The 124317-nt window shown below is 40.3% G+C and overlaps 11 protein-coding genes and 1 pseudogene across 15 annotated transcripts; 9 read left to right on the forward strand and 3 right to left on the reverse strand.

Moving 5' to 3' along the window:
- The first annotated feature begins 1831 nt into the window (after nucleotides 1-1831).
- Nucleotides 1832-6445, forward strand: LOC107305411 (annotated as a pseudogene).
- Nucleotides 6446-8209: 1764 nt separating this feature from the next.
- Nucleotides 8210-10655, forward strand: LOC102701782. The gene is made up of 2 exons (XM_006664635.3): nucleotides 8210-9836; nucleotides 10450-10655. The coding sequence occupies exon 1, from the start codon at nucleotides 8346-8348 to the stop codon at nucleotides 9726-9728; it is 1383 nt and encodes a 460-aa protein (XP_006664698.3). The 5' UTR covers nucleotides 8210-8345; the 3' UTR covers nucleotides 9729-9836; nucleotides 10450-10655.
- A 24409-nt stretch (nucleotides 10656-35064) lies between these two features.
- Nucleotides 35065-39807, reverse strand: LOC102702063 (extra-large guanine nucleotide-binding protein 1). Its single transcript, XM_006664636.2, has 8 exons — nucleotides 38653-39807; nucleotides 37619-37756; nucleotides 37431-37535; nucleotides 37168-37344; nucleotides 36788-36965; nucleotides 36369-36616; nucleotides 36050-36216; nucleotides 35065-35935 (listed from the first exon to the last, which is right to left on the reverse strand). Exons 1-8 carry the CDS (start codon nucleotides 39697-39699, stop codon nucleotides 35338-35340), a joined length of 2658 nt encoding a protein of 885 aa, XP_006664699.2. The 5' UTR covers nucleotides 39700-39807; the 3' UTR covers nucleotides 35065-35337.
- A 4396-nt stretch (nucleotides 39808-44203) lies between these two features.
- Nucleotides 44204-46264, reverse strand: LOC102702344. The gene is made up of 2 exons (XM_015842862.2): nucleotides 44996-46264; nucleotides 44204-44784 (listed from the first exon to the last, which is right to left on the reverse strand). The coding sequence occupies exons 1-2, from the start codon at nucleotides 46251-46253 to the stop codon at nucleotides 44420-44422; spliced, it is 1623 nt and encodes a 540-aa protein (XP_015698348.2). The 5' UTR covers nucleotides 46254-46264; the 3' UTR covers nucleotides 44204-44419.
- Nucleotides 46265-61976: 15712 nt separating this feature from the next.
- Nucleotides 61977-63976, forward strand: LOC121056013 (protein JINGUBANG-like). Its single transcript, XM_040529655.1, has one exon. The coding sequence runs from the start codon at nucleotides 62162-62164 to the stop codon at nucleotides 63569-63571; it is 1410 nt and encodes a 469-aa protein (XP_040385589.1). The 5' UTR covers nucleotides 61977-62161; the 3' UTR covers nucleotides 63572-63976.
- Nucleotides 63977-68283: 4307 nt separating this feature from the next.
- LOC102702624 lies at nucleotides 68284-86744 on the forward strand. Of its 3 annotated transcripts, XM_040529693.1 has the most exons (36): nucleotides 68284-68567; nucleotides 68780-68867; nucleotides 69400-71630; nucleotides 72013-72127; nucleotides 72363-73157; nucleotides 73496-73778; nucleotides 73849-74324; nucleotides 74864-74993; nucleotides 75074-75198; nucleotides 75297-75967; nucleotides 76077-76194; nucleotides 76275-76391; nucleotides 76647-76741; nucleotides 77229-77380; nucleotides 77914-77969; nucleotides 78057-78270; nucleotides 79022-79441; nucleotides 79541-79824; nucleotides 79968-80053; nucleotides 80126-80212; nucleotides 80974-81235; nucleotides 81318-81740; nucleotides 81835-81931; nucleotides 82814-83133; nucleotides 83268-83378; nucleotides 83562-83729; nucleotides 83873-84001; nucleotides 84110-84199; nucleotides 84282-84388; nucleotides 84477-84625; nucleotides 84901-84983; nucleotides 85058-85153; nucleotides 85293-85415; nucleotides 85518-85601; nucleotides 85763-85903; nucleotides 86055-86744. In XM_040529693.1, the coding sequence occupies exons 1-36, from the start codon at nucleotides 68284-68286 to the stop codon at nucleotides 86406-86408; spliced, it is 9564 nt and encodes a 3187-aa protein (XP_040385627.1). In that variant the 3' UTR covers nucleotides 86409-86744. The 3 variants fall into 3 exon arrangements, 2 of the variants coding, with proteins under 2 accessions (XP_040385627.1, XP_040385628.1); XM_040529694.1 differs by lacking the exons at nucleotides 68284-68567; nucleotides 85518-85601; nucleotides 85763-85903; nucleotides 86055-86744 and having other exon boundaries at nucleotides 68736-68867; nucleotides 85058-85185; nucleotides 85293-85382; XR_005812951.1 differs by lacking the exons at nucleotides 68284-68567; nucleotides 85293-85415; nucleotides 85518-85601; nucleotides 85763-85903; nucleotides 86055-86744 and having other exon boundaries at nucleotides 68735-68867; nucleotides 84614-84625; nucleotides 85058-85069.
- A 2109-nt stretch (nucleotides 86745-88853) lies between these two features.
- Nucleotides 88854-94514, forward strand: LOC102712766. Of its 3 annotated transcripts, none has more exons than XR_423995.2 (9): nucleotides 88854-89118; nucleotides 89563-92209; nucleotides 92289-92372; nucleotides 92521-92673; nucleotides 92936-93099; nucleotides 93163-93320; nucleotides 93458-93580; nucleotides 93668-93755; nucleotides 93931-94132. XR_423995.2 is itself a non-coding variant. In XM_006664096.2 (9 exons), exons 2-9 carry the CDS (start codon nucleotides 89801-89803, stop codon nucleotides 94116-94118), a joined length of 3357 nt encoding a protein of 1118 aa, XP_006664159.1. In that variant the 5' UTR covers nucleotides 88854-89118; nucleotides 89563-89800; the 3' UTR covers nucleotides 94119-94514. The 3 variants fall into 3 exon arrangements, 2 of the variants coding, with proteins under 2 accessions (XP_006664159.1, XP_015698717.1); XM_006664096.2 differs by having other exon boundaries at nucleotides 93173-93320; nucleotides 93931-94514; XM_015843231.1 differs by having other exon boundaries at nucleotides 89103-89191; nucleotides 93173-93320; nucleotides 93931-94514.
- Nucleotides 94515-95166: 652 nt separating this feature from the next.
- Nucleotides 95167-97135, forward strand: LOC102702906. Its single transcript, XM_006664639.3, has 2 exons — nucleotides 95167-95522; nucleotides 96632-97135. The coding sequence occupies exons 1-2, from the start codon at nucleotides 95238-95240 to the stop codon at nucleotides 96812-96814; spliced, it is 468 nt and encodes a 155-aa protein (XP_006664702.1). The 5' UTR covers nucleotides 95167-95237; the 3' UTR covers nucleotides 96815-97135.
- Nucleotides 97136-98964: 1829 nt separating this feature from the next.
- On the forward strand, nucleotides 98965-100678 carry LOC107305446. The gene is made up of 2 exons (XM_015843126.1): nucleotides 98965-99273; nucleotides 100202-100678. The coding sequence occupies exons 1-2, from the start codon at nucleotides 98965-98967 to the stop codon at nucleotides 100322-100324; spliced, it is 432 nt and encodes a 143-aa protein (XP_015698612.1). The 3' UTR covers nucleotides 100325-100678.
- Nucleotides 100679-106411: 5733 nt separating this feature from the next.
- On the forward strand, nucleotides 106412-110879 carry LOC102703454. The gene is made up of 5 exons (XM_015842864.1): nucleotides 106412-107776; nucleotides 107870-108016; nucleotides 108117-108459; nucleotides 110571-110645; nucleotides 110823-110879. The coding sequence occupies exons 1-4, from the start codon at nucleotides 106412-106414 to the stop codon at nucleotides 110588-110590; spliced, it is 1875 nt and encodes a 624-aa protein (XP_015698350.1). The 3' UTR covers nucleotides 110591-110645; nucleotides 110823-110879.
- Nucleotides 110880-111671: 792 nt separating this feature from the next.
- LOC102713148 lies at nucleotides 111672-112317 on the forward strand. Its single transcript, XM_040529792.1, has one exon. The coding sequence runs from the start codon at nucleotides 111690-111692 to the stop codon at nucleotides 111939-111941; it is 252 nt and encodes an 83-aa protein (XP_040385726.1). The 5' UTR covers nucleotides 111672-111689; the 3' UTR covers nucleotides 111942-112317.
- An 828-nt stretch (nucleotides 112318-113145) lies between these two features.
- On the reverse strand, nucleotides 113146-118476 carry LOC102713428 (SPX and EXS domain-containing protein 5). Its single transcript, XM_015843333.2, has 13 exons — nucleotides 118127-118476; nucleotides 117824-117948; nucleotides 116910-116948; nucleotides 116714-116806; nucleotides 116512-116628; nucleotides 115836-115931; nucleotides 115034-115147; nucleotides 114893-114946; nucleotides 114540-114587; nucleotides 114238-114388; nucleotides 113932-114097; nucleotides 113773-113842; nucleotides 113146-113690 (listed from the first exon to the last, which is right to left on the reverse strand). Exons 2-13 carry the CDS (start codon nucleotides 117887-117889, stop codon nucleotides 113436-113438), a joined length of 1269 nt encoding a protein of 422 aa, XP_015698819.1. The 5' UTR covers nucleotides 117890-117948; nucleotides 118127-118476; the 3' UTR covers nucleotides 113146-113435.
- Nucleotides 118477-124317: the final 5841 nt, after the last annotated feature.

Raw genomic sequence — 124317 nt, forward strand, 5'->3', positions numbered from 1 at the left:
GATGCCGATGACTTTTCAACCCTCACACAACCATTTGTCTTATTAAAATATTATCAATTATTTTTTCTGTGGTTTATTTTATTATTAAAGAAACCCGAAACATAACTTATGTTTTTTAGTCTGCAAAAAAAGTTTGAATAAAACGACTCATCCAATGTATGTTTTAAAAATCAACCATTTCAAATATAAAAACAGAGAAAGCCCATTAGATTTAGCCCAGTTTTGTTGTGTATGGGCCAAGGAGTGTAAGGGTATGTGGGCTTCATCACTTCATGCGGCCCATATATTGCCATAGGCCGTCACATAGAAAAAGACCAAAAAAAAAAACTTCAAAAAGAAAAACCTAAACCCTACGGCCACCGCGGCGAGGCGACGCGCTGCTCACCACCGTCGTCGGGACTGAAGGGCTCCCATCAGGCTTCGCGTTACCGCGCGGAGGTCCGGCTTTGGTAAGACGCGGTAACCGAGTTTAAATTTGAGGGAGAATTTAAAATATTTAAGAAAATTTAATGAAAAATATATGTTATATATGTTGATATATAATATAGTTTTGTTAAAGAAATTAATGAAAAAATATATTTCCAGCGTAATTAAAAATCATAAACGAGTATTCGGAAGAATCATTATTAATTTACACTAGACACTATTGTATATAACGTTGAAATATAAATATACAACGATAGATATATGAAAAATATGTATAGAGAAAAATTATATGTGTATCTTAGTACATACATAATAGTTTTATTCGTAATAATGGTAGTAGGTAGAGTTGTGACACAGCAATTAAAATGAAGTTGTCGTAACCTGTTATTGGAGTGAATTATTTGGTGAAGGGTGATATGTCGATGTATGTTTGTATCTTGTAATATTAAGAATATAGAAAATGCCATGTGAAATTTTCTTGTTTTCCCTATAATATGTCCTATTGTCATAAATATAGTCATAAAATATTTTTCTATTTTTCATGTATTTTTTAGATTTTTTAAGTTTTTTTTTGCATTTGACCGCACCCGCGGTCTCCTCGCAGTAACCGCGATTTCGGCTAAAAAACGCGCGGTAAGTCGGGGGTAACCATCGTTCTTCTGTGTTATTCCAGCAAGTAGTTATCATGGTTTTCGTGGCTTACCGCGCGGTAACCGCGGCAAACCGCACGATAAGTCGCGAAAACCGCTTGAGTTTAAATTTAAATTTTTTGGATTCAAATTCATCACGGTTTTTGCGGTTGCCGTGCGGGATCCGTGGGAGCGCGGTACCGCTGTTTTGGCGGCTTGCGCGGTAAAGGAAACCCTGGCTCCCATCGCTTCGAAAACACGTTTTTACAAACGAAAAATAATTTGTAGGTTAAACTTTTATATATATATTCATAGCGATCCAAAGCGAAAGTTATAAAAAAACATGATAAAAAACCACAAATTTAAATCTAAAATTAAGTTCAAAATTTTAAATTTTGGTTTATAAACAGTGATAACTGAAGCGATGGGAGCCAACTAGTCTCGAATCACTGCGAAGGAGGACGAGGAGGAAGGCCCGTAGATGGCAGCGGCGACCGCGGATTCGTTGTGGTCGGATTTATAATATAAAATATAATATAAGATACTGAATTTTTTTAATGACTATTCGTCTTATTTAAAAATTTAGTATATTACAAGCAAAATAAATAATATTTTTATAATTTTTAAATAAAACAGATGGTTAAACATTATAGATAAAAAAATTCGAGGAGGGAGCAAGAAATACGTGGCCTTCGTCTCCTCCATGGCCACACGCATTAATTCCCTCTAGAAATAGAAAAAGAAGAAAAAAAAATCTCCAGAGTTTGGGTGGGGGTTGATTCTTTCGCTCTCCGTTGTCTTGAATCGTGATGGAGGAGGAGCAAGTGAGGATGGCGGCGCCGCCGCCGCCGTGGTCGGAGCTCCCCGCGGACATCATCGGCCAAGACTCCTGCACCTGCCGTCCCTCGCCGACCGCGTCCGCCTCCGCGCGGGGTGCCGCCCCTGGTGGACGGGCTCCCAGCGGCAGGCGCTGCCCGCGCCGCTGCCGTGGTTCGCCCTCCGCTACCGCTGCCTGGTCGACCAACACGGCGCCCCCGTCCGCTGCGCGCCCGTCCGCCGCCGAGGCGTCTCCGACTACCTCGCCGTCGACGACCTGGCCTTCCTCGTGCACAAACACTGCCGAGGCTGCTCTCTGGGTCGCCGGCGACCCCGCTCCCCCAGCTGACCGAGTCCGTGCTCCGGGCGATGAAGGTTTCCAAATTCTATACTCCGAAGACCACCGAAATGCCGTATGTTAAGGTCATTCTGTCCTCGCCGCTCGATTCGTCGCCGGATCCCCTCATCGCCGCCCTAATACTGGAGGCATACTATGTTGCTATTTCATCAGTGTATCGCCGATGACCCTGAGCAGCAGGAAGTGTACGACATGATGAACCACATATACTCGGAGGTGGTCCACCGATACCTAGCAGAGCTTGGTGGGAGGCTTTTCATGGTGAGACGGTGGATGAGGTTTCCGGTGAATTCTCGGCTGGGTGACTTGGACGAGACTTTTCGATTCGAGGCCTTCGAGGCGGACCTCAGCGCCACCCCTTGCCAGTGGAGAAAGGTTCGCGGATTCGGTGGTCGAGCGCTCTTCCTTGGTTCAGAATGCACCAAGTTTGTCCGTGCTAGCAAATGTGTTGGAGTTCAAGAAGATTGCATCTACTTCATGCACAGGACTTATGACAATCCGTCCAGAGAGTACTCCGGTCCGTGCGTTGATCCTCTTGGCGACTCTGGTGTGTACAACATGAGAAATGGGGGGATCACACCTTTGCTTCCAGAGGCCATGATGGCGAAGCTGCGTCTCAAACGCCAGTTTCTGACTTGGTTCTTCCCTGCTGATGTGTAGCTTCTTTGTTGGCTTGGACCCTATCTGTTAGGCATAACTTTAGAATCCTTTTGATGGTTGAACATTTTCTTTGCAAGAGCAAGCTATGTGAAATTTAGATCCTCTTGATGGTAAAATCTTTTGATTCCATGCTATGCAAAATTGGTTCTCTTGATGTCTAGTTGAATGAAATGGCTAGGATTATGTTGATAGCATGTTGCCCTTCTTAGGTTAAGCAGAAAACTGAAGTGGATCCTTGTTTTGACTTGTAGTGATCAAGGTTGAACACTACTCTAGGTTTGATTTAATGCTTGTTAACATTGATGAGGATGATATTGTTTGCCCTGTAATAAGATTTAGAAAGTTAGGTTGGGTCTTTCCCTCGGATACTTAGGGTCCCTGTTGTGTCTTCATTATGATGAACTTAGAAAAAAGAAATTGACAACCCATTGTGGGTAAATTAATCATAAGAAATTTTTCTCCTGATTGTAGACTAGTGTTAGTTGGACCTCTTTGTTTCTGCTGTGCTTACATTCAGATATCTTGAATTGGTACTTCTTTATTTCTCTTTCTAAGTGTGTTCTGTGTTCTGTAAGTTCATTTAATGGGAGTACTTAGCGTCAGAATGCTAAATTTTATGGAGGATTGGCGGTAGAAATCAGATTGGCTTTTTACTCTGAAAATACCGCTGCACTTTACGGGGATAATTGGATGATGTGCCTTCCCGTGGCGTTTTGATTTTCTTTTACTTACTTGATGCTCTTGTTTTTACCAGAGCTTAATAAAAAGAGTAAAGTATGTTCCTGATGAGTGATGATGTAAGGCTCTGGAGATTATGATTAGCTTTTTTACTGGCTGGTTAGGCTGATATGTTCATCATCTTGCAATTTTTCTGTCGAACACCAACTTGAATTGCACATTGTTGTATCTTCTCTGAAAACTGAAGGTAGTGAATTTTTTTCCTGGTATTGACTGATTGACAGGAGGTGAAAAGCAACGCATACCTCAGTTCCTAAACCTGCCGATAAAATTTGGTGTTTTTTTTATAAAAAAATTGGCTCAATCTAAAGCAATTCGGCCCATGTGATTCCTCCAGCCCGGCCCATCTTACTTGTTTTCCCCCAAGTAATGAACTGTTCTAGCTGTTATGCAGAGCCAGTTTCTGAATAAGTTCTTCACTGCTGACGTGTAACTTGTTCTTGAAGTAGACCATTGATTAGAGGGTTGCAGTCTTGCAGAAGGTTACTGTCCTGCTAATTCAATATGCATTATGTTGATGGCGTATTGCTCTTCTTAGGTTAAGTAGGATAATTGTATTGAATCCCTGTTTCGATTTCGACTTGCAGTTATCAAGGTTTAAGGATCGGTCACCCGTGGAAAGCAATTTTGGTTTCCAACCTGCTGGCTTCTTGGAGAACTTGTCCAACAGCGGCTGAACATCCTGCCTTGTTAGGCGCTTCAGAGATAATGGCAAGCCCAGATAGGTGATTGGAAAATTTGCTACCATGCATCCCAGTAATTTACTCGCCCGTGCCGCCTGTTCATCTGAACATCTAATGGCCACCAGCGCACTCTTTGACAGGTTCACCCTGAGACCGGTGTCCTGGCCGAACAGGAACACAAGTGCCTTGATTGTCGCCAAGTCTCGCTCCATCGGCCTAGTGAAGATGATCGCATCATCTGCATAAAAAGCGGCCGTGGGCACCACCGTCGCATTGTCTAGCGGTCCCAGCAGCCCTGCCGTCGATGCCGCCGAGATCATGGCCTGAAGTGTATCCATCACTAGAACGAAGAGTAGCGGTGACAGCGGATCACCTTGCCACAGACCCCTCTGAGGCTTGAAGCGATCACATTCTCCCCCATTCAAACAAACTGAGGTTTGTGCTGTCTGGAGTAGGCTTGAAATCCATCTAGTCCATCTCCCCCCAAAGCCCCTTTGATGCAACAAACGCAACAAAAAGGTCCAGGAGACTGAATCAAACGCTTTGGAAATGTCAAGCTTTAGCAGAATTGCCGGTTTCCCTCTGAGGTGTAGCCGGTGGGCGAAATTCTTGACAAAAAGGAAGGTCCCATGTATTGAACGTCCTTTGATGACGGCAGACTGCGAGTGTGAGACCAATTCCCCCATCTTCCTGCTTAACCGTGAAGCCAATATCTTTGCCAGTAGTTTGGAGAAACTGTGTATGAGGCTTATTGGCCGGTAATCTTTGAGGAGAGCTGGTGCTTCCTTTTTAGGCAGAAGTGTTATCATTGCCGAGTTGAGCAACTCAAAGTTCTGTGCACTCCCCTCGTTGAAGCGCTGGTACTCCAAGCACTCCCGGTTCACTACCTCTCCGTTTTGCAACTGCCACAGTGGGCTATCAAATGCATCGAGAGAAAATGCAGGGGCTTCCTATGGCGAGGCCATGAAGAGACCAATGGGGGGCACTGTTTGGTGGGGTGGCGGACAGTCTGTATGCCAATTGATAAAGGGGGGCTAGGGATTAAAGATTTGAACCTCTTTGGTAAAGCTCTCCGGATGAGATGGTTGGCGATGAGGCACAAACATGAGGGCCGGCAGTGGACCTTGCTACCAATGCGACATCCCCAGGAGCTCCAGGATATGTTCTTTGCGGCAATGACCCACACGGTGGGAAACGGGAGAACGACGGATTTCTGGAGAGCGCATTGGATGCAAAGTGGAAGCTTGCAGAACAACTACCGCACTCTATACACTTTTGTAGAACGCCTGGGACTGTCAGTGCAGCAGGGGATGAGCAACAATCGATGGGTTAAGGATATCAAAGGAGCTCCCTCAACGGTGGCAATCTCAGAATTCCTTCAGATCTGGGACAAGCTTCAGCAGGTGCAATTGAGGCATGGGGAAGAAGATGAACGGAGTTGGAAGCTGACAGGCGATGGTTCCTATTCGGCAGCCTCAACTTACAATATGTTCTTCATGGCCAAGATAAAAGCGGATAGTGCGAAACTCATATGGAAGTCGCGGGCCCCAACGAAGGTGAACTTCTTCATGTGGGTGCTACTTGACGGCGGACAATCTGGCGAAAAGAGGATGGCCAAACTCGCCTAGGTGCACTCTGTGCGGACAACATGATGAGGATGTGCACCATATCATGGTACGATGCACCTACAGCAATCGCTGCTGGCGTTTCGTCAAGGGCTGGACTGGAACTTCGTTCGTGCTGCCAGGCGAGTCCGGTGCAAAATTGGTTACTCGGTGGACAGCGACGAGAAAAGGTTTTCAGAAGCGATACAGGAAAAACTTCGACACCGCCGTGCTCTTGGTTTCCTGGATGCTTTGGAAGGAAAGGAACGCGAGAGTGTTTAACCAAACCAGTCGTTCGAGCGTGCAGTGGTTTCGGGCTTTCAAGGAAGAAGCTGGGGTGTGGTCAGCAGCTGAATTCTTTCAGGAACCTCAAGGCATAGGCTGACGGGCTCAGGAAGCTGAGGGTTGTCCTCGTTTTATCTTTGTTTCTCTCCCAGCTGCGTTTCAGCAGCTGGCCTGGACTCTTTGGTCAGGTTTTTTTTTTTCCATTTGTCTTGACTTGTATACTTGTTTATCCTAATCTTAATGAAATCAGGGCACCGTTCTTTGGTTGCCCCGGCAAAAAAGGTTTGAGGATGGACTAAAACATGTTCGATTTATTGCTCAGGAATCAGGATGGTTTTGGCCTAAGATAGTTTTACTATCAGATCCGTTGCAAAATATAAGTATATCTCAATTATTTATTATAGATTATGGTTTAAGATGAAAGGCTTTGATGTCCTTGATAAATGTAAACTGAATGGAGGTGAGAGTGTAGGTGGGGGCAAGATGAGAAGAAAATTGAAAAGAGAGTGATTGATAGAACAACTAGTATCTCAAATAGTGTTAGAAATAATTGTGTCGTTAAATATGATTAGAATCTAAAAAGTACTTACAATTTAAAATGGAGTGTGCAAGTACTACTTGTACTCCTACTTAATCGGTCTAAAAATGCATTACTACTGCCTCTATATTTCATTGTAAAATATAGGATGTATTTTGTTTCATTAGGATAATGGTTTAACCAAAATTATTATATTATAATATAATTTTTGATATAATTGATATTATTAGATATTTATCCGAAATGCTCCGTTCACTTTTTAAACATATTTGATCATTCGTCTTATTAAATTTTCTTGTGTAAATATGTGAAAAGTATAATTTAGGCTTAAAATGCATTTATTAATAAATCCTATCACAGTAAAATAAATGATAATTACATAAGTCTTTTTAATAAGACAAATGATCAAGTATGTGCAAAAAATTCAATGTTGGCATAGCGCATCTGTTAAAATACATAGAGGTGCTATGTTATGATTATATTTTTGTGTCACATAAATAATATATTAACACAGTAGTCTTTGATTAAAACTTATTATAACGAAATAAAATGCGCTGTATATTTGAAATGGAGTTGTACATATGATTACTGGGCCTAGTCCAGTAATATTTTGAAATGCAGCTACTGTTTATCAGTATATACCTTTTTTTTCCTTGTCAGTCCAGTCACTAAATCACACGGTTGTATGTAAACCTACGAGGTGCAATACATGACTGTATTTGTAAATTGAAGCCATCTTCGCTGGGTATAGAGTTGGGTGGCATGATACTATTGGTGTCAGGATATCGTTGTGTTTAGCACTACCTCTGTTTAATATTATAAGACTTTCTAACCTTATCTAAATTCATCAATTGATGAATGTATATAATTTATATGCATGTCTAAATTATTAACATCCATATAAATCAAGGCAAAACTAGAAAGTCTTACATTATGAAACAAAAAATATTTGTTTAACTTAAACTAAAGGTATGTGTTCTTCATTTATTGATCACCGCCAACGATATATGATGTATAGTTTTTTCAGACTAATATCCTTTAATCTAGTTCAGTTACATTAAAGCCAAAAATCCGAGACCCCGTTTCAAATGGAGGAATACTAGAGAAATTTTGCAAGAGAGATTAAACTACAACAGAAATCCCATAAAGTTATTGTAATGTTTCAAATTGGCCCATAAGAAAACAGCCCATGCTGGTCTCTTTCACATTTTCCTTTCTTCAAACTATTAACATGTCCATGCATTATAATGACACAATTAGGATGTACTTCACAGGCCCATGCTACTGAGATAGAGAGTGTGAATCAAGCAACCAAATTTTTCTTCAACCAAATTTTTCTTTAACCAACTTTTTTTTTTGTTTTTAGGTGAACATTTGTCTGGTCTGGGTTTTTTAGGGGATATATTGTTAATTAGTAGAGATAATCATTGTACTTTATAAGATAAGATATAAAAAAGAAAAAGGAACAAAAAAAAGGAAAATTTCCCCACTCGCTCGCTTTCCCCATCGCCGCGACGCCTCACTCTCCCAAGCGGCCAAGCACTACGGCGATCGCCGGCCACCGCGGCGAGGCCCAGGCCATCTCGCGACGCCGCCGGAGCAAACAGCATGTGGAGCTGGTGTGGCGTGAGAGGCGTGGCGTCGGTGGCGGAGCGGGATGGGGGAGGGTCACCGCGCCGTGCCGGCTGCCGCCGCCGCCGCGGCGGCCGACGGCAGGTCCCGCGAGTCGAACCTCCCCTGGGTGGCGCGCCAGGTGCTCACCCGGCGACCGGCGCTGCCGCCTCGTCCTCTCGAATCGCTAGGGAAGAGGAGCAGGCGGAGGCGCGGCCGTCGTGGTCGGATCTCCCCGCGGACCTCATCGGCCAGGTGCTCGTCCGCCTCCCGTCCCACGCCGACCGCGTCCGCCTCCGGGCGGTGTGCCGGTCGTGGCGCGCCGACGCCAAGCGGCAGGCGGCGGGGCTGCCCCCGCCGCTGCCGTGGCTCGCCCTCCGCGACGTCGGCCTGCTGGACCTCGACGGCGCCCCCATCCGCACCGCGCTGATACAAACAGAGGGCACCAGCAGCTTCCTCGCCGTCGACAACCTGGCCTTCCTCGAGCAGAAAGACGGCGGCTGCTGCCTGGTAAACCCTCTCTCTGGATCGATGGCGATCCCTCTTCCCCAGCTGGCCGACGCCGTGCTCAGAGCGAGAATGAAATTCAAGTGGGATGTGTACACCAAGGTGATACTGTCCTCGCCGCCGGATTCGTCGATGGATCCCCTGATCGCCGCCCTGATATCTGAGCACCACTATGTTGTTATCTCTACTTGCAAGCATCATGATGCGATCAGTGTCGGCTATGACAGCAACGTGCCTCTCGCCGACATTGCGTTCTTGAACGGGGAGCTCTACGCCCTCACCATGAAGGAGGGGCTCTATGTCTATAGTCCCAACAATGGCTGCCTCGGCGCACCGATGAACGTGTCACCGGGAGGATTTCATCAGCGAATCACCGATGCTCCTAAAGAGAGGGAGCTCTACTACTTCTTGCCTGGCCTTTTGTATGTGGTCTCGCGATACCTAGCGGTGTGCGATGGCAGGTTGTTCATGGTGAGGAGGTGGCTGAGCGTCCCTGCGCACACTCGGTTGGGTGATGAGGAGAGGACCAGCTGGTTTGAGGTCTTGGAGGCAGACCTCACCATAGCCCCTTGCCAGTGGAGAAGGTTGCACAGATTGGGTGGACATGCAATCTTCCTTGGCTCAAAATGCACCAAGTTCGTCCGCGCTAGCCAGTGTGTAGGTGGAGTTCAGGAAGATTGCATCTACTTCATGCATAGGATTTATGACAATCAAGCCAGGGAGTACTGGGGTCTACATGCTGATCCTCTTGGTGACTCTGGTGTTTACAACATGAGAACCGGCGCAATCAAGCCATTGCTTCCAGAATCCCGGCTGGCTGAGCTGCCTCTCAAACACCAGTTCCCGACTTGGTTCTTCCCCACTGATTTGTAGCTTGTTGTTGAAGTCCTTTGTCTGGTTCTGGTTTGTAGTTGTTGAAGGCCACATTAGTGGGTTGCTTTACTCTCTACTTGATGGTTCAGCATACAATACGTTGATGAAGTAAGTGAATCCTTATTTCTACCTTCTGTTATCAGGGTTGAGTGTTGACTATAGGTTTGATTTAATTAATGCTTCTTAACATTGATCGTAATGATACTGGCTGCCCTTTAATGTAAGAGTTAGAAAGCTATTGTGGGTCTTTTCCTATCAAATACTTGGGATCCTCTTTTAAGTTTTGAATGTAATGAATTTGGAAAATGAGATGATCTGATGAATCGCCCATTGTTGGTAAAGTAATCATATAACTAGTTGGATGGGCGACCTTTTGTTTCTTGGCTGCAGAATTAGTGTAAGCTAGACCTTTTGTGGCTGCAGCGTTCACGTTTACATATCTTGAATTGACACTATTTCTATCAAATAACTGTTCTGTAAGCTCATTTGATGGGATTATTTAACTTAGCTTAAGTCAAATGTTAAAATCAATACTCTGATTATTCTTCTGTGGGTTATAGCTTAGCTTAAAACAAATGTTAAAATCAATACTCTGATACATATTTTCTCTTATATGTTCTCCTTCATGTATTGTTGCACTTGGCACGCTGCAAACTCTGAAGATGAGCCTGCGTGTTGCTTCCTGACTTTATTCTACTTACTGCCTCTCTTCTTTGCGCAGAGCTTGAAGGAGAAGAATAAACTATACTCCTGAATCCTGATGGTGTAATGTTGGGAGGTCTTCAGTCCTCTTTATTCTGACTGGTGTTAGGCTGGTCCTGTACATATCAATCAGTAGCATTTGTAGTCTCATGATTCTGCTGGTGTAATTGTTCCAAATATTTTCAGTTTATCTTATGCCGGTGGGCATTAGGCTGATCTTGTACATATGTATTAGATGGTAAGTTCATGATTAGGCTGTGTTCTTTGACGCAAATTATTCCTAACTTTTTTTTTCGGTTTTATGGCACACGTTTTTCAAACTACTAAACATTGATTTCTTTTGCCAAAAGTTTGTAATATAAAAATTTATTATCTCATATTTCTAAAATAAGTTTTAACTCTGTAGTAATTAATTTTATCATTCGTATCATTAAATAACCATCACAAAACCATATAATTTTTTACTCTTCATCAATAAAAGAACACGGGCTAATTAGTTTGATTGTAAATGTAGCTACCGTTCATCAATGTGTAACTTTTGTGTTGCATCAGTAATTGAATAGGACATTTTTATGTGTTTCCTTAGGGCTTCAGATTAGGACATTGTTTCTGGCCATAATACTTTGGAAATTTATGATTTAGTGGCATACCAAAAAGGTTTATTACAACTTTAACCCCAACATTTTCTCTTACTATGTACTCGTTGGTTATAAATATTTGACATTTCAGAAACTTACAAAATTTTAAACCTTTACCAACCATTAACCTATTAAATGCTTACTTTATAAACACAGAAAATTGTATGCATATATTTATTTTGACAAAACTACTATCGAAACTTATCATACTTTTATAAATTTATTCAGTAAATTTTTTTTATACAAGTTCTGTAATTTGATTAAATCTGACATAAACATCAAATATTTACAAATTACGACCAAGCACGCATCAATGACCAAGCAGAAATGGCAGAGGATGTAGAGTTTGGTGCTTTCCTTTCATTGTTTATAGAAAGGGATTGCACAGTTTTATTTAGGCAAAAATTGAGAAGATAACGTTAATGATATGATTGCACCCATAGATCTCTAAAGTTCAGTTATGTATTGTCTAGGCAGTCTGAATGAATCCAGTTGCAGCAGCGAACGTAATTCGTCTGGCCTAGCAATGTTAACAAAAATGCAGAAATAGCCGAAATAACAGCAAAAATGAAGGCCATGCTACATAGTATACATCCCCTCTTTCCACTTTTACTTATAAGCTAAAATTTAAATTTTTATCTTTAAATTTAGAGTTTATGTTAGAGCTTTTTATTATAGTTTTACATGCTTTGGAATATTCATCAGATTAAAATTGAAAAAAAAATGACACTCACATTCTTAGATTAGTAAAAAAAGGAAATAGTGTACCAAAGGATTAGAGCAGGAGACCAAGAAGTATAATGCATCGAAATAACCTCCAATATTACGTTTTCGTTGTAAGGAAAATGAACTTTTTCGCAGTAAGGAGAACGAGGAAAACAGCTCGGTCAGTTGATGCGTTTCTCAGTTGCACTTGATGATCAGGATGACGGTGGTGCTGTGAGGTGACAAGTCCAGATGCCTCTAAGCCTACAATGCAACAACCACTATTGTGTAGGGAACCTGGCTGCTACTATTGTGAAGGGCTAGTTGTTCATCTCTCTGCCTCCAGAATCTCAATATAAAAAACAGCTCACGAAGCTGTTTATCTTTTCTTAATAAAAAAAATACTGAACATGAGTGTACTATATGATCAGTCACCCGAAGTAATTCTCCCTTTTTTTTTTCTCAGCTTATTCACTGTATTATTGTCACATATTATTTGCACCACGCTTCTATAAAAGTATATTTGCCTTAAAAAAACTGTTATGTTGCATTGTTTATACTAGTTGTTTTAAGCTATTTGTTAAGCTTATTACTCAAAATATTTAATTTATCCATATAATAATGCATGCTGAAATATTTTGGTGTACAACCAGTACACTATTGGACAATTCATTAGTAGTACAACAATAGAGAAATTTGATGAACCTTGAGAAATAACCTGAGTGTAAAATTTTGGAACCTCATAGTCCCTATTATCTAAAGGTATAACTTTTTACACTAGAAAATATGGTACAACAATATATCATTTAAATGAAGGTAAAATAACTAACTTTAGTTCTATGCATGTAGGAACCTACACTATAGTTAGACACTAAGTCACAAACTATTCGTCCCTCTTGTCTTAGCGCCAAAAAAAAGTTCATTTCTTAGCTTGTACAACATACGGAGGAAGATTGTTTTGATATTTGTGTACGATGTGTAAGTGAGTAGGCAAAGTCCTTCTCTACACAAAAGAACTAAAGTCATGCATAATTTTTTCGCAAAAGATGACTCTTGTGGAAGCACCTCAAAGTACTCTTTTTCCACTAAAGACCCTCACTTCATTCGATTCCAGATCAACAGGAATGGGCTCCAATGGTTTCCTTCCTAGCCGCACCATTGCCGATCACAACCTGACACCTACATAGCCGCCCGCTCACAACATCATGGCTGCTATGTGCGGCCACTAGCCAATGTAGATCATTGTAACCCCAATAACATCGACATCGTCATGGACCTGACCCAACCACTGTCCCTTTGCTGTGGAAATGTGCTGGCATGGCGATGAGAGAAAGGAGAACCTGAGCTAGAGGTGACACCTTAGAGATGTTATGCTCAGCTGATGGTTTCAGATTCAGCAAGAAGATGTTGTGATCTATCGTCACCATGGCCCAGCAGGGATGCAAAAGGATGTTGATGCAGTGAGCTAGAAACTCCTGATGCCTCCTAAACCAACAAAAGCCAGAAACCATGCAGGCATGTACCGCAACCAGGCCTCTACATCACTACATGGTTAGAGTGGCCTAGCAAACTTTCGTATCTTGCTTTATCATATAATCTTTAATATGTACAACTTGGCATCAGATGAATTTATTCGGTTATGTTACTACAATACAATGCAACACCTACCATCAGATGGACATGCTACTCATCTGAGGTACTCGTTTGGTATTTTAATAGGTGACGCCGTTAATTTTGACACATGTAATTATCATTTGTTTCATTATGATTGGATTTATTATGAAATGAGTTTTAATTATAACTTACATTTTTATATATTTGCACAATTTTTTGAATAAGACAAATAGTTAAACATGTGCAAAAAATTAACATCATCATCTATTAAGTAGAGAGGGAGTATATATCATGCTTAATTACTGGGATTAATGTGAGTTCAACTCTGTTAATTGTTCAGACAAAAATGTTGATGTATACGTCTTTTGGTACCTTAATTTAGAATTCCACGCCACAATTAAATTGGGGATCTTTGACCAACTGTTTCATCATCTGCTGCATCTATTGCAACCTAGAGATGACAAAGCAGAACACGTATGGTAGTAAAAGTTCATTTTCACTATTCCTAAGCTAGCCAATGATATTAATGACTCCCACATTTATAAATTAGGTCTCTTGCTTTTTCCAAATCAAATATGTAACTATTCAACGATCTTCTCATTTACACATTCACCCACGGTTTATCGAGCCTACGTCGACCCTAGTGCATAGTATTCCTAAGATACTAAAGTAGCTAGCATCTATTATCAATTGTAATATTGTAAATGATATTTTTACACTAAAAGGTAGCCAACAAGGCAAGGACCTCTTAGTTATAAGTTAGGCCCCTTAGTCTTCCACGATCAATGTAAGACTATAAAATAGATTGAATAATTGCAAGATAATCCGTCAGATAACACTGAATAATCCATCACTTCCATGCAAATTATTCAGAAACATCATGGGCTATACTTCAAGTCACACCAACATAATGTATATTTTGGTTAGACGAGAACATAATGTATATTTTGGTTAGACAAGACAAACTCTAGTGGCAACCTGATGGTTTGAACTGCTAGCTAGTGTCATGGGATTTTAGATGATTTTTTTCTTATGGGTCATTTAGGTAATATTTGGCTGGCCGATTCAAAAAATTGTGGAGCTATCTCTTGTAGACTTGCCAGCCCAAACATCCCTATTTAATTGCAGCTCATAGCAAAACCCATCCGATTCACATGGTTAGAGCGGTTCAATTGCATAGATGATATTTTTAGTGAACGATACCAAGATAACCTCTATGTTGTCTGTTTATTTCCACTATATGCCACGATCAACATCAATGTAGAACTACATTTGCAATGGTGATAACATAAAGATAAGGCATGCACTTTGTTTCGTAAGATCACTGTAGAGAGACAACATGCCTCTTCAACAGTTTTAGCTGCTACTACGAGAAGTTCTGATGTATCATCTTGGTAGCTAAACAGGGATGCAGAAGTACGCTGTCACTGTGAGATGACAATTCCTGATACCTCCTAAACCAAGATTGCAACAACCATTCATGCATAGCAATCCTGCCACTACATATATGGCTAGAGTGTGTGGTAACTCTATTGTCACTTCACTTATATATACAACATTTTATTTGACATAACTCTCTCGTTGTAGTTTAATGCAGCCTACCCACCTTAATTATGCATAGGCCAAATCATTAATTAGGATGCATGTGATCGATGTGAGGACAGTCCCAATATAAGAAACTGGCAGTATAAGAAATTATATATAGAAACTATTTTTCGCAATAAAGGTGTCTTCGAGTAATAAATATTTTCTCTTTTTCTCTCCTGACTCTATATTATTCCCCCAATGGTGAGTGTGACACATGTCCCCTAGAAACCAGTAATTTTTCTCAATGGTGAATTCATGGTTTCGTGGTGTATTGGATAAAGAGAAGACTTGATTTCTTCATGAGAAAACTATTTCTAAGTTTTTCCTTCTCTTTCTTCATTAATTACGTTGCCATGCATATCACCATTTTACTTATGTGACAAGCTATTAATAAGGATAGAAACCATCATTAATATATCATTGAGACCGTCCTTAAAGGTTCAGACAAAGAATGTTCCGATTCAGAGTCAACCGATGGAAAGATGAGACCAAATTAACTAACTCATAATAATGAACAATTAATTCATCATTTTGACAGTAGTACTATATGATCCGATTCTCTGAAATAATCATAAGACCTGGGCTGCACTTTGCAGTGCAGATAGACAGAACACTGAACAAAGCCATAAATACACAATAGGCCCGTATATCTGATCCCTCGCAGTGTTTCAGGACCTGCAGTATAGGGAGAGTATTTTTAGCACATAGATATATCTAAATAGTCATAAAATGAGTTTTTAAATATAGACTAGTATGATATATTCACTCCAGGAACATGCAAATTAAGTTCAATTTCCATGAGTTGTAACAAGTATAACAAATTCGACTTCTGCAGGTTGTAACAAAAATAACAACATAACTGTCAAAGTGCATGTACTAGTTTTAGTTTAATCTAATTTGAACTTGCATGTCTATAGAGTGATATATCTTATATTAATCTATTTTGTCAAATATTTTTGAGTTTTTATAACTATTTAGATGACATAGAATGAATGGACAAATATTCACAAGAGTGTAAAAAACATTCCCCTATATTTTACCCTTAGTTAGACACCAGTTAATTGTCTATCTTGATACACAAAATAAGAGGAGAATGACCTAGAAGAAGAGATCGAAGTGTTACACAAGATTGAACTAATTGGGTACGCCCAAAGTTAATCAACATCGCAGCTTAACTAGTGGCTAATGACACATGAATTTGGTCACTCATCGTCGTGAAATCAACCCTAATCATTTCCCGCAGTCGTCACCATCACATCCAGACACCGACATCGCCGCCGTTGTCATTCCCTCACGAGGACACGGTTGAATAGCACAGCACCGAAATCAACACCTTCATCATGCAGCTACCTCAATCGCCGCCCTTGCGACTACGTAGCTGCAGAATTTCACGGCCATGGAGATGAACGGAAGAGGAGGCCGCGCTTGGTTCCGTCGGAGATGGCGCCGGAGAGCCGCCATGTCCCGCCGTCGGTGGTAGCTTCTAGCAGAGGATGATGCGATGACAACTCCTGATGTCTCTCAGGCCGACAATCGCAACACACAGCTATAGCCTATATGTGTGCAGGAGCAGCCTTGCCGCTGCCTGCTGCATGGTTTGAGTAATGCATCCCTATATCTCTCTTTCATCTGACCTTCGATATATATATATATATATATATATATATATATATATATATATATATATATATATATATATATATATATGCTCCCTTTGATTTTTTTCTTAAAGTAGTTGATTTTTGGATTTATGTTTAGCTGTTCGTCTTGTTTAAATTTTTTATTCAAATATGAAAAATTATAAGTTATGCTTAAAAATTCATTTATGCTTATGTTTGTAAGCCAAAATTTAAATTTTCATTTTTAAATTTGAAATTGATGTTTGGCTTTTTTTCATCATAGTTTATTTTTCAGTATTTCTTTTAGATTATCGCAAGAGCACGCATATAAAATTTTTGTTCATTTTTTTTTTTTCAAATATACCATTTGTTTTTTTTTCTGAAAATGCACAATGATAGCCCCTTATCCAACATCATCTAAGGAGCTACCCAACTCAATGGTATACAGTAACAAGCCATCCTGGGTCATCAAGTTAGCCAAGCACCATCCTCAGCATTGAAAGATTACACCAACTAACAGAAAAGAAAATGGATTCAGGAAGCAGAAGACACTCATCCATTGCAATCACCACAAAGGCCAACTCGTACCAGCGGCAGCCATGCATCCTGGCCATATTGGTGTTCACGGATATGACGGCCTCATGAAATGGCATTTCCTGGTGCCTCCTAGTCCAACGACGACCATGCATAGCAACCTGGCCGATTGCTGCATGATTGGATTGGCCTCTTGCTTCTATGAATTTTCATCTCTAGGTCACAGACTGCACAATTTTCTGCTCCTTTTGATCTTTGGAATATATATATATATATAGTGGTTCATTTGATGACATTATTTGATTCTCTCATTATAGTTCTATGTAGCACTTACCAAAATTATTTGGAGGCAGCTAAATGAGGTGGGCAGACGCTGAGCAAAATGTGCCAAATTTATTATTGTGCAATATGGAGAAAGTGAGAATCCATGATCTTTAGGCGAAAAAAATTCCAAGGATTAGCAGTTGTAAAACAAAATCTTGTTCTTCTGATGGATTTGTTCAAAAATGTGATGTGTCCAATGCAACAGAAATATCAATGACTGTGCTGGCAGTGACCTCCAATACAACAGCTTAAAAGACTTGCACCTTCATCATTTCGCTACTGAGTATGCTTATAAGCTAAAATTTAAATTTTTAACCTTAAATTTAGAGTTGATTTTGGGATTTTTTTACTGAAGTTTATTTTTCAACCTTTGCTTTTAAATCACTAAGAATATATATAGAGAGAAGCCGCGGTGAGTCGCGACTCACCAGTTGTCCCGTGAGTCAGAGTCCAAAAACATATCAAATCACCTTTAAATTTTGATTTATATGTCTCAATACATTCTTCATATCAAAATCTTGTAGCACGCAAAATATTTCCATTTTTAAAGATTTTTATGTATTTGTTTGAGATTTCATAAAATCATACATAACACATTGATTATTTTATTAATATTATATAGTCACTTTTAAAAATCTCAAACAAATACTTAAAAATCTCCAAAAAAGGAAAAAATTCACAGAATATCTAGAAATCTTTCATGGATTTTCTAAAAGTGACTATACAATCACTAGAAAAAAATTTCACAGAATTTGTAGAAATCTTTCGCAGATTTTCACGGAACCTCTAAAAATTTTTCACAGATTTTTAAAAATCTTAAACAAAATGCTATACGGCTCTCGTCTCCCCCTTCTCCTCCCATCTGTTCCCTCCTCTCTATTTCTCTCTCTCTTGCGGGCAGCGGCGTGTGCACGTAGGAGGCGGCGGCGGTGGAATGTACTTTATTTTTAATTTTTTTTAACAAATAATTTTATTACTAAACGTCGAGAGAAATATTTTTACTGTATGAAGCTTTTGACCACTTCAGTGTTGGTGGGACGGCAAAATAACGCTGCCGTGCAAGTTGGTTGACGGGACAGACAGTGACAGTGGTGTGGTGCGTGGTAGTGTTATCTTGCCACACCAATGTTGACGGTGTGGCCAAAAGATTCATACGATAAAAAATATCTTTTATAAAAAAATTAGTAATAAAATTATTTATAAAAAAATTTAGAAAATAAAAAAAATTCGCGACGGCACTAGCGCAGGGGGTGGGGGGCGCCCCGTCTGTGCTCATCTCCGCCGGCGCTAGCCACTGCGTTGCCCACACCACCGCCTACCGCGACGAAGAAGGGCAGTGGGCTGCTGCTCTACGGTTGGGGGTGGGGCGACCTCGGGAGGCCCGGCCATGGCAGCCCCAGCGACGTGTTCAACCCACAGCCCATGACTTCGGGAGGCTTCGTCCTGCTCTTTCTCGTGCAGGATTCGTTGTTGATTGGTTTCAGCTGGAGGCTCGAGCAAAATGTGCAGCTTCACCTTGCAACACCGACGACTCCTTGCTAGCACATGTAGCCTGATTTGTTCTTGAGGGACTTAGCTGCTCGCCGGATCTCAGTGATCGAAAGTCACATGTGCCCCATGCGTTTATTCCGGTCAAGACGTAAAATGATAACCCCTGATGCCTCGCAATTCCAACGAGGAGGAGCCTACACTCTTGCAGGCTGTTACATGGCTGGGGTGAGCTTTATCTCTTTCGAGGATTGTTTATCTCTATTCCTCAGTTGTTGATAGTCTCGCTTCATCTGATATTTAATAGTGACCTCGATTGTTTATCTCTATTCCTCAGTTGTTGATAGTCTCGCTTCATCTGATATTTAATAGTGATTGTTTGGTTTTTTATGGAAAAAATCAAATGATAAATAAAAATTAATTTATGAGAAAAACTTTTATATATATATATACATATATATGTATATATATATATTTATATTTAGTGATCTAAAAGTCAAGGTTGAAAAATAAACTTTAGTAGAAAACCTCAAAATCAACTCTAAATTTAAGGTTGAAAATTTAAGTTTTGGCATGTAAAAATAGGAAGAAGCGAAAAGATGACGTGATACACATCTTGTTTGATGCAATTATTCAGCTCGATCTCTTTTTTTATAGTTCAATTAATGCTGCACCTGCCATGGTATGCATACGCCAATCATAAGAGATATCTAATGCTTAATTAACCGGATGTATAAGAGTTCAACTCAGTTAAAGTTTCAGACACAGGTTTGAATAAAACAAAATTACCTACCCAACAATTGACAACACCGAACCATTTCATCATTGGACAAGCGTTTGTACTGTACCTAAGAGCAAATACAATATGAATGACGGAGGACAAGCTATGGAAGGATTCATGTTAGCACGATCCGATATGGAGTGATAAATGAAGAGAAATTGTGTAGCTGACTCTAGATTTATATAGCTAGGTTATTGCTCAGAAAGACATCATGCCTTCTCCCTTCTGCTTACGCTTATAAGCTAAAATTTAAATTTTCAATCTTAAATTTGGAGTTGATTTTGAGTTTTTTTTTACCAAAATCTATTTTCCACCCTTGACTTTTAGATCGCTAAGAATATTAAAAAATTTATTTACAAATTATTTTTATTTGTAAATATATCGTTTGGTTTTTTCTAAAAAAACAAACCATCACCCTCCTCTGTTAAGGAGATAAAATATTTTATAAGCTTTCTTTCAATGTAGAGGATAAAGAGTGGTGGGCCTAGAGAATTATAGTATATATATGATTATTTTTATGACTACCGGTTATATACTTATATGACATGGATTTTGGCCAGTAATTTTATTACTGTATATGCTCTTATGATCTGCAATAATTAATTCAAAGATATGCAGGCTTCACTTCAGTTGGACACGCACTGACCACTGGTTGTTAAATTCAGCATTTAAGTGTGCACCTGCATCTGTAATTAAACAACATAAACTAGACACTCCCTGTTCAACTCCACATCCATCAGGCAACCATTGACATCGATGCTTCACTTCAGTTTCTTCTGAATTTGTCTAAAACTTTGACATGTCCAAATTAAGCGAAAGCAAAAATCTGGATGTGCTTTAGATGTATCGTGGAGAGAGCATCGCCATAAAACATTTGAGAACTAGCTTGTATGGTACCACATACTGCCTGCTACCAATATGAATAGTCCAATGGTGCAGATTGATTTATCTATCAATTTAATATACTACAATATAAAATTTAAAAGATAAGGCCCCCTTTGATTCAAAGGAAATTCATAGGAATTTTGGAGGATTTTGTTCCTATAGGAATTTTTCCTACAAAGCCGTTTGAATTAAAGAAATGAACCCTATGAAATCCTTTAAAATTCCTATGGAATGCCTCTTCCCATACAAGTTTAATAAAACGTAGAACCTCATGAAAAAAATCCTTTGAGTCTTTATCTCTCATCAAATTCATGTGTTTTTCCTGTAGTCCAATTAAACGGTCATTCCTGTGTTTTTCCTGTATTTTGTAATCTTCTATTTTACACTTACATTTCTGTCAGAATCCTATATTTTTTATATTCCTCTATTTTTTTTATTCTTGTGATTCAAAGGGGTCCTAAATTAGTCTTTCTACATTATTATATGTGGAGCAATTCGTTCAATTAGTCTTGTTTTTTATTGGTCTCCTACACCAGGAGACAAGAAGCCGAGACACTAGGGACATGGGAGCAGCCAAGGAATCATGCTGCCACCATGTTAGCTGTCTATCGCTATTATGGTTTCATTTTATGATTGGCTCGAAACTAAATCACCATATTACTAAACTAGCCCTTTTGATATTGAGGTAAATTCTAAATATGCCCTTGTTTTAACCGGCAGCATATATTGTAAGTGTGTTATCCGTAAAAGTTCTCACAACATTTAGGTGTTGACCATCCTGAAATGGCTCGCCAACACAACAGCAATTACCTGATCTGAAGCAATTTACTACCCAAGCCTTCAAATTTGGATTTTTTAAGGTGCACCAAAACTTTTATGAACCATCCATTTTGGTTTGATCTAAGGGTGGATGTTTTCTCTTACTTCATAGGTGGTAGGAGTCATTTATTATCATTCAATTCCTTTAATGATAATTAGTGAATTATAATAAGGAAAGTCACAGCTGGAGTGGCTATACTGATACTCTGCCTCCATGAAGTGTTGCTCATCTCTAGCTATCTGCCTATATCTAAGCCCACATAATTTCATGCTCTTCATCTCATCACTAACACAATTTCCTGAAAGCTTTGGACCAGTGCAAGAGGAAAGATCATTTCCAAAAGAACATCTATATAATCCCATAGACTGATTTTCTTTTTTTTTTGGGTCAATGCAGCTTGTGAGTGTAATCATCCTTCCTTACGAGCTTCAACAACCTGTTGAAGTGAACCGTGCGGAACAATTTATGAATAAGGTATTTAGGAATACGAAGAAGATAGGTACTACATTGAAATACCATATTTTTCGGTATAAAAACTTGGTACCTTTAGATACTGGGTAACTAGAGATATCAAGCCTTTATGCTAAAAATTTAATACATTGAGTTGCTTTCTCAAAAATCATAAAAATTTTCATCGAAGAAACGACTACATATTGCGTCGTTCATATCGTGTTTTTACAGCAAGGAGAAAGGAGAATAAAGGAGAACGAGCCCTTTCATGGGTAAATGTTTTTGGCAGTAACTGTTCTACCGCATGCGTGCTTCCTCACCACAGTGATCAGGGTCACAGTGGCGAGGTAATGACAACTCCTGATATATGGTTCCTAGGCCAACAAGCTAACAACAGACACTCATAACATAGCAACCTACTCTGCCTCTCCATGAAGAGTTGCTCATCTCTATCTTGTTCCTTCATCTGATCTTTGAACATATGTACAACAACTTTTTTTTTGGTGCACTTAATTACTCAGGCCCCGTTTGGTTGGAGGATAAGTTACCTTATAGGCTGGCATGGAAAACGGAGTAATAGATTAGTGCATGATTAATTAATTATTAATTATTAAAAAATATAAAATAAATTAATATGATTTTTTAAAACAATTTTTTTATAGAATTTTTTTAAAAAAATACACCGTTTAATAGTTCGAGAAACGTATACGCGAAAAACAAGAGAAGGTTAGTTAACTAGTAGGCAAGGGCGAACGTGGCCTCACTCTCTCATTAAAGTTCAATGCAGCACTTTTGATACCTCAAGCTTAATTACTCTGATGCATGTGAGTTGAACTCGTTAAAAAATTCAGACAAGGAGTTGTTTATTGCTATGCCATTTGATATCTTAACTCGTCTACTCTAATATCCACAATATCCAAACCTACCTGTCCAAATGCCAAGTCACAAAACTGACCAATCAATTGAATTTCCTGATACAACATACGTAACATTTTGTCGCTACACAAGTGTACTAAATCTGAATTCGCACTAATTAACTCAATCTTGTTATCTCTACTTTATGGCCTAAATCAGATTGCAATACTAACCAAAGAGTGTGCTAACTAACTCCGCACAAGATAAAGTTGAGCATTGCTCAGTGCGTTGATTGCATGGAGCAGAATGAGCTCCAGTAGAGTGAATTGGCATCGGCGGTGACCACTCTACCGCATGTATGTGCTTCTGCAGAAATGGCCAGAGTAGTGCAGGCATCGTGAAATCATAAATCCTGATCCCTCCTATGCCAACAACAACTATGCTGGGTGCATAGTCAGGGAGTGCTATAGTCTACATCCCCGTGAAGTGTTGCTCTTTCTCTAGCTATCTCTTAGCCTACAAAAAGTATTAGACTAGTGTGGTCATGTCAAACACCTTTCATATATCACATGCTAGCACCAAATGAGAATACTAATGAATCTCAGTGATTAAAAGCCAGATGTGCCAGTGGCGACCCACGTGCATCCATCCAATCGATGGTAAAATGACAACTTCTGATGCCTCCCAATTCCAACAAGGACGAGCCTGTAGGCTGTTGATGGCTGGAGTGAGCTTTATCTCCGCCAAGGATTGTTCATCTCTACTCCTCAGCTAACATAATTCTTTCTTCATCTGATCTTTGATATATATGAGTTGATTGTTTAGCTTTTTTATAGAAAAACTAAATGACATATTTGCAAACGAAAAATAATTTATAAATAAAATTTATATATATATATATTTTTTTTAGCAATCTAAAAGTCAAGTATGGAAATAAACTTCAGTGGAAAACCCTAAAATTAACTCTAAATTTAAGGTTAAAAATTCAAATTTTGGCTTATAAACATAATCAGAAGTGAAAAGATTGGAGTGGTGCACAACATTTTGTCCAATACAATTATTGAGCTCGATCTCTTGTTTTACAGTTCAATTAACGTTGCACCTGCCAAGGTATGCATATGCCAATCATCGCAGATATGTAATGCTAGCTAACTGAGTCTGCATGGGACAAAGTTGAGCACCGCTCGGTGCACTGATTGCAACAAACAGAATGAGCTCCAGTAGAGTAGAGTGGAATTGGCATCGTCGGCGACCACTCTACCGCATGCATGTGTTTCTGCAGAAATGGCCATAGTAGTGCAAAAACCGTGAAATCAAAAGTCCTGATCCCTCCTATGCCAACAACAACCATGCTGGTCATAGCCAGGGAGTGCTATACTCTGCCTCTCCATGAAGCGTTGCTCTTTCTCTAGCTATCTCTCAGCCTGCAGAATTTCTTGCTCTTCATCTTCATGTAATCTTTGATATATCCAACTCCTTTGTTGTTTGAGATGTGAATTAAACCATCTGGTTTATTTGAGAAGGATCGAGACAGCACAGTCTAGATTTGGGCCTCAAGTTTTGATATTCAGATTACACTACATCTAAGAATCAGACTACACAAGATTTCAGATTTCTCATTCCAGAGTTGGTTGGCTGTATGCATCCGTTTGGATTTATAGGCCGGTTTAATCCATTATTATTATTAAAAAATAATAATAATTGTGCAAAAAAGAAACCAGTTTAATTACTTGATGTGACTTCTTAGAAGAAGCTAGGTGGCTGGAGCAGATAATCACTGGTAAGACCTGTTCTTCAGATTTGTGCCAGCTACTAGTAAAATGAGTGTAAAGCTGAAGAACCTATATATGGTGCTTTTGCTGAAAGAGATTAATGATTTTCATACATCCCTCTTTTCACTTTTACTTATGCATGCTTATAAACCATTTAAATTTTCAACCTTAAATTTGGAATTGATTTTAGTGTTTTTTTACTGAAGTTTATTTTTCAACTTTGGCTTTTAGATCACTAAGATATGTATGTTTGGCGTTTTTCATGACAAAACCAAACAATCACCCCGTACCTTCCTTGAAGGAGCGAGTTAGCCGGAGAAGGAGATGGATCCTCCATAAGCAGAAACCGCTATCAAATTATGCTGACAGCTGAAAAAATGTATCAAAATTCCATGCAAAATATTAAGTTCTAAATTGATTTTGACCATCTTCTGAAGTTTATCAGCAACATCAATTGACCCCTGTAACTAATTCAGAACTGGTAAAAGAAATTTATGCCATCCTATTACCAAATCTTCTTTGCACCAATAATGATAATACAGAGAAGGAATACAACAATAGTTTTAAGCATCCTGGTACAATATTACAATCCCACAAGCCACAAAAGACTGGTACAGTAGTATCCTACAATGGCTACATGAGGCCACTGAATGAAATTGTGAGGTCTCATTATAATTCTATGGCCCCGTTCGGTCATCCCACTAGTTAACTAAGTCTCTCTCGTTTTCCGCGCGTACGCTTACCGAATTGCTAAACGGTGTATTTTTACAAAAAATTTTCTATAGGAAAGTTGTTTTAAAAAATTATATTAATCTATTTTATATTTTTTAATAATATAACTATTACTACGTTTTCCGTACCAGGGCATAAGTTACCTTAGCCACCCCTGCCGAACGGGGCCTATGTTATCGTGGAATGAAATTGTGAAGTTTTGTTCAAAACTTGCTTGCATCATGCAAGATGAATGGTACCATATATGAATGCAAAATCTGATTATGTGCAGTTATTCAAGTTACACAACTTATCAGTTCAATATGAACTCATCAGTTGATATCATATATACCTCTGAACCAAGTAGCAGGGAATGCTTGGTTATTTCTTAGAGTACTAGCCTATATGAACTCATCCGTTCATCTCTCCATTTAAAAACAAAAACAATGGTGCTTCCATCCAAGCTGGTAGCAGTGGCCACCGAAGGATTGAAGCCATCTCCATTTTCTCGCAATTTGTTGTTCTATGCCCCAGAGAAGCTCACAGCAGTACTGCCCATTGGATGTTGTTCACTTCAGCCATACGGTACTAGTACCACGAGACAACCAGCTACAGCAACCACTCGAGATTTGCAGCAAATAGGATGAGCCCCGGTGAATGTCAGCCATGCCATCGATGGTTTCGAACTCTCTAGTCAGTGTGACACCGTATTTGTGAAATAACAACTCCTGATACCTCCTAAGCCAATAAAGCAAGGAAGTAACCCGGCCAGCTATTGCATCACCGTCAATACATCATTTTCTTTAGAGCAAAAAAAAAAAGAGCAGCATGCATGATATTACCTGCATCTATATATATGATATAAGAAATTTTGACTACGCACTCGTACAACCAAAAATCCTTTATATTATGAAACAGAGGTAATATATACATATATATATATATATATGAGTGCATATGATTCTAGTGCATGCATCATTGAACTTGATTTGTACCTACAACACTTCAATAAAAACCTTCTGTAATGGCACTTTCATAGAGAAAAATTGAAAAACGCCTCTAAAATTAATGCTCCTATAGCCTAGAGATACTGTTTAGAGTAATTTTGTAATTACATATAATGTTTTTATCCTAGAGACACTTTAGAGGTAGTTTTCTAACCTATTTTGCTAAATTAATCTTATAGAGGCATCTTTGTGACACGTTATAATTTGAGTATCAATACTTTATTGAGACATTTTAACCTCCTTAAAGACACTTAATTAGAGGTTAATATATACTTAAATAACTAAATATATGTAAATTAAGATATTGATAAACAAGTAATCACCTCAGGGTTAAGATGGTTAATTAAATGAGAGATTTAGAACTATCATGTGAATAGGTCTGTAAATAGATTCCTTTTTTTCTATTTTTCTACTATGGTTTGCTATGGTGGCCGTATAATTTATTATCTTTAAAAAATACCATAACACAAAGAGACACTTTATAAATTAAATTGTCTCTTTATTTATAAAGATTAGTCACTACGAGACACTTCCGAGACATTTTTTTAAGTGTTTTTATGTTATTGTAAAGACATTTAAAAAATATCTTTATAATATTAAAAAATATCTCTATAACTCATTCTTGCCGTATTGAATTGCATTCGTTCTTAATCAACTCTTCGTCTTATCAGTTGAACCAACAACCAAGTAGCTGGCCGGTTTGTTGCAGACTTGCAGTACGTCTGCGTGCATGAACTATTAATCTCTACTTGTATTATTAACTTCTAATATATATCTATATATATATATATATATATATATATATATATATATATATATATATATATATATATATAAACTTGTTTGCTAAAAGATATACTACCTCCGTTCCTAAATGTTTGACGCCGTTGACTTTTTTCTACGCGTTTGACCATTCATCTTATTTAAAAAAATTGTCAAATATGTAAAGTTATATATATGCATAAAAATATATTTAACAATACACGAAATAATATAAAAATAATTAATAATTAAGTAATTTTTTTAAATAAGACGAACGGTTAAACATGTATTAAAAAGTCAACTGCGTCAAATATTTAGGGTTGAAGAGAGTACTATTTAGCAGTTCAGGATCCGTACACATAAAAGCCAAAAAATAATACAAGAAAAAAACATATCCTATATATACAAACATCACATTTGATGCGATTGTTTGGCATTAACATTATAGTCTAAATGCAGCACCTACCACTGTGTGCGTCTGTACTACTAGACGCGGGTGTACTGCACTGTCCAATTTCTTGCAATTATTCAGGCCATGCAGGCTGCAGTTTTATGCAGGCCAGGATGTAGATAAGCATCACTATAAGGACATCTGTAGAGTAATCAGATGAGATTCAGATCAAACATAGAAAATTGAGATCAGACGATATGCTCTCAATCCTAAAAAGAGAAAAAAAAACAGCAGGAAATTTCCGTGCCAAATTTTAACGCGTAGTCCTGACTCAATTTTGAGCATCTTGTCAAGTTCATCAGCAACACCAATCAACCTCTAACTAATTCAGAACTTGGTTCATAGAAAATTACACCATAATATAACCAAACCCATTTGTACCAATGAGAGTGCAGATACCAAGAAAAACATCCTGCAACCATATTCCACAACATCAGCTACACGAAGCCATTGGAATCAGACCATATGTTAGCTGCTCATTGTTATTCTGGATTCTCATGTGAGATTCTGCAAAACAGACTCATGTATTGCATGACCTGATTCAATAACAGAAGAGCACCTGGTAGGGGCGGAACTAAAAATTTACTAAGCCTAGGGCTCAATAATAAAATATAAATCTTTCAATTAAATTTTAACTAAAAATAGTAATTTTTTAATTAATTTTTTGGCAATGCGTGGGGTTCCAGTCCAAGCTGCCCCACGCCTAGTACTGACATGTTCGTAGAATTGGTATTTCCTTCTCAGTTTGTACAAATGGAGGCCTGAACGTAGATCTTTTTTGTCATAATATGTTGGTCTATTGCTTAGAGGAGATTAAATTCTCATGGCATTACACATGAGTGCAGTGTCTAATTCCCAGTATCTTGTTGTTAAGTTAATTCATTATTTCAGATAACGATGGCACTGTTGGTGCTGACCTGCTAGAGTAGCCACCTTGAGATGGGCAGCATAGAGAATATATCTACTTTAAACTGATGTTAATTTTCTTTATTTATACTTGTCTCTAACATAATAACACTATGCTTTTCGCTGCAAGCCTATAACATTTGATGATAATGATATGGATATATGGTTTTACCAAGTTACTATAGATACTGCGCTAGCTTCAAGGCCACTCCCACCCACCGGTTACACCATGGCCGTTAGTAGATTTCTCCTCACACTTTGCTTCATACAACATGCCGAGTATCAGCAATGTTTTTAAAATCTCTGACAGAGTAACACCATCACTGAAATAAGAACTCCTGATGTCTCCTAGGCCAACAAAGCAAAAACCAAGTATAGAATATCAACCGAGTTCGCTGCATAGTTGGAGTGGCCTGATTTGACTCTGTGAAGGGTTGCTCATCTTTATATCTTAGCTTGTAGAATTGTTTCCTTCATCTAAACTGTGATGTATATATATAAGTGTTTCATTTCATGAAATTATTGAGCTCTACCATTACAGTCAATGCAACAGCTACCACTATATGTGTATGGGCAGGCTGTAGTTTAATTCATCATTTCTAGCCATACAAAACTGAGATCACGCTATGCTGTCAATTCTGAAGAAAAAAAATGTAATTTCATCCCAATTGATAACTCTTGAGTGCTGGGTTGATTTTGGAGAACAACAGCTCTGACTAATTTAAAACCTGGCCATAGAAAACCACACCACACTGCAACTAAATCGACTTAGATTGCACCAACGAGAATAAATACATTAATAGTTTTAAGCTTAGAAAGGCAAAGACGAACGCTATGAGTGTGACAGTGTTGACAAGTGAGTTGCTCCTTGCTATTTTGAGTTCTCACTGGATTCTGCAAAACGTGGAGTTTTCCACTATCGCCTGGTATTGATCTGCAAGTTGGTTCTCTATAGTACACCTCATAAGAGACTACAGGATTAAAATTTATTTCTCCTCATTTTGTAACAGGAGAATCCTTGATGTCTCCCATGCCTACCGTTGCAAACTTGCAATCCGTGAAGCATGATGTGAAATATAAGTTGTCAACCTGATATCGTGAAGCTATTCAAGTTCTGTAGCTGAAATCAGTGTGCACCTACACTACAACTGCATGCTCCGGATTTGGAGATGAACAGGTGTAGACGAAGCCCTTACTAACACCTCCTGATTATGCAAGAGAGGCTCCCGGTGCCTTCCAGGCCTAGCGTGCAAAGAGCAAAAAAAAAAAGACATGGAGATACAATATATGAATGCAGAATCTGATTTGATGTCATTCAAGTTCTGCAAATGAGTTCAGTGTGCACATAAAACTGCATGATTAATCATGACTTTGAATCAGATAGATGGATTGTTTGAGTGGACTCCACTTGGAATTCAGCTTGAGTATGCATCTGCCAGGCTATCCCTGTTATTCAGTTCATCATTTCAGACCAAAAAGTAGATGCCCAAGCCATTCGACATAAACCATAAGATGAAGCTATAGTAACCTGATATCAATTTATATGGTCACATATGAAAGAAAATTTCACAAAAAGTTCTTCCTTCCACATGTTTACTCTCATTCATTTTTCTTGCGGCCGATTCTTTGCCACACAAGAAAGAAAGAAAGAAAGAAAGAAAGAAAGCACAAATCTTAAACACCAAAAAGTTGAAACTTTAACTTAATTAACAAAAGGTCAAAGGAGTAAAAGATTAGCATGCTGAGCCAGCCATCTTTTTTAGATAATGGATTAAATCCGAATAATCTTGTTCATGATAGCCTATCTATTTTATAATATGTAGATGATACTTTACTTTCTATGGATCATGATTTTGAGAAAGCTAAAAGGATGAAGTTGATAAGTCATCATATCAAGCCGAAGAAAAACAGATATTGAACTATATGCTCTCATTGTGGAAATAAAATCGTAAGAAAATTTCATTCCAGACTGCAACTCATGAGTCCTGGCTTCATTTTGATCATCTTTAAAAGTTATCAATAACACCGACCGGCCTCTGTAACTAATTCATGACCTGATCATAAAAAATTGTACAACATCATGTACAATCTTCTTAGTGTTGACGAGATTTAAAGATAAATAAATCAAGACCTCATGATTACCTCTAAATAACAAAAGAGCCTACGTTTTAGAACCGAGAAACGACACATGGAATTGGGCTGTTGTGGCCCATCTAGGTCATGTTGGCTGCACTAGAAGAAGTAGACCTTGCAGGAGTTGTCATCATGAGGAGAAGAGATCAAGCTAATACCGGTTCTGTTCTTACTTCTTACCTATACTTCTTCCATGAGCTCTCCTGCCCCTTTGAGCATATTACTTCTCCTAGTACCCTCCAGAGCCCCTTTGAGCATATTACTTCTCCTAGTACCCTCCAGAACCTTCTTGGCCCCTGGTATCCCCAGGCCTCCTCAGGATTTGTCCCTGATTATATCTAAATAATACTACTAGTTGAATGTCAAGAAGAGGGTTGCTAACATCCTATTGCCTCCCAAGCCTACTAGTAGCAGCCCATTGGCTTGGTCCTCATAATTCTTCATTTCTTTTCACTAGCTTTGTAGCACTTGGGCTCACTCAATTGCTCTTTTGTGGAGCACAAATTACAGCGTGATACCATATATGAATGCACAATCGAGAAGGGCCAGTTGGTCTTCCAGCTAGCACCACAGGATAGCAGGTTATCTGGCTAGGTTCAAGTCACATTCCTCTTGATGAATTCTGATATGAGAACCCCCTCCTCTCAAATCCAGTGTTTTTTGTCTGCCTATTGATCAATCGATTGTAAACAAATAATACATCAACCAACTTTTTGGACGACCCAAATTGTGTTGAGATTTGTGCATGAACAGTAACCATAATTTTTTTCTCCCATCGCTCTCAGCCACAAATTGAGCTCACCTCCACCTCTGTTGTCATTGCCACAACTGCCCTAGCTCACCGCCACCTGCTCGCTAGTGTTGGAAGGCGCCAATGGCATCGGCGAATCCCCACCCCACACCCCCCCCCCCCAAACCCACCTTTCGCTTCCTACCTCTCCCTCCCCCTATATTTTGCTCTTGCTCCCACACCTCTGTCTCCTAACCACCGTAGATCTAATGCTCTCGCATCCAATGCCAGCCTCCTCCTCCATCCCCGGGCTTCGGCACCTCACTGCCCGCCTATCTCCACCAACTACTTGTGGGCTTCCACCAACCTGAGCATCCCTCTAAAGCCGCCCTCACTTCCCCCTATTCCCCCTCCCACCGCCTCCAACCCCAAAACCATAACCCATAGGTTTTCTACCAAAGATCGGTGGTCATTGCCGCCAGCAGTTAGTCACTACTGCTTTCTTCTCTATCCTTTTCTCCTCCATGCTCTAACCCAAGGTTGTTGATCGATCGATTGATCAATAGCAAAACTATTTGTAATATGAATTTACAATCTGATTCTATGAAATCGTTCAACCACCACACATGTGTTCAAGGTGCACCTACAATGGCATTGAGAAAGTTTTGTAGTTGTGCATAAATATTTTTTTTCTTCAAAATGTGAATTGGCAACTACTTAGATCCTGTAACTGATTACTTGTCTCAAAACTTAAAAAAGGAGCAAGAAAGTAAGCACAAATCTTAAACATGAAAAAACATGAAAAACTGAAACTTTAATTTGGACACATGATTCAACAATTAAGCACTATTAAAAAGATTTGCATGGAGATGCAGCTAATCTGCAAAGGGAATTCAGAACCGTGCTAATCTTCTAGGAGACAATAATATTATAATCAGCTCAAAGGCTTCTTGAGTTTGCATTGGAGACAGAAAGGAGATTGATATGATCCCAGATTCCCAAATCTCTTTTCGCATACAGAACACCTAGGGCTTACTTTTCATCATGTTGACATGCTATCAACATGCAAGACGAGCTATGGTAAACATGCCTTCCTACCCTATATAATTCAAGGCAACCACAAGGGAGGCAGGCCACGTTCGACTGGGGTGAAAAGAGGGGTTAGTTATTCGGCGCGAAAAATGTACTAATAGATTAGTACGTGATTAATTAATTTATTAAGTACAAAAATATAATAATATAATAATATAATTTTTAAACAACTGTTCTATAGAAAATTGTTACGAAAAATGCATCGTTTAGCAGTTCGGAAAGGATGCGTGTGGAAAACGAGAAAATCTAGGGTGAATAAGGAAGCAGCCGAACACGACCGTAGACTCCAGATATCTATCCATCCCACCTGGCACATGAATTTCACACTACCCAACTAGCCTTGGCATAACCCTAACTAACGTCTCCTCATTTTACTACCAAAAAGCTACTGGACGTACCTTCCAGACCTACAATGGAACCCATTGATCTAGTTCTCATAACTTTTATGCCTCTCCATTTGTTTGTAACAATTGGGATTTGCTCATCTCATCTTTATATGGAGTGAAAAAGAGAAGGAATATGAAGTGCCATAAATGTTGAGTGTATCGATGCTTAATCAAAGCACCTACGAGCTACGACTACGCAATCGACTCTTCTTCAGCTCATCTTTCTTTTCTTTTTTTTTAGGAGAAGCTCATCATTTGAATTCACATGCCTTCAAAGAAAATAACTAATTGAGCTTAATTTGTGCATCTCCAGGCTACTGTTGATTAGTTAGTCCATCATTTCAGAGAACCATATAAAACAGAGAAAGCGAAAGGGGGCAACAATCTTTAAAACAATTAAAACTATAATTTGTACAAGATGTCAAAAGAACCAGGACTAACAAAGAAAAAAAAATCTTTGCATGAAACATAGAGCGATAGCACACTGGAGTTTCAGTTTGACATACCTCCATGTTAAGACGAAGTCTGAATTTCTGAGCGTAAGAAGAGAGGAAAAATTCTGAATCCATTCTAACCTGCAAGAAGACGATTTTTTTCCTAATCTGTTCTAACCTGCAAGAAGACGACGACGTTGCGATCAGCTGAATGATTTTCTTGGGTTTGCATTCTCGGCAGCAAAGTAGATTTTGAGATGATCTTGTTTCATTCTTTCACTTCTCGCTCCAGATCATCAACCGTCCGATGATATTGTGCGGTCCAGATCGATTTGAATTGAGGAGCTGATGGAATTTTACAAATAGACCCTTTCGTTTTCTTTTAATTTATCAGTTACACCCCTCCAGAATACAGCGATCCCACGCGGTTCAGTTTCGCACCGTCCGATGACAGATGAGCGGTCCAGATCGAATTTCGCGAGACCAGTGTGGTGTTTTGCATGCGAGCCCTCCAATAATTAGAGTATTTCGTTTTGCACCCTCCCTCTAATTCTCCGACGCTGCCACCCCCGTCGCCGGCCGCAACCTGACGCCGACACGGTGCCGCCGCCGCCGCCGTCACGGCCGGCGACTCGGCGAGTTTGTATAGGTGAGGTGACCCTCCTCCTTGTCCAGCCAAGGCCATGGCGAACCGGCCACCCCGGCCAGGGACAGGAAAGGAGGAAGGGGATAAGGCCGCCGCGCCTGCTTGCCGTCAGAGACCGAGGCGGCGGCGCCGCGCGGCGCGCAAGACGACAGACACGGGTGGTAGATCTTCCAGCCCGCCCCGCCGCCGCCGGTTTCGGTTTCGGTTTCGGTTTCCACGACGATCACGAGGAGGCGGAGGACGCCAAGATCCATCCATCCATCCCACCTGGCGCCACTGGCAGCTGCAGCTGGCACGTCTCGTCTCGTCTCGTCTCCTTCCCCATGACGGCGACGGCCATGGCGCGACGCGGCGCGCCAGTACACACACAAACAGGTCAGCTGCTCGGGCCGCCGATCTGACCACCAAACCAAACCCGCGAGCGGGCCGCCGTCTGTTTCCCCCGCGTGGCCGGCCGCGTGGACCCCTTCTAGATGCCCTACCCAATCCGGCTCGATCCGATCCATTCCACTGCAGCTTCTTCGTCTTCGCGCCGTGGCTTGGCAAGCTATATAAGGGGAGCCATGGCCAACTCGATCAACCACTTGCGATATTTTTGCATTATCCAAATTTCTTCTCAGCTTCGCATCAAGACCAGGCTAGTCATCATCGTCATGTCTTCGGCGACGGCGACGGCGTCCGGTGGGCTGCAGGCCGCCGGCGGGGAGTGGCTCGGGGATCTCTCCGCCGCGCTGCACGGGAAGTGGCTGGCCATGGTGAGCGCAGACCGGCGGCGGCGGCGGCGGCGCGAGATCGAGACGAGGAGCGTCCAGGGCGGCGGGAGGAAGGGGGCCGCCGCCGCCAGCGGCGTGGAGGAGAGGAGGAAGGAGGGGGACGTGGGAGCGTGCGGCGGCGCCATGTCCGACGCCACCGTCTTCCTCCTCCTCGACCACTTCGCGCCCAGCTGATCGTGACGTGCCACCCCATGGCGCGCATCATCCCAGCAGATCGTGACGTCATGCACGCGTGTACACGTAGGCGACGCGTCTAAACACGAGAGGAAGCGGCACGCCACGTCACGCTGTATATATTTGACGTGTCGCTGCTGCTTGCTTCACTCTCATTGCCGCATGTGAATATAAAAAATAAAAAAAAATGCCGTCTTTTTCCTGCCCATCTGTGTCTCCACAGCCCATGCATGCTCCATCCTGGTCCAGCTTTGAAATTTGAAACGAAGAAAAGTTGGCAATCTCTTGCGTCCCGGTTTGAAAAAGAAGGAAATTTAACGAATTTTGACGCGATCAGTGCACAGGACACAGAATGCCTTACAGGAATCAGCACCATGTTAATTTAAAGACTATATATTCCATACATACAAGAATCAGAATAAGAATCAGGAAGACATCTTGCATCTCACCCTACTTGTAAACAACTAAACCATACAAGCCGATGATCTTGCTAGGCAACAAAGGGAGGAAAATGAAAATGGGGGGAAAAAAAACTCTAAAGAAAGAGGGGTTGAGAGACAGGAAATGCATTCACAGCTATTTACACCTCTTTGGTCATCTGAAAACACAGCGAAAGCAATGTCGCTGAGGTCAGTGAGAGTAGGAGCTCGGCTCCTCGCTGTATATCGTCTCGCTGGACCCAAACACGGGCTTCTCATCTTCCCACTTGATGATCTCCCTGCCATAGCGGATCGCAGAGCGGACCGATTCCTGGTCCAAGGCGTTCACGTAGGAGACATAGAGTTTCCGCTCCGTGAACGACTGGAATAGGCTCTTGAACTTCACTGCGATGTAGTGGGCGGCCATCTGTGCCAATGTCGCGCCGGTGGAGCTGCCGCGCGAGCTTTTGCTGGTGCCGTTGATCAGATTGCGGCTTACCAGGGGAGTGAAGTCGCTGAACCAGTCGCATGATGTTAAAGGAGATTTGCTGATCTTCTGCTCTAGGATATCAAACTTGGTGAGAAGTAGAAGGAAGTCCATCTGTGCAAATATCGGATGAAGGGCAATGCTCTCAAATAGCTGCCTGGTCTCCATCATCTTGTTCACAACATTGCCATTTGCATCATCGTAATACTCATCGTAGTCGCTGACTGCAACACAGAAGATAACAAGCCTCACATCGTCGAACATTTGCAGCCATTTACAGTTCTCATGCAATCCTTTGTTGTTTATTCTGATCAGCTGGTACCTGAAAATAAAGCAAAATCCTTCATTAATCTTAGTGCTATCATAACAAAGCAATACTAAAAGTAACACAGGTATGGCAGACTACCATACACTTTTGAGTGACATAAGAACAAACCGTAGCAAAGTGTCTTGTGGATCAGGCTCATCAAAACCCCGCCCATCCAAAGCCAGTTGTGGGAAAGAGAAATCTGTAGATGCTAACCCATCCGAGGATGTTATCCCATCAGCATAAAGGATATCCATATCAGAGAGCTCATACTCCATTCGGGAAATATCGACAGCCTGGTCATCCCAAATAACAATGTTAAAGGATGTGCAATTGTAATTACATAACTAAACACACTTGGACATTGCCATATGACATGAAACAGAGGTAGAAACAACAGATCAACCCATGTAAAGTTTAAAACAAATTAATGGAATAGCAATAGTACCTTGTCAAGGAAATAACTAGCAGCAGATGAAAGGAAGGGTAGTTCACTTCCGCGTTTATATGTAGCTTGAATAGCAGGATCTTTCCATAATTCCTCAACCAGTGGTGCATATTCCCGACTAGCTGCAGGAAAAATGTCTTCAAGATTACCTATAGCCATAGCTTTCAGAATCCAATCAGAGAATGCTTTCAGCCGAGGAGGAATAGAGTACTCAGTAACTTCATTGCAAAGCTCTGGTTCACAATGGCCTGCAAGAGAAACAAATATAAATTTCGGATGATCCAGCTAACAGCCTAGCAGTCTATATAGTTTACTAAATTAAACAATCGCAAGTGTCCTGCTAATCTAAATGTGTGAATTATGCAGCACAGAAAAAAAAAGTGGTTAGCCAAAAGAATACAATTGTACGAGTATGCTACCAGAGCTAGAAGGATCACTTTGGCAGGTAGTTCTTCTATCAGCTATAGCTTCCTCTTCAAACCTTTCACGTCCTTCAAGTAGTATACCAAGGTAGTTGTATATGTTACTTTGTATGATAAGTTTGAGATCTTCACACTCCTCCACAGAAAATGGTTTGCTCTTGTACAAGAACTTGGCCTGAGATTTGATTGGCTCAAGATCAGTTGCTATATTGATAATGCAAATGACAGGTAAATCCTTCTGTACTTGTGATGTGAAGTAAATCTTGCCTTTAATACTCCAAGGTGCATAAAGGTAATTGGATAGTGATCTTAATTCAGTTATCAACTTATCTATTTTAACATGTCAATATAATGCATGACCCTAGATATGTTTGTACCTGCTTGAGTATGGTGCTTGTCCCTGACCCAACCAACAAGAGCTTCTGAATGGTCCTTTGCTCCAAGTAGTCAGGTATGGCTCGATTTACCACGTTTACTGGTTCTTCACCGCATTGATTATTTGCTCTGTTAGGCGTTGGCAGTGATAGGACAGGACTAAGTAGCTTCACTATAGGCTGCCAAGGAATGCAGAATATATATAACTTTGATTAGTTTCCTCCAACAAACTACAGGGCAACTACAAGATGAATCCCGGAATTACCTTGTCCCAAATCTTGCCTTTAACAGTTTTTTGTCCTTCCTCTTGGTAAGTCCCATCAGCATTCACCCAAAAGTGAGGTTTCCCAGCACATTGAACTCCTGCCAACTGAAATGTAAAAAAGTTAAAGAGATAAATCATATGAATTGCAAGATTATGTGCCAGTAGTAATGTAGTAAATCATTTCAAACCTTAAGCATTTGCAGCTCCGATTTTGTAATTTCTCGGCCATTTATCAAGATCCCTGTGTTTCCATTGCTGGCCTTTTGATCTAGAGCGCCTCCAACATTTAGATTTGGACTTATTATGCAATGGGGCTTGTGACCTTCCTGGAATATTTTCCGAGATAAGTGTGCAATTAGTAATCAGAGTTGTAGAAGATATACCAGTAAACATTTTTAGGGACAATCAAGCCAACTGCATCATGCAACAATTAAGAAAGGGAAATTTTGTCGTTTGACTTTAATTTTCCCCGTAATTACCAAACCTTCCTAAACTGTACCCAGGCACCAAAACTATCTCTGATATATTGTGATTTAACTATTTTGTATATACGCCAGCTACATCATGTTGGTACGACAAGAAAGACTTTGCATAGTTAGTTTCTGTATAGCATCATACACGTCAGGCGCCAGCCTAGATGTGCAATATTCTGCTGTTCTAAACCAGAATACTCACATTACCAACTTCTCCTTGTTTCATAATATACTATCCAACCAGATTCCTAGGACTCCAATAAATTATTTGAAGCCCTAATTGTGCCAGTTCATCAGAGGTCATACTCAGTTTTTATATATACATCTCAAGCTCAGCAGCACTATACCTCCAGACCTATCTGTTAGTTCCGACTAAATATATACATCATAATAATTTTGATCAATGCAAGAGCATAGTTCAATGAAAGAAAGACCCCAGACCACAAAACAAAATCTTTCACTTCAAATATGATAATTCAATGCTCATTTTCAAACCATAAAAACAAAGCTCTTCAAACTATATGCAGGGGAATGACATTATTAACTGTACAATTCTATAAAATCCAGTACAGCTACTCTCCTAAAATTCACTTAGTAATTCTTGCAACTGTTACTTTCAACTATATTTAACCACGCTCTAGTCAATTACCTAAAAATAGTCTTGAGTCAGAACATCAAACTACTGAATTACAGCTTCAATCAAATGCATGGGCAATCACCCAAAACAATCAGATCTTTAGAGAAGGTACCTTTCCCCAGAAGCCGGAAACCTTGTCGTACCAATAGAAGCCAGGCCGTAGCTTGGAAGGAGGACATTGACACCCCTGCAGCATGACGAGTTCCTCCGGCGACAGCTTGGTACCGTTCACGTACACGTCCTCCGGTCGCAGCTGGTTGGCAGCGCATTCCCGCTCACTCCTCATGACAAGCTCCACCTCCGCAGCGCTGAGAAGCCGCCGCAGCACGCGTGAGCCCCTCCCCAGTGAATCCCGCTTCGACTCGGCCACCGGCCGCCCTATGCAGTCCAGGCACTTGCGCCCCTCCGGCATGGACCCCATCGCCCGGAGCAAGCACCCCGCGCAGTAGCGCGCGCCGCAGGCGAGGCATGCCTCCTTGTCCCCGCGGCCAAAGAAGCTGCCCCCTTTCCCGCATCTGAAGCAACCGCTGGACTTGGCTGCTCCCCTCCAGCGCGCGGGAGAGAGGGAGCCGCTGGATCGCGCGGGCAGGGGCTCGTCGCCGTATCCCTCCTCGTCCTCGTCCTGGTCCTCGTCCTCGTCTTCCGAGGAATGGAGGAGGGAGCCGCTGGTCTCCGCGAAGGTGACCGCAGGCTGGTGGGCCTTCAACGGCGGCGCATCGTAGCCGTCCTCGTCGTCGTCATCCGCGTTCTCGTCGTCGGAGGGGGACGACGGGAGCTCGGCGGAGTGGTGGAGAGCCGCGTGGTGGTTCTCGATGACCGAGGTGGGGGAGTCCACCGCCGCCGCAGCACCACCCCCGGCACCCGCGGAGGCGACGGCGGAGGACGACGACGACTGCGCCGCCGCAGCACCAGCACCAGCACCAGCCACCCCGGCGCGGTGGCCGTGGATGGCCGAGCAGAGCGACGACGGCGTGAGCGGCCGCACGACGGGGAGCGGCGACGCCGTGGGCGGCGGCGGGGACGCGGGCGACGAGAGCGAGGCGAGCGGGATGCGCGAGAGGTCGAGCGGGATGGCCCGCGGGAGCGAATAGGGGAGCGGCGGGCCGTCGTACTCCGCCGCGAAGGAGTACTCCCCACCACCGCCCGCCGAGGACGCCATGGGAAGGAAGTAGCAGATCAAGCCTGGCGCTGTCGCTGGTGCTGCCCTAGGGTAGGCTAGGGTTCCGGGGAGGGAGGGGGAGGCGGGGAGGCATGGTGGGGGTGGGAAACCCTAGGCAAGGGGAAAGGGGAGGGGAGAGGAGGAGGAGGAGGAGAGCTCGCTTTTTTTGGGAGCACGCGCGAGGGAGGAGACGACGAAAGGGGTGGCGTCGTGGGGGAGGAGAGCTCGCTTTTGCGCTGCACCCTGTCCATGGACCCATCGTCTACTACTCCTACGGAGTACTACTATACTTGCTGCTTCTCTGTGTATATCTCTGACCCGCACAGTGAAAAATACTGGCGTACTGGTACTTCAGGCTGGTGTTCAGATCGAGAACATTTTTAAGTAAAAGTGTCGTATTAAATATTTAACGGTATGTTGAAAGGATTTTTCGAACACGAATGAAAAAACGAATTTTACGGCTAGACTGAAAACCGCGAGACGAATCTTTTGAGCCTAATTAATCTGTCATTAGCACATATTGGTTACTGTAGCACTTATGGCTAATCATGGACTAATTAGGCTTAAAAATTCGTCTCAAGATTTCTTCCCTAACTGTACAATTATTTTTTTTGATTCATCTATATTTAATATTTTATTTAGATGTCCAAAAATTCGATGTGATATTTTTGAAAAAAAATTTGGAAACTAAACAGGCCTCAGTTACTTAGTGGAGCAGTAGTAGATTCAATCAAACATGAAGGAATGTAGGGGTATATGGACAGTGCCTGCAGGTATGCTAGGCATTTTTGTGCTGTGGTTTGTTCGTGTTTTTTTCATTATTTGATTTTTATATAGTCATTTAATCATATAAATGATGTAATTAAATACTATAAAATTAAAAATTATAGTTTAGAAAGGTGAGATGATGAAATTTTATATACAAAATTTTCACAAAGCACACATCGTTTATCAGTTGAAACATGCGCGTAAAAAACCAAGAAATAATATGGGAATAATTTACTAAATGAACACAGACTATGTTTGACAAAGTATGAGAGGAATAGCACCATCATCTTTTCACTTATACTTATGCTTATAAACCAAAATTTAAATTTTTAAATCTTAATTTTGAAATTGATTTGGGTTTTTTATCGTAGTTTATTTTTCAGACTTTGCTTTTAGATTGCTAAAAACACATATATAAAATTTTTATTCATAAATTATTTTTACTTACAAATATATCATTTGGTTTTTCGTACAAGAAACGGACAATCACCTCCCTTGGGTATGATTTGTGGGTCGCACTAGTCTCACGAATAAAAGGCCGTGAGATATAGTATCTATCGAGAATAAAAGCTAGATAATGGCAGTCATCAAAAGTTTTACAAAATTCAGAAACTTTAAAGGGGCATTTAATTTTTTGTTACTGCTACCATATGTGTTTACATATTTGCCACTTCATGTGTATGATATGTGGATCTAAAACTTATACGTCATAGACACATTAATTAAACATCACATATAAGACTGACAAATAGTTAATTATTCCCAATTAAAATAGCTCGGCATAGCCTTTTTAATTTAGTAAATTACATTTTCGACCAGATTTGTTACTCATGTTTCACTTTGGACCATCATTTAACCTACCATTTTGCTTGGCACCGGATAAATTTTAACATTATTTTGGTTTGGGTCAGCTTGATCGGTTTTTCAACAGACATCAGTGATCTAAAACATATTCCGACTTTGGTAGACCACTGAACTCATGTCTGTACGTGGTCCAAAATTTTGATAAAATGGATGTTATACATGGCTAAAAAAGGTTTTCTAGAGTGATCCAAACTAAAATATGACAAAATACATGGTTTAAAGTGAAAAAGATATGTTCAAAGTTGGTCCAAAATGAAACTTGTATAATAAATACCGCTCAAAATACAATTTACTCTTCTAAAATTTAAAGATAAGCTATTGGGTTGAAATGATGAAGCAATGGTGGCATGCCAAAGGATATGTGATTAGGTTAGCGGTGGAAATTGATTAGCATGAGCAGATGCCCTAATTAGGTTTGTTAAAAGGGTTTTCTTTATGGCATAGTACCATGTTGCTAGTTGCAGATTACCATATTGACGCGGACATGTGCTCGGGGTGTTTCAATTCATTAGACATAAAATACAACTTGTGGTGCAAGCTTGAGACAAATCTATTGAGCCTAATTAATTATAAATTAGTTAGGTTTAAAAAATTCGTTTCGTGAATTACCACTTATTTATGAAATTGGTTTTTTTATTAGTCTATGTTTAATACTTTAAATTAATATCAAACATTAGCCCCATCTAAACAACCCCTTATACCTTAGGTATTGCATGGGAAAAAAACTTTACGTTAAGCTTGTTCTTTAATCTTTATCAGTTTGTACCTACTAAAATTATACCAATTCAAATCTCAATGCAGCGTAGAAGCTGACAAAATTAACTACTTTGCACAAACCACTTGCATAACTAAGACAAGTCTGTCGTGTTTATATTTTGCTAAAACATAAACGCATCTATCCGTGTATTTGACGAGACTATTCTTAGTTACGGAGAGTGACATGCACATAGGAAAAAAAATCTAGCTCCGTTACTCACGTATGCACTCATTTATCGATTCAAACCTCAAACTTACTGCATGACGAATATAAAGCCACTTGCATAACGAATATTTTGTTTCAAAACATAAATACATTGACAAATTGTTTGACACAACTATTCCAGTTTTGAGAGTAAACATGCACGTAGGCCTGTTCTTTAAGTTAATCAACCCAATTTCTCTTTTTTTTATACGCATTTCCTAAATTTTAAACAATGTTTTCTAAATTAATATATATGAAAATTGATTTTAAAAAAATTATATTAATTTATTTTTCAAATTTACATAGTTAATAATTAAATAATCATATGTTAAGCAGTTACTAAACCCACGTGACAACGCTACCGTAGAGGAAAAAAAAAGTAGCACAGCAGCGACACTTTACCTTTTTATTCACTTGTTTACTTTTATGTGTATGTTTTTTTTTTTCTATAGAAAACGAAAGCGCTGTGCTGTCCCGGGGTTTCCCCCAACTCCGTAGACCACGTCCACCCAAAACCGGAGCTCGCCGCAGGCATGGACCGGTCGCCTTGGCGCAGAGGAATTGACCGGCGGGCCCCACCGCCGGGCGAATCTTCCGGGTGGGCCCCGCACAGGACTGACCTGACCTGACTCGCACCAGTGACCGGCCGGCCCTACCCCCAACCCGACCCCGATCCGGGACCAGCCTACATGCCACCGACAGGTGGGCCCACCTCCCGCCGCCGCGCGTGGGGCCCGGCGGCAGAGAGAGGTGGTGGTACGCGAGGATTATTTTTTCCCCTCTCTTCTCCTTCTCTCTCGTTCGCTCGCACGCACAGGTGGCGCGCGGCCGTTGGCCCGACGCGGCACATAGACAATTACAGGTGGGCCCCACCCGCCTTCTAGATCCCGTGGGGCGTAGGAGTCACGAGGGAGGAGAGGAGCACAGGAGTTGGGTGGGCTTTGGGCCCACCGGGCTGCGGGGGTGGATTCTGTCCTTTCTGGGCTGTGGGCCCGCGATTCTGTACTCGTGTGGGCTTTGTGCGTCGATTGGTGGAGGAGCAGTGCATAGCTGGGCCATGGTGGGCCCACTGATGGGCCTCTTTGGGTGGCTCAAACCATGGCCCGGTTTTAAGTGTATTATTATGATTAAAATATCAAATTAATTATTACATGGTAATTCGATGATTGGTTAATAGTGATCCTCACAATATTAAATGGAATTTGTTGAAGGCTCTATGCCAAACTAAACCTTACTACCGAGCAGTAAATAGTATTTTGGCTTTTAGCCACAAATTTGGAAATACCAATTTTTTTTTGGGTTAGCTGTTTACCTAAGTTTGTAGTTGACCTAGCCTAAAAATTGTGGTAAAAATCTAAACTACCATGTCTATCAAATTTTTGGCTTAAATCTTGCCAGAAATGGAAGAGAACCAAACAAGCCCTGTAATTCTGTAGAGTGCAAAACAATATGTACTTGTGCGTTGTCGTCACGACTTCTCCATTTTTTAGAAAATTCTACTATAAGAATATGTTCTGTATTTTGGGACGGAGGGAATAGCTAACTAATCAAAAGGATTACACATTAGTGATCATATATATACACTCTCATTCTGAACTGGCCATATGTCTATGTTTGTTACTACCAAATTCTGGACCTCCTTTGTTCTTTGATTTGGAAATTTTCCAGAGTTGTTTGGTAGCCACTCATACAAGTCTTCAACCAGAAACAACAGGCTTGTAACACACAAGTCGATTTCAGGCATGAAAATGCTTCAGCTATATTCTATCCCTGTCCAGGTTCAGACTTCAGACACATCAAAATGCAAACATGTGTGGCATGCAGTTCCAGATTTGTTTTACCTGCTTGTCTGAAACTGAAAGGCAATGTCAGTTAATAAAGCCTAAATACGGCAGCAGATCCAGAGACACATGACAAAAGAACTGGTTATGAATCACCACAGACCTGGCAAATTCAGCAGTACTGAAAAATCACAGGACAACTTACATGTACAGTGTTCAGTTACAACATACAATAATTACTGTTCCGGGTCTGCTAGCTGGATCCATCCTACCAGAGTAGAACAGATGGAGATTTATTTACTACACAGATGCATGCATATATACTTGTGACACAACATGGTCTTGGTTACGGAGCCGAAGAAGAAGAAGAAGAAGAAGCACCATCAGGGGTTGGCATGAAAGGCCCTAGAAGACGCATGATAAAGAGAAGATGCGTGATGAACTCCCCACCGGTGCTTAGGCTCTCGTAGTGGAAAGCCGCGCCTGCACGAGGCGCGATGTAGTAAAGCATCTCCGCCCACACGCCGGCGATGAGGCCCCAGCGGTTAGCTTCGCCGCCGATGGCACCGAGCACCTTGGCCACCTCTCGTGCATCGGACATCACCGGATGATGAAGAGCTGCCTCGGCTCTCCGCAGGAGTTCCAGTTTCTGCGCATGCTTACTGCTTGGAGTAGTGGTAGCAGGAGAAGCACTATGGATGTGTACTTTTGCTAACGAAGAATAAAGGACAAAAGATTAATTGATTTTATGATAGATATTTAATGATATAAATGATGGAATTAACTATTATAAAGTTGAAATGTGATATGATTAACTTCAGCATACAGACTTTTTTTTTGTAAAAAAACATACCGTGTTTAGTAGTTTGAAAAACGTCCGTGCAAAAGCTGAGAAAAATCAACTAAAAGAATGCAACCTCACCTTCAGTGCTATTGAGGCCGGCTTGTTCCTCATCTATATCGGTTGCTTGCTTCTTCTTCTCTTCAATGTTGGTTTCGAAGAGCTTCACGATGGCATCCTTCTCATCACCACCTAGGTCAGCACAAACTTTGTCGTGTACAAGCTGGGACTTGCTAGTAAGCATCACGCCCCTTTTGAAGACAAGATGCATGACATAGTTTGACAGCTGCCTGCTCATCTCCTTTTGATCCTTCAGTTGATCCGAACTGCTGGTGCTGCTGCTGCTGCTGCTGCTGGTGGTGGCGGCTCCTCCTCCTCCTGATTCGATTTCGCCGTAGTAGCATATGTCAGTCGCAATGTGCCAGATGAGTACGCTCGTCGGGAAATCGACGCTGCCGCTGGTGCTCTTCGGAAGTGCAGAACCAGGATGTTGATAGCTGCCATTAATCCACCTTTGAAGCACTAGATGGCCGCGGGAGCTGGAACAGCTCCACTCTTTTCTTAATCCGTAGTCCAATAGGTTGTCGAGGATGAACTCCTTGATGGGGGTTTGACCAAGATCAACTGTGATGGTCTTATGTGTTAACGAGCAAAGTAATCCAGCACACTTAGCAACCAAGCAATTACTGATGCAGGAAGCCTTGGTATGATGATCTGCTTGCACGGCCTTGATCATGTTGTATTGTGCTAGCTTCTCGGACCACTGTTTTGATCTGGTCCATTCAGGTAGGATGATGTTCTTGGCTGCAAGTTTGGGCTTGAAGATAGAAAAAATTATCATGGCAGAGGAGGATACCTCTAGAATTAATGCTCCAACCAGCAATATGTAGGACACGGTGACATCAGCTGATGATCTGCTACTAGTATGGAGTTGGCCCCCCTTGTCGGCGGCCATGAGTAGCACCAAGGCTATCAGGGCTGGAAGAAACGGAAAGACGTTGTACAACGTCACCAGGAACACGAAGATTGTTGTGAACATTGTTTCTACCACATTCTTTAGCAAGGAACTATGTTGACAATTTGTGATTTTACAGATTAATCTTCCGGATGGGGCATACAAACATATTCGAAGATTGTGTTTTGTGTAGAGTTTTTGGTACGAGTTTTTCAGACATCTTCCAGCATAGTCATAGACCCTGAAGTAGTTGTGTTTTTTACACTGAATTACCTTCTCGAGGATGCGTGGTAGATCATTGGCCGCAGCTACCATGTAGTCCAGCATATTGCTGGGAGCATCCACCGACACGATGGTAGTGCCACTATCTTCAGGCAGTGACATATCTCCTAAAATCTTATCAAAAGCAGCCACCAGAGTATTTGCTTCGCGAACGGAGGGCCAGACCTTACCCTCTATGCGTTCCTGTATAATTCTTAGAATGGATGACAAATCATTCAGGGCTTCTGACATGAGCTTCGCTGGGCTCGCAAGGTAAAGGCACAAGGTACGCTCGGCGTACTTGAAGAACCCGGACACGAACATGATGGCCATGGCGGCCGTCAGCCGGGGGTCCGGCCAGGACGCCTTGGCCACCACGTACCCGGCGACGGCCGCCTGCGTCGCCAGGTTCAGCAGGTGCCGCTGCCACAGCTCGTTGTCCTGCCTCGAGAACGCGCTGATGCTGTCCTGCCCGCCCAGGTGGACGAGCACGAACGGCGCCCAGAAGGACACGACCGGCTCGCCGCCGGCGCGGACGGCGAGGTGGCCGAGCACAAAAACGGCGACGGAGTCGGCCGACAGGTAGGCCAGCCACAGCACAGCGCTGAGGACGCGCGACGAGCTGCGGCGCCGCATGCCCGCGAAGAGGAAGAGGAAGACTTGCAGGAACAGGCTGACGAGGATCAGGCAGTGGATCTCCCAGGCGTTCCAAAGCTCTTCAGCAGCAGGCACCAAGCTGAGGAGTTTATCACCATGGATGCATGTGTTAACTAATATATATATAGTATCGAAATATATTCCAGTTAGATTCCATGAAACTAATTTGGTGTTCTAAATATTGTTATCTTTTGTTTTCAAACTATATCTATATTTCTATAAAAAGAAGTAGTGGTAGTGAATCTGCTACATACGTATCCCACTACCAACTCCTTTCTATTTTTTAATAAGATCTTATTGTAACGCATGAGTAATATACTAGCAGTATTGAAATATATTCCAATTAGATTTGATGAAACTAATTTGGTGATCTAAATATTGTTATCTTTTATTTTTAAGCCTGGTTAAATGTAACATTTAGAAAAGTTAAAACACTTTGTACTACGAACCAAAGGGAGAATCACGGAAGGTTGGTGGAGACAGAACAAGCAGACATCAATAATTGTGGGGTGGACGCCATATGGCAGGTCCAAAAGCATGAGTCTACATAGGAAGAGAATAGAATCGATTGAGATTGGTGCTAGTGCCATGCGGTACAATCTTGAGAGTGGCCTTAAGATCAAGTTTAATAGTAAAGCCAACCTATTTATATTATAGTAAACACATATAACAAATTAGCTATAAGGTTGGTTATAATTTTATTTCTTATCTCTTTAGAGTTGGTCTATAGTTGGCTCTTACATGAGAGCCAATTTCACTTTTTTTTTATTATCTCTTTCCTCCACATCAGCGTATAGCTAACTTATAGTCTACTATTATACTTGCTCTAAGAGGAGGAGGTTACCCCTTCCTCACCTAGAGAATTTTTTCTGCAAGTATACTCCGTAGTATATACACACACGTGCTTCTTGATTGAAAGTTATATGTTGACACCTAACAAATCCACTTGTAAAATTTTTCTAAGATAGTACAAGAATTTTATTTATTATGAAAATATATTCCCGTGCCCACTAGTTTTCAAAATTTTAATTATGGAAAATATATGGAAGCTGGTAGATGCTTGGGAGATCTTGAAATGGTGACAGGTGTAAACTTCAGCTGACACCTTTCTATTTGGAGATAATCTAAAAAATGTCATTGACAAACGTCAAGTCTAAGAAATGACATTGACGAATACGATTTCTAAGAAATACCGTTGTACAAACGAATTTGTCTGAGAAATATCATTACCGTTAGGTTTCCATCCATTTTTTGACATTAAATACACTGTTCATACTATAAAATTTAACGGAAAAGGTTGACGGAACCCTAACGGCGATGACATTTCTTATACAAATCCATTTGTATGATGGTATTTTGTAGAACTCATACTCGTCGATAGCATTTCTTAGAATTAAGTGTTTGTAAATGACATTTGTTAGATTTTCTCTTCTATTTGTGGGTCAGCTGGATTGCATTCTATTATCTATTCAACTTTCTGAAATTAAATTATGCTACAATATCCTCCTTTTATTACTTGATAATGTGTAAAATATATAGAATTTTAGTAGTATTAAATTTCAAATCAAAAGGTGACATTAGGAATACCATATCAATTAATAACTAGTGAAAGGTGGTCAGTACTGCTTGAGTGCTTTCTAGAGTTAATCACACGAACAAGAGTATGCCGAATATGCATGCAATACAAATAGATTTAAACTGTTGAATGCATACAGCAATGCAATAAAAGGTTTCCCTTAGGATGCATGTGAGCCCTGGTAAACAGACTCATGCCCTAACTAGGTGCTTTTGAGCAATATGTAGAGGAATAATTGAGCATATGTCAGTTTTAAATTGTAATAAGCATATACCAAAAGTAAAGTAATATGGAACTCAATAGCTAGCCTAGAGTATATATATTATGCTATAAAGCATTTATATAAATTAATAAAATGCAAGAAGTTGCATCTCATTTTACCTGATTTTCCCTATCAGATTGCCCCCTCCAACTTCCTCCCGATTTATCTTTAGTGGCCTCATTTCAGTCAGGGGGGTACGCAAGCTCAACAACACACACACATGACGAATGTTTCCTTACTGCACTCGTATTTAAATATACTTGTAGTGATAGCGTGAGTGTGAAATTTCTACTTTAGGTGACACTGGACATGTCTGCAAGCAAAGTAATATATGCTTTCTTCGATACAGAGTGAGTGTTATATAGATTATAGGCTTGAAGGTGCATATATGTATATTGTGTCAAATATATGACAAATAAAATTACCAAGTAAAATAAGAACGCTAGGTGTAAGATAGTTAAGGTCATTTATTGTACAATACTACTAGTTTCTATGCGGCTGACTCGTCCATCTTTAAAATATATTTGATTAATAGATCTCTATTATAAACGTATGAACAAAACATATATAATTCGTTGTATATAGTACATTAAATTTAATTATCTTTGAATTTGTTGTTTCTCCGCTTGTCATTCTTTCATCGTAATAATTAAGCACCCTTAAAACACATGAATTTTATGGATTTTGGTTCTGATTTTATAGCGGCTACGCACAAACTAAGAGTAAAGAACTGATTCCAAGGTGAGCGATAGCTGCAATGCCAAAGAATATAGAGACACATCTGGTCCACAATACAGGAGATTGGTGCCATGCTCTGAAGACCAGCGAAGAATTATACGTTCCTCTTTGCATGAGCAAAGGTCGGTTGGATATAAAAGGATTTGGTCCATATTTCAGTGAACTGAATATGAAATCATATAAATGATGGACTAGGTATCTTCTAAGCGAGTATGGGTCAAGGTTCACAAAACCAAAAGTTAAGCCAAAGCCGCTGCACAGTGGTAGGGCGGTTATCGCGCGGTAACCGTGGTTACCGCGAAAACCATTGCAAATTCATCATCAAAAATCTTAAATTCAAAATTCACGGTTTGAACAGTTTGGCCGTGGATTCATCATGGTAACCACGTGGTTTTGGGCGGTCACCGTGCGGTTTAGGGGTAGTAAAATGGCTAAGAAAAATATGGCAAATTACAAATAAATTCTATGATATGTTTGGTACATGTCAGACATATTAATTGCTAAACAGAAAATTTTGGCATGATCTTTGCTACATGTTGGACATTCAAATAATTTTAGATCACATTTCCATAATTGACCAATCAATGCACAACACAATTGACATTTAAAATTCATGGATGTACAATTCAAATGTTGATTTATTTTAGGATAGACATAATACATTATAACTTGATTCAAATGTTGTATAAAATTCGTCATGAATATTAGCATCTCCAAAAGCTTTGATGCTATGTTTGGTGATTTTGTGACTTGCCTTTTCGGCACACTGAGTATCCTAGGGCCCAAGTAAATGGAATGGTTACAGGAACTTCTCAATCAGCTAAAAAATCTAGAAACGGATACTCCCAAAAAAGAACAGAGGAGAATTTCTAGTAGAGCTATGTATTTTAATTACATATTTGCCAACTAATTACAGCACAATATGATGATTATCAAGCAATGTTTGCAAAGCCCACAAAAGTGTGTGTAGCTAACCATTGCAGATATAGTTACTAGGTATGAGAAGTGAAACGGAGAGGAATTTGGATGCGTTTATTAAATTCGTATTCTGAAACTATATGTCTGAATTTTTAGTTCTCTGAATTCTGATATTCCAACCGGTCTATGGAAGAGAGAAAAGCTACAGTTCACTTATCAATCTAAATTATTCTACAAATCCAGCCGATGTCTCTGGTATGTGATGTGATTTCATAGGATGAATTCATGTCCATCTCCTTGACATGAAATTTTGACTGGTTAAATATGATTTCGCATGGATTCCACGTGCACGTTTATTAGTACTAATAATGTCTTGATTGCTATCAAGAAGTTACTTTTCATGCCAGCACAGAAATGGGGAATGCAAATTATTCCTTTCAAGCATTTCGGAGCTGAACAAAAAGGATGGCATATTTAGTCATATGTATACCCCGGTGTGGATTGGTCATATGTATTTGTTCTTTCTTACCAAATTCTGAACCTCCTCTGTTCTTTGATTTGGAAATTTTCGAAAGTTGTTAGGTAGCTGCTACAAGTCATCAACCGGAAAAAAATCGATTTCAGACATGAAAACTCTTCAGTTATATTCTATCCTTGTGCAGGTTCAGACTTCAGACGCCACTGCAAACAAATGGCATGCAGTTTCAAATTTGTTTTACCTGCTTGGCTGCTTGTCTGAAACTGAAATGCACTGCCAGTTAACAAAGGCTAAACACGCGGCAGATCGAGACACATGAAAAAAGAAATGGTTAGAAACCACACATGCCCGGCAAATTCAGCAACCGATTGTACAGAGAAAACGATGTGATGATTTCATTGACATGTTTTCTGCTAGGTAGCCACACATTACAACTGATTTGCCTGCAGATATATATGGTTGTTGATGCGCCAAGAAGTTGCAGACAGGGCCATGATATTTTTCCAACAAGAACATCCATCGATCAGCTATAGCTAGTAGCATCTTAGAGCAAGTATAATAACAGGTGGTAAGCCAACTAAGGCCGTTCGTTCGCCCATATAAGCTAACTCATCCCCTCGTTTTCCACGCGCACGCTTCCCGAACTGCTAAACGGTGTATTTTTTGTAAAAATTTTTTATAGAAAAATTGTTTTAATAAATCATAGTAATCTATTTTATTTTTTTAATAATTATTAATTAATTAATTATGTACTAATATATTACTACGTTTTCCGTGCCAAGTAAGTTAACTTATTATCCCTCCAAATGAACGCGGTCTAAATGCTAAGAAGAAAAGCGAGCCATAAGCTTATAGCCAGGCACAGGAACCAAGAAAATCTATGAGAGAGACAAGTAAGTCATATATTAATTATAAATAGCTAACTATTACGTGGATGAGATAAGAGAAGGCTATAGAGACTCTTATATCTTGTTGGCTATATTATTAGCATTGCTCTTAATATCTTTATAGGAAGCTAATGAGTTTCATCTTAATTATTGAAGTGTATGCACTTGCTTTACTTTGTAGTTTGTATCATCAATAAAGCACCAAAAAAACCAATCTTGCTATCTACTATATAGGAGTACTAGCTAGTGTGATCATCACTACTCTTAAGTACTTTGAAGGCAGAGAAAATTTTCAGGATCAGAGAGTGGATAAGCTAGAGCCTGATTTCCAACATGGACTAATCAACTACTAATATGCCAAAAAGGTTGTACACTTGACACAATTTTTCCTAGGCTCACCTCACTCTGGGAGACTTAATGATCCAAAATTATGGATGGATCAAATCCAGGTATCAGTAGCTGTCTTGGTCAGGAAAAGGCCATACAAGCATACAGTACACATATGATTTTGTTCAGGTTGGCCCTGCTTCTGCTGAAAGAGTTGTTCAGAAAAGACACCTGTTGGGCAGGATTAATTACTTACTGCTGCCTAGATTAGGACAAGGCATGCATGCATGTGTACAAATACTAGTAGATCAAGATAATGAAAAGGAATTTTGGGGTGCCCAATGACCGTATCATGCGTGTGGTGACAGTGTTCAGATCGATCCTGATCTTGTGTTGTGTTCGAGTTAATTGTCAGCAAGAACGGCGATCTGTCAATTTCAGCTTAGCATTTTTTCCCAATCGACTAATCGATTGACAGCTCGATGATTGTACAGAGTGCAGATGCGTCAGTGGATCGTCGAGCTATTTGTGATGTGGCTGCGCGTTTGTGCTAAAAAAGTCAGCAGGCAGATTAACAGCTAAGCTTGTAGATGCACACGCAGTTTGACTTGTGGTACATGTATACGTGCTTTAGAAATTACTGCCTCCTGATCGTCTCTGATGTCTGATAAAATTTGGGGCGGTTGCGGCGTATTTACGAATGAAAAATAATTTATGATTAAATTATTATCTTTGTGCTAAAATATAATTATATTTAGAATAGTGCTAAAACAAACATCTTAAAGACTTAAACTTTAACTATTAAAAAATTAAAAAGATTAATCACGTAAGAATGATGATAGTAGATTTATTATTAGAAAACTATCGTAATATGCAATTGTTCTTAATTAAAATAACTTATTTTACAAATACTAAGGACTCGTGTGTTTCAAAGGATTTGTAAAGGAAAAATTTTAGAAATATTTAATCCTTTGGAATGGACATTGTAGCAACAGTCGTTTTAAAGAAATACGTCAAAGCAAAACCACAGGAAAATTTCCTATTCTCTCTGCCTTCTGTGGCAAACCATATGGAAAAAAGAATCCACCAAAACCACATTTTCTTAATCCTTTCATTGGCTCGCACATCAACTACACGAACATTTTATGTGTTATTTAATCCTATGAATTTACACATATATTCTACTATAGAGGTGGTAATGACCCAAGACCTATATATATACACGGTTGTGGCCAGATATGATGCCCCATGCACGACCAAAAAATTCCATTAAAATTATTGTAGCTTGAGCAAATTTTAAACAAATTAATAATCCATTAAAAACAGACCATTGTAGCTTGACCAAATTATATATACAGTGATAATGCTTCTACCTATAATTCATCAAATTTTAAACAAATTAATTATTGTATCTTGAGAAAATTATATAATGATATGTTGCGTTCATTTCCCTAGTAAGAGTACAGATTTTTTTTTCTCGACTTCTATGAGCACGTTTCTCGAACTGGTAAACAATTTACTAGTTTAATTTCATTACTTATATTCTTAAATATTTATCATAAAAAATTAGATAATCTTTCGTGTTTTATCTCATAGCTGAAAAATATATATCACCATAATGCTTCTGCATATAATTCATCAAAAACATATATACCAGGACTAAGGCGATTCTGAGAAGCAGTTGCTTGGTAGCCAACTTCTGTATTCTTAATTCATTTTCTAGAGTCTGTAATTACAGATTCTCAGAAGCTATGGACCATTTAGGACAGCTTCTGGCAGAAGCAACTTTTGAGAAAAGCTGTAGCTAATAAAAGCTCCCCAAACATGCCCTAAGCCAATCAACATTCACCAGCTGCCTGCCCTGCGTGCAGTATCATCCAACATTAATTAGGCAGCCATACGTACACTATACTTATATATGTATTATCAGCTCAAGGGTCACATAATTCCATCCATGTACGTAGACAACTACAGACCATGTTCGTACGATACATTATATATACGTGGAGGCACGTACGTATCATTATGTACAAATTAAGGCGGCTAAATATTCTCGACGTACGTGTTAAATGGTGAACTTGGATAAGGCAAAATTCAGGGTGTGTAGTTGGTCACCTACTAATTAATTACTGTATGTATGAGAAAGACTATGTTTTAATTTCTCGATGGATATGGCCCATGCTATATATCTTCTTGCCACCAAAACACGTATACGGAAAGGAGAAAGTGACATTTTCCCCGGAATTTAGGTGTTTCAAAATGAATATTTTTTTATCACTAGTGTAATTTTAGTTCATTTTCACTGTAGCTCTGTTATTATGTATGGCTTTACTTTGTTTAATTTCCCTCCGGGTTTCAATTTGTCGCACGTATTTTTTTTGTGCAGATTTTATGTTTTTAAGTTTATTTCATGTAATTTAGTATTTTTTTAGGTCAGAATTGAATAATTTTGTCCAACATTTTATCTTAAGACATGATTTCGAAATAACCATTAGGAGAGTGATGATAACCATTTATCATTTAAGGGATAAGAATCATGACAGAAATATGTAACACCCCATATTTTCGTTTCTATTTATGTTTATGCTTGTGAGCCAAATTTTGAATTAGAGTTAATTTTAGGGTTTTTTTTGACTAAGTTTATTTTTCAGCCTTGACTTTAAATAGATAAAAATATGTATATAAAAATTTTATTCACAAATTATTTTTCGTTTGTAAATATAAAATTTGCATTTTTTTCATCAAAAAGCCAAATAATCAGCCTCTAAAAACATACTAGCGGTGTGGTGGTGAGCAGTGAATCTATCATTATTATCGTCACCAGCTCTCTATTTTTGGGGAAAAGAAATTAAAAAATGATGATGTAGGGTCAGAGTCCACGTAAGGTCAGTCCCAATGCATGTTTCATATAAGTGTCATGCACATTAAATAGGGTGTCACATCAGTAAAATTGCTGACTTAATAGGTTTATTAAATGATGGAGTTTCATGAGATGAGAGAGGAGTTTCATCCCCCATGAAACTCATCTTGCTCAGTTACCTAGTTTACAGCCTTGTTAGCATAATAAAACTATACATTGAGACTGGCCTAAGAATCACCGTATCACCAATTTCTTATTTCTCAGGGGAAGAAAAAAAAAGACAAGTATGGGTCAGAAGGCAATAGGTTAGTAATGGATATATTCAAAAACTAATGTAATAATAGGATAATTATAATTTTCTTAAATTAAAACCCTATTGCAATATGCGGGAATATATTAGCATACACCTAAAATTTATACACTCCCAAAATAAATATATACATATATTTTTATTTTACAGAGCTTAATAATTAGTTTCACTATATATAGCTATATATATCGGAGCAAACCAAAAGAAGTCAAGAAATAATTAATGGAGAGTAGATTATTAAGTACCAGCTTGATGGTACAAGCTGCAAGTACACAATGTGTCTCCTGTTGTAATACCAACAATATCTCGTGTTCCCTCCCTAGCTAGCTCCATGACGCTCACACTATACGACCTGAATTATTTTAATTCTCTCATGCATGGTCACCATTGACACGCCTAATTAATCCAATGTGCTAATTAATACTACCTCTGACCCTAAATATTTGTCGCTGTTGACTTTTTTATATACGTTTGATCATTCGTCTTATTTAAAAACTTTATATAATTATTAATTATTTTTATATCATTTCATTTATTGTTAAGTATACTTTTATGCATATATATATATAGCTTCGCATATTTTATAAAATTTTTTTGAAATAAGATAAATAGTCAAACGTGTATAAAAAAGTCAACAACATCAATCAAACGTTTAGGGATGGAGGAATATATACTAACCCATTTTCTTTCGTTAATTTAGCTTGTTAATTAATGCCTTCGCCGGCCGATGGCTAGCTTTGCTACCCGACAGGGCGGCAGAGTATGCATCTACTCATCGTCTACGACTATTATTAATTTTGCTTTAACTATTATCTGCAGTGCAAGGGCGTGCACTAGCAGCTAGCAAAATGACACGAATTGCTAGCGAGCATTATTAATTTAATTAATTTAACTATACATGGGGATCATGTAGAGAGTCAAAGTTAAGCAGAGATTTTGGTGAGCGAGACTTTGCGATGGATGATTATTGATTATATTAATCAGCCGTTAATGATCGCATTACGTCATGGTTTTTCTTGTCTCCCAGTGATTAGCAAAATGGCGAGCTGCTAATCCACGTCGCACTGATCGAGACGCCCCCTATAATTAAGTAGGAGAGCTGGAGCTTTATATATATATACACGTCATCGATATCTATAATTAACTGCTCACTCCGTTCTCGTTTTGACTGTGCCAAAGAATTATATATTAATTAATGTATATTGTTTGTACATGTATGTGCCTAGATTAACATAGATTTAATCTAGACAATACTAAAATTTTACATTGTCGAACAGAGTTAGGAGTATGCTATCGTCGTTTTGGTTCAAATCCCAAGTGCAACTACAAGGTTTAAATGCTACCTTCTCTCTTCTATTTCATAAGGCGTCTAAAATTTATCTAAATTTTGGTTAAAATCCCAAGTGCAACTACAAGGTTTAAATGCTACTTTCTCTCTTCTATTTCATAAGGCGTCTAAAATTTATCTAAATTTACATATAAGTCTAGATTTATGTATAATTCAATAAATATGTTTTATACCATAGATTCGTGGTCATTATATTAATTAATGTTTCAAACTATCGAAAAGAAATCTTTTACTCCCTCTGTTTCATAATGTAAAATTTTTCAGTCTTGTCTAAATTTATATGAATGCTAATGAATCTGTAATTATATATATTTATTAATTGATGAATTTTAACAATGTTCATATAAAACCCTTATAAAACGGAGGTAGGAGTGTACTACCGTACTTGCACGACGAAGAGCTAGCTTGCAAGGAGGCACGCTAGCCAGCTCATCGATGCAAGAAAGAAGCACAAACGTACTGTACCTGATTAGTTTCCTGATGCTTCCACGAAAATAATACTCGCTGCTCCAATTTAGTAATGCGTGTCTCTACGTATAATATTGAAGTCAGATTTTACAACTTTGGTTATTATTAACTTTAAAAATATTTCGGTTAAAAACTGGAATAATATATATAGATAAGTGTGATTTTTTAATAAAAATACAAATATATTTTTTTTATATATATTATAAAAATCTCAATGAAAGATTGGTTTTTAGACTGTTTTGGTGTCCGAAAGACCGAAACGACATAAATTATCAAAATGGAGGGAGTGCTGCACAAGATGCATGGGTAATATGCGAAAATAACTACTACCTCTGTTTATTTCATAACGTAAAATATTTGATTTTTTTATAACGTTTGACTATTCGTTTTATTCAAAAATTTTGTATAAATATAAAAAATGATAAGTTATGCTTAAAATTCTTTTGATAATAAAGTAAGTTAAGCAAAATAAATAATATTTCTATAATTACTTAAATAAGACAAATGATCAAACATTGCAAAAAAAAAAAATCAAACATCTTGTATTATGAAACGGAGGGAATACGTTTCACTCTTTCAGCCGCTCCGCTTGTAAGATAATCTCAAACGCTTCTTCCACTTACAGTACCCATATCTATCGAGCATGAGTATATCCAGTCTATACCGAATTGAATGTGTTTTACCCAAGTAAATGGATAAAAAATTTAACAAAGACAATATAACCAATAAATTATAAAATTATCATTAACGATTTAAAAGGGTGATACAAATTATCACCAAGTCAGAACAATTTTGGGTTGGACCAAAATCAACCTAACCTCTCTATACATATTAGATCAGACATGGAATAACACGTAAAACCCAGCCGTCACCTACCGTATTTTTGATACTGACGAGCATATCCATAACAAAAATAAAATAAACACGTACTCACACCCATCGTGTCGGGTACCGAAGATACCCGAATGTACAAACAAAATTACCATCCTAAATAATCTAGGCGCTCGTGGAGAGCAGCCAAGTCCACATAATTTTTGGGTTTTCATATATAGCCATGGATGGCGTGGCTCGTGGAGGGTCGTCAAACTCGTCGATCGCGGCGGCCGCCCATTGCGAGCTGTCCGCTCACCGCCTGCGATCCCAGCGAACGACCTCTTCTGCAGGCAACCCCTGCATCAGATATATAACCGTATTTATATACGTACGTCCCTCTCAAAATAACAGGTATATGTGTATGCAGTGGAGATTCTGTACGTACGTATAAACGCATCTGTTCCACATTTATTCAGGAAAAACAAAAACGAAGGGGATGATTGTTTGGTATCTTTCGAACGATATATAGCAAACAAAAAATAATCTGTGAATAAAATTTTTATACACGTATTCTCGACTTTATAAATGATAAAACCAAAAAATAAACCACTATCAAAAAACCCTAAATCATATTAACTCCAAGTTTAAGGCTATAAATTTAAGGTTAGGATTATAAGCTTATAAGCAAAAGCGAAAAAATAGGTGAAAGTTGGTATGAAATAGTAAATTAAAAACAGGCAATTCTGCTGTCTCATTGTGACTCACCCCGGCCGGCCAGGCAATGGATTAATGTCGTGTTCCGTGCCTTGCTAACCGACGACGTATACATAGGAGTATTATTCAGTAGAATATTCTGTATGTGTAGCATCTCGCGTATAAAAAATGGATGGGATATACGTAGTAGGAGTATATCTCACGTATAAAATATTTCGGACAAATAAAAGCATATGCAATAGACATGCAAAATAACAATGAAAGAGGGTACCGATGAGGTACCAAATATTTATGTAAAATTACCGAAAATTTCACAATTATTGGGAATTGAGAGAATGTACCAGTGCCAAATGTTTAATATAAATTTTTGGTACCATAGTTTTACACAGAACATGACACTCCCGATAAAAAGAATGATAAAATTGTCTTAAAATTTTGCACCGGAACATAGGAGACCATCTGGTATATCCTCTCAAATAGTAAAAATGCCCAATAAAAATAGCAACGCTCGGAAATTCTTATAACTCCTAGAATACAATAAAATATCCCGAAGAAGAACCGTGCAAATAGAAGACATAATTTTTTGCATAAAACACACATGTCACAGCCAAAATTCAAATTTTTAAGCTTAATTTCTGAAATGTTTTTGAAGTTTTTTATGCTGTAGTTCCTTTTTTAATTATTAACATATAATAAACACAAAAGTATAAACCACACAAAATATTTTTTCCCGTTGGGCTATCCGATGTGGGGCCACAACTGGTAAAAGACCATGGCGTAGGCCGCGCGCGTCGTCTCGTACGTCGACGCTAGCTGGTGCCGTGTGGGCCCCGCATGCAGCGACAGAGCCGCACCAGTGCACCAGCACATGGGGAGGTGGAAGGACAGGTGGCACGTCCACGTACCGACCGAGAAAGAGATCCGCCCCGTCCAGTGACGCACGCACTACTCCCCTCCCCAATTCGCACGCATGTTTCCCATTTTGGTTTCACGCATTTCCGCCTCGTTTCACCTGCGCACGTCGGCCACCCGTATGTATGCGTGCACCCCAAGGACGAAGCGAAAACAAAAAATATAAGAAAGTGTCACTAACTTATTTATGTTTTGAATAGGATTTAGACTACTATAATTATCTGAATTTAAATTAAGAGGCCGTATATATGATGATGTAAATAGATAAATTTTAATTAAGAGAATTTCTAAACCAAGTGTCAGGACCCCAAGCACCATACAGCTCCGCCCTTGAATGCACCCGCACAGCCACTCGATCAATCGCTATCCACGCTCCATCTGGGTGCCATGGGGCATGGGATACTTTCGGTTTTAAAATATAAGCATTTAAACTATTTTTTATATTCTAAAATTTATGATATTATTTACAAGAGAACGTTTACATGGGTAACGTATTATTTTGCATACACGTTTCATAGTTCCAATTTTTTTATCTCCATTTGGTTTTACTGATTGATTTGTTATAGCTTATATATACATATCATCATTATTGGCACCATCCCGTAACAAATCATTTCAATGTACTTTCTGAATTTTTGATGGTGCAACGGGTTTTAATTACTTTTTATTTAATGTTTATCTCACCTCCTCTTACTTTTATTGATAGGCACTAAAGTATTTCCATTTTGAATCTTATCTCTTTGCTCCATATTAATCTATAAATATTTATATTTTGGAATGGAGAGGTAGTCATTATTTGGGTGATTGATAGAAAAACGGAACAACATGTTTAAAAAAAAATATTTATCAATAAATTTTTATATATATATTCTTGACGATCTAAACAAAGGACGAAAATATATATATTACGATAAAAATACTAAAATAACTGTAATCTAAGATTGAAAAAAAATCGAAATTCACAAGCAAAGTGAAAAGACGTGGAGAGAGTTCTCGCTTCTTGTGCCGTCTCACAGGGTGTGACACGTCGCACATATGCAGACGCAAGCACATGTACGTACGGCCGCGCCCGCGCGTGTACACATTGTTGCTTACGCACACACGCTTACCACTAAAAGCTCGATCGGGCTGAGCTTTTTAACGCGGCGTGTATGTAACGGCGGTTTTTATAATTTATTTACTTATTGTTATGCGTCGTTCATTTAATCTGCATTTTCTTTTTAATTTTCTTAACCTGCACATTTGATAGCATGCAGTAGTTTTTTTTATAAATAATTGATAGGAATAGTATGATCTAGAAAAGATATAAACGGTCAAGCAAGATCCCATGCGAATCACGGCAAGTGCGTGTTTAATTAGAGCAAGTGTTTGACCCGGCGATTGCCGACGAGGGCGAGCTTCTGCGTGGAGGTCAAAACCTGCCAGGTGTGTGCTGAGCTTGAAGCTGCGTTGCTACCGTCGCCAATTCCTACGCGATTACGTCTTGTGTAGCTACCAGCAGCGGCCGACCCAGCTGTACCGTTTAGCCCGAGCAGCTAATAGTACTCATCCAGTGTAAAACATTTTAGCTATATCAATATTTATTTATTAATTAATATCTGTTATATATATATATATATAAGTATTCGTATTAAAATAGATAATAGTAAAAATCTTACCACCTTCGTCTCCTAATAACTTTATTTTTCGTTTTTACGTCTCTAATCATTCGTCTTATTTGAAGAATTTGTACAAAGACTTTAAAAAATTAGTCACGTATAAAGTACTATTTATGTTTTATCATATAGTAAGTATAAAAATATTAATCGCAAAAATTTTTAAATAAAACGAAGAATCAAAACATTGTATAAACTAAAAACTGGTCTTATTTGGGACGGAGGTAGTATGTAGTCAAAAATATAGAGACGGTACATTTTAATTAGCAGCTAATATTTTTGGATGTTAAGATCGTTTTACAATGGAGATAACATAGACGAAGCTCAAACGGTCACCCGACACACCCAGGTGCTGGATCCGTCACGGCATACTGGACTCCGCTGCATTGCTCAGGTAATTCTCACTTCGCAAACGAATATATACCGTATTTTCCTAGAAAAAATTACTCATCTGTTTGATGCCATAAATCTTCCTAGCCTTAATTAGAATTATCTATTTATAAATATATATAACTTTATATATATAAATTTATTAGCATCTATATAAACATAAGCAATAAAAAAATATTATACTGTGAATAGAATAGAAGGAGTACTTAAGAATACACTGTATTTGCGTAGCCGTGTGAGATACTCCTATACAGAGGAGAGCAACAAAAATGGTAGGGTACCCTTCCCACTCTCCGACCGGGTTGAGTGCACCGCCGAGCATGACACCGTGGGCCCCACCACTTCACCCACCTCTACCATCATTCGTTGTACTGGCGATGACCCCGAACCCCGCCACGTGTCCCACCCGCACCAGCGCTCGATCGCGAAAAAGCCACGAGCCTCCCCAACCGTCCACCTGTCACAACCGCCTCCCCTATAAATACCCCTCCCCCTCTCCCCGCCCTCCTCCCAGAGTCCCAGTTGCTGCACGCTGCTGCCTGCTCGTTCGAAGCTTCGACGAAGCCATCTCGATCTCTCCGCCTCGTTTGCTTCTCCCTCTCCTCGTCGTCGTCGTCGTCGTCTTCTTGTAGCTTCCGTCTCCGTTGCTCGCGAGGCGAGGTGGTGTTCGATCGGGTTGGGCAGAGGCGGGGAGTAGTCTGGTGCGTACTAGCTTGGTATGGGGAATCACAAGAAGTTCTTGCAGTTTCTGAGGCCGGCCGACACGGCGGTGGCGGCGGCGAGGTCGTCGGACGATGACGACGACGGCGGGGCGACGACGCCGTCGGTGCCGTCGCCGATGAGTAGCTGGAGTGGGCGGACGTCCGCGGCGGCGTCGCCCTCGCCGTATGTTATGTCGCCGTGGGTGAACCTTCCTGGGTTTGGTGGTGGTGGTGGTGGTAGTGGTGGGGTGGTTGGCGGTGATGGCCGCACGGGGTTGCTGGGGTCGCTTGTGAAGGAGGACGGGCATGTGTACTCGCTCGCCGCGGCGGGGGAGTTGCTGTATACTGGGACGGACTCCAAGAACGTGCGGGTGTGGAGGGATCGTCGTGAGTTCGCCGGCTTCCGGTCCGGGAGCGGGCTGGTCAAGGCGATCGTCATCGCCGGCGACGGGAGGATCTACACCGGGCACCAGGACGGGAAGGTGCGGGTGTGGCGGGCGTCGGTGGAGGACGCCGCCGTGCACCGGCGCGTCGGCTCGCTGCCGAGGTTTGGGGACTTGCTGAAGAGCGCCGTCAATCCGTCGCACTACGTCGAGACGCGCCGCCGGCACAGCGCCGTGTGGCTGCGCCACTTCGACGCCGTGTCGTGCCTCAGCCTCGACGCCGACGCCGGGCTGCTCTACTCCGGGTCATGGGACAAGACGTTCAAGGTGTGGCGCGTGTCGGACTCGCGGTGCCTCGAGTCGGTGCGGGCACACGACGACGCCGTCAACACGGTGGCCGCCGCCGGGTTCGACGCGCTGGTGTTCACCGGCTCGGCGGACGGGACGGTCAAGGTGTGGCGGCGGGAGCAGGGAAAGGGCGGCACCACGAGGCACGCCATGGAGCGGGTGCTGCGCAAGGGCGAGAGCGCGGTTACCGCCATCGCCGTCGCGGCGGAGGCGCGCGTCGTGTACGTTGGCTCCTCGGACGGCGCCGTCACCCACTGGCAGTGGCGGCGCGGCGTCGGGGCCGGACAACCTCCGAGGAACGGCGGGGCGCTGCGCGGGCACAAGATGGCCGTGCTCTGCCTCGCGGTGGCCGGGCGCGTCATCGTCAGCGGCTCCGCCGACCGGACGATCTCCGTGTGGAGGCGCGAGGAGGGCGCCGAGCACTCCCACCTCGCCGTGCTCACCGGCCACACAGGGCCCGTCAAGTGCGTCGCCATGGACGAAGAGAACGCCGCCGCCGCCGACGGCGACAAGCGCTGGGTGGTCTACAGCGGCAGCCTCGACGGCTCCGTCAAGGTGTGGCGCGTCTCGAGCACCCCCGACACAACGACGGCGCCGCCGACGCCGGCTTACGCGTGGAAGGCCACGCCGTCGCCGCTGGGCGCGTGGACCCCGTACGCGGCGGCGCCGGAGCGGAAGCGGATGGCCGCGGCGTGACAGAGAATCAAACCATGCAGAGCACCACACGTGGCCCAACGAGAGAGCAGCAGTACTGCAGTAGGAGTAGACTGTACATGCATACGTAAAGAGTGGAGCTGTACACCGTATGTTTATACGGTGCGGCGTATTCTTGATTTATTTTATTTTCCGGAGAGGCAGCAAAAATGGACGGCCGGATGGGGACGTGCCATCGTGTGGTTGCGATTTGGTCGGTGATCCCAGCGGCCGGTGGGCCCAGAGGATGGTGAGAGATTTGGACACTTCCAACTAATCAGGGAAAGGGTTTTTGGTTGGGAAGATGTGGATGTTTTTAGTTTTCTTCTTTTGTGTTCTTTCATTGGTTTGTCATCAATTGTTTTGCAGGAGAAGTTGTACAAAAGTCTTTGCTTGCGTGAGAAGGAAATTGAGAAGTTATTGGTTCATCTAATTTTCTTAACTACGAATTACAACATATGCAATAATTTAAATTGTATTTGTTTCGCATAAATTTTTACGTAGAAATGATTTTAAACCTTTCACTTAAAGGTCTTCATCTCATAACATTTGTGTCCATAAAAAGATATAGAAAAGTTTATTTTTGCGTAATAAAATATAGCTACGATGTTCATCCCAATATTTCACGAATACGGTAGAACTAAAAGCATATATATATATGATGGTTACACTTGACTTAACAACTTTAGAAGTTAAGTACACTATGTGATGTACACCCGAATTATATTGAACATATGCATCATGCTTTGCTATAGTATGCAGTTGGCCGGCTGCACGTGCCTTTTTATTTCAAATAATACGATGATGTCAAGATTACCAACACAGAGAGTACAAAATAGTTATGAGATAAAAATACCAACCACATCAATTTTAAGCGACACAATAAGACAATCGTCAATCTTGTAATTGCATCCACAACAACAAACAATATCGATTGGTTAATTACGATACTCCTGTTAATGAATGTACTTGGCCAGGGGCAGATCCAGCGTGGGGGCTGCGGGGGCTCCAGCCCCTACACGCTGGATCCCCTTAGAAAATAGAGGAGGGAAGAAGAGGAGAGAAAGAAGAAAAGAAGACTAGAGGAACAAGAAGGTAACCAATTCCTAATCTTTAAATCTTGAATCCGCCCCTGTACTTGGCATGAAATGATGTTCCAAATGCTGAAATACCAATTGGCCAAGAAGAGAATATTGACGGTCAGATTGCATATGCACGCACGATGTTTTGCCTTTCACTTTCTCCGTCGAGGGAACTGCGGTTCAGTCCCCGTACTACGAGTACGTGCGAGCGAAGCAACGTAGGCACCGGCCAAGTGGGTCGATCCGTTCAGCCCTTGAAAATAAATTCCTGGAAGCTTCAAAGTCTTTGTTTCTTTAGGAAAAACAAATAGCTGGGTCCCGCGCAATTGCTGCTAGATTTATGGTTTTAAACATGTTAACACATTTGTAGTTTTAAATAAAACACCATGCTTGCAAAAGAAAATTATGAAAATATATGAAGCCAAATGTTAATATGGTGAAGAAGCTTCTAAAATGTGGCTACGGTCTTATTTGATTTAGCTTGGGATTATTATAATATGTAGGAGTAAACTAAAATAGATAGACGGTTTAATATTGTAACAAATTATTATAATACATGGCCTAATAATATGTCTGATAAACTCATCCAAAGATGTTCTTTTTCAAATTATTTGGTGGCTTTAGGCCTAATACCCTTGGATACTTTAAAATAATTATGCACTTTTGTCATTTCTTTCTACTTTCACTTATAATAATTTAATTAATAATCCAGGTTACAATAATCTCTAACTAAAACAAAGAAGACCTAATATAGCATGGACATAGGGGTTCATTAAGTTTTTCTTGAGAGAAAGTCAAAATGACATATTTACAAACAAAAAATAATTTATGAATAAATTTTTTATATATGTGCTCTTAATGATTTAAAAGAAGTTCCTAAAAAATAAACTATGGTAAAAAAACTTCCAAATGTTAAAAATTTATATTTTAGTTTATAATTATAAGGATAAGTAAAAAGATATGCTGATAAACTATCACAGTCACTACTTGCTATGAAAACCGGTACGACATGTTTTCATGTCAATCTAGAACGGTCCTGAGCCCATAAGCTTTATAATACTGTTTACATGACCTTTATATAGAATAATTTTGTTTAATTTACATACATTTGATGATATATACCATGCACATTAGACATATACATCAAATTCCCAGTTAACTTTTTCTCTCTTACCTTTTTACAACTGAGAACGAATTAATATACAATCCTATTATATCATCACAATAAAATATAAATATAGGACAATAATTGAAGAACCATAAATTTATAATCCGCAAAGAACCCCGCCCGTTTGAACATACGGTACACAACGACCACTAAGAAACAACATTTTGAAGTCATGTTTTAAAGTTTAAGATTATAGAAAAAACATTGGTTTAAATTTAGATGTATATGATTTTTCCCAACATGAAGAAATAGGAAAAAAATGCTTACAACCACAGAACCCCAACGCCCCCCCCCCCACCCCAACTCCCAGGGGGGCGCCACACACACACAAAAGAAAACAAAATAAAATGCTGATTTTACTTACATTCTACCAGCCACATATATCACTGCACATTAATATATACTGCATTTGTTGCAGACGATTTTTCTATTAAAAAATATAGTCACTGCCCAGTTGATTTACACACACATAAAAAAAAAGAAAGAGAATACGAACGCTAACCTAGGCCGCGTTCTCCCCCCTCACTGTAAATTAACTTAATTATCTTGTTTTCGTGCGCACGCTTCTCGAACTATTAAATGATATATATTTTAAAAAAATTCTATTAGAAAGTTGTTTAAAAAAATCATATTAATATATTTTATATTTTAAAATAATTAACTAATCATGTACTAATTTATTACTATATTTTCTGCGTCAGATAAATTAACTTTACACCCCTCCTTATCGAACGTGGCCCTAGAATCCGCTACTTAGTATGCATCTTTTTTTTTTCTTGCAATCACGCGTCCTTTTTTTTTCTCTCGAGAAGATCCCGTGCGAATTTCACAGAAATAATACTCATTTTGATAAATTTGATAAAATCTTAAACGGACGTCATGCATCTAAGACGTGCACAAAAAAGTCGTAATTTGTCGCTTGTTGCACGTGGCGTCTACTACCCGTTGACGAACCCAAATCTAGGCGAGCGAGATTGCAAATTTGCGCTTGACCACGGCGCGTATTTTTGCTGGGAGTTTTCTCGATCGGTCATTGATGGTGAATCTTACCAACGAGATGATTGATCGATCTCCATTGAGGCCCGTTTAATTCCCAAAAAATTTTGTTTAAAAACATCATATCAAATCTTTGAACACTTAAATAGAGTATTAAACATAGATAAATAGAAAAACTAATTATATAGTTATGTGAAAAATTGTGAGACGAATCTTTTGAGCATAATTAGTACATGATTAGTCATAAATGCTACAGTAACCCACATACGCTAATGACAGATTAATTAGGCTCAAAAGATTCGTCTCGCGGTTTCCACGCCAGCCGTGAAATTCGTTTTTTTCATTCGTGTCTGAAAATCCCTTCCGACATCCGGTCAAACGTCTATGACATACAAAATTTTTTATTTCACCAGCTAAACACCCTGAGTCAAAACGTACGCAAGCTGCAGTTTGAATTCACACTGGTTGTTTGATTTTTGTCTCCACCTAATTTAAGCAAAATTTGTCACGTGAAAGTGTGGTATCGGCTGAATAGATAGATGCCTTCCATTTGGCAAATTCACAAATAGGGTGGTTTAGATGGGGCTAAATTTTTAGCTCAATGCCATATCGGATGTTTGGATACTAATTTAAAGTGTTAAATATAGACTAATAAAAAAATTTCATAAATAAGAGCTAATTAGCTAGACAAATTTTTTGAGCCTAATTAATCAATAATTAGCAAATGTTTACTGTAGCATCACATAGGCTAATCATGGATTAATTAGGCTCATTAGCCCAAGATTATGGATGGGTTTTATTAATAGACTACGTTTACTATTTTTAATAAGTGTCCAAACATCCGATGTGACTAGGTGCCCCTCCATAATCTTGGGCTAATGAGCCTAATTAATCCATGATTAGCCTATGTGATGCTACAGTAAATATTTGCTAATTATTGATTAATTAGGCAAAAAATTCGTCTCACGGATTAGCTCTCATTTATAAAATTAGTTTTTTTATTAGTCTATGTTTAATACTTCAAATTAATGTCTTGATGTGACATGGTGCTAAAAAGTTTAGTCTCATCTAAATAACCTCTAAGATGATCCAGTGTCCTGAGAGAGATAGGGAGAGAGTAGAATGCTCGTTATATAACCTTGGGCTTCAAAAGAAAAAAAAATCTTTGCCCAGTGTCAGATGCCAGGTCGGCCTAGAAAACCTTCAGGCCCAGTTAGGCAACAACACGAGTTGGGCCTCTCCAAGAGTAATGGGCCAAATTATTGTTGGCCCATCCCAGCCCACGTACACCCGCCCCCTATCCTCCCCGTTCTCGCCGGCGACCCAACCGCTGCAACCCGGAACTCCTCTCCCCGCCTCGCCTCGCCTCGCCGCAAAACCCCACCTCGCCACCGGCACCTCACCTCCTCCGCCGCTCCGGCCCATGGGAACCTAGCCGTGCGGGATTGCGAGGACTACCAGCCCCCGGGATGGTGCTCGCGGAGGCGGCGCGGGGGCGGCTGCTGGCGGCGCTGCGCCCGTGGCTGGCGGCGGACCCGCGGGAGCTGCGGGTGGAGCTGGGGCTCCTCCGCTCCCGCGCCGTCGCGCGCGGGGTCGAGCTCGACGCCGCGGCGCTCGGTGCCGCCGTGCCGGGGTCCTTCCCGGCCAGGGTCGACCGCGTGGCCGTCGCCGAGGTCGAGCTCGTCGCCTCGCCCTGGGTCGCCCCCGGGCTCGAAGCCGTCGTGCGTTGCGTGGAGTTGGTGCTCACCCTCAGGTGATTGATCGTCATGCTGCTCACTTGCTCCGCCACCTCCACCCCTGCGTGGCCGTGTGCAGCCGTAGTGATGAAACAGTGGCTGTAGCATCTTGCAGATACTATTGTGAACTAGATGTGCATGTTGCTACAGTTTGTTTGCTCATTATGACATTTTGGAAAAGGATGGATTGTGTGAATCAGTGATACAGGAATTTTTATCTATTTTGAAGGGAGCCTGCGCCAAAGAAGCAACGCCCCGACATCAAGGAGTGGGTCTCCAAGGAGAAGAAAAGAGTAATCGCATCAATGGACCCTCAGGTGTGAAATTTGTGCTAGCACTTTGTTCAGCCACAAATGTTTTAAAGTCATTTGTTCCCTCTCCCGAAAAGAAAAGGAAAAAATTGGAAAAGAAGGGTCTTCTGATCATGAAGCACTTGTGGTTAAACTAGCCTGCTAAATGCCACATTTTGTTTGAAAACTTTCTGTGTTTTCTTTCAATTCACTATGATGGAGGTGAAAATGGTAGACTCTGTAGTGATTGATGGCAATGTGTACCAGTATAATAGTGGAACAGAACCTAATTGCGTAATCAAGATGCTTAACAAATGCACTTTGCAGTGATCTCATTTTCTGCTTCCGTGTACTTTCTACATTACTAACTTGTCTTATGCTAAGATTAGATTATGTAACTGTGCGATGTCATCCTCACTAGCTATGTGTACTTGTGCATTACCGATATATCTATACTATATTAATCAATTATTCAATATTCAGATAGACTTCTCACTGATTGTGTTATTGGGTATTTGCTCAAAAACTGATTACTATTTGTGCCTTTTACTACCTGAAGGGTGAAATATTGCATGAGAAGATTGAAAACTTGGTTAGCTCCCTGGAAGAAAAGTTTGCCTCAGTATTTTCCAGTGCACTTCTAAACTGTAGTCAGGTTCGACTTGATGATGTCACGATACAAGTCCGATATCTTGATGATTCTCATTTTTTCATATTGAGGACAAGTGACTTGCAATTTGGTCCTGAGCATGCCTTCCGTTTCTCTCTATTCAGAGGATTAGTTCAATCTTCTATGCCATCTAGAAAGAAGAACCATCTGCTTGTCAAATGTGCTTATTTTGAGTTTTTGCTGAAGGAGAATGATCAAATAGACTGCACTGCATCTTTCACTGGGACAACTGGTTCTGTTAGGTTAGACAATCTTCAACTTACTGCTTTTGGAATTCATGTTACCAGTGCATTATGGGAAATTGCACCCAAAGCTATTCCATCGTTGATGGTGATATTGGAAACTACGAGCCAAAAGGAAGATTATGAGGTTAGGAGTGGTAGAGAACTTTGGAAAATAGCTGCGCACAAGCTTAAAAACTCAATAGCATGTCACAGACTTTCTTTAAGCAAGGCCATAAGTTGTGCTTCTTTCTGGCAGCGCTATGTTCATGCTTATATCTCGTTATTATCATTAGTTGGATATCCTTCTGAAAAGGTTATTAAAAAAAACTGCAATAGGGTAAAAAGCACCAGGAAAGTCAGGGAAACTATAAGGGATCATTTGAAAACTGTAATTGAATTAGAGGAGAAAATCCCTGTAGAAGCTATTGCTAGAGGGCGGCGTGCAGCGCGTTCAAAACTAACTGTGTCGCAGCAACAGGGCGAGCAAGAATTATCAAAAGCACTTTTGGCTTCTTACACGTTGATATTTCTCTCACCCATATTATATTTATGGAAGTTTCTTATATTCATATGCTGGCCAATGTGGAGATTTGTGAGCTCTGGCAGAGGGTGGAGATCTTGTGCACACGTTTTTCCTTGTGCTTTTGATGATTCAGAAATTGAGGTTCAGCTCAGCATATGCCTTGGTGAACTCTCTGTAACATTTATACCTCTCGGTGGTCACTTCACTGGTACACCAAAGTTGAACAAAGGGAACAAGGGCTATCACATTGATATACCTGCAGTACATCTTGTAATAAAATCATCATGCATACTTTACACAGCTTGTTGCACTACACAGTCATTTTTTTTTGTAATTGGTGAATTGAAGGCCAACCTTTCTGGTATCCCAAAGTTGTCACAATCAACCAATGGCAGCATTACTAGGAGGAATTCATCTTTTGGAACAGAAGAGTTTGCTGAAGATACTAATGCAGTGATAATACTCTGGAGTGACTCTGCCAGTATGCACCCATTTTCTGGAAAACAGCCCAACGAGTCCTTTTCCTACAATGGTGATTCATCTGTTGCCCTTCTACAGAGTGATATGGAGCAGCTGTGGTCCTTCTGGACAGTAGTAAGCACTTTCTACAATGACTCAGGTGTGATGCATCATGGAAAACCTTCTGTTATTTTTGAATTCAAATCATTTCTCGTTGATCCTTACAGAAGTACAAGTGGTTTTCAGCACTGTAGATTTACAGTTGGGAGGATAAGCCTTGATTTGGATTACCTGTGTGCTTCATCAACTTATCTGCTCTACAGGCAATTCATGCACTACAAAGAGCTGAAAGAACTAACTGAAAAATCAGCAGAGTTTTTGAACAGAAGTGATAGCTGTGCAACACGTACAAGTGGAATTGTTTATAAGTTGAGATCATTGAACCAGAGGCTGAAGCTTGTGATTCCATATGTTATTCCAGAAAATACCCTTCAGATTTCAGCACTCATTGCAGGTCCAAGTATGAGGTTAATCTTTGATAATAACAGCCTGTTGCCAAACAGCAAAAATAATCAAGTCCCCCTGTTTTCTCAGATGAATAACAAGTCCCACATAACTCTCAACCTTGCCTATGTCGAATGTGTTATCTGGCCAGCATCTCTATCGTCTTTAACTCCTATGAGAGCTCATTCGCATGTCGAAGAATCACATAATACATTTTATGGTGTGAAGGAGCAGCTAGAACCTCATCGTTTAGCACTCGAAAGTGCAGGAAATGTTTATTCAGGGACTGTTGCATTGGATGCTTGCTTCAAATTTTCTGATTTAACTCTTTTGGTAGATCATATAGAGTCAAATCACCAGTCTCACATTCTTGGACCAATGTCAGCCAATTTTCAGCTGTCAACAAGCTGGTAGAATTTTCAATCTTGCATTTCTACAGTCTTGTGAGTTGAACAAAGATCTTAGTATATCATCTTGACATTTTCTTTTGCTGTGTCATGAAGCGTTGAGTCCAAGTGGTTGTCTCAAAGAGTTGTCCAAAATGGCAAATATCAAGCACTCAAAGAAATTAATAATGAATATGAGGACTTCCGTTTTACCTTTTTTTCTAGCATTTACATGCATTCTTAACTTCAATAAGTTAGATTTTTTAATTGTTTTTTAATAATGAATATGACGACTTCCATTCTACATGCATTTACATGCTAGTGTTGTTGTCTCAATTTGCATAGCTCAGAGTGTATTTAGTTGTAGAATTTATGTTGACAATTGCTTCCATTGCACACTTTCCAGGAAGTATGTCAGTTCCTTCTTTGTCACCAGAAACATTCTCTCAATAAACTTGGGAGGAGGGATTGTTGGTTGTATGGCTTTCCTTTTCATGGATGATTTGTTTCCCATTTTCCAGGTTTGTGTAGCAATATTTTAATTTTTGAACATTATGTTTTTAAAGAGCCTTCAGACATTATTGAATTTGAGGGTGGTTATGAGGCTTTTGAGATTCATCATCATAGAATAGCCAACCTCCCTGTTTCCACCATAAGTATTTCATTGTGCTTATTATAATCCACCTTATTATGCATGCTTTAATAAGCTCACTTGATTATGACTGCTGTGGCGTTGATACCATGCCATTGCTGCAGCTTATTGAAGGCATGCAAATGTTGGCATTGAATTCTGAGTTGGTTGAAGTAAAGTATTCCCAATGCTTTATTCGAAGGTTAGTATCGTCTTGCAGCAATCATATTGAGGGAAGCACAATGGATACTGGTGAGAATATTATCCAGAAAGAAACTGTTGACCGTCATACAGATCTCAAGGTTGAGATGGAACTCTATTTAGAACCAATACACATCATCATTAATGCTTCGCAGGACGGACTTGTCTTAAATCCTGCTATGTTCTCCAACAGTGACGTAAACTACATCAGCAGCTCACCTGTGTTTGAGGGTGTAGCAGCACAGGAATCACTTGACATATTAGCTTTAGGTGTTTGGTTTTGCTGCAGAAGCTCTTCTCTGAAACTTCTTCTTGATGGACAATGCACAGACTTCCTTGTTAGCTTGTCTGGAATTCAATCTGTGGTCTTCGAGAACCAACCTCAGATGAGTATTTGTAATGATATACTGCAGTACAGCACCATGCTTAGCAGCTCTCCATATGACAAGAATCAGTTCATTATATCAGATTGTGTATTTCATCTATGTGCTGGTCCTAATAAAGAGAGCCTGATCAATGAGAAATTGCAAGATGAATTTAGAAGTAGTTGCAGTACTGATTCTTTGGGAATTTACTATTTTATCAAACTTGAATTTACCGAGGTTTATATTGGAGACTACAGCATGCACAATTATTTAACTGAAGTCAATAAACCAAGCAAACAGAAAATCATGCTGCTGATTCATGATGATCTTCAGATTGTCAAATGCAAAATCAAGGTGCACCATCCTTTAGATTTTTTTTTAATACTAGTAGACAGATGTAATTCTTTGTTATTAATATCAATATTGTTCCTGCATGCTTTAATACTTGACATACCCTGAGATCAGTGTTTTCAAGTTGTCCGACTAGGCGACTTGATGCTAGCCATGATTAGTTGGAAAGTCGCCCAATTAGTTGCGATTAGGCATGATTAGTCGTCGTAGTCCGTACTGAGGCAATTAGACTCGGCTAAAACATTTCCTGAGATGATTCACACATTTTAGTCAGGATTGTTCAATTCACTTTTTTTTCACTGTTTCGGTATTAAGATATTATCTATAACTACAATTGGCAGGGTGGTTTGATCTTCCTGGAAACATTATCTCTAGCTAAGTTTGTTTTATGTTGCAAAAATTACTTTCGGCTTCTTATGGATCTCTCATCACGGGCAGCTTCCAACTCAGTAAAAGATTCAAGAACTTCAATATATGCAGGAGGTGACTCTAGTGTGACCAACAGATCACCTGTGTGTAGCAGTGTTCATTCCCAAAGTGAGGAATCACAATTGAGTGCCGTCAAATGTCTTGATGTCGATTTTTCTCAGTTTTCTCTTACTCTTGCCACTGCAGACAAATCAGGTAACTGAAAGTATATACCTTTTTTTTTTGTACCGTCAATTAGAAAATTTAATCCTTTCCCTGTATTTAGGTACATACCATGGATTAACTCTTGAAGTTGAAGCAAGTCTTCAACAATCAGATCTTGATATGAAGATGTTTGAAGTAAAGCATTTTTCGATTTCCAGTATTAGTATCATTCCTGATACTGGCCATTTACAATTGAGAGTTGTATCAGCACCCCGTTTTCGATCCAGCAAGTCTGTTGCTCTTCCATCTCAGTCAGAAATCCAAGAATATCTTCCCTTCGTAGAAGCAGATAATGTGCTTACTTATGATCACAATGCTCCTTCAAGCTCAAATTCTACAATGGAAAGTTCGACAGGCAACCCATCACTAGAATTTTCTTCACACAAGAATTATATCCTTAGTCATTTCTCTGCTTATCTGAAGCTTGAGAAAAAAGAATTGAATGGAGATTCTAACCTGATGCGCTCAAGTGGTGATTGGTTTGGAAATGGTTCTGTTTCAGGTTTGGAGGTGACAATGTCACTCTCAAGCATCGAGGTGATCCCTCAATCTTATCTGTTGTGTTGTTGTTAGGATAGTAGTTCAATATTGGACTCTTGGTTTCTTGGTATTGGGTAGCCATTTCTTTCCAGCTCCTCTTATGCTTCTTAATAATTCTTGAGTAACTATCGGTAGCTCCTTTAGCATCAGTTCTAAACTCTGGAGAAGATTTTTTATGATTCCATTGAAATGTATTTTTGGAGTTAAAGCTTAAATGGCGCAGTTATTGTAGCACCCTTTTTTACAGCTGTATGCACTTTTGCCCTAACTATGAGTACCACTCTAGGGTTTATCAAATCTATAATTTCTTTTGCCAACATGTACTGTTTGCATCCACTTTTGGGATAATTAAGCACTTTTGAATAAATAAATTACTGTGATATATGGTGAGGAACATGAAGATGAGATCATGGAATTACAATATAAACCTCTGATCAGGCTACTATGTTATTCTAGAATATAAGAACACCCAAGTTAAAGTTTGTCCAGTCTATAATACATTTCTTTCAGTGGATAAAATTTCTAAACCTCTGCAGATTATCTTGTCTTTATACACTCCATTTCATGAGATTCTGAGCTCTGGCTCAACTCAGAAGGAAATACAGACTGGTAGTCCCCCTCACCAGGAATTGCTGGATAATATGGAATGTTGTACTGTACCTGATGGTAATTATGCTTAGTGTCATCAACTAAAATCATTTTAACTGAAATATGTTCTGTTAACCCATTTACTACTGGCCTAATAGGAGCAATCGTGGCCATACGGGACCTTGATCAACAGATGTATGTATCAGTAAAAAACACTGGAAGTAAGTACCAAGTGGTTGGCACATACCATTATTCTCTTTCTGGTGAATGTGCATTATTTAAGGTAATAGCTTCTTATGTATGTACTAGTAATATAATCAGCTTCAAAGGACGTGGCAGCAATGTGCATTCTTGTTTAAAAACCATTTTGACCTTTTTTAGGTGAAACACCATAAGGGGTGGAGATCAGATACACCATACATTTCTCTTTTATCTTTATATGCAAAAACTGATGAAGGCAAAGAACTGGCTCTTAGTTTCTCTCATGGATCAGATTTGGTTGAAGTTTCTTCATCTGTTGAAAAGCCTTCTTCACTTTGGACCACATTCCCTCTTAGGTTTGATGGTTTTGAGGATGACAGTGATGATGGTAAATCTTGTAAGATTATTTCAAGAGACTCCTACCACTTTGTCAACAAGAAAAACAGTTATGGCATTGCATTTGTTGATGGCTTACTGGAATTTGTTAAAAAGCCAGGAAATCCATTTAAAGTGAAGGTTTTGGATGAATCTCTTTTTTCCGATGTCCCAAGGCCCTTTATACCCAATGTGAACTTGGACAATAACACTTACTTAGATATTGACAATGAATTAACTTTTGCTATGAGGGATAGCTTGGAAACTGGTGTTAGTTCACAACATGTAACTATCAGTATCGATAAGATCGTTTTTACCATTACCCATGAGATTCTTGATACTGGTAATGTTTTTCCACTTGTCCAAAGTTGCATAAGTGATACCCGTATTATCACACAAATATTCCCATCCAAAATCAGGATTCTAAGTTCATTCAAAGTTGTAGTGCAGTCCTTCAATGCAAGGAAATATCTGTGGTAAGTTAAATAGCATTGTTTTCATGTTTTGTAGTCTACTTGGACTTTTAGTGGCCTTGTAATTTTTGACTTGGAGATTAAAATCGAGTTCTTGCAATCTTACACACAGGGAGGAACTTATCTCACCTATCACTTCCTATGTGTTCCTCCGATATAGATTTTTTGACCTAGTTCCAGTTACTAGGTATAGCAGGATGCCCCTTCGGTTTTTTGTTCATTTAAAACAGGTGCGGAGATTTCTACATGTTTTCATCTACATAAAAGTGTTTTTCAATATCACAGTTTGAATTGTACTTCATTATTGCAGGCGGATATATTTTTCAATGAGCTTTCAATTGACACTCTTCTTTATGTGGCTGGAAAGTTAAATGTTATGGGCCCATATGCTGTGAAAAGCTCTGTTATCTTTCCTAACTGCTGCAAGGTTTAAATTTAAGCATTCATGCATGCGTTTTAACATTCTATTAAATTTCTATTTTGAGATGTGAATTAGGATTACAATGATGTTTAAAAAATGACTTATAGCCGTTGAACTTTTTTGCCACATTATAGATTCAGATACAATATGCTTCTTAATACCTCAGTTCTTCTGATCTCTTTGTCATGTCAATGTCATTCTACTAGTTTCGCAGTTTCATTCTAATCTTCTGACGGTTCAACGTACCCTTTACTTTTGCAGATAGAAAACAACTCAAGGCTGACTCTTGTATGTCATTTCCAAAATAATGAGGATGCAATAGTTTCTGGACAACAGTCAGCTTCCGTTTTCTTGAGGTCTGTTCATTTTGTACGTTATATAAATCATTTTTATTTTTAGCATCTTAGCAAGGTATATGATGTGTATACTTGACAAATATGATACATGACTAAAAGTCCAAAACAGTCCTCTGGGTTCTTCGTAAAGCGTATATTCAGCACACTGGATGGAGTAGCAATTAGAGAGCATGTTTGTGGTTCAAGGCTTTAAAATTGATAACCTCAGTTCTTAGCCAGGGTCAATGTCTTGCAAAATTCCATCACTATTTCTGCAATGTGTGTTCTAGCTTTTACTCTATTGTTAAATGTTGACAATGTTTTGACAATCTAGTAATGCAATAATGCCAGAGATGTAAAAAGGAGGTGTTTCATCTCTTTGCATTGTTCTAGCCTCTGTGCCTTGCATGCTGTTATAATTTGTATTTTTGACTTTATTCTTTGATCCATATTGTTTTTTGAGATTCGCAGCCTATATTTGACACAATTGATGTTTATATACCTCCAGACACTTGACATTTGAGGATAATCATCCACATGATCAAAATATTGTTTCTATTTCTTTGTTCAAGGAAGGGGCATTTTCAACCGCTCCAATTAATGTTTTTCTGCAAAATTCTGGCATATTTGCATGGAGGACCCGTATATTGTCTCTCAAAGGTATTTCATTCAACAACTATATTCATCAATACACATGTTCAGTTTTTTAGACTGGAAGTTTTTTTTAATTATTTGTGAATCTTGTATTCTTGTTTTGCTTTATTATTTGTACTCTTTATTTAGAATATGGTGGTCAGTTTAACGTTGTATATTGCATGCTCCTGTGTTTGTCATCTTGGTTCCTTCTTGTGGCACACCTAAGCTGTATTTGCTAATGCATATTTTTTCAAAGAAAGTTCATGCTCATGGTGTTATGCAACAAGAGACTCCGTTAATTATGTTCTACATAACATGAACTTACACTAATTCTAATGTTGTTTCCATTTGGGAATTGGGACAACTCTGTCTGAGATGTGGCTTTTCTATATAACTAAGAAATAGCCATCTTGTGTTATTGGATTTTTCTTGTTGATATGTTTGATCTTGTAGCCCATGCTCTAGGGCTTCAAGCAAGTTCTTGTGTGTTTTGTCTTTGGTGTGGTAATGCCATAGTGATTTTTACTGTGATGCTTTTCTTTCCCTGACTTCCATAGATTCAAGAAGTTCCTCTGGACCATTTGTTGTGGTCAAGGTCTCCCAGAACTCTGAGGTAGGAAAGAAAATGATTTTGCATTTCATGTTACCTACTGATTGTATTCTGCTTTTGTTTTCTGATAGTTGATGTGATTAATTGCAGGAAGGGTTATCCCTTTCAGTTCAACCTTTGTTGAGGATCTACAATAAGAGTGACTTCCCCCTTGAACTTCGGTTTCAGAGGCCACACAAATCTAATGAAGAAGCAGCATTTGTCACAGTTAGAAGCGGAGACATGGTTGATGAATCTACCGGAGTATTTGACTCAATGGATTTATCTGGAGGATCCAAAAGAGCATTGATGTCTCTAGCTCTTGGCAAGTACTTGCACCCTTTTCTTGGCATGATTTTACTGTCTGTTATGTGTGATCAATAACTTCGACTCCCTTCTGCAAAATTACAGACACTGCTTTTTTTTAATCTATTTTGGTTAACTTCAGTAACCTGCTTGCATACAACTACATGCATACTTGAGTTGACACGCAGCTAGAAATTTAGTGGTAATGCTGTTTGCCAAATTATTAACCTTTGCACTGACCCTTAGTTCCTTATGCACTTGTCTTTATATGTGCGTGTGGTGGATGAGCGTGTAGCTCAGTTGTAGAGTACCCGGTAGAGGTGCCACGCACCCAGGGCTTGAATCCTGGGTGCAATATTTGCGCCCACCTCCCTGCATAAGGTTTCAGTGGGCCCCTTCTTTATTCTTTAAAGTTAAGTTAAGGGGACGTCCTTCCCTCTTGATCGAGTTTTTTTAAAAAATATGTGTGTGTGCAGTTGTTCCTCATGTATATAGTAAATTCTCTATTATCCTGACCATCAAATCTTGCACTCATATGTCCAAATCATAAGCAAACTAAATATATTGTCAATTTCCAGTCCATGTATGCCTTGTTTTCTATGCAGTTAATATCCTTACGGTAGCAGCTGGGACCTTTTCTCATTGTCCAAAAAGAATTCCTTGTGGCAGCAGCCTTCTGTTGACCAGACAAATATATTTGTCTTTACTTCTACAGTTTTCAGGAGGACACTTATTTGACAGTATTTCCATCCACGGTTCTTGAATTTCAGGAAATTTTATGTTGTCAATTAGACCTGAGATTTCTGAGTGTTCTGAAAACTTGGGTCAGATAACTCTAGTGAAATGGTCAGAGGACATTACCGGTGAAAAAGCTGTTCGCATATCTGGTGTTATGGAAAAGCTTAACTACAATATAAGAAGAGCCTTCAGTATTGATTCCATGAAGTCTTCTTTCAGCTCTTTGAGTTGTGATGTTTCTGTCGATGGTCAACATGTGACAGATCTTCATTTCTTAGTTCATACTCTAGGTAGAGAGGTTCCTTTGCATCCTACGAATGGAAGTCCTGTATTTCACAGGAATGCAGAAGTCCCATTGCAGTTACAGAGAGAAATTTTTATATACCCAACTGTTCAAGTGTATAATTTCTTGCAGACAGACATACACGTGATTCTAACCGACTATGAACCAGGTAAACTCTTATTTATGAACATGTGTACTGTAGAGAGAACTATATTTCCTTATTAATGGAATGGTAATACGCTAATGGATTACTTTCTACTAAATGCAGAAAATACCAGAGAAGGTAACTTTGACACCATTGGCAAGCAAGCAACGATCACAAGTGGTTCAAGTGCTTATTTATATGTGAATCCTGCCAGGTTTACCTTTTCAGTCACGCTAATTTCATACGGTTTAAAGTCCAAGGCAGTTAATAGTAGTGATTGGCTTAAGAGAATACAAAAGCAGACAAGTCGAGCTCAATTTCTTGATGTAGAGCTAGAATTTGTTATTGGGGCTGGGAGATTCCATTCTTCTTTAAGATTATTACGTCAGGAGAAAGGCTTGTTGGAGGTAGGCATTTTTGACATGCTGGCCTTTTGTTGATTAACTTTTCATTCATTTGTAATGAACTGGTAAACTGCATACCTTAAGACATTAAAGGACCTGGATGTATCAAATTGATGTAGCTTATAGTCAATGTTTTCATTGTGCAGGTTGCGCTGTTCACAAGATATGCACTACATAATACCAGTGACTACCCCTTATTGTGCACAGCTTCCCATAAAAGATCACTACCTATGTACGGTAATCTGAATAATCAGTTGGCATCCGTACTCCTTTATAGCTGCTCATAGATGCTGATTTATTGCAGGTCTGGAACTGAAAAGGAAACTATTAATTTTCCTCCTCAGGATGGTTGTATTCTGGCCTCAATGTCAATGAGCTCCTGGTTTACAAGGTAAGGAATCATGTTGAATTCTGTTTGTTTATTGCAATGTAGTTCTTGGTGCAATCTAGTAGAGCTTGCCAGCTTAACATTCATTTAGGTTTTCTCATACCAGAGTTTGTCTCTGCAAATTGTCTTTCTCCATACTGATGTAGTGTATAGTATATTGCTACCTGCCATGCAGAGCTAACCCAAATGAGGCTCTTTTGCCAGAATGGTATACCTGTTGGTGATCCCAGCTAGCTCCTAGCTTATAACACATCAGATGTTTTGCCACAAAGCAGGAAACAACAAAACCTCAGTTGTACTTTGGTCTGACTGATTCTTATTTCTTTTTCTTGATTTGTGTTTATCATTCATCAAAATGTTAAGTTACCTCCACATCTAGGAAAATAACCTAGCAATTCAATAAAGACATGTGAAATAACAGAGAATTACCATAACTATAGAATTTGCTTTAGTTTCTGTGACTAAATGGAAAAACTAAAATCTGCTGATAACTGCTAGGATATGCTTTATATACAGTGGATTATCAGTTCAGATGTTTCAGATGAGATTTGCTATTTAAGTTCTAAATGAATTAATCCATCTTAATTGATGTGCCACATTATCTATGATTGAGAGATAGTAAGGGAAGTGATTACACTCTTCATTTGTAGATATTTCATACTAGCATAAACATAGGGCAGTATTTATTTAGTTGTGCTCTATCCAGCAACAAACCGGCAAAGCATGTTTAGCTATTTTGACATGACAAGCATTATATATGGCAGGTCAAGTAAACTGCGAATAAGCCTACATAATGAAAAAGGATCAGAAGCTTTTATTGACCTGGAAGCATTGTCTGGCTTCACTGAATTTTCTCTGGAGATACAAGATAATATAATGCCTCGGAGAAAGGCTACATTTGGCATGTATTTGCAACCTGTTCTCTATGACTTGCCTGTGCCATCACAAGTTGTATTAATTGTTCCAAGATATGTTTTTTCAAATGAGTCTGCTACCACAATCTCTGTTCGACAATGTTTTGTTGAGGTGCTTCTCTTTTGCTCTGAGCCTCTGACACATTTTTAATACCTCAAAACCGCACTCTGATCCTATGCTTTCAATTGATTAGGATGATGTAGACGGAGTGGCAATCGAAGCAAAACACAGGGCTACCTTACATACATGGAAACCTGAAAAAAGGCGAGAAGTAAACTACTTTGATTTGTTTGTTAAAAAGCACAGAAATGTGTCTGAGGATTCACACATTTTTATTCAGTTCTGCCCAAAAGAAACTGGGTATGGTTGGTCTGGACCAATTTGTGTTTCATCAATTGGCCGTTTTTTTGTGAAGTTTAGAAGATCACAAGGCATGCTAACAGATGAGATGAAAAGAGGCACCTTACAAAGTGGAAAAGGGAAACAATTTGCTTCTGTTGATGTCATACAAGAGACTGCTTCTTTTGTTCTACACTTCACTAAGCCTCCAAAGGCTGCACTACCATATCGAATAGAGAATTTCTTGAATGAAGCATCTATCATGTATTTCCAGAAGGTATGCACATATTATAAATTCTATTTATTAGTTGACCCAATAGTTATCGTGATATTATTGACAAAAAAATATTAAATTTTACTAATTTTTATAGGATTCAGTTGAATCAGATGTATTACACCCCGGAGAATCGGAACAATATACATGGGATGACTTGAGCTTACCCCACAAGTTGGTTGTTCGAATTATTGGTAAGTTCTTATTTCTTATTCTCTAAAGCTATTACTTGTTGAGTGCTGCTACTTTTTTTGGTTGGGTTGGCCAAAGATAGGCCAACCTGATTGCATTAAGAAGGCGGAGAAAAGGGTTTACAAAGAAATAAAGTTTGCAATGGCAACACGGAGCCAAAGATCGAATTAGCTGTTACTATCAGTTCTTGTTACAGTAGTGATTGTATGGAAGTGCACACAAAAGCTGCCTTGAGCTCCAGTACTGTAGTATTACTTGTATTTGCAAAACTATGAGCTAGGAGTCACCCCACCACATAATGCTTGAATGGTAAAGCTATGCTTGTGAACTTCTGTCAGTGGGAGACATTATCAATCTGTTGTGGTCAATTTAAAAAGAAATATAGTATCACATGATGATTTTTACTAGAATGAAATATACTGGTGGTAGTGTATTCTGTATTGGCATAAAACCTGTAAAGGAAACAAAATGTAATGGACCACAAGAACGTTGTGCAAAGAACTGTTTCACTTGCAGTTCATGTGTTAATATTGAAGATGTTATTGTTGGTAATATGCCGCTAGTTATTTACATGATTTTTTTGTTCTTACAGATCTTTCAATATTGGATGAATTATCTGGTATAGATATGTCTGTATAGACTTTCTTGTGTGCTTGGCCCATCTAATCTAGAGTTTGCCCATGCTACCCATTGTGTATGTATGCACCTTTTAATGGGAATATAACTGATTGGTTGAGTTTTCTCATACTATCTGAGCATGGGTGTAAACCTAACAGTAACTGCTTCCAATCTGGTGCTGGCACCTCCAGTATTGATGGTGGTTCTTTAATGTCTTCTATGTTTCTTTCACAATAATTTCTAATGTTCTGATTGATCTTACCCAGATACACCTGCATTGCGTGAAATTAAAATTGACAAAATAAATCCATGGAAGCCATTCTTGAAGATGAGTCAAAATAGCAGGCTTAATATTGATTCCTCATTCAATAATGGACTAAGTTCAGGAAAACAAAGATTTGATGAATCATTTGGACTGAGGGTGTTTAAGATTGGCTATGAAGTGTATGCTGATGGTTTAACTAGAGTTTTACGGATATGTGAACACTCAGACAACCCCAAAGCTGATAACATTCAGCGCGCATTAGCAAATGTACAGTTCAGAATCACATCTATGTGTATTCATCTCCTTGAGAAGGGCCAGCAGGTTTGTTGTTCTGTTCTCAATTTCAGTAGACTGCCCTGAACATGTATGCCATATTCCTCTTGAAAACTCTCTGCATGAATAGTTGCAACTTAAAAAAAAAATGTTTTTATCTTTTCATGTTTGCCTTGTTGAAGGGAGAGGAAAAGGCCCAATCATTGTCTACAATCCTAGCAGCACGATTTCAACATGTATCTGCTGACTCAGTCATCACAGATAGATACAAGCATATCACTCTTGCAATTCAAGTAAGTAGTTACTACTTGTAAACTTCTACATTTTACCGCTAACTGTACATTTTGATTAGACTAGTTATCAGAAGGAGCAATACTTGTATCAAAACTCTATATATCTTATGCACTTTTATGTAAACAGTGATTCTTTTGTCAATCTTTAACTCAATAATTTATCTTTAAATCACATAAATGCAGTCAGTTAATGTGGATGAAAAATGGGAAGGAGCTTCATTTGGGTCAATTCTTAGGAGGAACAAGCTTCAGGATGCTACTCTCAGTGAAAATATGCTGCGGATAATCATTACACTGAATTCGAGCAACTCAAGTGTCAAACAAGTCCAATATTGTTCCATAATTCTACAGGTAATGAGATGATTGTTCTTGCTTCTTGTTAACACCCACAAGAGTCTGTTTTTGGAATATATCTAATACTAGTCCTGTTTTATATCTCATTACTACAATGCCACGATAAGAATAAATTTTCTGACCAACATAAGATGTCACAGCCTATTGATCTGAAGATTGACGAGGAAACACTAATGAAGATTGTGCCATTTTGGAGAACATCCCTTGCTCCTCCTGGGACACCAAGCACACAATTTTATTTTAGGCATTTTGAAGTACATCCAATTAAGGTGCTTTATCATTCTCTGTCTCTCTCTTGGTTTTGCTTCTGTGATCAAGACTCTTTTTCAACTTTTAGTCACTGACTGGGTTTTTCTTATGAGTTCAATGGTCTAAAGATTATCACAAGCTTTCGACCTGGAAGTCCACACACAACTTATAGTTCTGCTCAAGAGGCTCTGAGAGCACTATTGCATAGTGTTATAAAGGTAACTTAAAAAAACTTTTATGTTATGTTACTCTCGTTTTATGTTGTAATTTCATAATCTCATACTTTACCCCTTTTGGAAGGTGCCTGAGATAAGCAGTTCAGCCGTGGAGCTTAATGGTGTTCTCCTAAATCATGCTTTAGTTACTTTTCGTGAGCTGTTTCTGAAATGTGCCCAGCATTATTCATGGTACCTGAAAACATATTTTCCTTTTCCCCCCATTTCATTGTTCTCTGCTGAATTTTGATTATACAAACTATATTTTATTAATTGATAGGTATGTCTTGAGGGCAATCTATGTAACAAAGGGAAGCTCATTGCTTCCTCCATCTTTTGCCTCAATATTTGATGATTCTGCTTCTTCTGTTATCGATGTTTTCTTTGACCCTTCTGATGGCTCACTCAACCTTCCAGGGCTTACCATAGGTAAGAATACTTGAGCCCATTTCTGCGAAACTGGAAGACATTGTCACAGGCAAATCCTTGATTGGAGTACTAAAACTACTTTTTACTCTTCAAAAAATGTGTACAGTTGCAAGTTTGACTGTTATGTTCATTTAAGGTTGTGTGTAATGATTGTTCTGCATGTTTGCTCGAGGCATGAACTGTGTGGTAGTTAGGCAGGCAGCACTATAATATAGTTTGTCCTTGAATGTAGATTTCAACTGTTTGATTTGTTTTTTCTCCTGTGGCTTGTGCAGGCATGTTTAAGTTTATAAGTAAAAATATGAAATCAGGCGGTATTTCTGGAACGAAGCGCTACCTTGGTGATCTTGGAAAAACTGTGAGATTCCAAATCTTTCTTACTGTGTCATTAGTAATTTCCAATGGATTAATGTATTGTTGGGTCTTCTGTAGGTTAAAACTGCAAGTTCAAATGCACTCTTTGCTGCTGTAACAGAAATTTCAGATAGCGTTGTGAGAGGAGCAGAAGCCAATGGTTTCAATGGCATGGTATAAACATCCTTTAATGTGGCGAATTCCATGTCAGCTTCCCCTTTTTCTCAAGATTCCATATGCAAATTATACGAGGGAAATGCATCTCCTCTTTTTCAGTTATTACAAAGATATGAAGCTGCTTTCCTGTTTGTAGGTTACTGGCTTCCACCAAGGTATTTTGAGATTAGCAATGGAGCCATCGGTGTTAGGACAGGCTATATTGGAGGGTGGTCCTGACAGAAAGATCAAACTTGACCATAGTCCTGGGCTCGATGAGGTGCTTTCCATTTTTCTTGAAGCTTAATGAGATCCCATGAGTCCATGACACCATACGTACATTTTTCCAACATATATTTACGTGCGCTCTGCAAACTTTCAGCTATACATCGAAGGATACTTACAAGCCATGCTTGATGTCATGTACAAGCAAGAATATCTTCGTATCAGGGTGATTGATGACCAGGTAACCCCCTTCGTTTCTCACGGGAAGTCGGGGATTGCCTGCAGTTACTGCTGTGCAGTATCTTTTTTGCTTTTGCTATATACTGCATGCTTCAATTCACTAGTACTTTTTTCTGTTTCAAGCCTAACTGTAATACAAGATTACTGGACTATCTTTTCCAGGTTATTCTAAAGAATCTACCACCAAATAGTGCTCTCATAAATGAAATTGTCGACAATGTAAAAAGCTTTCTTGTGAGTAAGGGATTGCTGAAAGGAGATTCTTCCACAATTCGTCCCTTGCGACATCTGCGAAATGAGCCTGTAAGTTTCCCTTGATTCGAAAATTGAAACGAAATCATGAGGACAGTTTGGTTTCTGTAAATTTAGATTATGATTATGTCAGCCGGCAGCCACGGCATGGAAACGATGAACATGGCATGAACCAATCAATCTTCTTCCAACTGCTTGCCAGGAGTGGAGGATTGCGCCGACGGTGCTCACCCTCGCAGAGCACCTGTTCGTGAGCTTCGCCGTGCGCGTGCTGCACCGGGAAGCCACCAAGGCCATCGCCGGCATCACGTCGAGAGCAAAGAAGCCTACCGGAGATGGAGACGGAGACGGCGAGTCACCGTCGTCGTCGTCGTCGTCGTCCATGGGAGTCTTCGCGAGGAGGAGCAGCAGGCTGTGGAGCGTCGGCAGGTTCGCCGTCTCCGGCATGGTCGCCTACGTCGACGGCCGGCTCTGCCGCCACATACCCAACCCCATCGCCAGGAGAATCGTCAGCGGCTTCCTCCTGAGCTTCATTGACAGCAGAGACAACCAGTAGGCTGAGGTGATCACCACGTTTACGTTGTACAAAGTTGTGTATCTGTGCCACATATGCTAGCCCAGACAATTGCCCAAGGCATTAACTATTTGCCACTCTTAAAATTGGATTGTACCAGACTTATTATTCGTTGTTGTCTATGATATGTGGATCCAGTGACAAATTTGTTATCATCACTAGTGAGAGTGGCAAAAAGTTGATTATTTCTAATTGCCCAATGCAATGTGAACTTCTTTTTTTCATTTTTCGACCACACGGAAGACGCATGCAGTATGTATTGTTGTACAGCAATTTTGACCGCTGTAGAAAAGGATGGGGGAGGTCAATAAATAAGATCTGAAACCCCATTTCACCTCATGCATTGCATCCGTTTCTTAATAACTGTTAATTTCGACTTTTCTATTTTAAACTTTGAACATTAGTTGCTAATCAAAGTGAACAAAAGTTTGATGCTTATTTAGTTGCTAATCAAAGTGGGCAAAAATATGGTGCTTATTTTAATGACATGGCATCAATAATAGCGTTAATGTCATTTACAGTGCGGGACATTAGCGGTGATTTTCATATCCTTCGTGTTAACTGGTATCGAACACTGCTCTCTTAATGAAAAACTATTAATTTATATTTGTATTTAATGCAAAAATTAAGTCTTAGATATTGCGCAAAACCATATCCTATACAAAATTTTATTTTAGCTCGTTCTTATGTATTTAACTTATTTAATTTTATATACACTATCTAGTCATGGAACTGTAAACGCGCTAATAAATATTTAAAAAACGAGTGATCAAAACTTAAAAGCGAATACATCGAGTGTATCAATTATTAAGAAACGAAAACAGAGGGAATATTTGATTTAGAGGACGGAACAGTTTGATACTAGTATAAGATGTGCGTGAATCTTTGCATGTTCTTAAAATTCCAAAGTCCAAACGGGTCCTAATTTAGTCAGAGAATCAAATCAGCAAGCATAACGATGGGCGTCCAAATTACGAAAGAAAATGCGAGATGGACGATGAGGTCAGCAGCGTTAACGACGTCTCGGCCCGTTTGGTCGGCAGGACATTGAATTAACAAATCGCATCTTTTTGAAAATAATTGCAGGTGGCACAAGAAGAAGAAGCAAAAACAGGACAGCGACTACACATGGCAGCCACGCCACTGTCAAAATTTGCATTACTTGTGGCCCTAATCGAAAGCCTTCATAGGAGGGTAAGATTGGTCCATTATTGCCGAAAGAGAACAACCTTCCATCTTGATGAGGCGTCCGGATCCTCTCCGGTAAGGCAGAGAGTCGAGGTTCATATGAGGTGAACAATAAATAAGTACCATAAACATGACTTAAATACTGTAGTATAAGTAATAGAAAATATTATTTGCTACTGTAGCAAATACTGTATCGTTAAATCTCAGACATCCGTTTCAATCCAATGGTTATGGGATATATCAAATTCATCGTAGCCTTATGTTGTATGATCATGTTTTCTTGTTGAGATAATATAGGCCATGATTTTGTCTTCAGCCCTCGTGATTGCCATGGTATATACACAAAGATACTTTTTTTACTAGGAATTATGTTCTTTTCCTTAGTATAGCTTGTGGAGGAACTTTTCACTTTTGGGTACTGAGAAAATAAGTTGTGTTTATATCGTACGATTGTAAGGTTCTCATGCTTTTTTATATAAAAAGGCTTATTAATCTGATTGGTTGAACTACGGTTGATAAATCATAAATAAACAAATAAAAATAACTAATGGACAAACCTTTTAATTTATATTATTAAAAGTTTAAAAGTAAAAGTAAAAAATAACGTACAATGAACAAATAAGCAACTTTTTCATTTTGTTTTTTAAAACCATAAGGCATTCTTTCCCTATTAAACCAAAAACTATAAACTATGTTCGAGTAACTTTCTAGTTTACTTAAAATAATGGTAGAATCCCACCATTAAACTTGAAGCTTTTAAGCCACTGTCCTATAAATCATGTAAATCGAAAAACAGCTTAAAAACTTAAGCCAACGAGCCTAAACCAAAATAAATACGGCCTAAATCGCGTAGATGTGAAAGAGCGATCATATTTATAGCTAATTACTCGACGGCGCATCTTTGCTACTATTTAAATCTAGCTACTCGAATTTATTACTAAATACTATTGACTATCCGACACATTTACATCTGTATTACACTTTAAATAAAAACATATTTTCTTGGTCATCTCCACCGGTGTAAGTAAAGTAATCGGGTCACCGCCTCTTCCACGTGGTTCCCTCGTTTTGCCGGCAAAACCCAACCAAATTATTTTAGAGGTTAGAAAAACAAAAGAAAAAAATGAAAAGAGCCAACCAAAAAGTTCTCTGGAACGGGGGCGGTTCGTGCCTCCGTTCCGTTTCCCGTTCCCGTTCCCGTTCCTGCCGCGTTTCCCCTCCCCTCGCGTTCGCTGCCGCCGTGCCATTTCGCTCTCCTTCCTTCCCTCCCTTTCCTCCCTCTCTCTCCACCGCCAAAATCCCAAATTAATCCACCAAAAAAACCAGAAAAAAAATCGTTTCCTTATCAATGAGTCATTGGCGTTGCTGCACCTGATTCGAGCTTCCTCGCGATCGCCTCCGCGGATGAATCAATGGATCCTTCTTCTTCCAAGGAGCAAATCCCGCGGATGAATCGGCCCGGGCCGTTGCGCGGATCGGCCTAGAGGAGGGGGAGGAGGATCAGGTGCGTGGTTCCGCGCGGATTCCTTCCGCTTTTTGTGGATTTCGCTGCTGATTCGTGCGCGCGGGCGGACGAGGTGGGGATCTCCGTGTACTGTTCATCGCGGTTTTTTTTTCCGGTTGGGAGTGATCCCTAATTGGTTGATCGCTGCTGCCCTCTATTTTGGTGCGGTTGCAAGCTTGCAATGTCAAATTGTTGATGCGGTTCGGTCCATTGCGTCATCCTCTGATCATTTCCTTTCCCTGCGATATATTTATTGTTTGCTTGGTTATTTATGTTTTGGTCTAGGAAATGCAAACTTGTTGCAACTAGTGATCTTATCACGTGTAGGAAATGGAAATGATAATCTCTTTATGGAAACTGTAGATTGCTAGAATCTCGTAGTTCAATTAATTCCAGGCATCCGCAAAGCGATGTTAATTTTGTTACCTTCGATTTTTATTGCAGCTAGGTGATGAGCTCGGTTATATGGAAAAACAAAAGAGGCAAGGTCTAGATTAGGTGAGTAAGAACCGGTGTGGTCTAAAGAGATGAATGGTTCGATATTCGAAGGTGATCATGCTTTAGAGATTAGGATTTCAAAGCTAAGTGGAAGGACATCATTTGTGGTCGGTGTTAATCAAGCCTGTGCTGATCAGGAAGGAGCTTCCAGCACAGCCCTTCATTTCGTTTGCGTTCAACGAAAATGAATAACCAGGTTGGGTCCAGTAGCAAGAAAAACTTGAATGTGGCCTATGAAGATCTGACTAAAATTCTTGGTCTTAGTAGGTTTGACTCCGAGAACCTTTCTGATGTCTCGAGTACTGGTTTACCAATGAAATGTGCTTTGGATCCAACAAATTCAGTGCATATGAGGAACATAACCCCTGAGAATGGGCTTAAATCAGCCGAAGTTTCAAGTGATAATCTGCAAGATACGTCTATTTCGTGTGAAAGTCCACATTCACAGTTTGGAAAAGCCAAGTTCATGTGTAGCTTTGGTGGAAAAATTATGCCTAGGCCAAGTGACAGCAAGCTCAGATATGTTGGCGGAGAAACACGTCTCATCTCAATACCCAGAAACTTCTCATGGAATGAACTTGTGCAGAAAACCCTTAAAATCTACAATCAGCCCCACACCATAAAGTATCAGCTTCCTGACGAGGATCTTGATGCATTGATATCTCTTTCATGCGATGAGGATCTTCAGAATATGATGGAAGAATACAGCAGCCTTGAAAGGGCCAATTCCTCACCTAGACTTCGGATATTTCTTGTGTCACAAACTGAATGTGAGGATTCATCATTGGACTCAAGAAGCTTAGAGAGTGAACCAGAATATCAGTTTGTGGTTGCTGTGAACAATCTGGCCCAACTGAAGAAGAGCATCAGCGGTAACAATTTGCTGAGCCAATCAAGCCATCATTTGGATAATTCTCCACTACCTTGCAGAGACACACCTGTCTGTCAAACAGATAGAGAAAGTGGAGCTAAAGCTTTGGGAGGATATACTGTAAATGAGGCCCCATCTCAGTTTTTCATTTCTCCATTCACACACCAAACAGTAGCTGAGTCATCAATGACTTCCTCCCCAAACTTAAATCGGCAGAGGACCATGAAAAAATCAAGGATGCGGTTATCTGCAGAGAAATCAACATTGAACCAAGAACATGAGGACACAAGTGAAGTTTACAATGGGTCAAATTTGGAAACAATGCTTCCTGACCATCAACATAAGAAGCAAAATGATACAGAAACAGGTATTGGAGCTGGAACTTCCCCACACCATTTTCACATTCAAAACCAGGTAAAAGACTTGGGCATGCCTCAAAACGAGAGTGGCTTGAGTTCACTCACCAACTATGATATGCCTATTCCTGTGCAAACACCCTTCTATTCTGAAAAGGTATCCATTCATCCAGAAAATTCAGTCTTGTCTGCAGAAGGCATGACTCATGCCTTCTCGGATCCTTTGCTGAAAGACCGCAAACAAGTACTTGCAGCCAACTTGTCATCAGCTGCTGATTCCCACATAGCACCAATTTCCCAAGAAATATATCAAACCAAGGAGCCAGAGAGAAAATTAAGTGTGACTAAGCCAGATTTTGTGCGTGTTAAGCCAGCTGATGTTGCTCGAACAGAAGAACCAAAATGCCTTGTTTCTAATCATACTGACCAACCATATAATCAAGGCATTGTTGGTGCAGCCAGTGTAGAACCAACAATACATTACCAACAAGATAGTTTATCCAGTAATGTCAGAAAAGGTCATGATGGTGGTTCTACTGTTCAACAGCAGGATAAGCCTTATCATCAGGAAAACAGGGCAGGTCCAAATGTTACTCCCCGGTTCGGCTTTGTTGATACAGGGTTCAATTCCTGTCATGCACGTGCTCCAACCATATCATCGGATGAATTAGATGCTCTAGAAAGCTCAGTCCCAACATCAATACCTGCTACTGATCATTTTGTCAATGAATGTTCTGTTGGGTCCCAAGTAGAGAATTCAGCTCGTGGATCTCAGATAGACAATTTGAATTCAGGAGGTGCTGGTGCAGATTATGGAACTACTGGCTGTGTGTATGGGTACGATAAAGTTGCTCCAGTACCCCATGCAAGCTTGCCCATAAATCCTTTTGATGCTTTTACCTCCCAAATATCTATGGCAAATAGAGAATCTAGTGTATATCAAAATGGAAAGGTGGACCAGTCATCCGTGCATAACTATGGCTTGGATATCTCTCCACTTATTGGCATTAGTAACTCTGATGTGAGTGCAAATTTGCCGTCATCTCAGAATCCATCTCCTGTGTGTGTTTCAAGCAGAGAGGTCCCTCTCGAGTGCAATATTGCCTGCAGCCATGTAGTGAATGGATTTGATCCCACCTTCATTGATAATGAAAGCATGAAACTGAATGACAGAATGTACAACAATGTCCAGATGGAGGCACCTGTTATAGTTGAGGATGTGACTAATAATGTGCCTTTAGGCATTCCGTCATCCAGACCACTCATTCCTCATGTTGAAGTGGCAGCTGAAGAACGGCAACAAGCTATTATTTCATCACTGAAGGATGATGATGCTAAGAGTGATGGGCCAGAGTTAGCTAATGAGGTATTATTATATGTTATATATTGAGCACATGAACCATTTGAGTGGCTGAGTGAATCATGTTTGTTATTTGTAATCGTAGGATCATGATGATGAACCAGCTGCGGATGGATCCATAAGTGATGCTGCAGTTGCCGAACTGGAAGCCAGCATGTATGGCTTGCAGGTCTAGTTCTCTCGCTCTGCATTTTCTAAACAATTATAGTACTCTTCTAGCAATATTGTTATTTTATTCATGAAATAACAGCTTCATCATGTTTATTTATAATATGCAAGTCATAAATGTATGTTGTTGGCTTGATTTTTATTATTAGATCATAAGAAATGCTGACCTTGAGGAGCTACGTGAATTGGGATCTGGCACATTTGGAACAGTATATCATGGGAAGTGGCGAGGAACTGATGTTGCTATAAAACGAATTAAGAAAAGCTGTTTTGCTGGGAGATCATCTGAACAGGAGAAGCTTGTGAGTAGCTTTGGCATCACCCTTTTTAGTCATTTGACAGCTTACCTAGTCATGCAAAATGAAAACTTGACAGAAGCATGTTGGCTACAGACATATCGTTATTGCTTTGTTGGCTATAAAAGTAATATTGTCTGCTTTTACTTATCACTGCATGTTTAAGCACCCTGACTACCGATATGATTGTTGGAATTGAGGACTTCTTGACAGAATGCATTATCATTTTCTTTTGCTGAACGTGACATCAACATGGTTTTCTCTACAGACCAAAGACTTTTGGAGGGAAGCAAAAATTCTTTCAAAGTTGCATCATCCAAATGTTGTTGCTTTCTATGGTGTGGTTCCTGATGGAACTGGAGGAACATTGGCAACTGTGACAGAGTTCATGGTAAATGGATCACTAAGGAATGTTCTTTTAAGGAAGGACAGGTGAGTTGCGTATGTTCCTGTTCAGTGTTTTCCACTCTGCACAAGGATCTTACTGTTTGCTAGATCTCTGCAGAATGCTCGATCGTCGGAAAAGGCTCATTATTGCTATGGATGCGGCATTTGGAATGGAATATTTGCACTCCAGAAGCATAGTCCATTTTGATTTGAAATGCGACAATTTACTTGTTAATTTGAGAGATCCTCAGAGGCCAATCTGCAAGGTACTTCTATCCACACGGCATTGAGCGAATTATTAAAAAGTTGTCAATAAGCAGAAAACATCTCACCTTAATTCTTCACCTTCTAACTTTGATGTCACTGATATGTTCCATTAATAATTTGTGACTAACTGAGTTAGGTTGGAGACTTTGGACTGTCAAGAATTAAGCGCAACACATTAGTTTCTGGTGGTGTACGGGGCACTCTTCCATGGATGGCGCCTGAGCTTTTGAATGGAAGCAGCAGCCGAGTGTCTGAAAAGGTGAAGTATTTCATTAGACTCGTGATCATTGTTTGCTTGTAATCATGTATAATCTTTGTGTGTCTGACAAGTACTGGAGGCATGTAGGTGGATGTGTTCTCCTTTGGGATAGCTCTATGGGAGATCTTGACTGGTGAGGAACCCTATGCAAATATGCACTGTGGCGCTATAATAGGTATATCTAAATCACCCATTTATTGTTTTGATTACATTCCAGTATTGATCTACAAATGAGATCAAGATGATTACAACAGACAACTCTTCATCAGCTTTCATGTTCTCATCATCGAAAATATTCTGAATATGCAATAATCCCCCTTGATATAAGTCGCATGGTTTATTGTGAAAAGGCGGTATCGTCAACAACACTCTTCGGCCTCTGATACCCAAAAACTGCGAGCCTGAATGGCGAAAACTGATGGAGCAATGCTGGTCAGCGGATCCTGACATCCGCCCCTCATTCACCGAGGTCACCGACAGGCTACGAGCCATGTCATCAACTCTTCAGGCAAAGGGACAGCATCAGGGAAACAAATGAAGCCTATTTCATCAACCGGCAAAAATATTTGATTGCAACGGAGATGGATCACTAACCTGCCCAAGCTCCTATCTGTGTGCATAGATTGAGTATATACTATACATGTATATTTGTTGGTCATGGTGTGTATTCTATTCTGGTGTATGTATGCCTATGCTGTTCATTTTTTTTCCACCCCCTCTTTCTTGAGAGTTTCTTAAGTGTAATTACGTGTATCTATTTGAGATAACATGTACTGCATGCGGGCTCTTCTTGAGGCCTCACTTCTCTTACAATTTTTGTGAGCCTGACCACTGAAGATGGCCTGGCACTTGTAATTATATGGCATGTATGAACTGACAGAAATACATTGAATTGACACTTTTGAGGAAAGAATAAATGGATTTATTTGTTTTCCTTAGGAAAACTACTGAGATGCATGTCTACTGACAAGGTATGGGAGCACTTGTTTGTTGGTGAACTTGGTTTTGTGATAACACCATATTAAGGTCGTGTTTAGTTCATGAAAAGAAAATTGTTGGGTGTCACATCGAATATTTGATCGGATGTTAGAAAGGATTTTGTTACACGAATGAAAAAACTAATTTCATAACTCACCTGAAAATCACAAGATGAATCTTTTGAGCATAATTAATCCATCGTTAGCATATATAGATTACTGTAGCACTTACAGCTAATTATGGATTAATTAGTTTTAAAAGATTCGTCTCGCGATTCTTACCCAACTGTACAATTAGTTTTTTTTCTATATTTAATGCTCCATACATGTATCCAAAGATTTAATGTGATATTTTTGGGGAAAAAAATTAGGAACTAAACAAGGCGTAAATCCATCTGCAATTTTGTGGTACACTATCATAAATTCTTTTTGATATATTTTGTCAAATTATTTGTATTTTTTTCATTTTCAGAACTATTTGTAATTTCTGTTGAAAGGAAAAAAAAAAAGCCTTTCTCTAAGTTTCTTCCTCTTCCTTTTCTGTTGTCCCATGGCCCATTAAGTATAACCGGGCCTTGCTGGGCCGACTCTGCTCCTAGGTCTCTCCCTTCTCCTGCAAGCCTCGTCTCCATCTCTTCCTTCTTCTGCAAGCTTGCGGGTAGCACGACCCGGAGGCGGCGATGGCGGAGGAGGAGGCGGCGGCGCCGGACCTGAGGCTGCAGTTCCAGGACGGCCAGGTGTACCTCGCGGACACCAGCATCACGGAGCAGCTCCCCATGGGGTACCCGGTCGACGCCCCCTTCATCCGCTCCGAGCGCATCTTCGGCCTCCTCGACGACTACAGGCGGGTCCACGCGCAGTACGAGCGGGGCGACGACGACGCCGTGCCGGACATCGCCGCGTGGGGCCTCGAGTTCATGGAGAAGGTGGTCACCGACACCGACACGCTCCATGACCTCTTCCTGGTAATTGATTGATATCCTCGATCGGTCGCTCTCGCTGATCCATGCGTCCCGGCCCGCGCTGCGCTGCTTGATTGATTATATTTGCCCCCCATTTGATTTTGGCTCCCCTTGATGCACCTATGGTACTTGCTTCTGCTGGTGCTTTGGGTTGGATCAGTAGTGGATTCCAAATGACTAAATGAGTGCTCAACTTGGATGCTTTGTTGGATTTTTCACACCAACTAGTTCAAAAAATTTCTAACCAGGCAGGGTGGTAAAATTCCCCACCATCCAGAGGAGTCCGGTACTTAATTTGTTAACATAGAATTAAGCATGTTAGATTAGTGTATGCTGTTGACTGTAAGTAGCAATCGAGTGTGTTAGCATTGATTTGTCAGTGTTAACTGTTAACTACTGTTGATTAACTGGAAGATATCCGCGCATTGCTGCATCAAATCTTAGAGGGCGATTGTCAAACAACGTATTTGCAAAAAAAAATAATTTGTGAAAAACTTTTAAATATATAAAAATTTAAGTTATAATTATTTGTTAATAAATCCAATCACAACAAACAAAGAATAAGTCTGTTAGTCTTCTCGATACCGATAGGATGAATAATCAAATGTATATAAAAAATCAATAACATATATTAAAATAAAGAGGGAGCATTTGTGTTGGTGAAATGGTAAATTGTACGGTATGTGCAGTGCCTCAGGTAGTAGCAATTGTTGGTCAGGGACTGATTTTCAAGTTTGATGACAAAAACCCCTGCATGATGCGTTAGTGATAATAAGGATTGCAAGGAATCTAGCATGATCCTTAGAAAGGTAGTGTTGATGATGTTTGTGTTATAATCTTCTGCCTGTTCTGTACTTGGATGTTGCATATATATGGTCAATAGTCTTGGTCATGTCTGATGTCTCCACAGAGTACTCTCTAGCTTGGAATCATGCATGCTAGCACAGTTGCTGCGTTGCACGCCACCTGTGTATATCCATCTGATTTGCTGCACAAGCTAACTGTTTAGTAAGCAAGCAACACATGGCACCAAAACCTCCGAAGATCAATGTTTTCTGGTGTGAGATTACATGGTCTGTGGCATTCTGTGAGCATGTTGATGATGATTGCAGGCTGCGTGGACGCTGGGAATCTACGGGCTGAGAGACCTGTGTGCGCAGATGACGGCGGACCTGGTGAAGGGACGCACCGTGGGGGAGGTCAAGCAGCTCCTCGGCATCACCGATGTCGGCATGACGCCGGATGAGGAGCAAGAGCTCCAGCGCAACAACCAAGACATCCTCCGCCTCCGCTAACTACCTTCCTTCCTGATGATAACCATCGCTAGCATTTTGGTTATTCCATCTCGCCTATTGTGATACTTGGAGTTTGAGGTGGTATTGGTTCTCAATGTGGTGTAGATAGATAGATTAGCCACATCGTATGCTGCTGAACTACGAATTCTGAGAGAAGTTTGGCGAAATTATGAGAGAAGTTTGGCCCTGATGGTGCCAGTGCATGCCAACTTGGCTATTAATGGATAATCCAATTGGTCGTATTTTGATGCTACTGGGGTACAGTACTGGTAGTTAATAGAGATACTGGTTATACCTTTCCTCTGGATTTTTATTTTAACAGATGACATCGTTAATATTTTTTCATATGTTTGATCGTTCGTCTTATTTAAAAATTTTACATAAATCTATAAAAAAAATTAAGTTACAGTTAAAATACATATGTTAATAAGTCCAATTACAAAAATGATTATTACACACGTTTTGATCAAACGTGTGTCAAAAAATCATCTATTAAAACATGGAAAGCGTCACGGAAGAAAAGAGGTTAGTTATAAAATCATGGTGCACTTTTATGGTATCTATGCGTTAGTCTTTTGGGTTTTTAAAAGAAAAATGTCAAACAATATATTTACAAATCAAAAATAATTTATAAATAAAACTTTTATACACGCATTCATAGCAACTAAGAGCCAAAGTTTTAAAATAAACTACAATGAAAAATATCAAAATTAACTTTAAATTAAAATTTTAAGTTTTAGCTTATAAGCATAAGCAAAGACGATACGGAAATTAGTTCTGTGCGTTGAAGAACTCTTAGAATTTTTTTTTAAAGGTAGATCTCCATAATAATGGCCAATTCTTGTCAGTAGTAGGATCAATGAAATACTACTCAATTCCAAAGCCATGCCGTTTGAAAATTTATTTCATAGTATGATAAAACCATAAAGTTTCTTTTTTAGAAATTGTTACTCCGTCCGCCCTTAATATTTACTCGTTATTATTGATCGTTGATTTAATATAATGAACATTGATGTTACTATAATTTTTTTTATCATCAATAACTTTTGAACGACTACTTTATTATTACGAAAACCTATATGGTCTTTTGGCAACACAGGTGGTTAATATGGTATACTTTTAAATATATATTTTTGCAAAAATGGGGAGCGGTTAAAGTTAAAAAGTAAATACTATATAATGACAAGTATTTGATAGGTATAAAATTTATATGGAATATTGTTGTTACATGATGACAATAACATTAAAGTTGTTCTTCTCTATAAATTTTTTTCAGCTTTTTTTAGTCGGTTTTAATGTGCATGCTTCCTGGAACTACGTTCCAATGTTTTTTTTTAAAACAAAACAAAGTTCATATGTATAAATTCATAATACTTCTATCGTATTTTTAATATGGTTTTTTAACTTTATAATAGTAAATTCCTAGACAATACCGTATAATAGCAGGCTATAAACTGGCTAAATGCTTATATAGAGGAGAGAGTGGATGAGAGAATGTGTAAACGAACTGTAAGCTTTTAGTCCGCTCGGGCACAAGAATCAAAAAACTCTATAAAAGTGACATGTGAGTCATGTATTAATGATGAAGAGCTAACTACTATATGTATGGACTAAGAGATCACTATAAAAAGTATTATAGCCAGCCAGTTTCTTGGCTATATTTATTAGAGCATTCCTAACCCATAACACTAGATATAGTTTTTATAAACCCCACATCATCAAGAAACTAGTATTAGATACTACTCTTTCAATGCAAACACCACTATTCTATGCTTTAATTTAATGCTACTTATCTTACATGATATCTTAAATGTTATGTAGAAACTATGTCTCATGCAAGACATGGTTTCATTCTTTTTCCTCATTTATTCACTTATCACATCATCTTTTATCTTAGATGACAACTTATTTAATGTTATAGACACCATTCTAGTCATTGGGTTAGGAATGTCCTTAGCTTTCTCTAGGGAGAACCCAACCCAAGACTGCAAGTGGGCCCGGTGTAACTTGGCGGGGCCACTGTAAGTGGGTAGTCTTCTCGGCTTCTCCTCCCTCACTCTCTCCGCATCCCCACCACCTCTTTTCTTATTTTTTCTTTCCCTTCACCATTTCACCGCTCGTCCGCTCCGCACCTCTCTCTCGCGTCGGTGATGGACGGCGCGGCGGCGGCGGCGGCGGCGGCGGGAGTGCCCACGGTGCTGGTGCGCGGGGGCGACGGGGTCGTCTTCAGGGTGCAGGCTCGTCGGCTGGTGGAGCTCGCGCCGGGGTTTAACTGGGACCTGCCGACCATCGCGTCGATCGACGTCTACGGCGCCGTGCAGGAGTACCGCGTCGCCGTCCGGGACTTCACGGACCCCGCCACCGGCGAGGTGCTCGACAGAGACGGCCTCCAGCATAGAGTGGACGGCATCTTCGCGGAGTGGGTCCAGGGCGTCGAGGAGCTCGGCCACCTCGTGAGGGTAAGCAACAAGGCACGCGCTCCGGTGATCCGGCGATGGAGGCATCTGCGTTACTAGGATTCAGGAGACAAGAGTTCGTGTGGTTTGCACTGAGGATTTGTGCACTTCGTCTTCAACCTCTAGCTTCTCTCTACGTGTCTTGCTCCCGTTGATCGGAAACCTAGCTACCGCGATGGCAGCTGCACGATTTAGGGTTTGGGTTGCGGGGTGCACGGCGGGGTAGGAGAAGAGGGGGCTGTGCTGTGTACTGCTGTTCATGTTCTCCAGGCTTAGAAGGATTGACTGGGAGGCCACGGCCGGCGGCGCGGCGGTGGAAGGGGTCGACGGCGAGGGCGAGTGAAACCGAGTAGGCGGCGGGGTGCGCCGGTGGAGAGGGAGAAGGCACAGTTTTGCAGCTAATCGGAGAGGGGGGAGAGAAAGAGTTCACTGTTCTAGAGGTAGAAGATGAACAGAGCCCGTTTGATCTCGATCCAACGGCCCGATTTTTCGCTGAGATCTTATGAAGAAAAAACATACTGTATATGGTAACTAGTATTTGATCTGTATGACAAAATTTTGCCCAACCTTTCAAATGTAGTACCTCCCTCCCAAAACACAAGTATTTCTAAATTTTTTCGCAGGGATTTAGGTTGAGAAGAAACATTATAATGCCCTTTAATAGTGAGGAATGAGTAAGAGTACGAGAGTATGTGGAGATAAAACGAGTAAAATATTAAAAAAGAAGTTATTAATGTGATAAATTGTACTGTAAATAGTGTTAGAAATGTTTGTATTTTGAGACGGAGAAAGTAGTTGCAACAAATCTTTGTACTAGATGACATTTTTTTTCATTTACAAAAGGGAGTACATGCTGTTGCCTGTTAGGCTAACTGATTCCTCTGTTTGGGACAAATGTTTGTGCTTCTGATCTGATTTTCTCTGTGTACAGGCTGCGACCGATCTCGGGATGAACGATCTTTTGACAGAGTGCAACAAGAGGGTGCAGGAGTTGCCTCTAGTAGAACAGCAGCAAGTGATGCAGTTTTCCCAGAACGCCCCAGGACACCTGTGAGTGGCTCCGCAAATGGCATCCTCGTAGTTATCGTTAGCAGATCATCACCTGGGTCATTAACCTAGTTAAAAAGGACATGCTACCTAGGCTGTGGGTTAGGTTAAGTCTTGAGTACATGGCTACAACTCTGTTAAGCCAACTGTGTGCCTGCGTGCACTTTTATCAAGGTGTGATATGAGATCTACTTGAGCTGTTTGATGCAAGATCAAATCGAAATTGCTCTTTCATCAATTCAGAACTCACAAGCTTACCATGCTGTTGAGCTTTGCCTCTGTTTGCGTACAGCTTTGGTTTTCTGAATGCTGAAAATATTCGATATGGCGATGCCTTTCACTCCACTGGCATAGAGTTCACTGCTGCATAGGAATCATGCCTGTTTTTATGATCTTTTTCCTGTGATTTTAATGCATGTTCTTACAGAATTGCACCTTGCTTTTATTTGCTTTTATCCCAGTGTGATTGTGATCAATGGCCTCTTGTGGTGAGGATCATGATCATGTGAATATTTTATTTCCTACCGTTCAAAATTCTTCCAGGCATATGTGAACTGCATCAGGGTTTGTTTTGCTCAGTTCAAAATTCTTCCAGGCATATGTGAAATGTTTGGCATAAATAGGATTTAATTGTAGGATGTACGTAACCCATAAAATGCAAAAGTATACTTAGACTTAACATCTTACACGAGGAAACACAATTAACAAAAGCACTTAGACAACATATATATTATCACGAAGAAGACGACTATCAAGAAACTAGCGAAATAATAAGATACTAAATTCTTGATCTGAAATTGCACCCAGATGTTACTGAAAGTAATGGTTTTACTCCATGCTAAATTAGGGGGTGTTTGTTTCTATGGGCTAAAGTTTAGTCACTAGTCACATCGGATGTTTAGACACTTATATAAATAATAAAGGTAGGCTATTAATAAAACTCATCCATAATCTTGAACTAATTTACGAGACGAATCTAATGAACCTAATTAATCCATGATTAGCCTTTGTGATGCTACCGTAAACATTTGCTAATTGTGGATTAATTAGGCTCAAAAATTTCGTCTCATGGATTAGCTCTCATTTATAAAATTAGTTTTTTTATGGGCCTGCCTATTAAGCAGGTGACTGGTTTTTTTGGAATGTGTCAGTCGATTCATTCTGGACCATAAGATATTGCATCTGACGTCATTCACCTCACGCGAGTTGCCAAACTGATGGATATTAATTTTTTTGGGCTCAGGTTTTGAGCTTTTCAATAGAGATCAAAGGTATGGATATTAAATTTCAATACGAACTAATGACTACTTTAACATATTTGGTTTTGTTACTGGGCTAGTTTGTTGTCAGGCTTGGTACTGGATTTTTTCCTCAAAATTTAGATATATGTTCGGCCAGGTTGTATGTGTTCTGTAGTTGTATTTTTATACTTTTGGAATTAATGGGCGGGCCATGTTTATACAATAAGTTGCACTTCATATATACTATACTAAAGTTGCACTTAATTTATAGTAAAAGATGCACTTTTCCATGTTATGCAATTTTAGGGTAAGCTATGTGCAAGTTTAACATATGAATTGTGCAAGCTCAAACAAAATATTTCTCAAACCTATTATCACACTTAGTTTATATTAAAGTTGCATATGTTTATACTAAAGTTGCTTATTTCCATTTCTTATAACTTATGTTAAACTATGTGCAGGTTTCGTATAGATATTGAACAAGTTTAGGTGACCGATGGCTATGAATGAGAGCTAGTAAATAGCAGAATTTAGATTAAATTTTGAGGGAGCAAACAAATCTCAATTCAAATTTTGAGGGATAAAACAAAAGAATGCAATGCAGAATCATCACAAAATCAGGGGGAAAAAGACATTGAATAGGCTATGCAAAATAGTTTTAGTAAAGTATTTTTCTAAAGGAAGAAACAAACACATTTCTGATTTATTCCCATTTTTCCCATTACGTGATCCCCTCCCCTCCCGGATTAAACGTGTTTGCAGGCTTCGAGTAAACGCGTCGGCCGATGAAAAAAAAGTCTCTGGCAGCAGCCCTGAGCGCACGAATCTTCACGTTTCATCGGGCGGTCAACAAATCGACTGACGCACAACCAAAAATCAGGCGCATGTAGAATAGTAAAATTGTTTTTTATTAGTCTATGTTTAATACTTTAAATTAATGTTCAAACATCCGATGTGACATGAGACTAAAAAGTTTAGCTTCATCTAAACAACCCCTTAGTCTGCTAAGGGAGATTGGGTAATATAAATGGTCAGCCTAAGCAGAGGAAATAAATAGAGTTAATCAGCAGGGAAGAACCACGTCGGGTACAAGCCGTGAAGGCGTTGTAGGTCGGGCATGTCCCTCTGGACCCTCTCCGGCAGCAGCAACGGCGAGATGTCGCCGGTTCTCATGTCGTACACGCCGGAGTCACCATGGTAACCACCAAACGCCGCCACCATGAAGTAGATGCAATCTTGTCGGGCTCCGGCGCCGTGCTGGGACGTAGCAAGGACGGACCTTGCGGCGCCCGCTCCGTCGATGAAGAGCGCCCGGCCACGCAAGCTGTCCACGGCCTTCCACCGGCCGCCGCCGGCGAGGTCGTCCGCCTCCAGGACCTCGAACCTGCTGGGGAGCCTGTAGGCGTTCCGCCGCAGCGGCAGCTTGCTCGCCCACCACCGCACCATCAGCAGCCGCCCGCCAGACTCCACCAGGTACCTCACGATCTTGTGGCCGAGATTGAGTTCTCCGGCGACGTGGACGTACGTCGTCTTCTCCGGGTCGTCGGCGATGCGCCGGCGAAACCCCGTGCCGTCGAGCTCGAGGATGTGGAGCCCTTCTTGGCTGGTGAGGACGTAGAGCTTCCCGTGCAAGAAGGCGATGCCTTCGACGTAGGTCGTCGCCCTCACACAGCTGAAGGGTCTTCTTCCCCAGTCGTCCATGAACCAAGCGGTGCTCCTCGCGTCGTCGCCGTGCCGGTTGCAGGTGGATGTTAGCAGCCCAGTTGGTGATTCGCGGCCTAAGCGAGCATCAAAGGCTAATCCAAAGTATCGTGGGCCCGATTGGGTTAGTAATTAGTGGGCTTTAGGCCTAAGAGCTGGCTGATGTAATTGCCTATAAAATGTAATCCGTGGAACGATGTTTGGGTATCGGAACAGAATACAGAACTCGAACCTTCTTCTTCCTTCTTCCGTATTCTCTCCTTTCTCTTGGCTGTTCCTTCCTGATTGCTTCTCTCTCAAGTGAGACGTTAACAGTGGAGATGGCGACGGCGGCCTGGTTCAGTATTATTGCGCCGACGAGGAGGTCCGGCGACGAGGAGTCCACCGGAGACGACAGGACGACGGCGTCATACGGATGGCTCGGTAGGTACGCCAGAGACTGCACGTGGCACGCGTCGAGCGCCTGGCGGACGACGGCGGCGAGGTTTGGGAGTGGAAGAGCGGCGCCGGAGAGAGGGTTCATCAGAGAGCAGCCGCAGCCGCCGCCGCCGTCGTGCGCGAGGACCAGGTTTCTGCTGTGCCCGCCGCTGACGGGGCGAAACCTCGCCGCGCCGACGCCGTCCAGGACGGGCGGCCCGCAGCGGACGGGGTTGCCGTCGAAGTGGATGGGCGCGCAGCCGACGGGGTTGCCGTCGAAGTGGACCAGGCTCCCGTCGTGGAGCGCGAGCCACGGCATCAGCGGGGGGAGCCCGCGGGCGGCGGCGCGCCACGAGCGGCAGACGGCGCGGTGGCGGGCGCGGTCGGCGTGCGACGTCAGGCGGAGGAGCACGAGGCCCAGCAGATCACCGCACAGCCCTGATTGCCACGGCGATGACTCTGCCTCCATCGCTGACCACAACCACGTACGGTACCACGCGTCAAAGCTTTTCTTTCTTTTTTTTTCTTTTTTGCTCGACCAAAACCGACTACTTATAAAGGCATCCATCGGTGAAGATGATATGGAAGTCTCCAAACATGATATAAATGGCATAAAAAAATTTGACATAAATGGAATGGCGTATATTAATTTTATTTTTTTAAGATGGCAATCAGAGTTATTACTTTTAAATTTTTTTTCATAAGATAGACCAATATGCTTTGTTTCCTTAGCTATATTTTAGATATTTTCGCCGCATCTTTTCGTTTATAATTATAGGTTTAAATTTAAAATTCTAACTTTAAATTTGGGGTTGTTTTTAAGATTTTCACCAAAGTTTATTTTTCAGTCTTGACTTCTATATCACTAACAATAGAAATATAAATTTTTATTCATAAATTATTTTTCATTTACAAATATGTTGTTTAGTTTTTTTCCATAAACACTCAAACAATCATCCATTTTTATACATGTTTCCCATGCTGCTAAACAATGCGTTTAATGGACATGGACAGAATTATCTTATATACTAAAAGTTTTCCATCTGATCTCACTTCCTGTTAATCGCGTTGAATTCTGATTCAACGATTGTGCCTTGTATAGAGTTGACGACGTTACAGGAGCGGAAGGGTTCCCAGATGATGAACACATCTATCAAGAGCAAACGAGAGAGAGTACAAAACGGAAACACGACCAAGTAACGGAAAAAACCGACAAACTAAACTGAAGGAAGAGAGAATCCCTCAACAGAAACAAGAAAGCAGAAAAGAGCACAGAAAGGCTATAGCTAAACAGCCTGGAGAAAGAAGTGCTTCCAAAAGGCAAGCAGCGAGGAGTCCTGAGGTGGTAGCCGTTCGCTCTAGAGGGTAGCCTCCGAAATTCCATAAGGCCTTCTTCGGATCACACGAATTTTACAGGAATTTTAGAGTAAACAGTTCAATTCTTTCAAAATTCCTATAAAATTCCTCCAAATCGAAGAGAACCTAAGCGGCTGCCCGGCTGACGCTGATGCGAGGTTTGTGATGATTTATGATTTTTATGCTATAAGAGAATTCGTTTTAAGGTGGATATGGTTAGAGATATGATCCGAATTATTATCTATTTTCCTAACAGTTCATCGAGAGAGAGAGCGCATTAGGGCTGGATAACGAGCCGGCTCGGCTCGGCTCGGTCCAGCTCATTAAGATAATGAGCTGGCTCGGCTCGGCTCGTTATCGTAACGAGCTAAAAACCCAGCTTGGCTCGGCTCGTTATAAAGCTCGAGCTGACTCGTTAGGCTTGTGAGCCATGCATAAAAAGTTAACCTAAATAATTTTTCAATAGGTTATACAAGCAAATTTTTATTTCAAACATGCAAATCATATGAAATTGTATTTAAATATTAAAGTTTGAACCAACAAATCACATGGTGAACCTATAAAGTACTGAACACATGCATTCCAGGGTGAAATCAATGAACGCCAGTGGATTTTGTGTCTTTGGACTAGCTCGTTAGGCTCGCGAGCAGCTCACGAGCCAGCTCCAGCTGGCTCGTTATCTCTAACGAGCTAAAATGCTAGCTCGACTCGTTAGAAAAATAAAACGAGCCGAGTCAAGTCGAGCCGAGTTTGTCACGAGTCGAGCGAGCTAACGAGCCACGAACTTTCTGTCCACCCCTAGAGCGCATCATTCACTTTAGTTAAGGACCTGTTTAGTTTTCAAAAACATCACATCAAATCTTTCGAAATCTAAATGAAGTATCAGATATACATAAACATTAAAATTAATTATACAGTTACGGGGAAAATCGTGAGACGAATCTTTTGAGCCTAATTAGTACATAATTAGCCATAAGTGCTACAGTAACGAACATATGCTAATGACGGATTAATTAGACTCAAAAGATTTGTCTTGCAGTTTTTAGACGGAATCTGATATTTGTTTTATAATTAGACTATGTTTATTACTTCAAATGTGTGACCATACATATCGACGTGATCTCTTACCTAAAAATTTTTGGAACTGAACGCAGCATGATATTCAGCTTGGAGACCACCGGTTTTTCGCAGAAGCAGCCCTTGGAATTGGATACAGTCCGTCCGATCAGTAACGTGCGTACCAGATTGACCAGAAAACTATAAATATCCAACCCGCTAGCCGAAGGGCCCAGCGGGCGAAGCGATCAAAATTTGAAATCGAGGCCGCAGCTGCTTGCTCGACACGCCTCCGCCGTGTGAAGTCGCCGTCGCCGGAGAGGATGGACCGCGAGAGCATCATCACCTCATCCATGACAGGCTTCCTGCCCCCGTTGGCGACGCGCACCCAGGCCTCTCCTCCGGCCTACCTCCCGCCTCCCTTGGCCATCAACCCACACGCCGACTGGCGGGGGCTCCCCGAAGACGCCCTCGCCGAGGTCCTCTTCCGCCTCCCCGTCCTCGACCTGTTCCGACTCGGCTACCTCTTCACCCCGAATTGGCTCGACATCTGGCGCGCCAAGCCGCTGATGCTCCACGACCGCCAGTTCTCCACTCCCCCGATCGCCGCCGACGACGTCGCCGACGCCATCACCAACGTCCTCGAGCTCCACGTAGGCGACGGCGTCCAACTCGTGGGCGGCGTAGAAGGCGGAGACGAGGTCCACGGATGGGGTGGAGGCCACGAGCTTGATGGCGGCACGGACGGCGAGGACGACCACCCGGGTGTCGTCGTCAATGCGGGGGGAGGCGGCGTTAATGGTGGCCATTATCATCATGACGGGGGCCTCGATGACGATGTAGACGACGAGGCAGGAGAAGTGGTAGACGCCGAGGCAGGAGACGTGGTCGGCGATGCAGGAGCAGGACCGGGTCCGGGAGCTGCCGTTGATGGAGCCGCCGTTGATGGAGCCGCGGCCGCCGCCGCCGCGGGAGCAGTTGGTGGAGGCCAAGGTGAAGGAGTCGTCGTCGTCGCCCCGGGAGTAGGCGTCGATGAAGGCGTCATCAGCGACAGCGACGAGGACTTGTACGGCTACGACGACATCCCAGTCCCAGCAGCCGGTTACGAGATCGGCCGCGTCTACACTTTCCGGGTAGAGAGCACACGATGGCGCCCCGACCACCTCGACCGCTGGTTCGCCGCGCTCGAGCGCGGCCGTGCTCGTGAGGTCATCCTCGCCAACCTCTTCACACCAGGGCGCCCCCACCTTCCTCCAGGCATCCGCGACTGCACCAGCCTCCTCGGACTCTACGTCTTCTTCTTCACCGTGGAAGCCAACCACATCGACCCCCTCGCCGTCGCCAGGCTCCGCGTGCTCGGGCTATACGGCTGCGCCGCCGCCCCCGGCTTGATCCGGAGAGCCCTCCTCCCCAGATCAGAAATCCAGGCGCTGATTATCAGGGACAGCGCCGTGCTGCAAGACGGCGACGAAGGTCGCCTGGCCGTTGCCGCCACACGCCTCCGTCGACTGACGATTAGCAACAGCGAGGTCGTCACAGTCACCGTGGACAACGCCATCCAATTCCAGGATCTGGTCGCGGCGGGGCCATCCAAGCTCACGCTGACCATCAATGGCGTGCCAAGCCTGAAAACTCTAAGCATGGACCTCTTCACCGCCGTCTTGGAGATCGATGGCATAGCGATCAAGGTGGATTACATGAACTGAATTCAATCTGCTCTTTGATTAAGCAATCAACCAGCTCCGTTCTGAATTCTGAATTTCCTGATGATGTGCATTCAGGCTGGGATGGTGGAGCAGCCCCCGCAGATGCCTTGTGTCAGGCATCTCATCCTACGGGTGAACTACACAGAGATGGGTGACATGGTGCCTCGTCAGGTAGAGCAGATTATGAGGAGTTTCCCACGCGTACGAACACTGGAAATCTTGGTATAAACTCCCAAACATCCCATCCAAATCTATCAATTTGTTGCATTATTAGTATTCTGAAGTTTCTACTAATTCTGATTGAGTTGTGCTGCATTTGCAGAGAGACGACGAGGTCACAGTAGAAGAAGGGCTCGTCAAATCGTATGATAAACACATCTATGAGGGGTCGAATTTATTCGATGGCCTTCAGAGCTTCAAGTATCACCTGAGGCAGATCCATCATAGACCTTTCAGAGGGGGCAAGTATGAAGTTGCTCTGATCAAAGCCATCCTCGACAAAGTTGGAGCTCTGTCAGTGTTGTCAATGGAATACTCACCAGGCAGCTTAACCAGCGACACCCTGAGTCAGCTCCAAGTGACTCTCGACATTTTCAAGTTGCACACTCCAAATGATGCCGTCAGAGGCGACAGTGTGTGCATTGCTGCAATTGAGTTTGAACAAGGTGCGTACTAACTGGCCTGCGCTCTGCTGTGTAAAGACTCGAGAGAGATTTTTCGGCTCTAACTCTTTTTCTGACTTTTTTCTTAAATGATGCTACGGGAAAGAATGATGTTTTTCCTCAATCTGAACAATCGAACAAGTCAAATCTTTGATGACAGTAGAAAATGCACGGGATCTCCTTTATGATGAAACAGGCATGCTGTTGTGTGTTGTTTCTTCAGCATTTTCAATTTTTCAATGAGCCAACCATAGAGGGAATAGGGACACCAATACTTATCACATTTATTACAAGTTCTTGCTGCATGCTGAGGTGATCTTGTGATATTCGGGTGAACAAACATTGCATTCATTGGCATCAAACTAGTAAGAGTTTATTTTACGATCATTATGAATATACTCCATCTATTTCATATATAATATGGTTAACTTTTTTTCTTACAATGTTTGACCATTTGTCTTATTCAACAAATTATGAAAATATTATTTATTTTGCTTGTGACATACTTTATTATCAAAAGAACTTTAAGCATGACTTGCAATTTTTTATATTTGTACTAAATTTTTGAATAAGACGAATGGTTAAATGTTGCAACTAAAAAGTCAAACATCTTACGTTATGAAACAGAGGTAGTATCTTGATGTACCATATTTTCTAGCGTAAAAATTTAATAATACCTTGAGTTACTAAAATTTTATGCTAAAAATTTGGTGTCTCTAAATTATTTCTTAAGGAGCATAAAATTTCTCAACTATTAATGGTACTTCTTAGACTCAACATTGTGGGTACTCAAACAAAGGTAAATTAGCATTCCATTGGTCACAGTAGCAAACTTGAATCTTGATGAATGCGAACTTTTGGCACCGTTCGTAAGAGCAAGGCTAATAATATAGCCAACATGCTGGCTATAAGACTTCTTATAGTCTTCTCTTAGTCCACTCATATACTAGTTAGCTCTTCATCATTAATGCAGGACCCACATGTCACTCTCACAGAGTTTTTTAGTTCCTGTGCCTAAGCTGGCTACAAGCTTACAGCCTGCTTACACTCTCTCTCATCCCCTCTCTCCTCCACATAAGCATATAGACAGCTTATAGCCTGCTATTATACTTGCTCTAAGTGATAATGGCCATTAGTCAAATCAAAGCACGTAAAACGAGGAAAGTCATTAGTATATGATTAATTAAGTATTAATTTTTGTAAACTTGAAAAATAAATTAATTTGATTTTTTTTAAAATAACTTTCATTTTTTTTGAAAAAAAAACCTATATAGCAGTTCGAAAAGTGTGCACACGAAAAACGATGAAAAATTTTCTGTGGATTGTCACTTGCGAACGGTGCCAAACTGGTATGAGAATCACATTTGGTGAATGTGAGCAATTTATACTGGATGAGGTAAATTGACTGGTTTGATGTTCTTGGGAGCTGGCCATTCATTTGACCTCTATATATCCTCAAGAACTTGGCAGGTGTTGCAAAACATGAATGCTAGTACTTTTCATTCCTTTTATTTGCTTTAAATTATCAAGTTTCCAGTTTTAGAGTGTCCTTTTCTACATGTATCTTCATAAAATGCATGAGAATTGCTTCAAAAGGTTTCTTTCACATTAAGCCCGCATATTTGATTCTCCTAAATGCTCAAATGTTTGCATAACTCTACTGATATGATATGACCACATATATATTCAAAACCAAATAATTGGTTCATGCATTATATGCCTTGACTGCCTAACTTTATGAGGAAGGCTTACTATAGTGTGTTGATATTTCTGAGAATACTGGATGAATTATGTATTATTTTTTTCTTTTGTTTGGCAGGAAATAGTGTCTAGCAAAAAAAATTCTTAGAACATAATAAAACGGTTGGCCTGTCAACAACCCGGTATAAAATATAATCGGCCCATGAATGGCTGGCCTATTAACGGCCTAAGTACGAAACTCATGGCGTAATGGAGGCCCAAATATGCTAACCGTTAGGCCCAAATATGCTAACCGTTAGGTCCTTAGTCAATTAAGCAATTAACCACACTACCTAGTGCAGGTTTTGCTGAAAACATATACTCAGTAGATAGTAGCCATCAATTCTTGCTTACTTGTTTTTGAAAGCTTGCAGGAGTAGCTTTGATGCATTGACTTGACATGATGAGTGTTGAGACCTTGACACAGCTCAATTCCTGACAGCACACAGGTTTGGGCATTCACTTGCTGCTTATAACTTGTCGATAATGTGTTCAGTGCATCTGATGCTGACACTGCTTCGCATGTTTTTTTTTCCTTTTTTGTTTAGAATTAATCCTAAATAGTAGAAGGCAACGTTGTAGTGCTATTAGTGATCCATGGGCATCTAATTATCAGTGTTTTGAAGGTTTATCCACTGCAGCTACAAGTGCAGAACACAAGAGCCGAAACACCAGGAGAGGCACTTACCTAGGTAACTGTGCAAACTAATACCACATGTTTGGGCGGTGGGTTACTGTTAACCACACCTAGTTTAGTCATTAGCATTAGTCTTGCTTAGGAGACATGGTCCCCAATGGAAAGGTGATTCTCTGTTGCTGTCGTGTCACTTGTGCTGTTGAACAGGCTGCAAATGAACTCTGACAGGTTTGCGACTTGAGAGACCAAAAGAATCGATTCAGCGTCATTTTCTTCCTTAGTCGGTCACTGGCCGGTTACTTGTCCCCATTGCTTTGTTCAGCTGTTACTCGTACTAATAACTTACTAATAACAGCCCTTAAAATGACTTAGTGACTGTACTAGCTGTCAGCCATCTCTAATCTGAAACTCTATGAACTGAAACTGAGGACGGACTTCAGGCTGAAGCCGTCAAAACTCAAAAGTGATACTGAAGTTTATTCAGATCGTCATCGACATACCTACTCGTGGCGTTTACCTAATTAATTACCTTTGGGTAAAGTGTTCGCTTCGAATGTGCTGGACAATTCATCTAATCACCATCAATGGACAAAGCAGGACGGGAAAAACAATTGATCAGCTAGCCCTGACACGTGAAACCATGTCCTACAGCTACCTGTTTTTTTGGTCTTTGGTCAAGTACATGTCGTTTTCGTCGAGTAATTAGATGATTAATTAATCTTGAGCTCTTCCTAAAAACCATCTATAAATACAGCTCGGTTGCTAATCACTCTCACTCTCATCTAGCCTGTCTCTGTACGCTTAGCTCCACTGTCCACTCTTCGACTAGTGAGAAAGTTAATTAGCTTGCGATATCATGGCGTCTGTGGTGTCCAAGAACTCGCCGCCGGCGAGGCACGAGGACGGCGTCGCGGCGCCGCCGGCGCTGGACAAGGACGCCGTGCTCCGCCGCATCCGCCACCGGAGGCGGGCGAACCGCCTCCGCGAGTCGCTGCAGTCGCTTCTCCTGACGCAGCAGGCGGCGGCGCCGCCGCCGCCACCGCCGGAGACGGCCGACAAGGACGGCGAGCGACTCGCCTGGCTCGACGACGCCTTCTCGTCGCCGTAGCTACCCAGCTAGCTAGTAGCTCGTGCACTGCAGCAGCATTGTCCGTTGATTGTTGTATAGATCACAGATCACAACCATGATGGAATCATGGTCATGGAGGATGAGGCATGCATGCATGCATAATTGGATATGATGCCCATGCCTCCATGGTGATCACCAAGAATAATGGGAAGTAATTAGCAACATAATTATCAGGGGCTTAATTCGTGGATACTTTGTTTATGCTTTTCTAGCTAGCTAGGAGTATATTTTTCTATATGGATGATGAATGGATGGTGGCAATATGGTGCAAGAATTCATGCTTGGTTATGCTGGATTTATGGTTGGTGTAGTGCTCAAAGATAAGCAATCGATGTCTAATTGATGTAATTCGGTGACTGGCTCCATCTGCTTATCTATAAATAAATAAAATACATCCATCCATTGGATCTTGTCTTTTTTGTTAATGGCTGGATGCTAAATTGGTGATTGAATTCTGTGGGTGGATACACTGATTTGTGTTATAATTATAATCATTGGTTCGGGGTTATTGGCCGTTTCATGGGTGTCCGTTGTTTGTATGATGTGATTTGTTATATGGTCACATCCAGGAGGCCATAATATCTGGTAATAGGAAACCGTTTGCTTACATAAGCAGTTTGTCTGGTGCAGAGAGCACTTAATGACGTTTGTTGCAATTGATTAAACACTAATCTCTCAAGTCATGAATCATGATTCAAATGTTTGTTAGGCATGTCCCTACTTTAACCAAATATTTCCACATTTCTTCTATCTGTGCAGGATTGGCACATTTGTCGAAGAAATGGTAAATCGACACCAAAAGGAATCGTTCAATTCTCGCACACCCTTTTTTTTTCTTTTATAAGTCAAATTTAAATTTTCAGTCTTAAAAGTAGATTTTTAAGGTTTTTTTAGCTTATTTTTTTTTTAACTTTTAGATTACCGAGTATAAGCATATAAAACTGACTACAAGTATATAAAAGCTTCATTTATAAATTATTTTTTATTTAGATCAAGAACAGGCATGTAAATATTTTATTTACAAATTATTTATCATTTATAAAAATATCGTTTGGATATTTCCTAATAAAGCAAAACAATCAACCCCCCCCCCCCCCCCGGCGGGTGATTTGTCTTGCTCAGAGATGCTTATCCCGACTCCCGGTAAAAAGATGGTGTCCAAAAAGATTATTATGAACTCGTAAGAACATATGAAATCTTTGGTATTGATATTCATTCCTCTTTGATATGTCAACTGTCAACAAACAACTCTTTTGGATTCAAGGGGATTACAAATGGTATATATATAGCCAAAAGGATTACATAATACATATGTAGAGCCAAGAATTTCGTTTTTTGTAGAAACCTATCATGCAACCCTGACCTTTTTGGCCTCTACAAACAAAACAGAATTTTGGACGTGAATCATGCTATAATGGTCACTAAAAGAATGATGAATCAGAATCGCAAAATATCAGAGCTGACGTTCATAGTTCATACTGTATGGCTATTTGAATCCAAAAGCCTGTCTCCTTCAGAAGGAATGTCAGATGACATTTCCAGATTCTGCTTGGCTGCCATCTTGTTCCACTCGTTCTCGACACGGAAAAACACCCACTGAAACCGCCTCAAAATTTCCAGTGCTGCTATTGTAAACACTGTCAGGTAGTTGTGCCGAAGATGTGCTGAGAGCTTGTACGTCCACGTGCAGCGGAGCACAAGATTGCTGGCTAACACCCAGTAATATACCTGTAAAACAATCATAAAATGGGCTGGTGAGAATAGTATCAATGCAGACTAACTGAAATTATGTCTATCTTTGAGTTTATACCCAGATCTGCCCATAAAGAAGGTTAGTCCATGTACTCGGGTTTTTGAACATGAAAATCCTAGTTAAAATGCTGCAGGGAAAGGGAAGCTCATTAGTAACAGTTAAGATGTGCAAACACATGTTGAAACAATTACAAAAAATCATGTAAAGAAAGCGCACCTTAAATCCCAATCTCGCTTTATATCCCAGTAAAAGGAATACAGCGAATTTATAACACTAGAAATAAGCCAGAGGGGTCGGTAAAAGCTAACCCATTTGTCAGGGAATACATGATACTTGAGAGCTGAAAGGAAAATCACTGGAACTGCTGTTGAGTACTTGAGTGCTGGATTTGAGACAAATGTTTGTAAATGGTTAGAAACTGGCTGCAACCATGGAGGACTATAAATGTAAGCAGCACTAGCTTCTAGATTTTTCTTAAAAATATGCAAACCCTAATTGTAAGAAGTAGCAATCAGTAAATACCATTAAAAAGACAAGTCTTCTCTTTTGTATCCTTGTATTGCCGAAGGCATTGGAATAATCGGCACAAATAAGGGAACACGAGGGCTAGAGGAATAGCAACAGAATGGCTGCCACAAATTGAATCTGCTTCAAACCAAGCGATTGTCGCAACCTGTAGAATGAACACATTATATAGGAACGACATGAGTTCCAGAAACAATTTACAACTGTCAAACTAAGCCAATGGCATGTCATTTGCCAGTTACTTTAAGACTATTGAGGATGCAATGCACATAGCACAATAGCAAGTATTAGAAACTAACCTGCCGATTGACCATGCGACAAACTGAACGTTCCAAGTCTGAGAAGACCTGTGAAGAAATGCAATATTTTAGCAAAATGATAAAATAACAATTACCAGGAATGCTAACTCAGGTCAAAACACAAGCAAGAAACAGTTCTATACAAACTAAAAAAAAGTGTGTATCATGTGCACATGTACCCACATAGCTAGCATATGATCCATGTCTTAGTAAACAGAGTTTGCATTAAATCCTAGATGACAATCAGAGAATCGTATGGTATTACACTGTAAGGAATTCCCTATAATCTCTATACAGAAATAATGTAAACAAAACAATCCATTACCAATAGTTTTAAATAAATTGAGACACACCTTTGACATGGATGTAAAAATATCAGCCAAAAAGAAGTCGGGGAATGTAATTGCCTGCAGAACAGGAGGGAAAGGAAACCATCATAAATTTAGCGTGATCTAATTGCTAGCTACACGGAAAGGAAATAATGTACAACTTACTTGCAATGGAAGCATTATACGCCACACTGTCCTCAGAAAGTAAAAACGTGACGACAGGTAAAACATATCAAAAGGAGAAAGGAGGACCATCAGAAGGATAGCATATAAAAGAACCTGAAAATAGGCAGAAAGATATGTTAGTTCTGTCACTCTAGAATTGGAAAACATCATAACAGGATACAATACATGGAAAAACTGCATGACAGTTTTGTTTTCTAAATGGTGAACAAACAAGAGGGTCATATACCCTCACCTACTGTTCTTAAATTGGTTTTGTTTAAAAATATATGCAGTCAAACTTCAAAAATATACAGAGGCTAAGATTTGTCATATGCAAATGGCATTGGTAAAAATGTCGTGAATAATACTATCATATTATAATTTTATTATGCTCTACAAACGCATGGCTAGAAAAAGAATGGTTAAATACAGGTATTAGAGATCATGTTGATGACATAAATGACAGTAAAAAGAACAGAGTGTGGACAAAACTTTAGATTCACTTTAATATTAAAGTGGTATCACACATTAATTTTGTTTGCCTTGCCTTGCATAAGAAGTCTTATTGTACTTGATGAGCCTTTCCACTTATTTGACTAAGGTGCAGTTTGTGCTAAAAAAGGTACACTGTCCTTTGAGAGTTTTGGGAATGATACTCTTACACGCAAATTGATTATTGGTAAGCACTACCAGAGATACAAACAAACAAAAATTATGTGCAAAAAACAAAATTTCTCATGAGTACAAGCACACAAGAAGAAAAATGCATGGAATGAACTAATTAATGAGTTAGATATTACACTGGTTGAGATGCAGCGAGAGACACTTCTCCATGTGAGTACAAATATAGGTAAGCTGTCATACTTGTGGGAACAATCAAAGTAAGCCAAGTAGCACACTGTCAATGAAACAAAAAGTTAGGGTTGCATAAGCCAAATAATATGTCAAAATCAACTGGTAACATAACTCCAAGTCTCCAACAGAAACGAGCATGTATGAATATAAAAACAGAAGTCATAAAATGCATCTAGCAATAAATCCTGATGTAAGTTGAAGAAAAGAGATGGTTGCTTAATGCTTAGAATCAAGGTTCAGAAAATAAAATGGGTTCATGATATTCTCAAGAAGATACTGAGGCACACACATCAAGAAACTACAATGGTAATATATTACATAGGAATGAAAAATGAAGACACTTGATACTAGAGATCTACATGCAGTTGCATCACAAAATAACATCTTGACAATTAAGTAAAACATTGCAATTTTTTCGCCAAATATCAACATGGCCATGGCATGGACAAACTTTAAACCGTTTCACTGTCATACTGTATGTCTGTATGCCACATATATACAAATTTGTACATCGCAAACCATGTAAGTGCAAATGCATTTCAAAATGAAAAAACAGAAGAAAATCCAAATCAAGTTTAAGTTCAGAAACAGACAGTGCAACCAAGAGAATCAGATAAGCATACCCTAAATATTTCTCGGTGTGATAAATGTGTTTGTGCAAGATCAAACACTCTTGCGTAATTCACTGATGACTGTGCAAAGACCCACAAGTTTACTCCCCATAACCAAATCATCAGAGCCTACAACAAAAACATGAAACACAATTACATATGCTCAGGGAATGGCCCTTGAGAATGTCACACGTATTTCACAAAAGAAACTTACCACAAGAAGAAGGGGATTGTAGTACAAGAAAGCCTCATAGAGAAATAAGTCTCGCAGATCAGCACTCATTCTCATAACAGAGTCCCAACCTATCTGTAACACAAAAATAATAAGTGAATTAGAAGTTAGAACTACAACTCAAGAGACTCAGGTCATATGCAAGCAAAAAGGTATGGATAGATGAAAGCAAGAATACCTTGCAACAACATAAACCCCATAAGAGAAACAATATAACCTGAAAAAAAGGGGTTTGTCAGTGCTTGGAGAAGTAAAAACGAAGCATATAAATGTGGAATCAAGAGCTTAGGATAATTTCTGTACTAAACACCCCTTATAGTAAATTACATAATAGCACAGGAGTAAAGAAGTACAGAATGCAATTAAAGTGCAGTATCTATTATGCCTCTCAGATGCAGTTTGACATTAAGCCATGGAAGAAAATAAGCTTAGGTAAGATTGGCATTCCTGAAAGGCTATTTCAATATGCATGTCAAGATAAACGCTCTTTCCTGACATATACATCAAGAGAATTCAACACTATTCTATTGGCCTGTCAAGCAGAAATGCTTATTCCAGAGAAGGCAAAAGTTAGACATGACATGAGTTTTACTCATTTCTGGTTTTGATTTAGGAGAAAAGTGCAAACCCAGATTCTAGATTTCTTTTTACAGTTAACGGTACAGAGGAAATGAGGTCTATGCATCACTAGCAGGATGGAGAGATATATATGTGTGCGAAAAAGATTAGAACCTATGAAGTGAGATCACTTTTCCTAAATCCAATAATGCTTCCCAATCCAATAATGCTTCCAAACTATGAGTACTAGTCGTCTGTGCAATACGCTTTGTGAGCAAGGTAGTAATTCCTCCACAAGTCCTGCCATATCCTTTACTGCAGTTGCAAGGTATTGACCAAACTCTAATCCAGGACACCTAACATGATTATTTTTAGAGCTACACAGCAATGTTGTACTCCAAGTCCGATAGTCCAAGCAGGTAAAATTAAGGCGCAGGCGAAGTTCACTTGCAACCAAATCAGCAGCCACGAGAGCTAAAACCCCATGTTCTGCCGTATCAGTGTTATCATGGTGAATGAAGAAAGCCACGATACCTTAAACCGCCACAGGAAGAGCGGCGAGGGCATGATCGCGACCGCCGGGATGGCCGACCCCTTCATCTCGCCCGCGCCGCCCCCGAGCCTCTGCGCACGCAGGCGCCTCCGCCGATGCGTGAACCCTACAAAAATCCAAACACGAAATCCCGCATTAGCGACGACGCAACAGCTCCACCTCCACCTCCGCGAGCAGATCACCACGGGCTTCCCCCAACGGGATCCCACCAATCGGATAGTAGCCAAGTCCGCCCCGCGGTGCGAACCCCCACCCCCCCCCCCCCCCAACCCCACCCCGCTCACCGAGGAAGACCGCCCCGGATCTCCACCTCGACAGGGGAGGAGGAGGAGGACTGGAGGAGCCGTCGACGGAGGAGGAAGCCTCCAGAGACTACACAAAGCCCCTTCTCTCTCCCCCTCTCCAGAGACGCCGCGAGAGAGAGCGCAGTTGCCGGGACGGAGCGCGCAACCAGCGCGCGTGCGGGAGGCGGCGAGAGCGACTTCGCGGAGACGACGGCGAGGGCCGCGGCGGCGGGGGAGGAGGAGGAGGAGGAGATGGCGAGATCTGCGAGGTGGGGTGGGCGAGGAGGAGGAAGAAGAAGAAGCCGTGCGAATGGGAGAAAGGGGATTTTTCTCTTTGGAAGGTGCGCGGCCCGACGACGAGTTTGACGTGTAAACAAACAGCAAAACGATTTGTCTACTTGGCCGCACCAGTCAGGTCCCCAAATCATGGGAGACGAGTATATTCTTTAAGCACATTATTATGAATTTTTTTGAAAAAAAATGGAGTGCAATTTGAAATGGAAGATTGTTCATGTATAGTTTTGATATTTTTCGAAAAGAGGAATCAAAGGTTTAGAGTTGTGGATTTTTTTTTCATAAGTGCTAGGATCTGAATACTGTCTTACGACATAATGTAAGATTTTTAGTATTATTTACGTGACTATTTATTTTATCAATCGGGGGTCATCTTTTGGGTGTTCAAAGGAAAAAGATAATAGCATATTTGTAAATAAAAAATAATTTATAAAAATAACTTTTATATGTTATTCTTGGTGATTTAAAAGCTAAGGGTGGAAAATAAACTATGATGAAATAACCTACAATAAACTTTAAATTTAATGTTAAAAATTTAAATTTTTGTTTATAAGCACAAGCATAAGACAAAAAATGAGAACCCATTTCTCATTTTAGTTCTTATTTTGTCCATGCATGCTCTCTCTCATGTTCATCAATTTCTCATTTGAGATACCATAGTCTTTTTTACATTAATCCCGCTGCTAAACAACATGAAAATACGTATATTTTGAAACAAAAGAATTACTACATTTTATACCATAAGAAGTTTTTGGATTTTCCTAAGCACGAATTGATCAAGATCATACAGTTTGATCCAGTTTGTAGGAAGATGTAACATTGGCAACACCATATTACGGGACGAAGGCAGCAGTTGAATAGCATAAAAGTATGATAGTGCAAGCATTGAATTATTTGATCAGGCGACGTGCGACCATCGGATTGAATCATTGAACTGAGGCATGTTTAGTTACTAATTTTTTTTCAAAACCTCACCTCGAATCTTTAGACATCTAAATAAATTATTAAACGTAGATGAACCAAAAAAAACTAATTGCACAATTATGGAGGTAATCATTAGATGAATCTTTTGAGACTAATTAGTATGTGGTTAGCCATAAATGCTACAGTAACCAACATGTGCTAATGATGGATTAATTAGACTCAAAAGATTCGTCTCGTAGTTTCCAGGCAAGCTGTGAAATTCGTTTTTTCATTCTTATCTGAGAACCTTTCAATATCCGATCAAACGTCCGATATGATATTTTTTAAAAAAAATATTGCAATCTAAACATTACCTGAATATCATCGTCGATGCTTATAATTTGACTTCTAGGCGAAGTTAGGCCTGCACGTCTCGTGCTGATTTGACTATGTCTTTAACTCCTTCTCACGCTAATTGTAATATCGAGATAAAGGTGGTATTTAGATTGAGAAAATTAATTTTTGGGAGAAGTATCACGTTAAATGTTTGACCGGATTTGGAATGGGTTTTCGGACACGAATGAAAAAACGAATTTCACGGCTAGCGTAGAAACTGCGAGACGAATCTTTTGAGCCTAATTAATCCGTCATTAACACATGTTGGTTACTGTAGCACTTATGGCTAATCATGGGCTAATTAGGCTCAAAAGATTCATCTCAAGATTTCTTTCATAACTGTGTAATTATTTTTTAGTTTATCTATGTTTAATGCTTTATTTAGGTGTCCAAAAATTCGATGTGATGTTTTTGGAAAAAAAATTTGGAAACTAAACAAGGCCAAAGCATAATTGTACGATTTATATTACTATATCCGTCTCTAAATATTTAACGTCATTGACTTTTTTATACATGTTTGACTATTCATTTTATTCAAAAATTTTACATAATTATTAATTATTTTTATATCATTTCATTATTGTTAAATATACTTTTATGCATATATATATAGTTTTACGTATTTGAAAAAAAATAAATAAGATAAATAGTCAAACGTGTATAAAAAAAGTCAACAGCATCAAACATTTAGGGACGGAGGGTATAAGTTATGTTATATAAGTTATTTTAGCTTTGTCCTAAGCTAGATATATTTAAGTTTGATCAGTTTTATAAAAAAAATATACTACCATCTATGTATCAAATTTGATTCTACTAAATCCACCATTGAATAGGTGTATATACTATATTTATTTTATGTTATCGTTATTACTATATTTTTCTATAAACTTAAGTTTGACTTAACACACAACTAAAATGACTTCTAAATAGAACAGAATGATTATTATTTAACTCCATTGACTCGTTAACTTGTCAGACCGTTTAATTTACGTCCTATTATACATCCAAACCTGTTTAGCTGCTCGCATGTCATTCAGTCTACCTGGTTTCATCACTTTTTGCTAGCTGATCCTATTTATATAAATATCTTTCCAATTAATTATAAGGAAATTTCGACACATCTTAGTTTGCCCAAGTTTTAAAATATAATAATATTTTTAACACAAAATAAATTATTATAAATTATATTCAATGGTAGATTTAATAAAACTAATTTAGTGTGGGACATATTAGTCTTTTTTCTGGACTTAGTATAAACCCAAGGAGGGCATAATAGACTTTATTAGTTTACTACTCCCAAAATAGTAGGAGTAAGAGACTGGCAATTAGCGTGGCAGCCCAATAATGATTCAACAACCGTAATGGGCCGATGGGTGAGCCAGGCTTTATAGGCCCACGAATCAGATTTATATGAGATTCTGCTCTCTGTTGGGCCTATTTTGGAAAGCATGCTCCATCCATGTCCAACGTTTTTTTATTGCTCTAATTCACAATTCTCCACTGATCAGTCTGTTCTTTCGAGTCGCCGGCTAGTGACGAGAGCAAGTACAGTAACAGGCTATAAGCCAGCTGTAAGTATATTTTAAAGAGATAAAAGAGGAGAGAGAAGAGAGGTAGGCTACTAATTTATAGCCAGCTGCACACGTGCTCCAAGACAAAATATGTGTATGACATATGAGACCATGTATTGATGTTTGGTAGGTAACTATTGTATGAATTGGCTATTAGATTAACTATAGATGAATTACTAACAACAGCTGGCGGTCTGGAAATACTAAACCTAGGTATGTTTGCAAGAGCCCTACATCTCCGATGGTTATGGCACAAGTGGAAATCGCCAGAAAAGGCATGGGTGCAGTCTGGAACACCATGTGACAATACAGACAAGCTACTCTTCGCGGCGGCAACAACCCTAACAATCGGCAATGGAGCCAAAATTAGCTTATGGGAAACAACATGGTTCCAAAGACAACGCCTAAAGGATAGGGCGCCCCTGGTTTACGCTATGTCAAAAAAGAAGAACGCAAACCTACGGCAAGCATCACATTCCGACCAATGGTTGTCAGACCTCGACTTTCAGGCCACCACATGTTGGACGACGACCCTAATCAGTCAACTCGGAAATGCCGTCCATAGCCTACAATTAACAGAAAACAAAGAAGACACGATCAACTGGAAACTAACCAACCACGACGAATACACGGCGGCAACGGCCTACAAGGCGCAACTCCTCGGAACAACAACTTCAAATTTCAACGCAATCATCTAGAACCCCTGGGCACCGCGCAAATGCAAAACCTTCGCGTGGCTAGTCATCCAAAACAAAGTTTGGACATCTGATAGACTGGCAATCCGGGGGTGACAGAACAACTATGTCTGCCCCCTATGCCGAAGGAATCCGAAAACGACACTCCACCTTCTGGCAGAATGCAGATACCTGAAGAGAATATGAGCGGAGCTCGGGGACTGGACGGCATGCGAACGGTTAAAACCTATGCAGTGGCACCAAGCCTCGAGCCTGCTAGAGTGGTGGGACAGCACCGCCAACACAAGCGGCACGCCAAAAAAGGCCTTGCGCTCTTTAATGTTGCTGGTAGCCTAGAAAATTTGGAAAGAAAGAAACCGCAGAATCTTCAGGCACCAGGAACTCCCGGCGAGCAGTCTTTTGGCAAAAATCAAGGAGGAGGCCAGAACATGGGCCTTGGCAGGAGCGAAACACCTCGGTAGTTGGCTTGCCTTATTGTTTCCTCGGCCCAATGGCTGATCCTGTAAATTTCATGTACAGTTTTTACTCCATCTCTATCCAATGAAATTGACAGCTTGTCGATTCGTTAAAAAAAACTATAGATGAATTGAAGCTAGTAATTGGCTATACTATTAAACTTGCTCTGAGCACGATTCGACCCGTGGTAATCTGTAATAAAATCTAGTTTATTTATTTGGAGCAGTCAGAGATTACTCGTGGACTGCACCAAACCCATCCGTGGATGATAACGATGTATTAATTAGTCTTATAGAGTACTTTCAATAAACTAATTTGTAAACTGCTTTCATTAAAAATTAAAATTTTTACTTATTTTTAATATCATATTAGAAATTTATTGGCAAACGATATGTTTTAATGACGATGTCGTTATTCAAAACATCGAGAATTATGGCAACGGAGGAAACTTTAGCTTATTGATTTCCGAGTAGATGTGAACTCCAAATCTGTGTTCTTGTTTGGGCAAGTTACTAATTTATACTCTCATTTTCATGGACAGGTTTCTGAACTATTAAGGACACGCTCGTTAGATAAGATTGTTCCATATTATTACTCGACTTTTGCGTGCACATTTACGGTGTATTTTTTTTTAAAAAAAGTTTCAAACAAAATCTCATTATCTCATATTTCTATGGTATATTTTTAACTTTATAGTAGTTAATTTATTTTAAATAGCTATCAGATAATCTTTTATCTACAAAAGAACGTAGCCTAAATGATGTGTTTTCTTTTTAGAAAAAATCTATAGAAAAGTTGCTTTCATGATCTATTTTTGAAGTTCTTTTAGCTAGTACTTAAGGCCATATACAATTTACAAGACACTGCATTGCATCACGTAAGCAAAATTGCTTGATGTGTACGAGAGAGATTCAAGCCGTCGTCCTAGGGTTGGCAATGCGGCAGGGCAGGGCCGAGGATGCCTAGAACACCCCCAACTCCAAGCCCGAAATCAAACCTGGGGTAATCCATTCCCTGTCCATGTCCCCGCTAGGTCCTCGGCCTTAAACAGGGTCCTGTTTTCCTTGAAATGAAGTCTATAGACAGACAATACCTGTCCAAAGGAGTCATCAGGCGGATGGTGGAGGGGGCCGTGGTTAGTGTCGGGCAGAGCCGCAGAGAGTGTCTGACGGCGTCAAGGTCGGCAGGTGGCAGCAGAGGACAGATGACAAAAGACGGATGGCTTCGGCGTCGAGCTGAGCCATAGAGGGTGGAGGGTGAGGGTGGCGTCACAAAGGAAGGGTGGATGGTGTTGGGTGTCGGGTGTCGGCGTCAGAGTTGAGAGTACTGCTTAGGGTTACTATTCACATGGACCAAATGCCCAATAGACTTTGTATCAATAATGGCCCAAGAATTTCTTTTTTTTTAATTTCGGGACCCCGTGAGGATCTCTATGGGTAAATATTGTCCCCTGTCCCTGTTATCCGATGTCGTCAAATAATGCAATCATGGTTGTCGATGGACAAAGATCATATGTTCAAGACATCTAGTGACGGCCAATAGCCCTACTCACATTTATATGTATTCAACAGAAGTCACTCAAAGTATAAGTACAAGGTGAGAATAACATATACTCAAAGTATAAGTATAAGGTGAGAACAACATATACTCACTGTTCAGGCAGCCCCAAAGCCTACCAGGAAGGAGGTTAAGTCACTCCTCACCCTTCTTGTCTGGGAAATCTGGAGAAAGCGCAACAATAGGATCTTCAAGAAGAACCTCGCGCCAGAAAAAGAAATTGTCCACCACATCATTGCCGAAATTAATATTTGGCGTGTTTGCGGAGCAAGGGGGCTGGCATCTTTAACGGTTATCCAAGAAGGCGATGCACAACTTC

This window comes from Oryza brachyantha, chromosome 12 (genome assembly GCF_000231095.2).
Source record: "Oryza brachyantha chromosome 12, ObraRS2, whole genome shotgun sequence".
In the NCBI taxonomy this organism is placed as follows: domain Eukaryota; kingdom Viridiplantae; phylum Streptophyta; class Magnoliopsida; order Poales; family Poaceae; genus Oryza; species Oryza brachyantha.

Excerpts from the sequence above, each read along its gene's own strand:
- LOC102713428 (XM_015843333.2), bottom strand. The coding sequence starts at position 117,889 with ATGAAGGGGTCGGCCATCCCGGCGGTCGCGATCATGCCCTCGCCGCTC. Across the intron at positions 116,629-116,713 it reads ACAATCCCCTTCTTCTTGTG|GCTCTGATGATTTGGTTATG; the intron begins GTAAGTTTCTTT and ends TTTTTGTTGTAG. Across the intron at positions 113,691-113,772 it reads TTCTTTATGGGCAGATCTGG|GTATATTACTGGGTGTTAGC; the intron begins GTATAAACTCAA and ends ATTGTTTTACAG.
- LOC102703454 (XM_015842864.1), top strand. The coding sequence starts at position 106,412 with ATGGACCGCGAGAGCATCATCACCTCATCCATGACAGGCTTCCTGCCC. Across the intron at positions 107,777-107,869 it reads TCGATGGCATAGCGATCAAG|GCTGGGATGGTGGAGCAGCC; the intron begins GTGGATTACATG and ends ATGTGCATTCAG. Across the intron at positions 108,460-110,570 it reads TGCAATTGAGTTTGAACAAG|GAGTAGCTTTGATGCATTGA; the intron begins GTGCGTACTAAC and ends GAAAGCTTGCAG.
- LOC102702906 (XM_006664639.3), top strand. The coding sequence starts at position 95,238 with ATGGCGGAGGAGGAGGCGGCGGCGCCGGACCTGAGGCTGCAGTTCCAG. Across the intron at positions 95,523-96,631 it reads CGCTCCATGACCTCTTCCTG|GCTGCGTGGACGCTGGGAAT; the intron begins GTAATTGATTGA and ends TGATGATTGCAG.
- LOC121056013 (XM_040529655.1), top strand. The coding sequence starts at position 62,162 with ATGGGGAATCACAAGAAGTTCTTGCAGTTTCTGAGGCCGGCCGACACG.
- LOC102702624 (XM_040529693.1), top strand. The coding sequence starts at position 68,284 with ATGGTGCTCGCGGAGGCGGCGCGGGGGCGGCTGCTGGCGGCGCTGCGC. Across the intron at positions 84,002-84,109 it reads TTGAAGTACATCCAATTAAG|ATTATCACAAGCTTTCGACC; the intron begins GTGCTTTATCAT and ends AATGGTCTAAAG. Across the intron at positions 84,626-84,900 it reads CCTTCCAGGGCTTACCATAG|GCATGTTTAAGTTTATAAGT; the intron begins GTAAGAATACTT and ends TGGCTTGTGCAG.
- LOC102702344 (XM_015842862.2), bottom strand. The coding sequence starts at position 46,253 with ATGTCACTGCCTGAAGATAGTGGCACTACCATCGTGTCGGTGGATGCT. Across the intron at positions 44,785-44,995 it reads CGGCCTCAATAGCACTGAAG|CAAAAGTACACATCCATAGT; the intron begins GTGAGGTTGCAT and ends ATTCTTCGTTAG.
- LOC102713148 (XM_040529792.1), top strand. The coding sequence starts at position 111,690 with ATGGCGTCTGTGGTGTCCAAGAACTCGCCGCCGGCGAGGCACGAGGAC.
- LOC102701782 (XM_006664635.3), top strand. The coding sequence starts at position 8,346 with ATGTGGAGCTGGTGTGGCGTGAGAGGCGTGGCGTCGGTGGCGGAGCGG.
- LOC102712766 (XM_006664096.2), top strand. The coding sequence starts at position 89,801 with ATGAATAACCAGGTTGGGTCCAGTAGCAAGAAAAACTTGAATGTGGCC. Across the intron at positions 92,210-92,288 it reads GGCCAGAGTTAGCTAATGAG|GATCATGATGATGAACCAGC; the intron begins GTATTATTATAT and ends TTGTAATCGTAG. Across the intron at positions 93,581-93,667 it reads GCAGCCGAGTGTCTGAAAAG|GTGGATGTGTTCTCCTTTGG; the intron begins GTGAAGTATTTC and ends GGAGGCATGTAG.
- LOC107305446 (XM_015843126.1), top strand. The coding sequence starts at position 98,965 with ATGGACGGCGCGGCGGCGGCGGCGGCGGCGGCGGGAGTGCCCACGGTG. Across the intron at positions 99,274-100,201 it reads AGCTCGGCCACCTCGTGAGG|GCTGCGACCGATCTCGGGAT; the intron begins GTAAGCAACAAG and ends CTCTGTGTACAG.
- LOC102702063 (XM_006664636.2), bottom strand. The coding sequence starts at position 39,699 with ATGGCGTCCTCGGCGGGCGGTGGTGGGGAGTACTCCTTCGCGGCGGAG. Across the intron at positions 36,217-36,368 it reads CTAGTTATTTCCTTGACAAG|GCTGTCGATATTTCCCGAAT; the intron begins GTACTATTGCTA and ends TGGGATGACCAG. Across the intron at positions 35,936-36,049 it reads CCACAAGACACTTTGCTACG|GTACCAGCTGATCAGAATAA; the intron begins GTTTGTTCTTAT and ends CTTTATTTTCAG.